This window comes from Poecilia reticulata, linkage group LG16 (genome assembly GCF_000633615.1).
Source record: "Poecilia reticulata strain Guanapo linkage group LG16, Guppy_female_1.0+MT, whole genome shotgun sequence".
Taxonomy (NCBI): domain Eukaryota; kingdom Metazoa; phylum Chordata; class Actinopteri; order Cyprinodontiformes; family Poeciliidae; genus Poecilia; species Poecilia reticulata.
In genome coordinates this window covers 31,964,848-32,082,835 of record NC_024346.1, presented here as the reverse complement: position 1 = coordinate 32,082,835, position 117,988 = coordinate 31,964,848, and the positions used below count along the sequence as shown (strand labels likewise).

At 39.6% G+C, this 117,988-nt stretch overlaps 7 protein-coding genes, 2 long non-coding RNA genes and 1 other non-coding gene across 18 annotated transcripts in view; 6 read left to right on the top strand and 4 right to left on the bottom strand.

Annotated features, from left to right (window-relative positions):
• Positions 1 to 21,005: 21,005 nt before the first annotated feature.
• Positions 21,006 to 21,079, bottom strand: trnat-agu (transfer RNA threonine (anticodon AGU)). The gene has a single exon. It is a non-coding gene; the product is annotated as a tRNA-Thr (tRNA).
• A 1,432-nt stretch (positions 21,080 to 22,511) lies between these two features.
• Positions 22,512 to 31,591, top strand: pus7 (pseudouridine synthase 7). 3 transcript variants are annotated; one of them, XM_008432765.2, is made up of 18 exons: positions 22,512 to 22,622; positions 22,795 to 22,897; positions 23,515 to 23,829; positions 23,925 to 24,009; positions 24,532 to 24,648; positions 24,756 to 24,900; positions 26,073 to 26,090; positions 26,401 to 26,512; positions 26,598 to 26,675; positions 26,861 to 26,989; positions 27,858 to 27,983; positions 28,075 to 28,136; positions 28,570 to 28,730; positions 28,892 to 29,018; positions 29,164 to 29,265; positions 29,471 to 29,600; positions 29,740 to 29,831; positions 31,178 to 31,591. In XM_008432765.2, the coding sequence occupies exons 3-18, from the start codon at positions 23,525 to 23,527 to the stop codon at positions 31,312 to 31,314; spliced, it is 1,926 nt and encodes a 641-aa protein (XP_008430987.1). In that variant the 5' UTR covers positions 22,512 to 22,622; positions 22,795 to 22,897; positions 23,515 to 23,524; the 3' UTR covers positions 31,315 to 31,591. The 3 variants fall into 3 exon arrangements, with proteins under 3 accessions (XP_008430987.1, XP_008430989.1, XP_008430988.1); XM_008432767.2 differs by lacking the exon at positions 26,073 to 26,090; XM_008432766.2 differs by lacking the exon at positions 22,795 to 22,897 and having other exon boundaries at positions 22,525 to 22,622.
• Positions 31,592 to 32,241: 650 nt separating this feature from the next.
• On the bottom strand, positions 32,242 to 34,946 carry LOC103478752 (uncharacterized). Its single transcript, XR_535839.2, has 2 exons — positions 34,380 to 34,946; positions 32,242 to 32,863 (listed from the first exon to the last, which is right to left on the bottom strand). It is a non-coding gene; the product is annotated as an uncharacterized LOC103478752 (long non-coding RNA).
• Positions 34,083 to 42,339, top strand: aplnr2 (apelin receptor 2). 3 transcript variants are annotated; one of them, XM_017309724.1, is made up of 3 exons: positions 36,582 to 36,788; positions 37,075 to 37,128; positions 40,483 to 42,339. In XM_017309724.1, the coding sequence occupies exons 1-3, from the start codon at positions 36,711 to 36,713 to the stop codon at positions 41,911 to 41,913; spliced, it is 1,563 nt and encodes a 520-aa protein (XP_017165213.1). In that variant the 5' UTR covers positions 36,582 to 36,710; the 3' UTR covers positions 41,914 to 42,339. The 3 variants fall into 3 exon arrangements, with proteins under 3 accessions (XP_008430993.1, XP_017165213.1, XP_017165214.1); XM_008432771.2 differs by lacking the exons at positions 36,582 to 36,788; positions 37,075 to 37,128 and adding an exon at positions 34,083 to 34,118; XM_017309725.1 differs by lacking the exons at positions 36,582 to 36,788; positions 37,075 to 37,128 and adding an exon at positions 39,321 to 39,581.
• LOC103478813 (endonuclease domain-containing 1 protein-like) lies at positions 35,721 to 36,715 on the bottom strand. The gene is made up of 2 exons (XM_008432873.2): positions 36,400 to 36,715; positions 35,721 to 36,320 (listed from the first exon to the last, which is right to left on the bottom strand). Exons 1-2 carry the CDS (start codon positions 36,691 to 36,693, stop codon positions 35,721 to 35,723), a joined length of 894 nt encoding a protein of 297 aa, XP_008431095.1. The 5' UTR covers positions 36,694 to 36,715.
• Positions 42,340 to 43,827: 1,488 nt separating the features above from the next.
• On the top strand, positions 43,828 to 50,942 carry hdac10 (histone deacetylase 10). The gene is made up of 20 exons (XM_008432768.2): positions 43,828 to 44,130; positions 45,167 to 45,301; positions 46,200 to 46,296; positions 46,398 to 46,495; positions 46,669 to 46,773; positions 46,878 to 46,946; positions 47,045 to 47,171; positions 47,482 to 47,547; positions 47,626 to 47,685; positions 47,838 to 47,927; positions 48,005 to 48,111; positions 48,308 to 48,375; positions 48,655 to 48,898; positions 48,979 to 49,069; positions 49,149 to 49,234; positions 49,423 to 49,476; positions 49,579 to 49,657; positions 49,737 to 49,925; positions 49,992 to 50,151; positions 50,264 to 50,942. The coding sequence occupies exons 1-20, from the start codon at positions 44,072 to 44,074 to the stop codon at positions 50,296 to 50,298; spliced, it is 2,019 nt and encodes a 672-aa protein (XP_008430990.1). The 5' UTR covers positions 43,828 to 44,071; the 3' UTR covers positions 50,299 to 50,942.
• Positions 50,943 to 53,824: 2,882 nt separating this feature from the next.
• On the top strand, positions 53,825 to 73,730 carry parvb (parvin, beta). 3 transcript variants are annotated; one of them, XM_008432773.2, is made up of 13 exons: positions 53,825 to 54,165; positions 66,086 to 66,175; positions 66,639 to 66,709; positions 66,807 to 66,909; positions 68,072 to 68,212; positions 69,613 to 69,728; positions 70,644 to 70,702; positions 70,818 to 70,837; positions 71,075 to 71,136; positions 71,240 to 71,308; positions 71,533 to 71,634; positions 71,724 to 71,796; positions 72,975 to 73,730. In XM_008432773.2, exons 1-13 carry the CDS (start codon positions 54,051 to 54,053, stop codon positions 73,049 to 73,051), a joined length of 1,098 nt encoding a protein of 365 aa, XP_008430995.1. In that variant the 5' UTR covers positions 53,825 to 54,050; the 3' UTR covers positions 73,052 to 73,730. The 3 variants fall into 3 exon arrangements, with proteins under 3 accessions (XP_008430995.1, XP_008430994.1, XP_008430996.1); XM_008432772.2 differs by having other exon boundaries at positions 71,072 to 71,136; XM_008432774.2 differs by lacking the exon at positions 53,825 to 54,165 and adding an exon at positions 62,239 to 62,431 and having other exon boundaries at positions 71,072 to 71,136.
• Positions 73,731 to 75,597: 1,867 nt separating this feature from the next.
• Positions 75,598 to 92,238, top strand: parvg (parvin, gamma). 2 transcript variants are annotated; one of them, XM_008432776.2, is made up of 13 exons: positions 75,598 to 77,248; positions 80,724 to 80,837; positions 81,525 to 81,589; positions 82,488 to 82,590; positions 82,726 to 82,869; positions 84,411 to 84,526; positions 84,601 to 84,656; positions 84,765 to 84,799; positions 84,904 to 84,965; positions 87,704 to 87,772; positions 87,902 to 88,003; positions 88,680 to 88,752; positions 91,257 to 92,238. In XM_008432776.2, exons 2-13 carry the CDS (start codon positions 80,774 to 80,776, stop codon positions 91,328 to 91,330), a joined length of 963 nt encoding a protein of 320 aa, XP_008430998.1. In that variant the 5' UTR covers positions 75,598 to 77,248; positions 80,724 to 80,773; the 3' UTR covers positions 91,331 to 92,238. The 2 variants fall into 2 exon arrangements, with proteins under 2 accessions (XP_008430998.1, XP_017165158.1); XM_017309669.1 differs by having other exon boundaries at positions 80,677 to 80,837.
• Positions 92,239 to 93,546: 1,308 nt separating this feature from the next.
• Positions 93,547 to 100,741, top strand: LOC103478756 (uncharacterized). Its single transcript, XR_535840.2, has 5 exons — positions 93,547 to 93,734; positions 96,610 to 96,728; positions 98,612 to 98,671; positions 98,751 to 99,231; positions 99,327 to 100,741. It is a non-coding gene; the product is annotated as an uncharacterized LOC103478756 (long non-coding RNA).
• A 4,853-nt stretch (positions 100,742 to 105,594) lies between these two features.
• shisal1b (shisa like 1b) overlaps positions 105,595 to 117,988 on the bottom strand; it is a 59,420-nt gene continuing 47,026 nt past the window's right edge. For both annotated transcript variants that reach the window (XM_008432783.2, XM_008432782.2), the window contains one exon: positions 105,595 to 109,276. In XM_008432783.2, coding sequence (XP_008431005.1) covers position 109,276 — 1 coding nt within the window. In that variant the 3' untranslated portion in view covers positions 105,595 to 109,275. The remainder of the gene's footprint in view (positions 109,277 to 117,988) is intronic.

Below are 117,988 nucleotides of genomic sequence, written 5' to 3'. Positions count from 1 at the left end.
GTTTTATATCGATAGGATAATATTTGTGGGGAATAAAGAAGGGATGCATATTGTGGCAGGCTCAAAATCTATATTGCCAAAACATGCATCCCTGTGCTAATTGGGGGAAATAAAGAGTTGAAATGATTTAATATCTTCTACGTAATTACACTTGTTCTCTGAGCTAATGCTATAAGTTTCATATCAACAAGACGGATGCCAATATTTTCAGGCTCATAAATTAAGTTGCATTTCCTCCTACATTAACAGACTAGAAGTGAAGCATGATATAAAATGTTCTACATAATGGGTCTCTGTTGTAATGCTTTTGAGCTATTATGATATCAAAAGACAAAGCAGAGAATTTCAAACCATTTGCGGAGAACGTTTACAACAGACACGGACTGAAAAAAAGTTCGACTCATATGTGTCAATAAAAGTGTAAAAACCGTATTTATTTCAAATAATTTGCGAAATAAAACCCACCGTATTAGGGATTACATGGTTAGGAAACGTGATAATGTTACAAATATCTTAAAAATKTCCTCTTCGGTCATATTTTTATCCGTTTCCTCGTCAATATGCGAGAGCTTAGAGCGATGCGCGCTCCCGCGACAGGGGATGCAAATTTGGGCAGGGGGGCTTTTCTGGGCATAACACCTGTTATCAATATGCGAGAGCTTAGAGCGATGCGCGCTCCCGCGACAGGGGATGCAAATTTGGGCAGGGGGGCTTTTCTGGGCATAACACCGGCAGCCTCAAATCACAGACTACAATGAATGTGTTAGCATTAGCATGCCACTCAAATGTTTGCCTGACAGAAAGGTCTTGCCAGAGATAAACTACGTTTTTTAGATTAATTTAAAGACATTTTAAGGCGTTAATTTCAGACGCAAATTTAAAACATCTTAGCGATGCACAGAAAATGATTCACTATGTGCAAAATTAAAATTGTTCAAATAAAGTAGGGCTTGGCAATTATTGTATCGTTTATAATTTATCGTGATACATTTCTTATAAGAAAAACAATTGTTGATTTATTGTCACGATAAATTACAATTAACTGTTTTCACACACAAAAAAAACCATAACTGTGCTTATGTTCAGGGTTATTAGTCTTACTATTTTTCTGTTTGTTCAATGACAGCATTAATGATATATATATATATATATATATATATATATATAAACACATACCTATAACAATGGGAATGCGTTTCAAGAGCAATATTGGTGTTTGTGGGGTTATTTATGATTGCCGTGTCATTTAGCCACAGCCACACAAATACATAGTTCTTATTGTCACTTTATTGTTATCACAATATTACCACAAATTATTGCAAAATGAGGGTAGTAAAAAAGGTCCTGGTATATGGAGGCCTACTTTTTTACGGAATTTAAAGGGTTTCATTGTTACAACTATAACAATTGTGTTGCATTTTTTAGCTTTTACCATCAAAACAAAATCCAGTTACTCTGCACTCAAAAACCTTCCAAATCCATACGTTTCTCAAATTCTCATCATTGTCAGGTCTTTTCTATTTGTACTTTAAAAATTGACTAAAATAGATGGATGGATTCACAAACAAAGAATATCTGAAAATATAAACGTTTCCACACTTTTCCAGAGCACACAGAGTTTCCCCCCCCCATAAACTTCTTTTTTTCTCTGAATAGCGTCTGAAAGAGTCATCATTGCAGAAGTCAGCAAGAACTGGGCGACACACCGAAGGAAGGAAAACAGCAATGCAATGATCCCCTTTCACTTCCACTTCCATACAGTCCCACTTTCCCATATAAAAGGACTACATTAGGCACACATGTCTCTGAGCCAAACTATTGTCCTCATTCTCTGTGGATGTGGGCCAAAGGGAGAGGGAGGGCCGGGTTTGATGCGGGGGGTTACAGTCTTGGTCCCTGCGCAGCCATCCAGGCAGCAGGAAAAATATTGAGCTCATTTGAGACGGTGCATTCAGCTTTTTAGTCATCAATTTCATATATGGCTTTTGTTTCTTGGTTGGTGAACTGTAAACACTTTATTAGAAAATGGGTTTTTAGATTCCTTTGAAGTGCATTTTACCGGCACTGCATTAAATATGAATCCAAAGAAATAATAATTTTTTTAAAACCCATAAAGGTCATTTTGTAAATTCATAAGTTTTGGACAACAAATTGAAAAAAAGATGAGTCCTCAAACACAGATTTCCTATTTAAAGGATGACCCCAAAAATTCTTACAGCTTTCTCTCCTAAAACCGCTCTAATCTTTATGAATTCAGTCTTGATGTCATCTCTCCATTGAGGAACAATCAAAGTCAAACTCCAGCTTCTAGAATATATTTTCATTTAAAAAAAAGCACACACAAAAAAACTGATCATGCTGAATATCGATTAACAAAGTTCCAATGTCGATTCTTGCTTTCTGTCCAAAAGGAGATAGAGTAAAAGAAGGATGAGGAAGAGGGGGAGGGAGGAAGAGAGATGATGACTCTCATGAGCAGATATATTTTGGGAGGTGGCATTGAGGCTGCCGGGAGCTATCTTTAAGCGGCCTAGTTCTCCTTACCGCCCGGTGGATGCTGGGGAAAGAGAGAGAGAAAATAGGGGTCTACGCAGGCGAAAACCCTCCAAAACACCAGATAATGCGTTTCTGGACATCAGGTCCACTCAAAACACAGAAATGCAGCTTTAAAAAGCTGTTGGAGCAGAGCTTGTTCACCCTGCCCGGTTTATGTTCTCTGCAGATGAACGAGATGTGGTGTGGCTTTGCCCTTTGTGTCAGCGACCTTGCTGTCGAAGGAAGCGCTCAGAGGAAACAGCGCCCCCAAGTGGAAACAAAAGCAAAGTGGCGTTTGGTGCAAACTGTGTCGGTGTTTGGAGCACACAGACTCGTATGTGGGACAGAGCTACGCAATACGTTGCAAATTTGTTATCGATATAATTTTATATCATTAATTTTTTTAATTATCGCAGGACTCACCGATATTGCATGTTACGTTTTTCTAATATCCTGCAAATATCGTCTACAAGAATAAAAACTGCGTTATACAGTTGGGAATATTTCAAATTTGGGCGTAGAGATGAAATTCTAAGCGTATTATGACTTTAACTAAAAATACAAAACCTTTTATGTCGTCATGTTTGCTTAAATTTGAAACGAAAAATGTTTACCTCCACAAAATTTTGTCATAGCCTTCAAGTTTAATGTACATAAAGTACATAATTTATCATAAGTGAAGAACATCGATAAACATCAAGCTGTTTTCTTAACTTTAGGAGACAAAGAGACCACATTTCTTATGTGAAGGGGAAAGTCCTGATAAGCTTAATAAGAAAGAACATTTCATCAAAAATAAAAACAACAAATTTAATAAAAACAGAAGATGTTCATTTTAAAATTAACACGGGGTGGTTTAGGTACAAACTGAGTTTGTGTTTATTTGGGCTGAAAACTAAAAATTGTTGAAAGTTTTAGAAAATATTTTCTGCCATTTGTAATTTATTCCCAAGAAAAAAAAGGGAGAAAAAAAAAACCTCTTGAAAACCAGAAATTGGATTTGGTCTGAAAAAATCTGAGATTTTATTTTGAGTCATGTTGACCTACCCCATATAAACCCTTTATTTGATTTTTATTTAACCCCTCAAAGAGTGCACCAACATTTGTAGGTGGATGCAGGGCGAGATCTCAGTTTGATTTAATTAAATAAATTAAAAAAATAAAATGTCAAATTAAATAATGTCAGATTGACCCACTAATCACTGATCAGGGCAAAATCAAAGGAAATTAGTCCAATTCTAATAATTTACTGATTGAAGCATCTCTAATTGGCAGTTTGAAATGCTATGAAATTTGTATTAATTTTAGGATCTACACACAGAAAGCACACTGGCACACTGTAGGGTTTTAGAAATAACTGGCTGCAATTCATCCACACATACATCTAAAACACCTTCTACTTTCTGAGCTTCATTACCCATGAAACACGCCGAGGGGCAAAACGTTTGAATCGTTGTGTCAGATTCTGATTTTTATTATTGCTTTTATTGCTATTTTTGCAGTCATATTGTCAAGCAGAGAAATCATGAATAAAAATCATCTAAATGTCCCTTAAAGTGATGGTAACACCTCTACATCCCAGTGTGTGAGTGAGTGAGTGAGTGAGTGAGTGAGTGAGTGAGTGAGTGAGTGAGTGAGTGAGTGAGTGAGTGAGTGAGTGAGTGAGTGAGTGAGTGAGTGAGTGAGTGAGTCAGAGCTCATTCACTAAGTGGTGTATGTTTAATGGATGAATGAGTGACCTGTGACCTCTCTCTCTCTCCCTGCTCCATGGCCTCTGCTGTGCCGCCCGGCTGATACGTTTAAATGGATCACATCAGGCAACACCTTCCACCAGTCTCACCACACAGACCCACACATTCAACTTTCTCAGACATTTAAAATCCCTACAGGAATGTCCACTGTTCAGTTTTTCCATGTGAAATATAAAGGCAGGCAGACAAGCAGATGAGTGCTGGAAAAACTGCTTAGTATGAGGTATGAAATTAAATAACTTGACAAAGCATCTTAAAGGATTTTGTGTTCTGTTGTCAAAAGTCAAACAGAAACTTGTTAGTTGAATTAGTTGATCGCCTGATGCAACCAGAAATTGAACAGAACTGATGCTAAATGCATCTGCAACTATAAAGAAACATGTTTTTAAATACTTGTTCAACTGAATTCAATGTACATATAATTATGTTATATTTTTTATAATAATAATAATAATAATGCCTTCATTAACTAATGCTTGAGTATTTTTCTTGGTGTTTGCATCGAGTTTGAGATTTTAGTATCCGAGCAGCTCTTTGATTACTGCCCCTCAAGACTCAAATTATGAAGACTCGGCTACTTTCTATGCAAGTATTATTTTATGATTTCACATCCCAACCCTGCAAACCTATAAAAACCTAAAAAAAAAATCTGAAAACAATTTTTGTATTTCCCACTTCTAGTAGAATCAAAATATTGCATATTTATGGTGAGTGATAGAATCAGTCATTAAAAAAAAAAAAATTACTGATTTTATTTAGCAAACAAGGTGACGACTAAAATATACTTTATTTTCAGTCGAAATTAAGTCTAAAAGATGGGACATGTCTGCCCCCTAATGGACGGACTGGGGAATTGCACTCTTGAGAGTGAACCTGCACACAACGCACTTCTCACTCGATACGAGTCCTCAGTAATGGACTACAGGGCAGCTGGGGGATGTGAACAGCAGCACTTTGGGGAGTGTGTGTGTGTATGAGGTGGGTGTTGGGGGTTAGATCAGGATAAACACAAGATGTTTTCCACTTACTTTGTTTGCAAGCATGGATGAAGGGCAGGCAGAGACCAGGGGGAGGCTGGGTGAGGAGCACAACAATAAGGACCCTGTGCTCCAGAGCTGCGAAAACAACCCTGCAGCCGCAAAAGGGGCAGGCCGGAGGTCACCACCTTGCATTATGTCAGCGCAGTGAATGCCATCATTTATCTAGGAGAACTGCTGATTTACTATCGCAGATAAGACCCAAGGACGGGGTTTAGCACATAAATATGCTTTGATCTAATACTGGCACAGCACCTTGTTCTACACTTCGCTTTGTCTGGGGCTGGATGAAAGTTTTAAATTTTATCGCTAATGTTTGGCCATGATGAAATATAGCGGTTCTACATTTTTTGTGCTGTAAACAAACATCTTCCCCTGTAGAGAGAGAGAGAGAGAATTGCCGTGCCGAACAAGATGACCGATAATATTAAATATTTGAAACTGAACAGCTTCTTTCACTTCCTCCGCTGCCATTGCTAAAACAGACAGACTACAGTTCTAAAACAGAAGAATCGACGTCGTTGTTCACAACTTGCCGTTCTGTTCATCGATTGGCTGAAATTCTACCGGAGAAATCATACTTCAATGGGAGAAAGTCCAGACTGAGCAGTGTGGAGAGATTAGAATCGAGTGGAATTGCGTACTAATAACATATTAAATAGGTCTGTGTATGCGAGGCACCGCGCGACACCCCATTGTTTTCTTAGGGACATCAGTGCAAAGGATGGATGGAGCACACTGGAGTTTGTAAGGAGACAAAAAGTCAAAGAGCTGAATGGGTATAGATAGTTTTGAGAGGCTCTGTAGTTTTATCTGAAACACATCTAAAGATAAGGCACGCGTAAATGTAGAAACCAGTGGATTTGACATGAATAAATGAGGACGCCAGGCTGTTCAGAGGAGTCATTGGATGTTTACAATGGCAGCCACAGCTTTGATGGAAAGAAGCTGATGCCGAGTACACACACTTGATGAATTACCGAGCTGAAGAGACACTGAGACAAACAAAAAATTGTGGTTAGACTGCAAACACGGGCACCGACTGCCACCGACTCGTGCGAGTGTGTATTGATTCTGCTTTGCTGTCCCAGATATGCGTACATCATATCATCTATAATTACTGGTGAGCCAAAAGGGAAAAAATGTTTGACTGTGCTGCTCTGCAGAACCGCCGAACCACATCGCTGACATGAGAGGCATCTTGATTCCTCATCATCAGACGTTTTCTGCAGATTATTTTCCACTTGAGCTTATTACTGTTATTGTATCTTATAAAACATGGTGAATACATTTAAATCAGCAGCAGCAACGACAGCTGAAGTTCAAACAGCCGAGTGAAGATCCAGATTATTTTCGATCCTTTATTTGTAACCGCAAGCCTTCTGTCGCAAGTTGGAAGGGGAGTGAACCTTTTCACTTTTTCACGATGCAGCTGCTCGGGCCACATCGAAGCTGCCCTGAGGTCGATGAGACCAAATGCAAGCGATCAGGAAGATTGGTGAGCTCTATAAACAATAAATAGCAGCATTTTTATCACTTTGACAGCCCCAAAAACCTCAGGAAGGCATCATTCCGAGTGGCCACAGTGTGGTGCAACAAGTATAGAAAAAAATATACAAAATATTTCAGAAAATAAAGAAATTATCACAGTGAGAAATAAATCTCATTACTAATCTGCTTAGTTTATAGAAAATCTTTTCACAGCTCAATGAAACTATCATTATCCTGAAAAGTGATCCATTTCAAAACAATTATCTAGTGTACTAAAGCAAATAAACACTGAAAATCAATGTTTTTATTTTATTATTTGCTTTACAACAATATACTACAGAGTTGTGTAGACAGATTTGTTTTTATCCTTCAATAGAGTCGTGAGCTTTTCAATATAATCATGGTTCAAATAAATTGTTTAGGATAACCAGTCCACATATACAGCCGGAGCTGCAATGGTAGGCTTTAAATTAAATCATATCCATGTGTTAGAATGGCCTAGTTAAAGTCCAGACCTCAGTCTAAATGAGAAACTGTGGCAAGACTTGAAAATGTACGTTCACAAATGTTAGCCATCCAATCTGACTAAAATGAAGCAAACAAAAAAGAGCAAATAATGATCTAATCTCCAGACTTACACAATTTAAGTTAGCACCATATTATTTCACGCTTTTTGAATTCAATCAATTTAAAAAGAACAAGGAACTGGATTGTTTGGATTCATTTCCAGACTCATCTGTGGAAAGAAAAGACGAGAAAAGTCTGAGGAACCTAATAACTATGAAATTAGATACACTACAGATTTCTATGTCGAATGTAAAAGCTACTAAACCATATATGATGTCTGTGAACACATTTGCTAAAATTAACAGGATAAAAGCATGCGACTGTAGCCATTTTCCCAGATTGCAAACACATGAAGGAAATGCAATACCAGGTTCATCAAACAAACAGTATGGACGGTAGAAAAGAGTAAAACAACTCAAATCTGTCAAGCTGAACTCCAACATAAAAGTACGTCCCTTTCTGACGGCATCGTCCTTCATATTCGAGTCCGTGAACATCCAGGGTCACTTGAACATCGTCAGAAAAACCAGGCTGTCAAATCTCGACAATCCTCAAGCTTTCAATGTTTACAGAAGCAAAAATTAAGAAAATAACAATTACTGTTGAATGGTTGCAAAAATTATGATTCTCAGTTGTTATAAGTATATTAAATATTGTTTTAAACATAGAGGTTGTCAGATTATTTCAAATAGTTGATTTTTTTATTTAATATGGAAATCTACCTGCAAATGTATCCTTTTGTCTGTAAATTATCAAAAAAAATAAATAAATTATGTCAAGGAATTCTGTCCTCAGGTTTAGCCAGAAGGTGGCAGTAGACAGCAGCTGTATGGCTTTCCATCCTGTGATGAGCTCCTGTCTTTACAGACTTACATGCCCCAGTAATGACTCTCCATGACAACCCACTGGCCTGCCCCCACAGGACTGGACTGCATGTCATGAGCGTAACGCGCGAGGGGCAAATCCGTACTTCCTGTAAATCCTATCTGGACCACACACCGAGAGGACTTGAGGGTCTCTTCTCAGTCGCCCTAGCTCAAAATCGTCATTGGGTCCGATCGACACGCTTCGAGTCTGAGTGAAAAGCAGCATGACAAATCCTGAACCAGCTCGAATCGGCTCAACAATTCGTCCCTAAAAGCACGTGAGCGAATGAGATTGATTTTGTATAACCACAGATTATCAGTGCTGCCTACTTCTGTATTCAATTAGTCGGTGAGGGAGTAATAACAAGCATTGTGGCCATCAGGGGAAAAAAATCCTTCCCACTCAGACACGCAGGAAACGACTAATATCTCCACACAATTCAGTCTGTAACAATGAATCATCTGAGAGTAGCAGACTATCTCTCTCTCTGACAGGATGAGAGTGGGCTCATTCATTTCTGCTGGATTTGTATTTGACATGTCTGTGAAAGCAAAGACTTTAGGAGAACTTACCAAAAATTGGTTTATTTCTTTGTACTTTCTTTTTTTTTTTTTTTTTTACCGAGAAACAAGAACACAAAAATCATCCACCATTTTTCCAAACAACTTTTCGCCATCAGGCTCACCTCGCCCACAAATATGTTAGGTTTCCAGATTGTGCTGATTCCAAAAGTGGCCGAAAATTGATCATGCAGCTCTAAGACATGCGTCCTCTGCCAAGTTTCTAGATAATTAATTATCCGTGCACAACTGGATTTATGGTGTCTGATTAATTCTGCTCCTCTGGCAGTGTAAAGCACAGTTCAGCAGCCTGACGTAAAGTGAATTTCACCCTGTGCTGCCTACATGACAGAAAGTGGGTGTGGAGGGCTTTGTTGTGGCCAAGACAATTATGAAAGCACGATGATCTTTGTCCCCTTCGGTGAGTGGATGCCTGTCCTTCAGGTCTGTCTGGTAGTGACAGGAGGCTTTGACTCATAAGTTATTCTAGTTACAGTGTAAAAATATTCATCCCTCTTTAACTTTTACAAATTACCAAAAACAGTTAATCGACTTGCGATTAATTGTCGTTTAACTGTTTATTAGATTAAAATTAGTCCCATTCGCTTGATAACGTCCGCTAAGACCCTCTTTCAGTGTTGCAGTGTGGCCGCCATCCAGCAGATGGCGCCACGGGACATCTTTAAGAGGAGCCGGTCACAATTAAAGATGGCGGAGCTATCCCAGAAACGTGTTTTGAAATATAAGCGCTTGACACACACCACAAGTTATCACCTTAAATAGCAGAGCTTTATGACGGAGCAGCGTCAACTTCTCAACCAAAAATTACTGATTTGCTATGAAGGCGAGGAATGTGATGAAGACAGAAAAACAGAGAAATTTGATATAAAAAGACATAATGCCAATAAGTAATGATTGATTTTGACACCTTTCTATGTTTAATAATGTGAGAAGGGTTTATTTGTTCAGTCAGTATTTAACGGAGATAATGTTACATTTAAATTTAGGCCAAATTTAGATCATTGTGTTATGGGAAAAGACAGTCAGCCCAATTGATAGAAGAAAAAAAAAATCAGTTTATAAGATAGTTATCAATTAATTGTTTGTCAATCTGTAAGATCAATCAAACTGAGATTATCTCATTCACCCATCCATCACATATTTCCATCACCCTCCTCACATTTATCCAGGGCTGTGTTTGTCTATCACTTAAAATATTAAGGTTTGGGTTTCTCATATGACAAAATGTGAAAAGGTTGAAGAGATGTTATTACTTCTGCAAGACGACGTGATTTCCTCTGATTCCATCTCTGTACTTTCTCCATCCACCCTCTCTATCCTCGCATCTACTGATGCGCACTTGCCTATCAGGATTAAAGCTCAGACCTAATTAATTCTCCCTACCACTTTCCCCTGTCAATATTTCTTCTTTCTTTTCCCCATTTCTCTCTCATCCTGCTTCTAAGAATGCTTAGCTCAAAGCATTCGTCCTGTACTACTCCCAGTATTGATGGGAGAAGCACTACTGGCTTGCGGCACACAAATCTGCTCACCAAAGGTCAAACCACTGAGGTCTTTTTCAACTGGCATCCAGAACACAAGACACATAAGCAAGAGACCCTACATGGACACGGCAATTTCATTAAACACCAAAATTCAAAGACTTGGCTTAGTAACCAATCAGCATTAGCTGATGCCACATCAGTGTACAATGCTAAATAATTTCCTTTTAACAACTGAAGAGGATCATTTCTTTCACCTCAACTGAATCTTAAATGACTTCAATGATTTTGAAAGTTCAGACCATTAGTTTGCATAAACAATCAAATACGTTTTTAACAACCCGACCAACAATAATGCCAATACTTTATACAGCCTACACCCTATAACATTTAACAAGGTTGGAGGAATTTCATACCATTCCTCTTTGCACAATTTCACTAGGTTGAGTCCTAGGTCCTCTCTTTTATTCAGCTCAGCACATCATTTTTCTGTAGGATTTGGTTCTGGAGATCATGGTTGGTACAAAACAAGGTTGGTTTGTATCTGGTGAAGAATCTCTTTGCTAAGTTGGCCCTATGTTTGGATCACTGTTTTAGGAAAAGACCCAATGGCAACACATTTTCCGTTTTCAGACAGAACACCAGATTTTTCATTAAATATTCCTGATAATTCAGTAATCTCAGGGAAGCCATAATAACGTTCAATGACCTTTGGAAAAGAAACAGGCCCACAGCATCACAGATCCACTACCATACTTAATAGTGGGCATGTTGTGCTTTTATACATATTCATCAATTGCTCTACATATGAATAGAGGTGCACCAATTGCAATTTGCTGGCCAGTTGTGATAGTTGGACAGAAAGGGCCTTTTCCAGGTTGCTATTGAGAATGTATGACCTCAATATTTCACATTTTGAAAAATGTAGTCTTTATATGACATCATATCAGATCATCATATTAACCCTAGAAAGCCAGATTACTAACTAAAAGTTCATAAACACCATGGTCAACTTGAACAAACATTGAAGCATTAAGAAAAACTAAACTTTAATCTAAAAAACAAAGCAGCTAATATTATTATTGTAATGCTATTTGCACATCTTTCACAGAGGAAACAATTAGTGGGTGGGAGCTGAGCATGGGAACGCTGGTCAGACAGGGCTGTGGATGTAGAAACGTGGAATTACATCCAAACTGTGCTGCTGATGAAAGACTGATACGAAGCACAAGAACTGACCAAATGAAATGACTAAATTGTTGGTTGTTTGAAAAATCTTCTACACAACTGAACTTAGCATGTTCTGTCTGCCTAAACTTTCATTTTCAGCTTGTCACAGATAATATTTTGGTTTGTTTTCAATACATGAAGTCTTTGTCACAGATACTGGTTTCAGCCTCCGCATGATTCCAGCTGCCCGCTCTCCTCCACATTCAATAGCTACGGAAAAAAAAAAAAAAAGTCTGTGCACAAACAATCTGCGAGGTTCACAAAGCGCTGTGTGGGAACATACGTCCTTTTGGGTTCAGCTCATTTCATGCAGTATGGCACACAGAGCTAGGAAAGGATCTGCAAGCTGACAGATATATATCCTGACAAGAATATTAGCATTTAGACACACCACTGCTGTCAGGAAACGTTATGAGTAACAAATACCAACATACTGAGGTAGCTTTATTTGTTCTGCTCCTAAAACAACAGCTGGAGAGAGGAACCGACTCACCCCAGAGGACAAACCAAAAAGATCAAGAGGAAGTAAAAGTCCACAGCTCCATAGAGTTTGACTTGTTGCCAATGCATCAATGCCAGCTCTAATTAGCCTTTCTTGCAGACTTTGGCTTCATTTGCAGTGGCTGCAATCGTYGTGGAAAAGGACACAATCTGGAATTTTTCCAGCCGCTTTATTATTGGAGTCATCATGGTGACAAGCTCAATAATGGGGTGCAATCATCTGTCATTTGTGGTAAGAAATCCAATCCAATAAAAGGTGCACTTAAAATGAAAGGCAACTTATGTCACAAAATTTGCCACGTAAAGTGGAAATAAATATTACATCAGCTTGTTTAGACCAAAAAAAAAAAGACATTAATGTTGCTAAATACAAATCATCTGCAATTTCAAGGGTCAAAATGTCATGTAAAATTGACGTTTTTAGTTGTACATGCTGCTATAATGTTTTTCCCTAATCAAAAGCATACCTGGAGTGTTGCTTTGATTCTTTCAATCATGTTTGACAAATCCTTTAGTCGCCCGCGGCAACCTTTCAAAACGCCTGGATGGGCCAAGCCCCGTCTTCGAGGACAAAAGCTCCTCCTTGGAGTTGCCGTTTCTAAGCTTCCAAGCTTTCGCACCGACTCCCCCACTCAGCTCCTTCAGACTAGCCAGCATCAATTAGCAAACACCCGGTGAAACTGTACATCTGCTGAGCTCACTATACAAGCTGCTTCCCAGTGCAACGCTGGTAAAAACATCGTTAAATGGTTAATTGAGGAGCAATGTTGTGATGACTTCTTGAAGGTAGAGTGTCAGAAAGAGCAGGAGTTGGTTGGCTGAAATTGAAACATCAAGATTTTAAATGTTCAATTTGCTTCGCCCATGTTCTTTGTTGGGTTGTCCAATGTGCAGGCCGTGGCCACCACAAAAGTTTAAGCAGCAGCCATTCAGGATTCGTTCTGTAGCCCTAGTGGAACCATTGCAGCCTGAGTTTCTGGACTTGCTCTTTGAGAATTAGTGCCTACTTGCCTTGTTCTCAGATTGAGCAGTTTGTAATTCGGTGATGGAGAAAGACTCAAAGAATATGAAGGAGACTCAAGCTTGTTCAAGTGTTGCTTTAAAATGATCACCGGGTAGCGCATATAAAAAGTGTAAGAGAGGCGTATCTTTGTCCTTGGAGAGACATTTCTTCCAAATGCAGCATTGAGGGATTCCAACCCTCAAGCCAATTCAGCAGTGGAAGTTTCTACTTCTTCTGTTGAAAGTGACTTGGAATGTTTGAGTCCACACATTTGTTGAATTTGAAAGCCATCCAGATTACCAGTGGCCTTTGAACCTTCAGTTCTGAACACGTTATCCTTTGCAAATAAAAAAAAAGTACTTGTCTTGATCTCCGACTTGTATTTTTCCTTCCAAATTCTGTGATTTTTTTTTCTCTTCTTGAGCAGAGAAAAGATGCACCCTTGATTACCGAGGCATGCTTTATAGTGGCAGAACGTTCAGTTATTAAATAAAGTTTTTTTTGTCATATCTTGTGATTTTTTTTTTCTCTACTTGAGCAGAGAAAAGACGCACCCTTGATTACCGAGGCATGCTTTTTAGTGGCAGAACGTTCAGTTATTAAATAAAGTTTTTTTTATAATATCTTGTGATTTCTTTTTTGTGCTCCAAAGTAAAACAGCTGACAAAACATCCTCCTGATTTCAAATCTTTTGCCACGGGGGTTGTAAAAGTGTGAGGGTTCGTGATCCAGAGAGCTTTCGCGCTGATACAACACATCTTTTGTCAAAATGCTTCCATTAGCCTCTTAAATATTTCAACTTGGATCCAGTAAACTTCTGATAGCGGCACATACGTGGACAAAAATGTCTCCAAGAACATCCAGTTCTGCAAGGCCCGGCCAAAGAGGCACAATGGAGAAAACAATAACGGATTGAACTGAGTCACAGAAAGCTTTAATACCACTGCTTGCCAACAGAAGCTAACATTTGGAAAGTCCAGAGGCAAAGCATTCCCTTCAAGGACAAAAACCCAAATTAAAATCTTGCAAGTAGAGAAAATTTGAGGCACTTCAAGGAAATGTAAAAACTAGAAAAAGTAGCTAGGAGTTTAAACTACAGATGAAGCTGCTATGCCTTTCCTTAACTTACCCATTTGTTCTTTGGAAAATAAACTTTCAGACTGACCAATATGAACCTCTAAGCAGTCACCACTATACTCTAGCTATGACGGTAGAAATGATAGGCATCTCTTGAAGATGAAAAAGTAGTTCAAATTTACCTTGATGTGCAATGCATGTTATGCATTAAGACGCTAAGTGGAAAAAAATCTCAGCGCTACCGCAGAAGGCAACATCTAATTTTCCCTAAACGACTGGGATACAGCCAATCAGCGACTAGTAAAATGAATGGTGCTCCCGGGTTGCATCCTATGGAAACATTAACCAATTGTGTGTCAAGTAGTATTGTGCCTAGATATTTCAGTTTATAAAATTATCTTTCAAATATTTTAGAGTATGTGAATAGGCAGCCTTCTGTGAATTATATGGAACCAAAAAAATAACAAATCAAATTCTGAAACCTGAATAGATGGAGGTTTTACTGTATTTCTGCCTCTGAACAGGTGAGTTCAAACAGAACAAGCCTTGTCTTTTTTTTTTTTAATGGGAAAACTTCAAAGCCGAGTAGATAAAAGTAGCACAATTGAAACAGTAATATGGCTGTGTACATAATGCTCTACAGCTCTAGGTTTTGATAGCGGTGAGAATGTGAGCACAAGATTACGTAATGGTTTCTGAGCCAGTCCCATGGAGCTATTGATCAGGTTCATAAAAGAGGTGAACAAAGCTCAACAACGGCAAAAGTCGGCTCTCAAAGACGGAGGAACGGAGTTAAGAGTACATCCAGGTCAGCTGATGTCGGACAATCATGAGAGCCTCTTCAAAGCTTCCTTTGATTTCTGCAACTTTCAGTTCTTGCACAAAGAAGTGAAGTCAAACCTCAAAACTAAACAAACTTTGTTACGAGACACTCTAGCATATCCATACGACCCCTGCGTCAGTGAAGAGCAGGGGCCGGGATGAATATGTGTGTCCATGTGCACTTTAGGTGTGGTAGAGTTCAGGGAATTGTGGTCAGGTGGATGCATACTTTCAAGAGAATAAGATTTTAAATTAATATGCATGCAAGAATCTTTAAGAGAATGCATGTCAAGGCGGTTTTATTGTACAAAAACACACACAACTTCAGTCGTATGCAACTCCAAACCTAAAGTTTATGAAACGAAAACCTATTTTTATTCATACCCACCATTACACTTTATTGTTTCTGGTTAGCTAGCCCTCATTACTGACACACAAACTCTTGCATTAGTGCATTTTCACAAGCTAATCAACAACTGGTTAACTGCAATAACCAAACAAGATGAATAATTTACTTTGGACATTTTTTAATGAATGCATCTCTTTAAGTTTATTTGTTGTTTTTTTTCTTATTAAGTGATAAYTGTGTGCAAAAAAGCCTCAGGCTGGTGTCTAGAGCAGTACAGGTTGTGTGTGCTGGAGTCGTCGTCAACAATTTCAAAACAATAATGAGGGGGCAGAAAAAAAAAAGGTTGCTTTACTGTCAAATGAGACCGATTAGAAATGTATTTTTCTTCTGCAGAGCACTCAAAGACAAAGCAGMCATCACCGTGAAGCTGCTAACGTCTGCTCTGTGAAGTTCGGCTCATTGTGTGTCTGTCATATTTTCCTCTAAAAAAAGAAAAAAAAAGTGTTTATGAAAATGTTTAGACGCATGTTTGACCGATTTAAAACCAAGTCGGTGTACGCTGATGTGCAGGTTACCCAACAACTTCACTTCATCCTATTCCAGTCACACTTAAATGTGATGATTTCCAACTAAATCAAATTTAAAAATCAGACAATAGTCACAAAGATGATAATATTTGCCTGCATGATTACATGGTAACTAAAATATTTAGAAACATATTTATTTTTTCCTTTGGTTTGCACTTGTGACTGAACCGAGGTTAAGTTTCTGTTTATTTTCTGTTGACTTTGATCATATTTGATATTTCATTTATTTTTGGCTTCTTCTATAGCACTTCAGTTGCCCAACATTAATAAGCCACATGCCAATTACGGGATTTTACCACCACCATCACGWTACTAGATAATTTACTATTCACACTTTGACGTGCAGAATCTACATTTTATGCTGTTGTATGCAAGAAGCAATATTGTAAAAAATAAAACAAATACATACAATTAAGTAGAATTGCTGTTTTGGAGGCAAAGTTAGCCCCCCGAAAACGTTTTACAGAGTAAATAGAAATAAAATGGGTCATTCATTGTAACCCTAATTGGTTTATAACAACCTAAAGGTCACTTGGGTCAGACAAGAGACCTTTAGGTTCTGCTGACTCAGAACTACAACCTGTGCAGCTTAACCCAACTCAAACATTTAAATCCGGTTCAAGGGCTGGATTATTATTATTCCTGTTATTTATGTTGAATTTCTAACGTCTCCTGCGCGCAGTGGCGGAGCTAGACTTTTAAAGTTGGGGGGGGCCAAGGGGGAGCCAGGACTACCTCTGGGGGGGCAAAATTTTAAATGTGTGTGTGCAAATATATATAATTTTTAAAAATAACCAAACTGAATATTTGGTTAGTTTTTAAGCCCCTCTGTCATTTGACATGTTATAATTAACACCTTTGACTGCCGCACATGGAGACATGATAGACGTTACGCAGAGTTCATCGCAGAGGAAACTAAAATCAATCAAATAAAAGATCCTTTCTGAATATCATCTCATGGACACTGAACTAAATGCGTCTTTCTGACCGGGAGCTGACAGCGTGTTGAAGAGTTATGGACACCTTGGTTAGGAAGCTCTGTTTGGACAGGTAATTTGACAGGTAACAATATTTCGGGTCGGACCAGAATTATTTGCCTGATGGTGGTTCGGGCTTCTAATGAGTTTACATTTAATGAGTTTGGAGCACACAGAGAAAACCTAAAGAGAATGTGATCTACTTATTGTAGTTTATGTAGAGGAATAACAGCTGACTGTTGAGAGAGGAAAGAAATTAAAGTGCAGATCCGTTAGGCAGAAACAAGCGCAGAGCGCTGGGCAATAAATGCTCCACGGTTACGCTCCAATTAATCACACATGAGATGACAAACGCCAAATATACAATATATAGTTACACTGCTTACGTTAATGGTGTTTTAAAAACAAAACCAGTAAAAACTTAACCTAGTTAATATGTCAGATTCCCTCCTCAGCCTCGTCTTGATGAGAACAGAGAGCAGTTCGCTGGTTTCTGTCCAGAATGTGATCAGCTGACCACTTGGTGCGCAGACAGTTTCAACTTTACGCACAGAGAACATCGTGGAGCTCATTATTAATCAGACTAAGAACAATATCAGTCAGAGAATCACCTCTGATCTGGTCGCTTTAACGGACCAGAGACTTTGGAGCGTCCAGCAGCTGATCCGCTTCTGCTGGTTTTTCTCCCGCTGAGGGATCAGGAAACGATCAGAGTTCTGCCGTCTTCTAATCACGTCATTTCGTGAAATGTTGCCTCATTTCAAAAACGTTCTAGCAGAGAAATAATAAATGTTTCGTTTGATAACTACAAATTGGAAATAAAAATTTTTTTTCTTTGACGGACAACGAAAAAAACTGTAGCGCCACCTCTGATCCAAACTAGGAACATTGTCGGCCCCTCTTCGGTTTTTTCTCTTTTTTGCGGAGGATCAATAAATAACTTATTGGTGTTTTACAACCACCAGGTATGAAGTGCTTTAGCCTTTGAATTGCACCACAGCGCAGCAACTGAAACACCCAGGAGAAGAATATCAGCTTGTTGTTATGAGTATAAAGGAGGCTGGTATCGCGCCTGATAAAAATCTATTTATTTATGTCATCACATGGACTTATATAAAGTTTTATACATTTTCTTTTGATATATTTATTATTGTTTTTCTTCTTTAGATATTAGGTTGGCTTAGAATGATTCCAAATAATGTACAGGAATGACCTGGTGCTGTTACATGTCAATCATCTGGGGGGGCCACAAGGGGGGCCAATCAGAGGACACAGGGGGGGCACTGGCCCCCCCTCTGGCTCCGCCACTGCCTGCGCGTACTCCATGGTTTCAGTTCATTTCTGTTGGTAACGTCGCTATCTTGGCTGTTTGTTTAAACAAGTGAAAGGAAGAAGCCCGTGTCTCAGTGATTTTTGTTGTTGTTTTTTTTTTTTTTTTTTGAAGGTAGAAAAGGGAACAATAAATAATGAGCCTAAACAGGCCCATAAAAATGACACCAAGAGCAAAAAACGTGACCGCCGTCGCACCTGGAAACAAAATTACATCGTGTGATTGACTTCGTTTTACCTCTCTGGTGGTGTCTCCATATTTTTAACTGCTTCAACACACACGCACATGGAGGGGCTGCCCGCGTCTCAATGCCTCCGTGTGTGAGGAATTCCAGCAAATTCCTGCGGCCCCCTGGGGTGGTCGCTCCGGTGGTATCACCTAATTGATGCCTGCTTGCTTCTGCTGCCGGTGACGTCGCTCCAATAGCGTCGTGCCATGAAGAAAGCCCCCCTACTCATCTGCACTCCGATTCGCATGCACTTTACAGAGCCACTGCAGCGAAATCACGCTGAAATACTACTGCAATCAAGAGTCACAACCCGGGAAACAATGCTCCGCGCAGAAGAGTGAAGTTACATAACATCCCACCCCCTAAAAAATGATAATAAAAAATAATAACAGACGGTATATTGGGAAGGGGGTTGGGGGGGTAGAGGCGCTGCCTACGCTTTAGGACAGAAAAAGCGACACACACACACACACACACACACACACACACACACACACACACACAAAAACCCTCTAAGAAATTAAACCAAGATGCCAGTGGAGGTGGTGAAAACACTCTGTACAGAATCAGCTGGCAACTTCAGATACCCCACTGATGCCTGCTCGGATGGAAGAACACGCCTTGTACCATGTGTCTAATATGCAGCCGCAGCGTCACAGTCACACACACACACACACACACACACGAGAAAGAACAAACTAAAGTCCTGCAACGCAAACAAACGCGTCCCGTCCACTGGGCAGAACAATCCCCAACCACCGCCGCCTCCGCCCCGCTTACCTCCGATGGTGACCCGCTTTATCCTTCTTCCCCTTCGGCCGCCTCTTCCTAGCCTGAATGGCCATCACTGCTGGTTCAAGTTTAGCGACGTTGAAGAAGTCCCATGAAGACAGCGGAGACACACACAGAGAGAGAGACAGAGAGAACATCCTCATCACCATCATTAGGGCTTAAAGCTGGCTGCCACGGGTCCTGCAGCGTCGTTTGTGACCGACGCTTTCTTACGCCTTGTTTACGTCCACCAGCCTGAGAGTTAAACACAGACAGGAGCCGGTTAGCAGAACCGGGTTAAAGAGATACGCACCTTTCTTGGAGCTCATGTTTTTCTCCTCTTCCCCGGCAGCAGGAGCGGGTAGTACGGCGGCGCCAGCCGGGTCCTCTCCCTCTGTGCCCGCTTACACTAACCTCATCTGTGTTTGGATGACAAGCGCGCCCCCTGTCGATCGAAGCAGGAATCGATAGAGACGGTGGAGGATGTGATTCAGATTTTGAGATTAAATAGAGGGACGGTGCGTATTTAGGGTTTCCTCCAGAACAGTTGCTAACTGCTACGGCAGTTATCCAATGGGCCGCCATGTTTTTGAAACAAGAAATGTTTAAAGTTGACAGGAAATGTGAAAATACCACTAGGTAATTATGTGATATTGGAAGATATTACCAATACCTACAAACCAACTGTGACGTTATGGAGAAAGGCAAACATAAAAAAAAAAGAATAAACAAGCAATGTTTAGCCTGGTGGGGGCGCAAGTAAAGCCTGGTGGCCCGCCAGGCTTATAATACACTTTGGGAAACCCTGCATATTGCTAAACAAATATACAGTATTTGGAAATATACTAGATTGTAAGTTGTATTTGTATGACTTTGATGATATTTCATAAGGCATTTAGCAAGGTATCACCTAAAAGTTAACATCTAAACAACAACAAAACACAAGGAGGGAGGAAAAAAACCACAGCTGACACGTAACATTTCAGCATAAATGTTATTGCAGAACAGCAATAAAAGAAAGCATGACTAATGTCCAGAAAGCTTTTGCACATATTTAACGTGATAAAGGTACATATTAATTTAAATACAGTCATTCACATGGGCAAGCAAGTGGAGACAGTAGAAAGGAGCAGAAACTTGCAGAGGCTTCTACCCAAGAATTCAGGAGAGACATGGCAATACAAATGCAAAGTTATTAATAACAGCAGGCTATATTTATCATGACTGAAAGAAAATATGCTCTTCACAATCTGTTGTCCAGCAGTCTARACGTGTAGCAGAGCAAAGAGTCAGACAAATCTGAATCTCACCAATAAAAACAGGATGGCTTAGTTAATGGCCTTAAAAGTAGACATGGCGTCTGCRTCCTTTATTGAAACTGAGAGCTGGTTTTACAAGAAAAGAGCTGACAGCTCCACCTCCCATTCCACTCCTACACACTAACAACCATAACTACGTCCCGTAAAGCAACAAACGCTCATTTTTCTGAACATATCTACACAGATATGTTTGTAGATATCTGTACAAACATATACAGATATCTGTATGGCTGTGTCTAAATATTAGACACAGCCAGGTGTACTGAGATGGAAGAGCATCTCAGTCATACTCGAGAAGTCTTGTTTGCTTTTAAACAATATTATACTGATATAAAAATGTTTTAATTTTAACAGCGAATGTCAAGAAATCTATCATCTACACTTTAAAATACAGGATTTTATTTTTTCAGAATATAATCTCAGGGGATAGAGCTKRGATGTATGCATCTATATAAAACACCTGTTTGGTAGCTCCTATATGATATAAATTAATACACAAAAGGCACTGCTGGGATTTGAACCCAGGATCTCCTGTTTACTAGACAGGCGCRTTAACCAACTAAGCCACAGCACCACTAATTCAGAGTCACAATATCTACTTTTTAATACTGAGTGATGCATGGCTATTAATTTTAATGATGAAGTAATGGTAAACAACTAACAAAAGTATCATAATTATTATTTTCTTTTATGTGGAAGGCTTTTTTAGATTATAGATATTAAATGTATCAAGACACTAATGCAGTCTGATAAAGTGTGTTTGTTATAAAATTCTTTTGGAAGAGATTTCTGATTGCCTTTTGCTGATTGTTGTATTTTCCGCTCATGGAAAAAATGTTGTGGAATGTGATACAACACAAAGCGCTCAAATAATTGCTTATACATATAAAACCATCGTAAAAAGTGTTTTCTGAGGTTCTCAATTTTTAAAAATTGGAATGTTGGCGGTTTTAATTAATTTTAGTTACTTATTTGTTTTTTCATTCACAAATKATTATAAGCTTCTAAAGATACCACATTCTTTAYGGGAAGAATAATAACATGTCCAATTTTGTAATTTTATTTTTAATAAGACGAGGTCAAACCGTGTAAATGCAAAATGTGAAATGTCATCTGTAGTCAACCAATTTACGTTATGTTATTTTTTATTGTTTTTTTTATTTTATTTTTTTATTAAGTGTTGGCCTTAAATATAAAACATACCAAAAATAACTTACTCACTTATTGGTTATTGTTTTTATTATTTTTTTTTTATTAAGTGTTGGCTTTAAATATAAAACATACCAAAAATAACGTACTCACTTATTGGTTATTGTTTTGAAACATTCGGCTAGGTTTTTGCAGCAATGGCTGCTTTCCTACCAATCTGTATGAAACCAAATGGGCGGGGACTTCTGTGCAGCTACTTTGGTATGGCTCCCTCTAGAGGCCAAATTCAGGAAACGTGGAAAACTTCATTAAGTAACAAAAGAAAAAACGAGCCACTTTTAAAATAAATACACCACATAGATGCAGCCATTTGTATAAGAGTCTCAACTAAATATTGAATGTATGCACTTTACAAAACATATTTTTCAATAGGTTGTCGGGCTTGTATTGAATTTTTTTTTTGTTGCGATATTAGATATTTTTTCTAATGTCTCGTGGCGTGGTTGAGGGTGTAAATGACAGCATGCTGAAGAATTTTCACACAGCAGTCTTGCCCCTAACTGTCTCGGTCATAACACATTTGTGTAACATTAATTAAAACATTAATTTCACTGTAACTAGCAAAAATAAAAGCCTGAAATATATCACTTTTTGTGTGATGAATGTATTTATTATGAGAATTTTTTTCTTGATCAAATTGGTAAAATAAATAAATTTTCAATTATATTCTAATGAGTTTTTTTCCCCAACTGTTTCTATTGTATTGTAATTTTTGTTTAAAGTTAATAAAGCTGCATTTTGAAGACATTAAATGCGTCACTTCCTCATTGTTAGCTCCTCCAGCCAATCACGGACGTGGGCGGGCTTTGGGCTTAGATGTGTTTCCGGGGTCTTTCACACATACACGTGTGATAGACGCTGTTTTTCCTTACCGCTTTCCATCCTCTGTTGAACATCAACACAAACAGGTAAACAGGTGTATGTCAGTAATCCCAGCGTTGCTCGCTTTTATTTACTCGTTGCTCCATTTTACGTTCGGCTCTCCAAATGATGACATAGCTTCCTCAGCATTAGCACCATTTGGCTTCAGCTGCTTAGTTTTAAAATGATTGTGATGGTGGGGTTTCTTTTCGTTGTCAGCGTCAAGCTGTGCTCCTAAGACGTATCTGCGACTGACTGTTCGGTGGAAGATAAGAAGAGTTTTCCAGATTCACAAACATTCTCTGCTCCAGCTTTGTAAACAGTATGTTTTAACTTCTCTCTGTTTACCTTGTCATCCTCTATACATCCTGGGAACTTCAGGTCACATTTATTTTAGTTATCGCCTATTTTGAGGCCTATATAAAAAATAACTTTCTGCAGATTTTTAATTTAAACATTTTTAAAACAATATTAGAAATACATTAAAAATGCAAAAAGTGTGTACAATTCGAATCATCTGTTAAATAAGAACATAAACATTTAACATTTGAATGCAATAACATAGCATTCTTTTAGCGTATGCCTGGTCATTTGTCGCAAAGAATGCGTTTGCATGGGTGGCACATGAAAATCATATTTACCGACAGTTTATATATTTTTAAATAGAACATGTATATAATTTTTGTACCGTTTTGGCTTAATTTCTGCTCTGAGTATGCTACTCTTTTTTGTTGTTGTTGGTCCAGTTAATGATTAATTGATAGGTAAAGTAGCTGACGATTAGTTCAATAATCGATTCATCACGATTAATCGACACGCATTGCACTTGAAATATAATAATTAAACGACCAACTACTTTTGGCTGCAGTCATTTTCTTGTATTTAACAAACTTTGTGCGGTACATTTAGATCAACAAGAAATGTTTTATTTTGGTTTAGCTCGACTTTGATGGCTGAGACAGAGCCTGTGTCTAACGCCACCCCGGTTGGAGAGAAGAGAACCTGTCTGCAGGACGGGGACGAAGAGACGCCAGCGAAAAAGCCAAAAGTCGACGGTGAAAACGGGAACGCTCCCAACACAGATGGCGGCGGCGGCTGTGGTGAGGAGGAGGAGCAGGAAGGACAGGCGAGTGACGGAGAGGAGGACGGCGAGAGCTTTGCTGACATGATGAAGCACGGCCTGACTGAGACGGACGTCGGCATCCTGAAGTACGTCAGTGACCACGAAGGGTTCTCTGGAATCCTGAAGGAAAGGTTTGGTTCTCCTCTGGTTTTGCTCGACAATATGTTTTTGAATGCATCTTCACGTCTGTTCGATAAATGGATCCTTTCTTGTGGCTTGTGTTCAGGTATTCTGATTTTGTTGTGCATGAAATCAACAAACAAGGAAAGATGGTGCATTTAGATGATCTCTCCATCCCAGCAGACAGCGAGGTAAGATGTCAATCGTCTTTCATTCCAGAGTTAAGTAGGGGCGTCCCGCCTGAAAACAGAGCGGTAATTTAAGAAACTTTATTTGCTGTTTTTGCTTCCAGCATCTTGGCTGCAGCAACAGATTCGGCCTATTTTTTAGCATCAACATCTTTGCAAAAGGGGGGAAAACAACCAAATCGCTGTGGGGGTGAAGTTAGATGAAAGCTAAAAATGTCAGCAAAGCGACACTTACTTGCAGCCTATAAGTGATTCGCAAAAAAACTCAATGAAGATGAGGCTGTCTGTGAAGACATGCTGTCAAAGTTTAGGGTTTTTAATCCTCCTTTCCAAACGTTCTTTTCAGTTTAGAAGATATCTTTTGTATACGTGGTATTGCAAACAATCAGAAATGGGATATTAATCCCTCTAGCTAAACTTGACAACGTTGAGAAAAAAGTATTTTTGTTTAAATCTATGCATGATCACGATTTATCCAAAGTGTTGTTCTTCTGTTACGTGTTGTGTTTTTTTCTTTTTTTTTAGGAAGCAGCACAGTCCGAGCAACAACCGAGTGATTGCGACGTGCTGACGGAGGAGCAGAAAAAGCAGCTCGGCGAGCTGCAGCTCTTCAAGAATAAAGAAGGAAACGTCTCCATCGAGGTGAGCCCGAAGGAGACCCGCTTCCTTTTTCAGCGTAGGACTCCCAAACGAGCACCGCGGTCCGACGAGATTCCTCCACCGTGTTTTTTTCCCCCCCACTTTCGTAGGTGAAAGACGATACGAAGGAGAAAAGAACGCTCGTCCACAAAGCTATCAAGACTCAGTTTCCTGGTCTGGAAACAAAGACGGAAGAGAAAGAAGGCCACAAGTTCATAGTGGCCTACCATGCTGCAGGGAAGAAGGCGTTAGCAGGTAAAAATAACTCTCAGCTTGTCCATTATTAAGGTTTACTGCATGTTTCTCTTTACCTGCATCCAGACTGCAGAGCCTTCCAATAGTGTTCTCACCTCCTCTTTATTTTCCTCCACATTTTCTCACATTACAACCAAAACTTTAATGTAAAATTACAAAAATAGTGCATAGTTGTGAAGTAGCAAGGAGAACGATACACAGGTTCATTTTGTCAGTGAAAATCTGAAAAGTGTGGCAGGTGCAGGCCGGTTAGGTTTGTGGTTGTAACATGACAAAATGGGTACTAGTTCATCTGCAAGTCGCTGTATGTTGCATGCACATGTGCATGATTAACACATCTGCATGATTCTGCTCAGAGGTCGCACTGATGCTTTATTATTATTATTATTATTATTTTTAATATTTGGGATCAGTTCTGAAATAATAAAAAAAACTACTTCTGCGTAAAAACATTTAAACAGAGAGCAGTTCTCCCAGGCTCCTGCATGACTCACATCAGGGGTGTCCAAAGTGCGGCCAGGGGGCCATTTGTGGCCCCTGGAATAATTTTGTTTGTTCTCAGCTCCAGTTCAGGAAAGATGCAACTTTGGCCCATCCTGCACAGGTGGTTGATGCGGACGACTTTATTCTAATCAGGGTTAAAACTATTACTGACATAATTTTTCTTAGAGTGGAAAATGCTTAGTACAAGACGAGGTATTCATGTTTCTATAACCGAGCTTTTATAGTCAACAGAACCAGAGACTTTTACTTTGCTGCACTAAAATCAGATTTTTATTTTATTTTATTTATAACAGTTGGCTAAATGTAGCAACCATTTTGAAACAAAGTGACCCAAATCTTGTTCTTATAATTGAGAATAAATCTGTTCAATCGAGCCCAAAAGCATTTGAAAAATAAATTATTTTCCTTTAATGCGGCAAACGTGCAAAATCCATCAAGAATCCTAACAACACTTTCCTATGAAAAAAAAATATTTTCTTGATTTTAGTTTCTTCTTATTTTATTTTTTGTCTGCAAATACTTTTGACAAGATGATTTTGGCCCACGTGACAAAAAGTTTGGACACCCCTGACCCACATCCTGACATGGCAATCTGTCCTTTGGTTTGTTGGAGCCTCTTTTCTTAGTAACATTATTCTATCCTCCTTTTGCTCTTCTCTTGTGGATAGAAGTCAAAACAGCTGCAGGTAAGAACTGTCTAAAAAACAGTGGCTCTGGTTGAGATTCATGCTGAGTTACTGGGTGTAAAGGAGTAAAATCAGAAATGCTACATAACCAGATCACTTACTTAAAGATTAAAAGATTTAAACTAGTTTATGATTGTGTCTCGTGTAAAGCGTTGAAAGGGGTCGTCTATCTCACGCTGCTAAACACATTTGTATCTTCAACTTTGTTGGTAGAATCGTGGTGTTTTTAGTGAGTTTTTGTATTCTAAAAAGTTTATTTGAAATGTTTCTCATCATGTTTTTTTCTTTTCTTTTTCTGTCTCCACAAAAGCTCCAAGGAAGCACTTTTGGCCCAAAAACCGTGGCAGCTATTGCCACTTTGCTCTTTACAAGGAGAACAAAGACACCATGGATGCAATCAATGTGCTCTCAAAGTTCCTCAGGTCTGATTTTGACGAGAATAATTTTTCTTTTATGTATAAGTAAGGTGATGTAAAGGTGTATGCAACGATCCATGGGTTTTTCCAGGCTTAGACCCAACATGTTCTCCTACATGGGCACCAAGGACAAGAGGGCCATCACAGTTCAGGAAATTGCAGTTCTCAAGTGAGTGGTAGACACATTTCTTTTGTTTGTTTTTTGGCTAAATTGTTGCTACAACGGTTGCCAGTCTGATATACCTCAACTATTTGGTGTTGGATTTGTTAAATATGTGTGCGGTTGCTGGGAAATCAACCACAGATTTTCCGATTTGTGGATCCGACTTGTTGTTTTCCTGTCCGCTTACGTAGGATCACTGCAGAGAGGCTGGCTCACCTTAACAAGTGCCTCATGAACCTGAAGCTCGGCAACTTCTGCTACAAAAACCATCCTCTGAAGCTCGGGGAGCTGCAGGGAAACCACTTCACTGTGGTCATCAGGTCAGCAGACACAGGAACAGTACAAGTGTGTTGCACAAAATTCACAAATGAGCAAATGTTGGTGAAATACACCTGACAACAATGAACCTGTATTTAGATCCAATGTTTAGGGGTTTTGTACTTTTTGTTGTTTGCAGCCTCACCTTTCTTTTGCAAGCTAAAATGGCATCATGACTGAGACCGATACGTTACAAACCATCAGCCAATACTGATTTTATTGCCGATAACATCGCGCATCCCTTTGTTTTGGATTTAATCCTCCAACAAAAATATTGAATGAAACTCAAAATTTAGGTTTCAACGACTTTTTAAACAGGATGTTATGCTTTTTTTTGTTTTTTTAACCAGCCCTGCTATAAAAAATGTAATAATTTTTTTTCTTTGTTGTTTGTGTCCAAAAAAAGGCATTCCTGAGGTGATGCCTTTTGTAAAGCTTGATTATTTTTGAGGGGAGGGGGGGGTAATAAATAGGCTCTGGGCATTTTCATTGCAAATTTTCTGTTTTAGAAGATTACATTTGGGGAAAATTTTAATTTTCTTTCACCATTGCATTCCCTGGGGGTCCCCCGTCAAGATCTACCATCTTGTTTGACAAGCATGCTTGAATTCGGATCAAGTCACAGGGAATTATTGAATTCTTTTGAAAAATTATATTATGTAAATGTTGCAAACGCTGGACTCGTGAGGGGAAGAGCAGCTGATGTTCAAAAGAAGTGAATTTTGCCTCAAGAGTTTAATACATTCATGTTTTCTTTTAGTTTTGTGATGGCACAAAGTCCCTGTCAGAATTTTTTTTATTCATTATTCTTTTTCTATTTTATATCAAAGCTACTTTTTGATTTTATCTCTCTTTGTTGTTTCTCACAAGGAACATCTCAGGAACGGACGAGCAGGTCCATCAGGCCATGGGGTCCCTCAAGCAGACTGGCTTCATCAACTACTACGGGATGCAGCGCTTCGGCACCACCGCCGTGCCCACGCAGCAAGTAGGCAGGTGATCTGCCTGCAGAAAATCCCAACAGGATGCGGCGAATTGTGACGCGCCGGAGGGAGAACTCAGATCGTCTGGTTTCGCTTTGTTTCAGGGCCATCCTGAGAAACGACTGGAACCAAGTGGTGGATTTGATTCTCAAACCTCGGCCTGGAGGTTGAGTTTTTTTTCTTTTTGCTTTTAAAGCTGCTTGCCAGACATTTATATATATTTTTAAAGTGCATAGTTTAGTTAAGTACTTAGTTTAGATGAAAAATGAAATGAAAGCATGTCATTGTTTTGTTTTTAATTTACTTTTTTGTTGTAAATAATTATGCAAGATGAAATGTTCCCTTCCTAAAACAAGCTCCAATGTCTCTGATGACATCACATAAGGCATAAAGCAACTGATGGAGTTTTATTTGAGTACATTGACTGTATTTGTTTTTCATGTTTTTTAATCAGTCTTCCTTCATATATGCTTGCAACTGAAATACTTATACGGTAGTTTACACACAGTTTACTAAAGCCCCAGTGATGACTCAGATTTTGTATCTGTACAGCTGTAAACAGTATCTTACACCTTCTTTGTCTGGATCACTTTCTACAGCAGAGAAAGAATATCTGGTTCGCTGCAGGGAGGAGTGGGCGAAGACTCAGGACCCAGAGGCTGCGCTGAAGAAGCTGCCCAACAAGCGCTGCGTGGAGGGACAGCTGCTCCGAGGCCTGTCCATGTACGGCAAGAAAAACATCGTCACCTCCTTCGGACTGGTTCGTTTCATATCTTCAATACCGGGGCGTGTTAAAGCGGGAGAAAAATCCTTTGTGATAGATGTTTTATCTTTCTTCCCTGTCAAGACTTGCATAGATATGAATTCAGCAGAGACAATAAACACACAGATTTATTTTTGCCTTTATTTTTATTTTTCTAGATCCCCCGGAACACCCGGCTGATGTACGTTCACAGCTACCAGAGCGTGGTGTGGAACACCATGGTGAGTCGCAGGATCGAAACCTTCGGCCTGAAGGCGGTGGAGGGCGATCTGGTTCTCAGAGGAAGTAAGCTCAGTTTTCCTTTAACTTGTTCCGAAAAGTATTTCTAAACTAAAATGAACAGAGTTTGGTTTAAAAGTGATCTATCATATAGGAAAATGCTGTCAAAAGTTGAATCGTCAGCCTTTTTGCTTCTCGTCTGCTCCCACAGCCACAGCACGCGTCCTGACTGCAGAGGAGGCCGAGAGCCACTCCATCCATGACATCGTGATGCCACTTCCTGGGTATGACGTCATCTACCCCTCCCACCACAGTAAGACATGTCTTTGTGATTCCCTTTCTTCTTTATTATAAACATAAATTTATTAGGAAAAATTAGGGACACCCTGTGCGTCTGAGTTGTCCCAATTACGAACCGTTGTGATCAGTTATATATATAACAATAGATTTAAAAAATAGAAAGAAAAAAAATCTCTTTTTTTTAATTGGAAAATGTAATTACGTCTTGTTTCTGTCAGTCGGTGAGGGATACAGGGAGCTGCTCTCTGCTGACGGCCTGGACCTGGACAACATGAGGCACAAAGTGAAGGACTACTCCCTTGCCGGAGCCTACAGACGCGTCATCATCAGACCCACTGACGTCAGCTGGTTAGCAGGATTTCATGTTTTGTCTATTTTTTTCTACCTCAACCCTCTTGGTGGTTAAATAATTAGACTTTTGTTTGAATGCTGCAGTGATTTTATCTGCTTTAATAAGAGACGCTGACACTTCGTTCTCTTGTCGCAGGGAGGTGATTCACTATGACGACCCGCGGATCTCTCTGGTGCACAGCGATTTTGAGAAACTGGAGAATAAACCTGCTCCTGTCTTCAACAAAGGTCTGCTCATTTCAGATTTCCTTTGAACGGAAGCCATATGAAAAACTTTTTTATATATATATTTCTTGTATGCTTTAAAGATGCAACCTGTTTTTTGTCAAAAGTAACCAAAGGTGATTAAAGTATAAAAAATAAGATGATTTCAACCAAAAACCTATGATCTCACAATCAAACGTTACTCTGATTGGGAGTTACTCTGAAATACCTGTGGCGATTGCCTGTCAAGAGCATCACCAAGCTGCTTTTTTATAATCATGTCCTGTTTACATGTAAAAATGTAGCTTCTCTTCATCATATCCATGTTTCCTGTCAAGTTCATAGAGCGCTGCTAAAACCATACTCATTAAATTTTAAGCTGAACAAAGCAAAGCACTACATCTATTCAGTAGGGCTGTGTAATAATATTGATTTTGTGATGTATATCGATATTTTCTTTCCTAGAAAAAAAAAAAATCGATATTCATCCGCAAGTATAGTAACATTCAACTGTCACCTTGCTCACTCACTGCTTGCTTTGTCGGGAGAGTGATTAGGTCATCAGGCTTAGAGTGATTCCTTCAGATGTTAAGTGTCAAGGTTAAAAAGGTATCAAACTATTCAGAGCAGGATACTTGGTGGACTTATTTAATTTACAAATGCATGTAAGCTACAGTTTGTACTGTTTCAATTAAAAGAAACATGTTTTCTCACCACTTCTTTGATTCATTTTGTCCAGCTGTCGACTTTAAGTAGTCTTTGTCCATGTCCAACCATGGTGGACATGGACACAATGGTGCTTTTTATCAGTTTTCAGTTAAATTAATTCAATCCAACGCTATAAGTCACAAAATGTCACCAAAATCACTCTGTCCCTCTAAAATCTTTCAGAAAATCGCAAAAGTGTAATGAATTGTATCATTTGCGGAATATCGCAATATATATCGTATTGTGAGCAGAATATCGTGTATCGTATCATGATTATTGTATCACTACAGCCCTACTATTCAGCAGGAGAAGCAACCTTTTCAATACTTTACCTCCACTCATAACTACCTGGAACTGCAGTGAAGAGTTTGGCTAGAATAAAATTGATCAACAACTGAATAAACATGCTAGCATTAGCATAGCTGCATGTCTCAGGACTATTAGAACAGTGTATAGTAGCTTCCTTAAGCCAGCGGAACCGTGTTTAAGCAGAATATTAAGGTCGATGTGAAGAAACGCCAGTTGGGTCTAAATCTGTTGTGAAAAAGTGATGGACCGACCGACTGATCCTGAACGTTGTTAGCGGGTCAGATAGTCAGCCGTTTCTAAAACCATCTGACACGAGAGATGACCTGTGCTGTGTGTTTGATTCCTCCCCTCAGACGGGAAGTACCGGTCTCTGCGGATGGAGTTCTCCCTGCCTCCCTCGACTTATGCTACCATGGCGATCAGGGAGGTCCTCAAGTTGGACACCAGCATCAAGAAACAGACGCAGCTCAACACAGTTTGGTTTAACTGAGATCAGACGACTCGTTGGCCTCGAACTGGACTGCTGCAGGCACAAATCTACAACAACTCTGTTCTCTACGAACATGTTTGTTGTCTGTGGTGTGTGCAAGGATGAAGAGCTAAACAACAATATTCAATTTTATGATTTTACTGTATATTTTCAGTGATAATATAAGTAAGAGCTTTTCATTCTGGGTGCTTATCACTCTGATGCTGGTTTGTATAGAAAAGTTTTTTTGTTTTTTTTTACTTCTGGCTGTAAATAGGAGTAAACTTAAAGTGACTAACATCTGAGTCTGATTCCATTTATTAAAAACATTTATTACTGTGGTTTAAAGCATATCCGGTAAATATAAAACTAAAGTTTATAATTATTACAGTAATGCAGTAAAATCCACCATAATAGTCAAACGTTTTTTTTTCCAACATTTCCTGTTTAGAAAATGACACAGTTAAGTTATAGAAATATTTCAATTGTTTGGATATTTAAAAAGTATCATTTCATCACAATGTTTTACTGAGGCTGGTTTATATTCATTGGTAAAATCAAATGGTGTCTAACTCAGTGCTGCCCCTCCCCCACCAGTTGCCAGGCAGTTGACTGTGAGCCATCACACCTCCCATGCTAACGGATGCAACAAATTAAGCTACTTTAAAATATCTCTGAATGGTGTTGAAATTAAATAAGCAACACTCTGAAGACTATTGTTGGCAAGCCCAGCTAATCCACTCCAGTTGCTGTTGCTGTCTCTCTTCATTCCTCTTTGGCTGTATGGCCAGACAGCTGGGCTAGAGTCGGGCTTGATCAAAAAAAATTCAAAACAAAAAATCTGAGTAGAACTAATCAATGTCTGTTACACATCATTGTAACCTTTGACACCTTTATCTTGGATCAAAATTCAAGTTATTTTGTAAAGCAGCATTTAAAAAATATCGATATAAGGACCTCTCATGTTTTTATTTATTTTTTTCTTCTAGATTGCAGAATAAGGAAAAGTCTGTGCTTCAATTTTCATCTTTCCAGACTTACTCAGACTTGAAGGAGATGATAAAAGAAGTACAAACACAGTTTCTATCCTAGAAAGCTTTAGCAATTATTTTGGCCTCCATTTGTGTTCTTCCAGGTCATTTTGCGCAGTTGGGTCAGAAAACTGACCAGTAGCCTGGCCACCGGCCCTCACAGCATCATTCTCTCCGATAAACCTGTACATTACATCACTCAGCTCCCGCTGGCACCTCCTCCAGATAGAGTGCATCAAAGTTGTGAATGGCTGACCGGAGCCACTCTGCAAACGCGTCTCGTTCCTTGCTGTCACCTTCTGGTCGGAGCAGATTGAGAAGTTGGTGCTGCTGTAGGACCAAGGAGCGTTCATTAAGCTGTTACCTACATCCACTGCTAGACTTGGACACACAGAAGCTGGCTGGTTGGTGGAGTTGCTCGTCAGGGGGATCATGGGATGGGGCTTAACTGAACCGGCACAGGAAGAAGACGGACTGGCATTACAAGGAGAGGCAGTCTGAGTCGTGGGAGTGACATTTACACCCAGCTTCCTTTTTTTCTGAAATGAGCGCAGAAAACTGCACGTTAGAACAACATAAAGTAATTTTATCATGTTGGGTTGCACTAGAGAAGGTTGGGGAATATTAATCATTTAGTTTTTAGGTCAATATTAGCTTAAGAGCTAATATTAGCTTAAATGGTAATGTCATGGAGACTCATTAACACGCTGAATAACATTAACTTAACCCATTCAGTAAGCTGATTTCAGTTCTTACATCAAAATTTGCTAAAAACTAATGTTAGCTTAAATGCTAATTTCATGATGACGTATGCCAACACGCTGAATAGCCTTAACGTAAGATACTCAGTAAGCTAATCTTAGTTCTTACATCAAAATGAACTAAAAACTAATGTTAGCTTAAATGCTATAAATTTCATGTTGGCTTAGCCTAGAATGTTGGGTAGCATAAATTAACAATCTTAAAGGCTATTCATAAAGGAAAATGATAATATATTAAAACCTAAGTACGTATGAATGAAAGAAAATGACAGATTTGCGGAGCTAGCTTGTATGGGCTTCAAAGTGTGATTCCTGCCAAAAGTGGTTAATGCTAAGCAATGGAACTGATGATCTATAAACAGTTTCTAATGGTAAAAAGAAAACTGGAATTTTCTAAAATGTTCTTTGTCTTTTCATTATGGAGTTGTGTGTTGATGGTGGTGGGGGATAAAGCTGATTCATTTTAGAAAACACCTGGCTGTAACAAAATGTGGAAACATTAACGCAGGGGTGCTCAATACGTCGATCGCAATCGACCGATCGATCGCGGAAAGGTTTTGAGTCGATCTCGGCAGGTGACAAACTGAACGCCGCCAGGACGCTGAGACCAGCACTTCCTCTTCTGACAGGCTTATCAAAAATATTCACTAAGATCCTAAACGTTTGTAGCTTCATTAAAAAAAGAATAATTATAAAAAGTCAACGAAACATGTTAAAATTAATAATCTCAGTAATTATTGTTTCAACAAGGTGTTGCGCAATTCTGTGCGTTTCGGTTCCATTAACAAAAAACAAAACAAAAAAGCGACTAAAAGACCGACTGACGAACAGAGCAGGAGTTTAAATTAGCTACTCAACCACCACTGTGTTCATGAGAGGCTTATTAATAATCGAGAAATAAATATCAAGCCTGGAAACCTGATATCGTAACGGACTGAATGTTTTTAATGTAATCTTTGCTCGGCTTGCGGGGCGCATGCGGTTGCCACGGCAACGGGTGTGCTTAAACGACAAAGAGACCGAGAGTAAAAAGGTAGGAGATGTTTCCAGTTGATAGTCTATTCGGGTTGTTTTACCTTTTTTTTACCTTTGCTGTGGCTCATTACACCTGCTGTAGTTTCGGAACATTCAATAAACGACAAAATTGGACTAATTACCTCGTTCGTTTGTGAGCATACGTCACAACAAACATCAAATAGGACAAATATATTTCATTAAGTTTTAACAAATTCTACCGCGATAATTATGTGAAATTAAATCAATTATATCCCGACTTCAGAAGATTTGCCTTTACCTTTATTGGGCTCTTTGGTTCCTCCTATCAGTCTGTAGTTTCTCATATTGACGTCATCAAACCAAATTTCAGATCCACCATGATGACTGACTGGCACCTGCTGGTGTCAGGTTTGCACCAGTAAGCTGCTCCCAGTGTCAGAATCTCACTGCTCCTGGCATCCCTCGGCAGGGGCATCTTCTAGTTTTATCAGCAGCATGATAGGTCCAGAATCAGATGTTGGGCTTTTTTTTTGTGCTGAACCACGACCACACATTTCCACTCTTTCTTGGCTTACGGTGTCAAGAAGCCACCGCTTCTTTCTATCACGTGACTGGAGCGTGGGGCGGTCTCATTGGTTGTAGGGAGAGCGTAGCAGGGACCCCGCCATGAGCGTCGCATCACCTTATGGAGCGCGCTCAGCGTGGAGTGATGGTCAAGAAAACAGATGGAGGGGCCAAAACCTGCTCCAGTTTCTTGAGTCAAACGCTACAGCCGTGCTTTATGAGTCTGAGTTCACATTCAACAGGGAAAGGTCTCGTGTATAGTGGATATTGAAATCAGGCTGCATACCGTTCTGTTGTGCGCAAGACCTCGCGGCATTATGGTATTCTACACCACGAGCCGCTTTTCAAAATAAAATCTACATCGTTTACGCAAACAGTGGAGAGAAAACTATTCTTGCACTCTAGATATGGCCACTATTTACATCAAATAATTGTTTTTCTAAATTTGGGTCGTTGTTCTTATTTAGTGTTTTATACACTAATTAGATTTTCAAAAACATAATAATGAGATGAAGATGAAAATGAAGACAAAATATGGACATTTAATTTCAGATTAACATTTATTTAAATCACCGCGTAACATCAGGAGTCAGAATCTGAATGTAAATAAAACTTGCCGACTCCCTCAAACTCCAAACAATCCCTTTCAAAACCCAAGCAAAATTCTTGACTTGGCCAAGTGAAACATCTTTATGTGACTTAGCTTCTCTGCCAGGTATAGAAAATGTAAAACATTGGTCTAATCTGTTTTGACTGGACAAAACGCCTTCACAGGCTGGTATCATTCCAGTTACGGCCAGATGCCATAAAACGGATAATGTGAGTAGAGGGTACAACCAATTAATTTGTGAATTTATGGGCATTTGTGTATAAACCAAAGCCTGGTAATGCTTCGCAAAAGAAACAGAGCTAAAATATATTGAGCTGGGTGATACTTGCTGTGGCTGAGATTGCTGAGTATTCAGTGAAATAAGAAGCTACTACAGAAACATTTGAAAGTCAAGGAGCTAACAGAGAGGAATTAAAACTGTCTACATTGCATAGTTAAACTAAGAATTCATCTACTTTCCCTTTCTTAGGCCAATAGGCCACTAGCAGTATTAGGAGGCACACAGTTGTCATAGAAGATCTGGAAGGAGCCACTGACATATGTTACCCTCTTCAGGAAGTCCTCCAGCTGTTGAACCGTCATCTCTTGAACCTTGTTGTTTTCCCTGTCATTGAGCCCATAAGCAGCAAACGCAGGAAACTTTGAGCGCTCCGAGTAGGGAGCGTTGTGATCAAACTCAGCGCAGCAGTAGGCCGACCAGAGGTAGGTAGGAATGCCCAGGCGGTTAATGTTATGGCGGCGAATGGTGTGGCCTGAGGTGGTGATCCCTGTGACCACATAGGCAGTTCCACGGCAGTAGTTGTTCAGCCTCTTGCGCATGGTGTGTTCATGCATTTTCCAAGGACCGATGTTGAACTCTCGGACCCTGGGAACCACGTTGGTCAGAGTGTAGGTGGCCGCTTTATCCTCTGGGTCGGCCTGATGCTCGTCTGGATTCAGCTGGCCTCGTTCGAAGATCACAGTGTCGGAGTAGTCGTCGAGCACAGCCTGGGAATCCTCAAAGCTCTTGTGAATATTTGCAGAAGGGAACGGCTCCATCTCTCTGGATCCAGACACCAAAGAAAGCTGTGAGGACAAACAGTGTCAGAGTAACAAAACAAAACAATTTAATTCGAATTCATCTTTGGTCAACAACCATTCTTACCTGTGGCTCATACATCCAGGGTACATCAACCTTTTTGGAACCGTCCGAGCGCTTGAACGTGTACGCAGAGTAAACGGGGATGTGGCTGAAGGAGTCATAGAGGGTGAAGAACCGCGGCTTGCCTGCATAGTACTGGCAAATCTTTTTCAAAGGTTGCTCCTCAAGCCCTCGTGGTATAGTCCCCATGTACAAGAACTGCTTACACTCCGGTGAGATGTTGTCCTGGACCTCTGCTCCTGCCATTACAACGATGAGAAAATACAAGAGTTTCCCTTCGGTTCTGTAGACGGACATGATGAAACCTACAGAATATGATCTCCGGACTGCATTTAATCTCTTTTAGTTGCTCTCTCACTCCTCAGCTTACTCCATACCTCATGCCATTTCAGGTATGCAAATCCTTATCTTATTTCCTTTGCACACACCCAAAAACCCTCTCGCTGTTTTAACAGCCACTTCCACAGCACAGTTAGGTCTAAAAGGCATCTTCTTTTTTGTATTCATTAAAGCAACTTTTTAAAAGAATAGAGGTAGATAGTCAGTCCAGAGGAAACATGTTTAAAACTCTTCCTATACGTTTATCTTAATATGTCTGGTTAGGATTATATGACATATAATTACACTACATATCCATCCTCTTATACATATTTAGTCTCTACATATTTCTCCTTGCAGGTTTGCCAGGAGCTGGTGCCTATATCCAGTGGTCATTGGGTAAAACCTGGACAGGTCAGCAGTCCATCACAGGACAACACAGAGACGCACTCACATCTAAGGACAACTTAGAGAGACCAGTTAGCCTAGCGGTCATATTTTTGAACTGTGGGAGGAAACTGGAGTACCTAGAGAGAATCCATCCTTATGTTCAGTATCACATAAGGCTGCTGCACATATAAAACACTGAAAGATGGCAATATGTACTATTTAGTAGCACAATTGTTTGTTATTGAATCAGTAAAAAAACCAAAAAAAAACCACAGTGCTTCACAATATCTATTAGTGAACATCTTACTTCAGTATTTGGAAGTATAAAACGGAGACAGGAACATTATCCCTTTGTATTCCTAAAAGATAACATCATAGCAATTACCAAATGCCACTGATTATTAAAACTTGTAACTATGACGTGCTTCTCTTTGTTTTTAGTTGCTGGATTTTCACATTTTCTGTTACAAATACAATGACATTGCCCCTAAAGTTGATGCTCTAACAGGGGAAACCTGAGCTTGCTGATAGAATGTAATGAGTACAAGCATAAACTTTTTATTTTTACATCAGTTTGTTTCTCATTAAACCAATGGGGGACACCAAGAAACATATTCTTCAACATGTTTCTCAGTGTTTGGGTGGATAAAATGTAAAGAAACACATCAATATAATCGTGTCTGAACAGATAGCATAACAACAAATGGCGAAACTCGCTGGTTTTCCAGCTTGACACCATGATGCGCTCTAGAAATTTGCGTTTTCTAAACGTAATAAATTTATGGCTCTCATGACTCCTGCAGGAGTCTTGTTACACATCCTTTAACTTCCTGCGCAGTTTTCTTCCCTAGGAAATGCTTGTGTTGACTCTCCCTCCACCGTCTTCTTTTGTAACTCAAAGCTGTGTGTTTTTTTCATGCAGGAGAAAAGAGTGGGGAGCGTTTCTCAGAAACATCTGTTCCCATAACAAAAGGCCGATGGCAGCACGGCCTCTGTGGAAACAAACTCTTCCTGTTTACCACCCAAAGTTCTTCACCTTTTACGATGTAACTCCATATTGACCTAGCCGTGCCCTCTTACCAATTAAAAAATCCAGTTGCAGATGCCTAGTTTGAGACTAAACCTCTAGTGAAAACAGAAGTTACAACAGCAATAACATATTTTTAGATTCTGTTTACAGTCACCTCTAAGGGTCAGTCCAGTTGGTATGCCTACTTTCAACTATACAGTAGATAATTAGCAATGTAAATGTTACATTTTCTGTCTTGTGTCAGCTATAAAAAATGAATTAATGTTGTTTCTTTAATGCTTAATATCCCGCTGAAACACATATTTGAATGTGAACTATTTATTACTGATCTTATATTTTTTTGAGTTTTTCTTCTGTGTAGCTTAAATGGTGACTTCATACCAGCCGTACTAGGATATTTGCCTGTACTTTCAGATTGTAATATCACTCCCTGTATGAAAATGAGTAAAAACACTTTTGGAGAGTAAAGCAGATCATGTGCAAATAAAAGAAATTTCAATTGAAGGATTTCAATTTTCCTTCTTTAACAAGAAAATATTGTTTTCCCAAGGCTAAGATTTATAATATATCCTCAGTGAAGTCATTATCATTCCAACATTAAATATTCTCGTTAATGAATTACATTTTGTCTTCTCAACTCCAGCTGTGCAGTACACACATTTTTCTTGCCACTCCTGCTCTTGGGGAAGCAATTGTTCTCATTTTTATGGTGGGTAAATTTAGACAGAATCTGAAGATGATCGGCAATGAATTCAATCACTTTGGTGTTTCCAAAAAAATCTTTTCATTTGTCATGTTGGAATTAATTGTTAACGGGTCCTGTGTGTCCACCAGTTTCAGGTCATTGGTTTTCTGTCGATCAGTTGTGATCGGACTCTGAATGTCTGTTGAGTTATTTTCTCGTTGTTGGTTGTTGCAGTTCGTTACGGTGTCCCCCCTCTGTTTAAACGAGTCACATAGAGGATGACGGGTGTTTGTAGATATTTCTGTCCTGTGGATGCATTCCAATGCGTTTGTGTCTCCGTGTTGAAGACGGGCCGTGTGAGAGCCAGGAGACGCCGTTTATTTGCCTGTTGTGGATGGGCCGTGTTTGATAGAGGAACGGGGGGCTGTTTCATGCCTTACAGGAGCTGTTCGTGTTTATTTTGGGGGGGGGGGGGATGGATGTTTATAGGTCTTGTACCTCTCTTGGGGTGGTCTGCTTCGAGAATGTAAAAAAGAAAAAAGGAGGACTTTGTCTGTGTATTTTTCCCCATTCTTGTCAGTGGAGGATGCAGTGAAATATATTCAGCCCTCTCTCTCCAGTTGGCAAGCTGAAGCAGCAGACATCCACTGTTTCATGACCAGATAGAGAGACAGACGACTGAGTTAGGAGGTTTTGGTTTCTCTCTACAATGGTAGTCATATTTTTAGTATCAACACAAGGATATTACCCAAGCTTATCAAGGTAAGAGAGCTTTAGAATTAATCCCATTTAAGATTTCTTAGTATTTCTTTCTCAAGTTGAAATATTGAAACATTGAAATATTCACTCTTGTTTTTCTAGAAGAAGGAAAAGAACGATTAAAATCTTTTTTGACAAATAAAAAAAAACCTAATCTTTGATCTAAGCTATTCTATTGTAGCTCTGACTGAATGTTAAGGGTCCTGCTGGGAGGCAACCGTCCCAGTCATTTCACTCACAGATCTATTTATGTGTTGCCATATACTTAGCATCATCCACATTTTCTCTGACTCTGACTAGCTTATCTGTTCCTACTCAAGAAAAGTATCCCCACAGGATGCTGGTGCCACGACCATGTTTCACTGTGGGGTTGCTGTGCTTAATACGTTTTCCACCAGCTATATGCCTTAATTTTGGCTTCCTCCAACAAGAACAATTTCTTTTATATATTTCCTATGGCTTTTGGCAAACTTTAGATGGTATTTGGGATATTCTTTCATAAAGCCCAGATATGTGCAGGTAAAGTTCTCCATTGATTTATTCCTGACCTCTCTGGTGTGTTCAGGACTTAGTGATGCTATTTGTTCTCAAATATTCTCTAACTTTGAATCTGTTTGTCTAAAACAAACAGGTTAAAATCTGCACAAATTGACTTGTCCAATTAGGTGACTTTTGAAGTCAGTGGGTTGTACAAGGTTTTATTTAGGGGTGTCAGAGCAAAGGGGGAAAAAAACCAAAAACTATAGGCCACATTGTCCTGATTGTATCTGACAACAGCATGATACATTGCAGTTTGTGGTTGTAAAATGGCAAAACTTCTGGAAGGCACTGTCTGCAGTTGTAAGTCACAGAATAAGAAGGTATTCAAATCTGTAAAACGTCACTGTTTTCTCTGAATTTTCAGACAATCCAAGTCAACACCCAGAGGACAGAACGGGAAACAGGAAACGTGTCCAGGCTCTCAATCTCAACAGCCTTCATTCAAAGTAAATCACGATGCCTGGATTTGTTTTATAGAAAGATGTCAGACTTCCCCACCTCCTCCACTCCCACCCCCGATCCGGGTCACTGCGACTACGACGACTGGTATCCCTCCTTCTCCATCATCCCGTCTTTCTATATTCTGGCCTTCTTGGTGGGTTGCCTTGGTAACACCTTGGTGCTCTGGGTGTACCTGCGTCGACCCGACGGGATCAGGATAGGAGAGCAGTGTTGCTGCTGTTTCAGAGCAGATCGCCAACATGCGCCTTCTCCTTGTAAAAACAAACCATCAGGACGGAGTAACAGAGCTTCCTCTCATTCCTTCACCTCTTCCTTGTGCCCTCCCTCAATCCCTCAGCCCTCTCGCTCCCTCACAGATTCTCTGATAGCCAGTTTGGCGTTAGCTGACCTTTGCTTCCTTGTAACGCTCCCTTTATGGGCTACCTACACAGCAATGGGCTACCACTGGCCTTTTGGGCAACCCCTTTGCCAGATCAGCAGCTTCCTCACCGCTCTCAACATGTACGCCAGCGTATTCAGTCTGAGCATGCTCAGTGTGGAGCGGTACAGGGTCCTGAAGGGACGCTGGCACTCCGGCCACCATCCCTCGCCGAGGGGTCCCAACAGGACGCTGTGGATACTGGTAGTGGTGTGGGTGGTAGCAGCGGTCCTGGCTCTTCCTGGCTTGCTGCTGCGTTCCATCAGGGAAGTGGAACTTGACCCCAAGTCTGAGGATGACCCCAGATCTGTCATCCTTTCCTGCCAGATGGATTACTCCATGCTGGTTGGGGGAGATCTTGAAGAGGATGAAAAAGGCAGGGCAGAAGTGTGGTGGGATGCCGTGTTGAGCATAAAGTCAACCTTAATTGGCTTCCTGCTACCTCTTGTCATCCTGCTTTTCTGCTACTGCTCATTGGCTCAGCTGCTCAGCAGGCACTTTGGACGTGGCCCCCGTCCCGACCGCAGGCGCCAGCGCAGACTCCTCAGGGTCATTGTCACTTTAGTGATGGCCTTCTTCCTTTGCTGGATGCCACTCAACGTCAACAAGACTGTCTACATCCTGCTGGAGTTGGGCTTTGTCCCGTATACATGTCCTCTACACCAGGCTCTGCTGGCTGCTCATCCGTTCGTCACCTGTTTGGCTTACCTCAACTCCTGCCTGAACCCTCTGCTCTACGCCGCCTGTGACCAGTCATTCAGGGAACAATGCAGAGCAACTCTGCTCGTGTGGTGCGGGATGTGCAGAAGAGAAGCAGAGGGAGAAGGGAGGAAAGAAGAACACGAGAAACAGCAGAGGAGCTCGACCTCTCCAGCAAGGGCACGAGAGGATGAAGAGGAAGAGGACAAGTTATGAGAAGGAAAAGGAATAATAAACTCTTCATGTTCAGTTCAAAAGCAGAATAAAATTGAATCTAAAAAAAATAAAAGAGAAACTAAATATTTGTTGCACATTGTTACGTCTAAAATTCCCAGCTGCCTGAGCATTTGCTCTGTCCAGCTTGTATGAGACTTTTACAGTTAACATCCAGAAATGGAAATGTTCAAACAGTATTTTTCCACGGGGTACTATCGAGATGTTTCCTATAAGAAAATGCACATGCTTCCTAAATTATTTGAGGCAGAAATAATCTGGGGTCAGATAAAAGCTTCTCATGATACATGATATGTGATACATTCAGAGGGTACTTTGTGTTTGTTGGTTTGTGTTGCACTACTGTTTTTGACTTTTCACTGTTTATCTTTCTTTATGACAATAATAAAAGGCCACATCATATTGAAATTTCCTCTGTTGACTTTTTTATATGCGACATAAACAACATTAATGATAATGAACGTTTTTTTGTTTGTGACCTTTCGAATACAAAATCATTACAGAAATTTTCAAAATGATACAATTAAGAAGAAAGAAACACTTCAAAAGAGATACAAGTCAAAAGTTGTAAAAATACACTAATGACTCATAAAATAATTACATTAAAAATAAACTATGATTTAAAGACTGCAAATGGAGAAAATTGATGTGTACATCTTTGTCCAAAAGAAGGTAAAAACTTCAGTTGTTGATTTTGCATAGCAGTCTCTTCATGAAACTGTTGTACAACAGCTGTGTCTTCAGTCAGAGGCGTCTTACAGATTCTCTGTAATGACTACAAAAAATCATCCCAGTGCTAATTTGAAGAATTAAAGAGTTATGAGTGAAATAACTTTTCTACATAATTACAGTAGTTCCAAGAACTGCTGTTATACGTTTTAAATCAATAGGATAATATTTGAGGGGAATGGAGAGGGTATGCATATTTTGGCAGGCTGGAGATATTGCCCAAAAACGCATCCCAGTGCTAATTTGAAGAATTAAAGAGTTATGAGTGAAATAACTTTTNTTTCTACATAATGAGAGTAGTTCCAAGAACTGCTGTTATAAGATTTAAATCAATAGGATAATATTTGAGGGGAATAGATAAGGGATGCATATTTTGGCAGGCTGGAAATGTTGCCCAAAAACGCATCCCTGTGCTAATTTGAAGAATTCAAGAGTTAAGGGTGAAATAACTTTTTTTTTTTTTACATAATTTGAGTAGTTCCAAGAACTGCTGGTATAAGTTTTATATCTATAGAATAATATTTGAGGGGAATAGAGAGAGGATGCATATTGTGGCAGGCTCAAAATCTATTAATGTCAAAACATGCATCCCTGTGCTAATTGGGGTAAATAAAGAGCTTAAAGGATTTAATCTCTTCTACGTAATGACACTTGTTCTCTGAGCTAATGCCCTAAGTTTCATATCAACAAGACGGATGCAAATATTTTCAGGCTCATAAATTAAGTTGCATTTCCTCCTACATTAATAGACTAGAACTGAAGCATAATATAAAATGTTCTACATAATGTGCCTCTGTTGTAATGCTTTTGAGCTATTATGGTATCAAAAGACAAAGCAGAGAATTTCAAACCATTTGCGGAGAACGTTTACAACACATGGACTGAAAAAAAAAGTTCGACTCATATGTGTCAATAAAAGTGTAAAAACCGTATTTATTTCAAATAATTTGCGAAATAAAACCCACCGTATTAAGGATTACATGGTTGAGAAACGTGATAATGTTACAAATATCTTTAAAATTTCCTCTTCGGTCATATTTTTATCCGTTTCCTCGTCAATATGCGAGAGCTTAGAGCGATGCGCGCTCCCGCGACAGGGGGTGCGCATAACACCTGTCAGCCCTTTTAGAAATACCGGACTCCGTCCAGTAGATGGCACTCATTCCCCCTTAGAATGTTAACTTCGCACTGGGTGCATCTCAGATGAACTTTATGTTTACATGATTCTTCCTTAATCAATGTCTTCGGAGGTACATGCATGCTGCACACAGTTCAGACTGTTTTACATAAAGGTTTGAAGTAATCCATAGGAATTCTTTATTCGCGCTGTAAGATCCAAAGTCAGGATAAAATCTAAACTACCGAGGAGCTTTTGTTGTGATATTACTCTACACGTTCCGGAGTATTGACAATGGGAACAGCTCTGATTTATGATGAGGAGATGACCAAATACAAACTGCTCTGGGTTGAGTGAGTATCAAAAACATGTTCACATCGTGTGAATCGGATTTGTTGACTTCTTTAGCCTGGAGGATACTATGTCGGCTACATGTATATGTTGTTATTCCTACAGTAGTCACAGTTAACTTCACTTACTAGATTGCTGTTACTTCACTGTCACTTTTTACCAACTGCTTGCTAGCGCTTTTACGACATTTTTAATGTTATTTATGAATGTTTTCAAATGTTACCACATACATTACTGTTATTCAACTCTACAAATGAGCGGTTTCTAAATTAAACATTTCAAGCTGTCTTTAGGAGTAGGAACGGATAACACCTACCCATAAATTAAAAATGTTTGTTTTAGAAAATATGCTTTTAATATTCCTGTTTTGCTATCGTCATTCCTGCTTTTCCATATTTAAACGAGGTATTTTCAAACAGAAGTAGAAAAAACTTCTGTTTTTTTTTACTTCTTTACTTATTTAAAGTGTACATTTAAATAAAACTGCCACCGTTTTAGTTTTAGAAAAGAAAAATTGCATTAGAAATGCAAAACATAAACTTATAAACTTAATTGATTTTATTCAAAACAAGACAGCAAAAATCATCCAGTCCTGCTGCAGAAATAATGTAATCCATTATTGTTAAATACATATTTCTACTTATTATAATATTATCTAGACTTTGTATGTAATATTGTGTTACTGATTTAAGTAGAAATATAACACAAACACCCAGTTAAACTCAGTTATTTGTAAGTGTTGGTCTTACTCTTCAAAATACCCTATTTTGCCACTCTTGTCTTTATGGATTATACACATACAGTTTTTATTACACCATATTACAATAATGATTTATAATTTAATATTAGCTGTTTGATTAAAAATGCTTCCAAACAGACAAACTAGACTTTTGCTTAGAGGAAAAACTTTAAAACTTTTCCATCACATTATAGTAACCTCTTGCTGAAAACGTCTGGTGGGTTACCTACTTTTATATTGATAACTGTGACTGGTAACATGATGCTTACGGCTATATTACTTTGTTTTTGTTTCTGCAGCCCGGCATGTAAGATCGAGGTTCCCGAGCGGCTCTCGGTCAGTTACGAGGCCCTGGTCAGGACGGGTCTGTCTGACCGCTGTGTCTCTGTGCCGCCTCGTGAGGCCTCAGATGCAGAGATCCTGCTCGTCCACAGGTCGGTCCTGGCTGCTGCTCTGCGCAGTGCCGGCCCCTTGAACACAGGGTCCTTCAGCAGATATTTGATTCAGGGTATCCCATCTCCTACTAGCACAGCCAATCAAAACATCGTTTTAAATGTTCCCAGTTTGATTGTGTGCACATCCAACGCCTCTGACTTTCAAGGTTTGCTAGTTACAGGCATTCATGTGTGGAATAATTGTTGTGAGGAGTTAAAGCTGTGTTTTTCCACTTTTTAAATAAAAACTAAATGTCTAAAAATGTTTTGTTAAATAAATACAATTAGGTTTTATTATGGTTGTTTTTCTTTTATGAGTTTGTCTACAGACTCATACAGAATTCTTTAGAGATGTGTTTTAGAAAAATACAAAGGAAATATTCTGCTGTTTTGGTTTTGATAATGCCGTATGTGTAAAAAAAACTTATGCTTCTAGTTCAGTCTATGCTTTGTGTTCTTGTCTTTGGTAGGAATTTTCAATATTACCTTTTCTGCTTCTGTATTACGTTTATCTTGTTTTTTTATTCTTTTTCTGTTGTTTTGCTTTCTCTGTATTGTTTTTTCTTTTTGGAAAAAAAAAAGCTAAGAATGACAGAAGTAAATAATAATAAAACTTTTGTAACTATAGCATATAAACTTACAGCAGTAGTCAATATAATAATGAAATACCAATATTAAACTATGCTTTCTAATGTAATATCTCAGCTATTTTAAAGAATTTCAAATGGGGTTAATTCTTTATAAATGTAACGTCAAATTTACATGTGCGCTTGGGGGCCCCCTGCTGGTCTGAATTCGTTCCTGCATTGATTTCCCTCTGGAACTGTTACGGTTCAGTGAATTTATTCACCTCCTCATTAATGTGAAATAAACATTCTCGTCATGCTGCTGTTTACAGTGAGGAATATCTGGAGGGTGTGAAAAAGACTCCGCACATGACTTTGGAGGACTTGAAGGAGTTCACCCTTCAGTACGGGGACGTCTACTTCCACCCAGTTAGTCCCCTATTCAGTGTTTGACAGTTGTCCCTCTTTCACTCTCTGGTTGTGTTCCTCACTTTTTTATCTCCTGTTTTCTTAATTGTTTACTGCTGTAGAATATCTACCACTGCGCCAAGCTGGCTGCAGGCTCTGCTCTGCAACTGGTGGACAGTGTCATGACAGGGAAGGTCAGGAATGGCATGGCTCTGGTTAGGTAAGGGTCGAAACGTGTAAATTATGCTTTGCATTGTTTATTTCATGTCCCTGCTTTGTTGCAGTGAGGCTTTTAACATTAACCGTAACATATAGGAGGAAAAAAACAGAGTAGAAACGGTAAATTTTAGCTCATGCTACGACTAGGAATGTGTGTCGTGTTGTCGTTTCTAGACCGCCGGGACACCACAGCATGCGCAGTGCTGCCAGTGGTTTCTGTGTGTTCAACAATGTGGCCATAGCAGCGCGCTACGCTAAGCAAAAACATGGAGCCAAAAGGTATTTTGAGCCTTTCTTTAAAATCTTTCTCGCCGTTTGTTTTATTTTGCCGACTTCTTCTGGAATCAGGTTCACTTAAAGCAGCTTAAATGTTTCTTCTTCAGGGTGCTAATAGTAGACTGGGACATACATCACGGTCAAGGGGTGCAGTATTGCTTTGAAGATGATCCGAGGTGGGGCCCGTTTGTCAAATAGCAACCTGTGAAAGTCTGAGAGGATGCAACAGGTTTTCTCATGTTTTATTTATTGAGGGTTTCATGGTGTTCTGCAGTGTTCTGTACTTTTCTTGGCACCGCTACGAGCATCAGGAATTCTGGCCCAATCTTAGGGAGTCAGACTACGATTGCGTCGGCAAAGGAAGCGGAGCCGGCTACAACATAAATGTGCCATGGAATGAGGTGAGCAGGTAGATAAATGGACTGGTGTATTGATTTTGTCGGTATTAATACCAATTGGTGGGTTAAGGCGTGAGATCACACTCACTATCCTACTGTCACAAATGTAACCATGTTGCATTGCCAAAGGTATGCTCACTTATAAACCCTGAAATGTTTATTGTGTTTGCACTGATGGAAGGATGAATGGTGGTACAGTCAGAATCTACTTACCATTTTTGTCACGTTTACAAATTTATGATATTTATAATTTTGATTTTATTTTGAAATAAGGGATAAATATTTGCTCACCAGAGTCGTCATAATATTTCAGGTGGGAATGGAAAACGGCGACTATCTGTCGGTCTTCTGCCATGTCCTCCTGCCAGTAGCTTATGAGGTGAGACATTTTTGGGACACATTTATTTAAGACTGAAGGGTGACCATGACTTGTTGCTCTTTTGATTCTTCCTTGCAGTTTTGCCCAGACTTAGTTTTGGTGTGTGCAGGCTTTGACTCGGCTATTGGCGACCCAGAGGTACCAAAAAACAGCAACAGAAATTCTTCCTGTGCAAAGCGAACTTATTTACACATTGCATGCATGCATTCTCTCTTACAGTTCTATCTTATGCCATTGAATTGGCATCAAAAACATCCATGTTACTTGTTTTGTTGGGGGTTTTTTTCCAGGGAGAGATGTGTGCCACTCCGGACATCTTCGCCCACTTAACTCACCTCCTAATGAACCTTGCTGGAGGAAAACTGTGTGCTGTGCTGGAGGTATGATTAACAAGACTTAGCAGTCGTATTTAACTGACTTTGAAAGTATTTTATGTATTTTTATACTTTTCTTTTAGGGAGGCTACAACTTGACTTCTCTCGCACAATCCGTGTGTCAGACTGTTCAGACTTTGCTCGGCGATCCGCTGCCTCAGCTCGCAAACGTCAGGAGTCCCTGCGAAAGGTCGGTCAAACGTAATCTGAGCGCTACAGGAAGCCGTGTAACATTTTCCTTCTACCTGGCAATTACGCTGTTACTTTGTCCTGATCTTTCTCATGAAATGAAAACAAGTGTCAAGTTTGTGGATGCAACTTGACAGAGAAATAGAAATTTAAGCTGTGTGAATCTTGAAATCGGTGGGTTTGTTGCTGTTTTTCAGTGCGCTCGAGTCTCTTCAGTGTGTCCGATCGGTTCAGAGGCGGTACTGGTCCATCCTGAAGCATGCAGGTAGAGCAGCCACGCAGCAGTTGTTCAGATTTACTTTGCTATTCTAGCACGACACAGAATATGCCTTTTTATTCATTAAGAAAAGTGCGATAATGTTGTCTTATACATAAGTGCCTACTTTTTGTGTATATTACAATCGTATTCTTACTGGAGCACAACAACTCCTGCCATAAGCTCATGGAAGTAGAGAGAAACTTCATCTTTTTTAAGATGTAGAAAAGTTAATTTTAGTTCCTTATTTCTATACTTCTTGTCTCGTGTGGTTTCTCGTTTCTCCAGCCGATTCACCTACGACAGACGTCAGCACCAAACGGATCAAACTGGCAAAAGCAGAGGAAGAAAAAGCAGAGACGGCAGAGGAAGAAAGAGGCCAGGAGGAAAAAGTTTGGCCTGAGCCTGCAGAGCGTTTGCGTCCTCCCGTTTGTTCTGCGTCGGTGCTTCCTGACGACGCGGCTTGTCCAGACGGATTAAAACGCCTCGTCTCCTCCAAAGATCCCGAACCGCTTCTAGTCAGCAGAATAAAGTGAGAGGCACTTAAGAGTCGCACGCCTCGTTTTTACGAGCGTTTTCACGCTGCTCGTTAAATGAACCGTTTCCTTGAAGGAACCGTTCCACGGAAGATGCGGGTGATGCGGATGGTGTCGCCACCTTCTCGAGACTTTACACCCTGATTGAGAAAATGAGAACAAACGAGGTAAAAATCAAGACATTGTTTGGGTTCCTTCTCCCTCTACTGGCTTGTTGTGTGTTGATTTTATTTGAACGGTTCTCAGATTGGCAACGGCGTAGCGCTGGTCCCCGATGTCGCCGCAGCCATGGAGTGTGTTGTCCAGGATCTCGGCTCTGACCTCGTCAGCCGGTATGGAAGTCAAATCTTACGCAGACTGTGTTGTATGTTTTGACAAAAACCACACAGACATATTCCCGTTGAGCTTCACTTTGAAAGTAACTGATCAACATTTATTAGAATACCCAGTTTAGTTTCTCAAAAATAAATGAGTAATAAATGCTTTCAGACCTGAATTGTTTCCACTCGTCTTCCTTCAGGGTTTTAGTTGTTTGTGTCGGCAAAGAGGAGCTGAATTGCGCCACGGCTGATGGGTAAAGTGATTTAAGCCATATTGCACTTTTTATAAAAGTTTTTATGGAAAGGATTTTCAGCAAGAATCACAATTTTATTAAGAAAAAAATCTCTGTTTTAAGGAAAATGCTTGTACAAATCAGCAGTGAAGACAAACAGGAACAGAAAGGCAAATATTATATTCCAGTGTGTTTAAAGAAGGTGAGATAACTTTAAAAAACACAAACACATTACTGAATGCATCTCACAAACATGATGTCTAGTTTTCTTGTCCTCTCAGGGTTGTGCTGACACAGTAGGATTCATCCAGGCGGTCTTTGGTCTCCTCCTACCTCTGGGATACGAGTATGACCCCGGTCTTGTCCTTTTGGTTCGCATGCCAGGAAGCGGAGTGGGCGACTGTATGTGGCAGCAACTAATTGGCCTGCTGAAGGGCTTCGCAAAGGGACACACTCTGGTTCTGATGCAGGTGAGACGACCGGAGCAAGTTTGAAGTCTTAAGTCTTCACAAACTTTATTTTTCTTTGGGCTTCAGACGAATGATGGGGCATGTATGGACCCTACTGCCTCCGCCCTCCTTGGGCACCCTGCGCCTCCTCTGCAGGAGCTTCTGACTCCGCTCCCAGACGATGGAGGTGCTTTGGAGAGAATGAGAGAGAGGCTGCAGGCTCACTGGAAAATGCTGCAAACAACAGGTGAATGGATTTGCTGCAACCCTTCCATGGTCGGCCACATCCCCAAACTCTCAAAACTCAAAATTACATGATGTATACTCACAAAAACTTGCATGTGTGTGTGTGTCTTAAGTATCTTCAGGAAATGGAGAGACTGCTAAAAGCTGAAGCCGTCCTGCTGCTGTTTGTCTTTGTGGAGCTGATGGACGATTTGACATATTTGACATTCGGCAGCTAGTAAACCCCACACTCTGTTCATTTTTATATGCAAAGTGCTGTTTTATACTCATTATGTTTCAGTCAATGATTTTCATACATCCTTAAATGTATTTGTTCTAGCCAGTCTAATGCTGTACGAGTGAAACTTTGGTCTGGTAGTTGCTTTTTTATGAGATGCTAGGCGGCTAACGACGTTGTACCTCTTGTGGCGTCTAAACGTCATTTCCGGGGGTCTTCTTGGATTGCACGTTCACCAGTTTATTACATTCCGACAAGACAAAACCCAACAACTCCAAAGAACACGACAACAGTATTTACACGGACTTTGCCACGACGGTAACTTGAATGCTCTTCTGGTTTTAACACATCCCTATTACGTGTCGCCCCGTGGCTCATTTGAGCCCACAGCCCCCTCTAGTGACCAAACAGGGATATTACATGTGACGCCTATAACTGCTCTGTGATAGAAATACAAAAAAAAAAAATAGTGAGATGGTTTTTTGGTGATTTTTCATATGTTGAAGCAATTCATCAGATGTAAACCAAAAGTTTGGCACCTATTTATAATTAAAACAGACCATATTAATGATGTGTTTATGTGTGGTTTGGAAATTATTGATGTTTTGCTCTGGAGTGTGCTGGCCACTATGGGAGAAAATAATATTTGAGAGAAGTGAAAATTGTTTATAAAGTAGTTAGATGACAATCCTCAGCCTTAGGGGATGCTTTGTTTCTTTTTAATTCCCACTTTACACTTAATTTAGTTATTTAATTCAGTATATGTCAAACCATTCTTTATTTTATTGGGTAGCTCTCTCTTTTCCTTCTGTTTTTCCTCTTTGTCTTCTTCTGAATTCTGCTTTTTTATTATCATCCCTGTCATTTGGTGTTCCACCCTTGAACATGTCTTTATGTGTGTGCAAAATATTAGTATTTCAACAAAATACATCCCAGTGCCGATGTATGTCACATCGTTTTGGGCTGTTTATGCATTTAAACTTCAACTGATACAACTACAATAGCAACTTCAGAAGCAATTTTGCTCAAGTTTTATCTTTAATGTAGTTTTTCTTTTGTTTGTTTTAAATCCACGTTCGGTCATAAGCAAATATACCACCTCAAATATTCTCATGAACCTCAAATAATGTTTGGTTTAATGTTCTTAAGCAAGTTGCAAGTCACATCCAAGAACAGGTTTCTGGCATAAAGCTGGCTCCATGTATTACCACTCTTCTTAGTTGGTTTGATAATTCATTTAAAGAGGTTGATTTTATGACTGTATAATGTAATTCACATTTCCAACAAACCTGAGGTATGGCATTTTAAAATGCAAGAGGTGTGCCGGCTTTATCAATTCCTAAGCTGGTTTTGATGTTTTTTTTTGTTTTTTTTTAATTTATTATTATTCTGTTTTAACAGCCTGTTATGTTCAGGTTTCTATCATCTAATTCTTCATTTAAGACGAAGTTTTAAAAATGTTGTAGAAGTTTCAACTATTGATCCAACAAGTGGCTCATTATTCGAGTCTCCAATACTACAGAGTTCGAGGAGGACATCTAGTGGTCAAAAAATGAAGTGCAACTTCCAAAATGGAGTAGAATTCCATATGTTGGCAAAGATAGTGTTATATGTGTATTATAGTTTTATATAAATAATATAACTTTGGGGCCTGAGTATCATAGTTGGGTAGTAACTACTTTTCATTTTGGTCTTTAACATACCAAAATTTCCACTTCATATTTTGGTCTGATCATGTAATTTTTAAATATGGAATGATTGGTGTTTTGGTCACTTGCTCAATACTTGAGTAGCCTTTTTACCGAATACTAATTTACTCTTACTTTAGTAATTTCTTGGACTTGAGTAAAAATATGTTGAAGTAGGATCATTTTTGGGTAGTCTGCCTACCTCTGAGTGTTTCAAACGTCACTAAAATGCTTGAAATGTCAGCATTGACGTGATGAAACCATGCCTCGACAGAGTGGTTCATACATTTCCGTTCATACGTTGAACCGTCCTATCACCACTGAGCAAGATAGTCCCACAGCATGATGCTGTCACCACCACACTTACCATCTGGGATAAATTTGAAAGCCCCATTTCAGATCCTCCATTCTCTTTTTTATCGTGGTCTGCTCTGATCATCAAACATTCCTCTAACACAGTTGTCTTAATTGTCAGTGTGGTAAACGTCACAAATTTCTAGGTTTTAATGTTGATGTTACACACTAGATTTACCAGTGTAGACGCTGAAACTGATGTTCCCAGTATCTTCCAGTTCCAATTTTCATTCGTCTGACGGTAACAGTCTGGATTAGACGGATGAAACTTGGACACGGTTGGATGTTCCAACAGGAAAAATGATCTCAAACACACATCAAACTGTTTCTTGTAATGGATAAAACAGACTAACGTGAAGCTGCAGGACTGATCCAGACCACAAGCCTGTCATAAAAATTTGTGCTTGAAAGCAGTATGTTTTCCAGGAAACCAATTTAAATGCGCTTTAGTATTTCTGATTGAAAGAATGATCGTAAATGCAGACATTTTTTAGGTCGTAAGCTTGTTGGAAGCTGCAAAAAGCCTGTGGTAGATAAAAGTACAGCACTCGAAAGGGACTTTTAACCAAACCTTGCTGGGGTGAATATATTTGAGACGATATGGAGCAGAAACAAAATGCACAAGCTGGAGTTCACTGAAAAAAGGACCCTGTCTTTTTCCAGATTTTTTTCAAACGGTTTTATTTTTGTTTCTATGATTTTAGAGTACAAAACTGCAGTGAATCTGCTTCAACTGAAGTTGGGCCTAAATGGTGTCCGAGTTTGAGAGAGCGGTGTTAAATGGGGCCTTTTTACTGCTTTTGTGCCGTGTAGAGTTTCTTGCATAAGGCAGTCTAGAAATGTTAGAAGGGATTGTCCCATACACTCTTTAAAGTGCACTTTTTGAATATTGGTACCATTTTTTACATAGTAAAAAATTCCAACTTGCAGTTTTAGTGGACCTATTAGGTCTAGTTAAACCTGAATTCAAAGGCTGTCTACAGAGAAGAGGTTGTGAAACTGGACAAATTAGATTTTTATATCTATATAAAAAGCATTTAATCAGTCGGTGAGTCAAAAACAAAATACGGAGGGGAGAAATGTTAAAACATAATAAAGAATGTCAATTTAACAAATCAGCGAGAAAACCGCAGCATTATCAGACTTTTGCGTATTAGAAGATATAAACGAAAAAGAGCAAGAAACCAAAACGTTTTCCAAACTCACTTTTCATTTTTCCATACTATTCAATAAATTGCAAACTTTTCCAGATTTGTGTGTGTGTGTGTGTGTGTGTGTAACCTAAACCTGTAAAAACACACGTGGGCTAATTTTAGCTAACAGACAACATGAACGACATCTGCAGGCCTGTGGGTGGCGCTGTGGGTTAGCCGCAGCGAATAGAGACTTTTTCCTCCCATGTGAATCATCAGTATTAAAGCCAAACCACCGCGGCTGCCTCCTGGAAGAAGCCTGATTACTGTGCCGTGTGTGTGTGTGTGAGAGAGAGAGAGAGACAGTGTGTGTGTTTGGGCTGTGATTGGGTAATCTGAATGCAGATCTGGGAGGAGTGAGCGGAATAACAGAGAGAATAAGAGAGGTGGGGATAAAAAAAAAATAAAAAAAAGGGTTGGTCCAAAGAGAAGAGCCGCAACAAGAACCATGTCTCTGACTCCGAGCGCATCTGCCAGCCTGCAGCCAGCAAAGATGAAAAAAGACGAATCCTTTCTGGGGAAATTAGGAGGAACCCTGGTCCGGAAGAAACGGGCTAAAGAAGGTGAGTCGGTTTAGAGTTTTTCCTGCTTTAAGGCGTTTTTGTTGTTGTTGTTATTGTAATAAGTCCTCTTGTGTTTCTGTCCATGGTGCTGCAGTCACAAGAGTAGGCACGTTGTTTAAAACGCAAACACAGACGGGTTTTGATGGCGGTGAAGCTGCTAAAAGTTAACACTTCTCTGGAGGGAAACATGGGAGGCATCTATTTATATAAACAAAGACTTCATAGACGGCAAACTCCTCTGGCATTCAACATGAGGTAAAGATGTATAAATAGGTCAGATCCTCAGAGTGACCTGTTACAAGAATGCCTTTTGATAAAGATGAAGATTATTAACTTGAAGCAGTCTTTATTTTTCTTCTATTATTCTGTGAGTTTAAGCAGCTATTTTTATGTCCTTAATCCACAGAGCAGTTTGGTCAGAAGGACAGCTGCAAAGGTTTATCAACCTCAAGCTGTGTGTGTGTGTGTGTGTGTGTGTGTGTGTGTGTGTGTGTGTGTGTGTGTGTGTGTGTGTGTGTTTTCTCACAGCCATGTGTTTGCAATTTCCATTAGAGCAGACCCACCGGGAGGAGGTCAGAGACATTTTAATTGTTTTAGGAGGAACCCTGGATTCCAGGCTTCACCTTTCAAGGAGAATGTTCTCTCATTTGAACTTCTCTTAATGGATCAGGCAATGAAAAACCGCTTTTGTGCCGTTTAATCTTTTTTTCTTCCCCCATTTAATTTTTGCAAAGATGCTCACAATGTTGGGTTTAAAAGTGCAAACATTCCTAACGTTTAAGAAAAAGGCCATTTTCAGAAAGGTTTTAGAGGTTTTGATGTGAAGCTCAACGGTTTTTGAAATATCTAAATTGTAAGATTTGAGGAGACTGTGAAAGAAAGAGAAAAGCTCCTGGTTGTTCTTCGTCTGAAATAAAATCACCGTTGCCTAAGTTCAGATAGTACCTGATAGTTACAACTCATTACGATCATTTCTGATGTTCAAAAATTAAAATAGATGTTAATTTACGAAGAATTGAGTCGTACAATTGATATAAATAACTAAGAGGTGATCTCACCTCAAGCTGTTCTATGTGGATCCAACCAGCAGTTTAATCATCTGAAACGGCACGTAACTTCAATGATTTCAAAATAAAGAGTTTTGTCTAATCTGACTTGTGTTTCAAAACCAGTTTTGATGTATGTTTGGGATCGTTTTTCAACTTTAACACTTAGCGAGTCATCGTCCAATGACGTCAGTTTAACATCCACACAAACTTTGATCTTGTCACCCACTCAAAAAAAAGGGATTTCCAAATCTATGTATGCTGTAATAGATGTTGCTATTAATAGATGTTATTAATAGATGTTGGGAGCATCATGTTTATCTCTAGTGGTTCTAGTGATCAGACAGGATGACTGCCTCAAAAGTCTTGAGCTTCACTTTAGTTCAGTAGCTATGGATTAATAAAACCCCAGTAGGGAGTCCAACAGGACGGTGATCGTAAGCAGATATAAAAACTAAGTTTGGGAGGGATAACTCAGGCTAATATTAAGCTTCTTTAAATGAATTTGACATTAAAGCTGTGGAAAATTTATAGACTGTGCTTAAAATTTAGGTCGGAGCCAAAAAAGGTCCAATATCCAACCTGAAGTATGCCAGAAGTTTCACGACTGCTACAAAAAAAGTTCGGTTTCTCTTTAAGGATATGTATCTATGCTATACTTTAACTCCTTAACTTGTTTTTCTTCTTCTATAATAATACACACAAAAAAAGCAAGAAGTCAAAAATGAAAATGGACGATGAGTGCAGATGTTTTCACCATGAAAGCACCTGATGCGTTCTGCCAACCTTTTCTCTGATTTAAATCTGTTTCCGATCTCAATTTGACCAACCAGTTGAGTGCGCACCACTGATGCTGGTGATGTTTTTCTTCCTCATACCCAGGATCTTATCAGAAGTTTCTCGCCACCACAAGCTGGATCTATGTCTGCTTCATGAAAGTAGAAGTGCTTCCTTGGAAGACCTCACAAATTGTAGCTGATAAAATGCTCCAGTCAGAAAAGCTACGAACATGCATCAGCTTTAACGATGACTTCTTCTACAAATGTATTGAGATTCTCAAATGTAGTTTCTTAAATCCTCGGTTTGTCGTGTTTTCGTGACACTAGAAAGCAATGGAGTGCAAATGAGCCAAGGTATTTAAAAATGCATAAGAGTAAGTAGAATAGTTGAAAAAAGAAATCCTGTTCATCTATTTGTAACATGTCACTCTGAACTAAAATTATTCATTCAGATGATTAATAAATATTCATAAAATGTTGTGGAATAAATTAGGGCTGTTGTAAAATAATATTTTAGTAATCGAGTACTCTATAGAATATTTTTATGTTTATCCGAGGAATCTGATCTCTCTCTGCCATTCCTACCGTTCACTCCAAAACCGCCATTCCAACCCCAGAAAAGCTGTCGTAGTCCAACCATCGCACCGCAAACTTCTACAATCCTTACTTATCCCCAAAACACCGCACAATTCAACACCATGCTGCTGGCACTTCACAACAACTCGTAGGCAGAAGTGAGAGCACTGCCCTCCACAAATAATGATCTGGCCGGAACATGGTGCGCTACATAATTTAATGAAGCTTCGAGGCGGATACATTTTCCTTGAGGAATTTTAATACTCGAGGAATCATTTCAGCCCTAGAATAAATAATCCCATACTCTACAAACAGGTTGTAATTCAGCTTCAGAATCATATTTGCCAAAATAATATATATAGTTCAAACAGAAAATATGTTATTTTTATTTTTATTAGACATTTTTTATTTTTATTAGACATTTGTGCCTAATGTCGCTAATTCGCATTGTATGCAAATGTACACTAATTTCAGGTCTAGCAATCAAATTAAGAATTGTTAGTAAACGTATGACAACAAAAACACAAGCAATGTTTTTATTTAAATAATTGAACATAAATCCAGGCAATACGTTTGTCTTAAATTTGTAATATTTGTACGGACCTTCTCATTATCTGCGTGAGATGCACTCACACAGATGATGATCTCAGATCAGTTGAATGTTTAAAGAGACGGTAGCATCGTAGCTTTTGAAAGCAACGTTGCTGGCAGAAGACGGCATGCTGCCGTCCTGGGTGTGGTTCAAAGCCGACACTCAGCAGATGAGTTATGCCGTTAGAAAGGGTTGCCTCATTTTTGCTGAATAATCTCTTTCTAGTGACCACAACATATTCAGTGCTATATGCTTGTTTTACTGTGAAACGGGACAGAACATGTCACTTTTTTTTTTAGAGACTTTCGTCTCTGGTGTTTGACTCTCTCTGTGCGAAGCGATAAGCTGGAAGGAAGTCTGTGTTTCGGTGATGAGATTGGAATCAATTTGTGGGCAGACAGTGGAGTTTGTGAAAACCACAGAAAGCCATGCTGTTAATATTAAGAGAGCACCAGCGGACAAGGCAAGACTATTTTTAATACGCTGCTACTTTAGATTTTTTTTTCTGTGCGATCATGCTACAATACTATGAAACTGACTTTTTAGCCAAAATTATACTGTGAGAATCTCATGATGAACTCAGACCCGCTCAGGAACATAAGGAGAGCTCAGGAATTATAGTTTTATTGTACTTGAACATCTAGGACAATGGTTCAGAACTCCAGTCTTGGTAGGGTGCATTCACTGACCACAAAAATATTGGATATTGGGATTTCTCCTGCATCTTTTAAAATTTCAGTTGGGCCAAATAATGTTCASGTCATATAAAAGCAGCAAAGTTCTCATTCTAAATCCCTTTGTCTACAATTTACAAATGTGTYACCTTTAAGGAAACTAACGAGTAATAATAAGACTGACCACATTTTTATGGATTAAAACCTAAATTTTATGTTTAGCATTAGTGAGCAAGAGTCTCCCCGACTATCCCGTTTTTTTTGTTTTTTTATTTTTTTTTGGGTTGCAACGTTAAAAATGACCAGCATGTGACAAAAAGGGATCTGTGAGCAGAAGCTCTTTTGCTTTACCAAGCTGCCTGCCTCTCATTATTTTAGGTCACATATATTGTTATRCATTAARATATTTACTTTTWAAAGAAACTCWATAAATAGTTTTTTCAGTACGAATCCATGGTCTGCCTGGACAAATATGTTATATAAAAAAAGCGACAGGCACCTTTTCGAGGGCCGCAATTATTTTACAATCAAACAGAACAGCAGCTGATTTTACTAATTACCTCACCTCTTTCTATTTATGGGATTGCTAATCAGTGAGGTGCTGCATCATTGTTGTGAAAGCCTGCAAAGTCTTGGCTGAACACCAGACTGACAGAAGGCAGATGGACAGAAATAGAGAAAGAAAGACAGGACGATGACCAAAAACGAAGACGCAAGTAACGTGTTCATTATTGAGGAAAAGATGGAAATAGTTGGCTGGGAATGCAGCTCTGACAGAGTAGAAAGAGCGCCGAGACTGGTTAATGATGGGGCTCGACCAGTAGGTTCGCTTAAAACCACGGCTGCCATGGTAACCTCTTCACACCGTGACAGAATGTCATCTATTTATCAGGCATTCTGGCTAGGGATTAAGACAAATATTTTAAGTGCAATTTTAGCTTATGCAGGGTTTCTTTAAGACCTTTTTAAGACTATTATGGATGAAATTCAAGACTTGTATCACAACAGAAATGTGCAAAAGAAAACTGTACATTTTATACAGTAGTGCTAAGCTTTGTTGCACAGAATGTACATGTCATCACGGTGAGCCAGTGGCGAAGACAATCGTCCAGCCAACTGGGCATTTACCAATGGTTGATGCAAAAAGCTACCTTGTTAGATAAGTAGCTACCTAGGGAGCTAGTTACTTCTGCTAGTCAACAGAAGTAACTAGCTTCTGTTGACTAGCAGCTAGTTACCATTAGCCTCAACTGCCTCCAATTACAGAACCTAATCTGCATGCAACTCAAACTTTTGCCCGACTTATAAGTCGGACGAGAAAAAAAAATTATATATGCGAGATTAAATAGTCCTGCTACAAGCTTTAAGACCTGTGATCAATGTATGAGGACAATTTGAAATGTATCATTATAAGTAAGACTTTTTAAGGATGCGTAGACACTCTATGTACTCAACAGGTCAATAAAAATCATCATGCATAAAATTAAAAAAAAAAAAAAAAAAAAAAGGTCAAGCGGCCCACCAAAGACTTTGTGGCCCACAGGCAAACCCCCCGCTTTCCCCGAGGAGCAGAGTGGGGAAGTCAGTTCAGATTAACAGAGCGCTGAGAGATAAAAGGGTGAACAGTGAGACATCAAGTGCATGCTCAGAGACAACTTCAAAGCCAGAAGATTCAGATCTBATGACACACAAAGGAAGGATTTATGAGCAGGAAGGAAAACACCAAAAAGAGRACCTTAAAAAGTGAAGGAATGACAGAGTGCAAAGGTTATTAGCTTGATCGAACGCAGGTCTGTCCACTTACCAGGCTTAGAGATGAGCAGAGCCACAGAGGAGTGAGAAATGCTAACTCTTACAGATGCTTTCAGATTTCTCCGTCAGACTTTCTTTTTTAATCTTAGTTAAAGCCCTGGTAGTTCTCAATGAACTTCACATCTTTACAGCTTCCTTCACTCCGAAACAATCACTTGACATGGACGTAATATTTGAAGGTTGCTATGGAGACTGGCTGATCTCTACATTAAACTCAGTGATCTTAGGAGATATGTTTTTTCTCTACATTCCCCATCAGCCTCCTCACTGTGTGTCCTCATAAACAGAAGTGATACTGAGCAGAATGCTCAGTGGAGAATGATGGGGCTGCCGTCGCATCCTGATCATTTTGACACTGTGGTTACACCCTGAATATACAATACAGTGTAGAAATAAACAGACTGGAGGATGGATGGCAACAGCATTGAGTCATTTCACTCTACATGTAAAATGCTTACTTATTTTAGTATAACTTCGTTTACACCGTATACCTAATTTAGCTTCTTACTTGAAAATTAGGTTTTGAACAGTACATGGCAGTCTTTTTTTTATGTCATTATTATTTTACTAAAAGAGGAATTTACTTAATTTGTACCTAATTTCTACTGGATTTAGTTCAGTATTATTTACTAATTCCTGAGCTTGTATTCCAATATTCAGTGGCTTGCACAAATTTATTAGAACCACAAATTTGAATGTATATATTTATTATTTTATGTGGTTGACCAGCACAGTGCTGAGTCATGAAGTGGGAGGAAAATAAGCATTTTTAAGTTTCCAAATAAACATCCATAAATAGTTGTATGCATATTCAGTCCTTTTTAAGATATAAAAAGAACTTTATTAATCCCACTGGGACTTTCCCTCAGGGAAATTGTAGCACATCTACATTGGTACCCTTAAATAAAAACAAGTTACATAATTTAAAGTGTAATATCTGCATTCAGTATAAATTAAGATATTCTCTAAAATGTATTGAGGTTTGTTAGAGAATGTTATACATTACTGTCTTTAAGCAAACATTGCTATAAGTAAACTGTTTTTGACATAATCATACCTTTACAAAACACGGTGGTGGCTGTATCATGCTGTGATGTTTATTTTGCAGAGACTGTTGTATACAAACTCGCATCTTACCTGATGTGAGTTTTTATTGTAATGCAAAAATTGAAAACCATGTCTTATACTTCCACTTCAAGCTTATGCTTGTCGACCCGTCAATCAAAAACCCGATGGGGAAATATTAGAAGCTGCAACATGATAAAACGTGGAAAAGGTAATTTGCAGGGAACTGTAATCACACCTTCGTTAAACAGAGCAAACATATTACGTCACGGGTTTAATTGTACTAGTTGTTACAAAACATAAACCTGTTCCATTCAGTTTGAATGGTGATCAGAGTTGGATTTAGATTTCAGACTTCATTGCGAACATCTAACATGTTGTTGTTGAAACGTCGTCTCACTTCCTCAAACCTTGACGGATCAAACGGAAACAAACCCTTTTTATCAGGAGCAGAAAATAAACAGATCAACCTTTTTAAAAAGAAAAAAAAAAGTTTCCCACACACAGATAACGGGGGAAAAAAAGCTAAATGAATTCCAGCTGTGGGGTCTGAAGTGCACAACCCACTCAGACACCATCCTCTCCTTTCTGCTGTTACTCACCGATTCCTGACTGGATGTAAATAACCGGCGCTATATTTAAGCGGCCGTCTGTCTGTCTTCTCCGTACTACGGCCTTATTTATATCCTCCCCTGTGCACCTCAGTCAAGCGGCTCTTTCCCAGCCGGAGGAGGTCGATTTCAATCTGCTTAACGCCGTTGTTTATGATGCACACAGATTAGAAGCAGACCGTCTCTAATGCAAAGGGAACCTCCCTGCAGTGGTTTTGATAAATCGGCGTCATTTAACCCAGTCGTCCATGTAGAAAGAAGCTCCTTTCTTGGCTTCTGTTGGTCCAGAAGATTAATGTTCATGGCTGCGAGCTTTGTGTGTATTAAATTAAAACAAGTGGGTTAACAGGAACAGTCACAGCCCAGCTGGTTATACGAAGATATTCACGGCACTGTTCTCATGCACAGTCGATTTGCTCGTTGTAACTAGCCCATGAAATTTGCAGCAAGCGTCATTATTCACTGATATAACGCGTGTTGTGAGCGTGAGAACACCCCACACTCGGGTCTGAATTTGTGATTCAAGTACGCAGACATGTTATGGTGCGTTTTTAAAGCACAAACAGCTGCTGAATGCAGAAAATGCCTCTAGAAATAGAATTTTCTCTCATCGTTTTGGCGCCCCCTCCTGCGCGGCGCCCCTATGCAGAGCCACTTGTTCTGGCTGCAGTGACATCAGTTTTTCACATTTACCTGTGGTTGTTCCTCAAAGTGCACCAAGTCTCCACATCCCAGAGCCGACCTGTGCGCTCTCACCTAATTGCCTCCGGCATGGTGCGTGTCCCCTTCCTGTCTCACACACACGCGCACACACCCCCTCCTCTGATGAACCTGTCTGGTAGCTGCGCCGCAGAGGTGGGGTGGAGAGCTGTGACAGAAATAAACACGTGATGACACCCCTGCCTCTGCTCAGTTGCACCGATCGCAACTTACTCACACACACACACACCCTGCACACAAATACTCTCAATATTTAATACCGTTCTCATTCTGTGACTAGTTCCTTCGCTTGCTCGCTGGCTCCCAGGAGGATCCGGAGTGTGTGTTTCTTTTGGGGGGGTAAAAGGGGACATGGCTGGGCTGCTGTGTGGGACTAAAAGGAAGAAGCAAGGTAATCTGATTTTGTATTTTTTTTTAAATTATTGCTGGACTATTAGGAACTTGGAAGTGGAAATGGGGAAGCGGGAGCCGTCAGTGCAGCCTTGGTTAAATGTCAGCTGTTAAGAGGAATCAGCAGCGCACTGCTTGAGTAAATGAGTTTGTTTTTTTTTTTCTTTAAACATTACGATTATTCAGATGCACCCCACATGGTTCAAAGCAGCAGTAATGCAGTGAGATGGACACGCAGGCAGGAAGCAACAATTAGGAGGAATTTTGGTCAGTCTGATGTGTAATTACTAAGCTAACTGCTGATCTATAGTACGATTAAAGGCTCGATGAGAGGGCTGGAGCAGATAGTAAATCTTTGGGGAACCTTCTTCTCCGGCTAATTCTGTTTATCTTCTCATAAGTCACCGCTTTGAGGTCGTATTACTGTTCTAGCTGTGCTATAAACACACTCCGGTTTGTTCCCTTTGACGTCCGTCTCCTCCTCCTTTGCCCTTCCAGGCTCTAGGAATAATCCAGGACTTGGATGAAACGATAGATTTGGAAGCATTGATTGCGGTTTAGCCTGTTGCAGGTTGTGCAAATTGAAAAGCGGGAGGAAAAAAAGCATTATGGCCATTAGGAGCAAGAAAGCCTTTAAATCTTCTGGAGTATCGCCGCAGTCCGTGTCCAAACGTGCCAACAGAAATATATTCTGCTTAAAGATGGATTCACACGTGTCAAGAGTTTGTTTTTCCATGAAGAAATTTTGAAGTCATTGCGCTGCTTCCACTACCGAACAAATCCAAGGTTACAGAGAAGGTTTTCTTCTTGTTGTTGTTGATAGATTGGGCAGTAAATGTCAAGCAATCTGTTCTAAAAAAAGGAAGTAAGAAATATGAGAAACTTTTGGAATGAAGCTCAGAGCCGAAACCAGAATAAACATTTGTCAAGTGCCCAACAAGCAAGGATGTAAATGTGATGCAAAACTAATGAGTTTGGAGATCCACATCAGGAAGAGTGTGCAAATTTCACCAGATACAGTATACTCTATTCAGTTCATTTAACTTCTACTCTCACTGGTCACTTTATTGGGTAATCCCAGTGGTAGAGCTCTTTTTAAAAATAATTTATTTTAGGATCCCCCATCACATATATGTCAGCTGCACATCACTGCTTCACCGGTTCCAACGCATCACACAGATCCTTTATTGGACTGGGATCTGGTGACTGCAGAGGCCGCAAGGAATCCATCGTCATGTTCAAGAGACCTGCTTGAGCTGATTTGAGATTTGTGACATGGAGCATTGTCCTGCTGGAAGTAGCCATCAGATGAGTACACTGTGGTCATAAGAGACTGTGGTACACTATGGTGTTTAAACGCAGTCAGTAGCCTACTACAAACTCTAGTTCGTTTACCCGGAACGTTTGGTTCATTTGGGGAGGTGTGAATACGTAACTGAACTCTGATGTTAACCAAAAAGGTAAATTCTGGTCTCGGTTCGTTGAAGTGAACTCTGGCGCAGTTCGAATGTATATGTGAACCGGAGACCGCTCCGAATGCTTAAAGCGGACTACAGCACAGGGCATTCTGGGTAAATGCAACCAAAACAAACCATTGCTAGTGGGAGAAATGACTTGTGATCTTTTACAAAAACAAGAGGAATCCTACAATCCTGCTGCTGTACATGCCTCCTTCAGGTGGTATCCTGTATGCCTTGGCTGTAAATCAAAGTCAAATCAAATTATATTTGCATAGCACATTTCAGCAGCAAGGCATTTCAAAGTGCTTTACATAATTTAAAACGGAAACACGGAGTCATGTAACATTGAATAAACGGTAAAAAGTAGAGGGAGATAAAAAAAAAAGTGAGCGATTTCTTTGAGTCCCTATTGCCTAACATAATCTCTGCCCATTCTCCTCTGACATTAATATGCTCTTTCTTCCCAACCATTTTCTATAACCCAGCAGTGTGAAGGTCCCAGTAGATCAGCAGTGTCTGCAGTACCTCAATTTGTGTGATTGGCCAATTTGCTATTGGTGCCAACAAGCAAACAAACCGGGGTCGATAAGTGCATCTCCATTAATTTCTTTAAGACAATTTATTTTCTATTATCTGTGGAGAAGCAACATTCAGTTTTTATGCTCCATTAATCTGGTACAACTTCCAAAAAACTGTAAAACTGCTGAAACCCTGATGAATTATTTTTCTCACTTAGAGTTGCCTTTGATTCATAATAACAGGAACATTGATTAATCGATATTTTTGATCAGCGGTCAAATATATTTGGAGCATTTCGACGATGACTTTTCACAAGATCTAAAGTTTACTGCTGCTTCATAATCAGTTTCTGCATTACGTTTTCGTGATGTAAAGCACTTTAAAACGCCTCGTTGTTGAAATGTGAATATTTAATTTGTATTTCACACAATTGGTGAAGCACCAGTAAATAAGTCAGTACCATTGTACTTTATACAAAGTGAATACTTTGGAATTCCTCCATCTTACACTGTCATAACGATCCCCTACAGTCAATATCTACTCCACAAGTTTATTCTTTTTTTCTTTAAAATAATTTTCTTGGCTCTACCTGACAGTGAGTGGAGGGAAGTGGGACGATGTTGGGTTGTTGGCAAGTTGAGCACGCAGGCTTAAAATGACACTACCTTAGCCAATCAGAGCAATCGTTTATAGTACATGATTGGGCTTGAGTTTAATGCTTAATCACAGTAGCCACATGAAGAGGATCTACATGCTATGTGGTTAGCTCATTAGTGTGCAAGAAGAGCTGAAATGGCCAACGTGTGAGTTCTGGTGTAATTTAGAATGTGTTCCCGTTTTCTCGCCAATCCTCTCTAAATGCAAACGCTGTGTGTTAATTAAATCCTCTGGATGTGTGTGTGTAATGCAGCAAACCTCAGCTGAAAGTAAATCAACCTGCAGGCTGAACCCCAGTACTCAGCTGTTTTGATTGTGACAAACTGGAGCTTTTTTTATTTTTTTCATATTTTGTTATGTTATAAGCAGAAAGCTTAATGTTTGCCCCCCGAGTCAGTCAGCCGCAGAACCGTCTTTTACATCAAATCAATTACAGCTACAGGTTTTTGGGGGTAAATCTCCAGATTTGCACATTTCAAAACTGAAATTGGTTTGATATTCAGTCACACTGAATAAAGAGCATCTGCGAAAAGCAACTCTCAAATCCTGCCACAGATTCCCATTTGAACTCGGATCTGAACTTTGACTGGACCGTTTTAAGACGTTAACACGCTTTTCTCTAAGCCGTCGCATCACAGCACCGGCTCGGACTCTAAACTTCATTTTCATAAACAGTATTTTGGTTTGACTTCATCGAACACGGTATAATAAAAGAAAAAACAAAGTTGTATACACATTATATTTACACGTTCGAAGGAGAAAGTAGAAGTTATTTTTACTTATTTGTAATTGTTTAAATTGCAGAAAACATTCAATGTGACTGTATATTTTATTAAATAAAGAAGTTCAATATTTGATTCCATTTTTTTCTACGTTGTTACATTTTTGTTCTGTACTCTTAATGATTTCAGTTTGTTTTCACCTTAAATTACACTTTTAATTTCTCTTGCTAATTTTTAATGCATGCTTGCTTTAAAAAAAATCGTCCTGATTTCTCCCCGTTGTTTCCGTCCCACCAGTGAGCGATCTCCATGAGGAGGGGAAGAACGCCATCAACGCACCGCTGCTTCCTTCAGCAACAGAAATCCATCCGGAGGACACTCTGCTGGGTATGAACGCTGTAAACGAACCATTTGGACCTGAAAAGCACCTCACACTTGCGTGCAGTTCTGTTAAATTTAGCGGTGGGTTACGGTTGGATGCTTACTGCTTCCAGTTCTTCAGACTGATTTCTGAAGGCAGTGTGTCAGAGGGTATTCAGGCCTCAAAGGTCAAGAAAATGACTCTGCTGAAACTGTTTGACAGCGGAGAAGGAGGAAGTGAAAGTGGGTGGAGTGCGGATGCCCTTGAACTCTGTAAACCGTGAAATCATCTCTGATGCATCTGAGAGGAAAGACTTGTCTCATTGATGGCTGTGAAGCTGTTTTTTTTTAAGGAAAACCTGTCATCATATTTATAAACTATTAATCTCACCGGTGAGAAAAGAAAAATTTCTTATTTGAATAAAAAGTTGTTATACTTTATTTAACTCATGTTTTCTGATTATAGTTTTGACATTGTTTTTCCTCGCAGAAGAAAATGCTGAAAGGATCATGCTGGACCCCACGTCAAGGGAAAACCCTAAATTTAAAGATCTCGTGAAGGTAAATGAGACCGAATGGGATTTTGTGCAGCGAAACAAAAGCTGAATATGTTCAGAGCAAAACAAAATACCCCAATCGTGCGAACGGGATCACGCAGGTGCTGATTGACTGGATCAACAGCGAGCTGGAGGAGGAGAGGATCATAGTGAAAGACCTGGAGGAGGACTGCTACGATGGGCAAGTGCTGCAGAAGCTGTTCGGTAGGAAATGGTCACATGTTTAACAGTTACAGAAAAAAGAGAATAAAACCTGAGAGGAGGTTTTATTCTCTGGTAGACTGCGTTAAGGCTCCTTTCAGTCATGCTGGTTTTCATTTCTGTTCTAAAAATGTAAAGTAGATTCATTTCTTGCTGTTCTGTTTGCCAGATGGGCACTAACAAGTCCTGGCTCCTGAAACAACAGCACAATTAGCCCCAGGATTTCTGGAAACCATTTAATTTGGAAAACTGGCAACCTGAAGTTCAAATAAATATTCTTCTCATTCAGTTAATGCATTAGCAGCTCTATTCGATTGTCTGCTGTGAAAAAATGTGATCTGTTTTAGGATGTAAAGCACCAGCATGTTTAACAGCATCACCATATTTGTCTTTTCTATAAAATAAAGGTTTCAGAAGAAAGTCAGATATTAGTAACCGTTTATCCTCTTTTTTTACCCAAAGAATTTTATTATCTTTTAGCATGAAGAATTTTTTTCCCCCTTTTAAAGCACTAAACAAAGTTTTTTTTTACATTTTCATTCGTGGGGATACATTTTTAAATATTTGTTTTAAAAACAAATTACTTGCATATATTCAGTCAAAGCTATAAAACTTATTTTTAAGCCGAAAGAGTCTAGATTCAAAAAGTTGCTCAGCATTTCTGATTGGCTGGTTGTCCGTGTTGGTTGTCAGCTTTTTTTTGTGTGCACTTACACAAGTTGGCCAGCAGGTGGCTTTGTATGGAATGTCACTCTAGTCCTAAGAGTCATATAGCATAACACCCAGCTATTTACACGTAAACAAATGGCTTGTGACTAGCTGTCTATTTTAGTGAACAAGAAGTATGAAAAGAACTCTGTGTGGTTCTTGGTGATGAACACAAAACAGGAAGTATGTTCACATTTAAAGCCAAATGATCTTCAGCTGTTACCAAGACATCTTTTGGATAGCTATGTGGGATTTTTGCCCCATTTCAAACTCCATCCTTCTTGCACCTTTGTTGCATTTGTTCAATGCAACAAAAGACTTTGTTGCATTGAACAAATGCAACAAAGTCCTTTGTTGCATTTGTTCAGCTGCTGGCTACTCTTTATGTGCAGTAATATTTGAACGGACACAGATGAGCTCGGACTCCTAAACCTCTCCCTTTGTCCGTCGGTGACAGAGAAACTGTCGGGTCGGAAGCTGAACGTAGCGGAAGTCACCCAGTCGGAGATCGGACAGAAGCAGAAGCTTCAGACGGTTCTGGAGGCCGTCAACAACACGTTGAGGCCTCACGGCTGGACGCTGGAGTGGAGTGTGGACTGTGAGTTCGACACCCTTTTCAGTCCCTGACTTGAAGTCAACGCACAAAATGTATACGTACAATTTTAATGTGTGACACTTAGTCCTGTCATAATAACTAAAGTTTCTGGATGATTAATCGTCCCAGACGTTATCGCGATAAACAGTAATATAGTTGTTTTGAGACAGTTTGCCAGTAACACAATGATAATAATGGCACAGCAATGCAAGAACACATTCTCAAAGATCAATAAACTTTAAATTGTAATTAACTTTTATCACTGGAACTGGAAGACATTTTAAATATCCAAATAAATAAAAAAAAACCCAACAGAAACAAGTAATAAAATGAGTGATGAAGTCTCTGGAAACAAAATTATCCTTCAGAAAAAGGTTTAGCTGAGACCAAAACTCCAATTTGAAGACTTTTACTATCCAACTTTTGGTAGGAAGAGAAAAACGATAAATCGTGAAATTGAGTTTGTTTTAATTTATGATGCGATAATTTGATTTATTGATTATTGTGGCAGGCCTAGTGAAACTGGTTAAACACAGCTGAGTGTCTTCATTTTTAAAATGACGAGTATTTCCTTCAAAACACAGTTGGGCAATACCAGTATCACAAAGAACTTCCTAGATAGATACGCTTCACTGCCAAACGTATTCACTTGTCTGTCTTCACACAAACATCCCGGATGAACTCGAGTAACATCCCATTAGTGATCCATAACGTATATTATGATGCCTGCCCACCCGTTTCCCACCATTTCATCGTCCGTAACGGCTTCAGTCTTTCTGGGAAAGCTTATTTTTCACGAATGTCTGACTATCCTTCCATTTGTGAGATCAGTCACTATGAGAGGCCAGTTAAGCCGTAATGTATTCTTGCTTCTGCATACACTTTCATACTCCCTTTCATGCATCATCATAGTCTTTCCCTAGAGAGTGTGGAGGTGTGTGAGAAAACAAGAATACACGATGGCCTCAACGGTATGAGTTCTTGCATTTTTATGCCATTACAATTATATTACTTGGAAATGGTGTCAAAACAATGTTATCGTTTATCGCAATAAGTTCTGATTATTGTGACAAGTTATCGTCCAGCAAAATTTGCTATTATGACAGGAAACTGAGCAGATGACCAAAACAAGATGTTTGGTTGTTAAAACACGGTGTTGCCATGCAACAAAGCTGTTTGGTTGCCAATACAGTCAGTTGTTGCTAGATGCAAGTTTTTCAGTGAGAGATGTTAGTGAAGCTGAAGAGGGAAGACGTCAACGCTCTACACCTGGGTGTTTATGTCTCCCAACCCATGTTGCTATTGCAGAATTTGGCACATTTTTTTCTGATATTGCACAGCTCTACCCAATTAAATTCATGTCAACATTAACGTGATTTTCTGTTTCATTGTCGTCTCTGCAGCGATTCATTCAAAGAACCTGGTGGCTATCGTTTACCTGCTGGTTGCTCTTGCTATGCACTTCCAGGCTCCCATCAGACTCCCTGAACACGTGACTGTGCAGGTGGTGGTGGTAAAAGTAAGGTTCCAGTCGACTTGCAGAATCACTGAAAGCACTGAAGGCTGAAATATGAATACATTTTGAGTAGTAAAACTATTGATTTAAATGCTTTCTTTCAGTTTGTCTTCAGTATTTCAGTTCAGCTGGTAAAAATGCATGTCTTGCATAGACTCAATGGAGTCTAAGCTAAGCTACTGCTGCTAATACCTTCATGTCTTTCTCCATTTAACTCTGTCTATTGCTGTGACTGATGGTTGTTAACTCTTCTCGATGATTGTGGTGACATTTCTGTATGAAATGTTATGTATGAATTGTGAGTTTTTATTAGCTCTTAGCTGTAATTACTAAAATAAACAGAAATACAGTGAATGACTTGATGTACAATGAATTAAAATTCAACTTTTCACTTTATTCTGTTTATTGAGATGCATTTGCTTTTAAATTGTGCGTCGCGTACCTTACGGCTTGTTTACTGGGATGAAGGTGTAGACGTGTACATTTCTCACCGTAAGAATGGAAATCTCAACGATGCTGTTGATGCTCTTTGAGCGCCCCCAAGTGGTTATTCTGCTCATGTCTGTTCAGGCGTTGGGCATGAGATGAGTTGACAGATCCGCATTAAATGAGATGAAGTGACGTCAATAATGGGTCATTGCTGCTGTGACATTTGCATAATTTCTGGTGCAGAATTTTTTGTTTTTACATATAGAAAAAGAATTACGTATGTGACGGTATCAAATGTCCAGAAAGGTGAACCTAGAGAGCCAGTTCCAGAAATATCTTCATACTCTTAACTATACGGAATAGTGTGGCCGAGGCGTTGACATTAGAAGCAGAAACAATGTTCCTGAAATTAAAACTGTGGTTGATATTTTCCTTATCTGCAACATGAGTTACTCTCTGAAGTCTCAACTTTTATTTGTGTTCATGCAGAAGAGAGAAGGAATCCTGCAGACTGCTGTCGTGGCTAAAGAACTGACCAGCACCACAGAGTAAGAGCTACCAAGACACATTTATGAGCCTTATTGGAAGAGCTTGTTGCCTGCAGCTGAGGAACAAACAAATTAATCATCTAATTTCTCTCATTTGCTTTTTTTTTTGTTGCAGAATGATGCTGGGGCGATTTGGTAAGTTAAAGAAACCCAAAACGTTGTGTAAAAAGCTCAAACAACTAGATTGTCTTGGTAACAATTTGAATTTATCTTGTTTTGGTTCTTCTTAAATGTTAAACTAGAAGTGAACACATGCTGCTTCAGTCACAGATAAAAAAAACAAAAAACATCTTCAATCAGATAAGGATAAAACCTTTGAGTCATCACCAGTCGGTGTTTGTACCTCCTTCAAGTTGTTTTCCTTTCCAGCAGAGCGGGATGCGTTTGACACGTTGTTGGATCATGCGCCCGACAAGCTCAACGTTGTAAAAACGGTAATAAGATCTCAGCTGAACATTAGATGTCGTTTCTAAAGCTATGTTTTTATTAAAGAATGTTTTGTAAAAATGCTGAATGGCTTTGGGATTTTCCCTTCAGTCCCTCATCACCTTCGTGAACAAACATCTGAACAAGCTGAACTTGGAGGTCACTGAGCTGGAATCTCAGGTATCTTATGGATATATTTTTAAGATCACATCCTATCCAAAAAGTCGTGTTATTTATATATTGTCAATATTTTAAAAAATATATATCGTGCATTACAGTTTAACTGATTTCTTTCCGTTATTCTTTTGACTGGATGACATTTTTAAAGTGAATCCCTTCATGATGCGTTATGTTTAATGTGTCTGTCTATTATACATATTTATAAGATGTTTGTATTTCCTTAGTTTGCTGATGGAGTGTACCTGATTTTGCTGATGGGGCTGCTGGAAGACTATTTTGTCCCTCTCTACAACTTTTTTCTCACCCCTGAAAGCTTTGAGCAGAAGGTTGTCTCACTTATAGAAAACTAGAAATTATAGATTTACATCTATTTTTTAGATGAGAAATATTAATTGCCAGCTTTGCTCCCACTTAGGTTCACAACGTTTCATTTGCCTTTGAGCTGATGCAGGACGGAGGCCTGAAGAAACCAAAAGCAAGGCCAGAAGGTATTCCACCATTTCACCGCCTTAATATTACTGCAGATCAGAACTAAATTCTCCTTAAAAAAACAACACAATTTTAATGCCAAATAACACAAATTACATGAGTTTAACTAAAATAACTTAATATTTACTGGAGTAGTATAAACTATACCTGTTCTAATGGAAATCTGGTTTATATTAAAAAGCACAACTTTTAAGTATGGCGGAGAAACAGTGATGCTGTGGCCCCATTTCTGCAATTTGATCAAAATTTTATGGCATCTTGGACTCTTTTTTTTCTTATAGGGTCAACTTTTTGTATTACCCACTGAATAAATGTGGAAAATGTTTCACTAAATTAAAAGATTTCTGTACTTTAAGGTTGTTTTTTTTTGTTCCTTCTTTACCAGAGAAGTCAGTGAGTGTACAGGAAGCTGTTATTACCATGATCGTCCAGCAGGTGGTGACCTCGGCCTAATCTGACACCACTTGGTTAATATCCGGCTGAGCTTCTCACCCTGCTTATATAAAAGATGGCACCTCAAAACTTGGATATGACCAACTGTTATCATGTAGACTTCATTTTTAGATTTACAGTCATAAGTATAAACCTTATAATTATTTATAAGATCTTCTGATGTCATTTCGCTCTATGCAGCCATAATGTAAATGTCCTTTCTCTTTCTACAAACAAATCACTACTCAACTCTGTTCCCAACATTTACACTAATTCAGCTCATTCCAGCTCCTGCAATCTCAGCTGCTGTGATTATCTTTCATCGCAAGGTTGATTATAGGCAACAAATGAGACCCGGAACAGAGAAACGCCGACGTTAGGGTGCTAAAAGCAGGCTTCGTGCAGCAACACTGCTGTTATCTGACTGGCCTCCTGGTTAACCCAGACCCAGTTCGAATGATTAATTCAGTTTAGTGGCTTATGTCGCACACTGCGACACCTCCAAAAAAGATCAGAAACCTACTTTGTGCTCCCGGAATCCTCAGCCAGGAGTAATGCATCATACCATAATCATTTGTGAATTCTTGAGGATCTATTTTAGGCTGCGGCACTGTTCCAGAAAATTGCAAATGGCTGCTCGAAGGAAAGCAGTCCGAGGCTTTTCGCGCGCCAGACTCGAACAAGAACCTTCATGAAAGGGCAATCTAAAAGTAATTATCTCAATTGGTGCTTATGTTTCCTGCAGATGTGGTCAACCTGAACCTGAAATCCACCCTCAGAGTCCTCTACAATCTGTTCACCAACTACAAAAACTCTGACTGAACCCGTTTCCCTGGCAGTACTCTGGTCAGAGTAACTCTGAACACGCCGTAACGTCGTTAGCTCGGGCTAACGTCGTTACGGTCTGGGCTCTGGAGGACGCCACCTGGGACTTAGAGACATCATTATCTGCAATCCGAAACCCCCCGAAGGAAAGGACAGAACAAGGCTCTGAACGTTCTTCTTTAATCATCTCCAAATGTCAGTATTTATTTATTCCTTCCTCGAAAGTTATCTGCGACTTAAGAAGCAGGGCGACCTTTATGCTCTGCATTTGAATACAGCCGTCATGGGAAAATGACGACGCTGGAGAATGTTTGTGCTAAAGTGAACTAATTGCCTTCAGTGCTGAATATTTTTGCTGATATTTTCAGAACGTGTCTGGATCGTGGAATTTTTAAGCCGTTAAAATGAAACTGAAATTTGAGATAAAAATGTTTTTTCTCTTTTTTTAGTTGCAAAAAAAGCCAGAATCAGAATAGAAAAGCTTGTTGTATATTAGCTCTTATATTTGCTTAGCTTACGCAAGAATTAAACCGTTAACTCTGTGAGACGTACGAGATGCAAAGCAGTCTGTTCAAAACTTGTACTGTATGTTGTAAAAGTATGTGAATGTAATAACTGTCCTTTAAAACTCATATTTAATTAAAAATAGTACAATCAAGGCAAATCAACTTAAAAAGCTGGGTTTTTTTATTGTTGTTGCCGTTTTGTTTTGTTTTTTTTCTTTTGGATAAAATTTTACAACTTGGTAACATATATGGGGTCAAAAATGACTGCCTAGGTCCAAAAGTATTTGGGATAACATACATGTGTCGAAATTAACGTTTATATTCTCTGAAATAAGCACAAACATGACTCTCCCGTTAAAAACCTCTTATCTGTTCAAGACGACTTCTTAGTATCATTTTTGCTTAAAGTTTTTGCTTTATCTACAAAACATTGCAGGGCTACTACTACTACTCATCTTGAACACAAAAACGTAAAGAAGATTAAAACGTTTGTCACCGTTTCTGGACTCAATATACGGATAACAAAAGAGACTGAGAAAATCAATTCCTCACGAAATACATCAAACTGTATTCTCTTGCCAGAAAATAAGGGGGATCCACCAGATTGTTTAAAGCACAAAATTCACAGCTGATTGCCAAGTAAAGCTGAATATTTTACACAGTCATGAAGGCATCATTAATGCTAAGTTTTACAGAAACATTTGCTGCGACGCAGGCAGAATCATTAAGGCAAGGCTTTGTTTATTTCTGCAACAGTGACACACCAGAGTTAAACACTGCAAAATAAGGCTCAACTGATAAATGTCAAATATTTCAGATGAATTAACAACATAATAAAAACGATATTTTTGATGTAAAGGAAAAACTACAAACTTTTGACAAACGTGTGCAGAGTTGAAAACTCAACTCCAAAATTATACCAAAGATGAACCCAATACAATAATTGACTCGAAGAAGAAAAAAAACACGTTAAAGGAGCAAAAATAGGACAAAAAAAAGAAGAGAAACCTAATTACATTTCTTTTCAGCTCTCGCATCCACAGACTTGTCAGGATGAGACTTTATGCAACACAGACGTGTTTCTCTGCTGTCGGAGGATGTAGGAATGCCTCAGTTTGAAATTTTCTACTTAAATAATTAGTCATGCTAACATAATCACAATAATTTAGGCTTGGCAGATGCTGTCAGACAAGCTAATGCTGTTTATCTGTGTAGCTCTGAGAACAAACACTAAATGACTGGATACTGTTTTTTGTTCTAGTTTCTGAAGTTTTATAAGCTTTTTCTAGAATGCTAGAAACATAGTATGGTCTTGCAATTCTGCAAATATCTTCTCTAAGATGAGATAATCTATATCTCCTAGATGCTAGCTGTTCATTAGCATCTGTCTTGCCAAGGCAGATATCACCCTAACAACATAATAAAAACGTCCTCATTCCTGCTAAAATTTCAGGTTTTTGTGAAGGAAAAAAATGAGGCAATGATAATAATTTTCTAAATCTTTTCAAAGAAATAACTAAATATGTGTCCCTCACTTCTGAATGTAACAAATCTGCCAAAAGGAAGCATGATTTAAAAAAAAAAAAAAAAAAGGAAACACCTTTAAAACAAACACTGGGATTTAATTTCTATTTCCAGTCTGCATCCCTCAGGATAACATGGTAATATTTGCCCCAACTCCTGAGGGGCTGTGAGAACATTTCCTGTGTCTCCACAGATTTCAGATTTTTAGCTCGTCTCCCATGAAGTCGCTGTTTTGTTGACTTGGACGTACACTTGGATCAGGAAATTGCCAGAACCATATTTGGGTAAGTATCTTGAGATGTTAAGCATGTTGAGCACCAATTCGCATCAAATCGACCATAAGGTGATTTGCTTTAGATGACATTACCCAGGCCTGGAAGAAAATACTTTATTCTTCAGTCTGGATGTGCAGAATAAAAGAGCTCGCTAAACGCAGCCAGAACTTGTTGGAAACTTCTGCAGCATCTTCAGTGTTACTGTGGATATATATATATATATATATATATATAATTTTTTGCTACACTCCTCCAGACTGATACCTTTGTAAAATGACATTATTTTGATCTTTAGCAACCTTTCTGCAAACTGTGACGTTAGCTAAAGGCTGCAGTCAAGCTAATGTCGAGGAAGTCCTACCTGAACTTTATTTCTGAGTCATCAGATCTAACGTAGTTGATGCCGGGGGTTAACGCAAAATGACAGAATCCTTAAAACCAAATCAAAAACAGAGTGTAGTTCTTATGTAAGCAGACTATTGGCAAATTTTATTATTACATTTCTCCCATCTAACAAATTTATGAGTTTCACAATCAAAAACACATGTGAAATTCATATGTCTGCATGGAGATTTAAAGATCTTCTAAAATATTTACTTTTTAAATGTTTCTAAGTAGCAGATACGGTGCAGAATACTGACCTGGCCTATATATTCAGTTTTCTAAGCTGTAAAAGCTGATGTTGCAATGTACATTAAGTGCAGTGCCTTCCCCGTGTCTCAGGAGAGCCCTGGTCTGGGGCATCGTCAGGCTTTTAAATGAGTCTCGGCGGCGGTCTGGACCTCTCTCTCTGTGCTCCTCCGGTCGCTGCGGCCGCGCGGCTCTACCTGGAGACCTGCTGAAAACCCACGGAGCACGTCTGCTCAGGCATTTTCCAACCAAACTGAATAATTGAGAGAATAGATGAGTCAATCTCAACGGAGATCTTACTACATCTCTCAGCTGCAAGTTTTTTCTTTTTCTTTTTTCTTCCCCCCTTCTTCATCTCACCTATCAGGAGGAAATAAACGCCTGGACTGAAACTGAATGAGGATTTCATTTGATTCGTGTGATTGGTTAGATTTGATTTGGCTTTTTGAGAGAGAATGGCTTTGGAACAGGCAATTCCTGGAATTTGGGTAGAGTAAAGATATTATGGATTTATTTTGGGCCTTTATTTTCTTGTCTCATATCTTTGTTGCTATGGTAACCTTCCACATCTCCCAAATTGCCCTTTCGTCTCCCTTATGGGTGGTCTGTATTTCCCCCCCACCTTTTCCCTCAACAATGCAACAGGCACTCGCAGGTTTTCTTTCCCCACTTATTTTTGTACGCTTCAACCCGGTTTTCATTTGGTCTGATTTTTTTCTTTTAGCCGCTTTTGACGTGGAATTGACGAGGCTGGACGCCAGATGTCAGCAAACGGAGCCAGCCAATCACAAAGAGAGAAGTCTGAACGCTTCAGGCCTCAACAAAGTCGCGTATCCCCCAGGCTCCTGGAGGCGAAGATTTCCAAACAGTGCATATAGTTCTCACCTCACACGCACTTGAGTTTATAATAATCCCAAATCGTGTCACTGAACACAAACAACCTCATGTGAAAACGCTCTGCCGTAAAGCCTGTATCAAAAAAGAAAGAGGAAGTGCTACCTTCCTTCATGCCACATCCTCTCAGTTGTGCTTGTCTTCCTTTTTGACCCTCAGATGACAGTTATCTGCAGTTGGGCCTGTTGATCTCACAGATCTCATTAGTGTCTCTTTTCAGATCGGAGCGCAGCCGTCCAACTTCCTGCACCCAGGGTTTTGACGCTTTTTTTTCTTTTTTTTTGAAGTCAACATCTTGTAGAGGGATTATTTCAGCAGAAACTCCCCCGGTCTTGTTGTGGTTGCTCTCTGGGAGCTAGCTGAAGGTAAGCTTATTCAAAAAGTCTTTGTGTTTATGACCTTGTTTGAAAGTTGCTGTCAACCTCAGGAAATAGAAGCCACACATGCATAAAACACATGTGAGGTTGGGGGGGGAAGAAAAGTTGCTCACGGAGGGTTTCCTCTTTTTTCCGGATCCAGGAAACTACAGCTCGACATGCTTCATGTCATGTCTGTTTTGTCAGGATGTGTGACTTTGGGCGTTCGCCGTGCTTTGTGTCTGAAACCGTAGGGGTTTAAAATATTCTGAGGTAGAGGCAGAGCCATGCGACCCTGCAGGGCTCTCCAGATCTCTGCTGTGTGAGCTGCTGACAAAAAGGAAGTGAGCAAACCTGACATTTCCTATTTTGGTGTAGAGAGTTTTTGATAAGATTTAGTGAGTTATGAGAGTTTTCTTTTCTTGTCTTGTTTTTTTAGAAACCACTACCTGTTTCAGATCTTTTGGTCTGAAACAGTTTGTCAGCGAAAGACTTTCATAGGTGGAACCTTTAGAGTGACTCAAATGTTTTCACACCCCTCATTCGTAAACTTCAGCGTATCTCATCAGGGCTTTTGCATTGGACCAACATTAAATACAGGAGCATTGTGAATGGAAAGAAAATAAAACTTCTACAAGAACATTTGCAAGTCTTTTAGGATAAATGGCTTGCTCAACTTGTCACAGAGGGTTGATTTTGTTGTGATTTGCAGTTGTTGTTGGTTTGGACCCAAAAGCAGAGAAGTGAGGCAGCGACTGAATTTGATGATTTAATGAATATTTCTAGCAAGTACAAAAGTCCAGGCAGCACAGGTGAGCAAAAGGCTAGGAGCTCAATCACTGGCAGTGTCCTAATAAGTTGGCATACCAAAACTATTCCTAGAACAGGAACGTCAGTGTTTCTTGCCACTGGGGGGCAACAAACTACTCTATTACAGGCAGCAATTTTAACAGAACAACAACATGACGTGCGACGGCTAAGACGAGGATCCGATGGGGGAACACAGACACGGGTGGGATTAAATACACAAGAGGTAATCAGGAAACGTGAGACACAGTTGGGCGGACATGACGACACAGACACTAATTAACATACAGAAAAACCAAATCCTCACAGATTTGTAGTTTTGCAATACTCTTTGTGTTATTGCATAATGCACTGACAGCAGACTGTTCGTTTGTCTAGAAAGTTCAGTTCATTTGTGGAGGTGTGAATGCGCAATCAAACTCTGATGCGGACAGAACAAAAAAAGCAAACTCTGGTTCTCCTACAAACCTCGGGTCTCGTCTCGGTTGGAGAGAACTCTGGCGTGGTTGAATGCCGAACGGACCGGAGACCGCTCTGAAAGCAGAAAGCGGACTACAGCGCAGGGTATTCTGGGTAAATACAACCAAAACAAACACTAGCGGGAGAAATGGACCTTACCGAGCTCTGCCCAGAAACGCCCCTCGAATGTCCCATGTGACTTCATGTCTCACATTAACCTCCTCGCAGAGCTGAGCTTCTATGGGATTTTTTGTTTTGACTGACTCTGCAGAGTATTTCTGAGTCGATTAGTTTAGCATTTCTGCCGGATTTTCACAAAATATCAGCCACGACAATGGAACCAACAAGTTCATGTCATCTTTTTTGGACGACATCAAGATGTTTTAGCCAYGCAATGCCTCCAACATTGTGCAAGTTGCAGCTAAATGCTACCAGTCGATAAGGAAAACAGCAGATCCTCACACCCTCAGCATAAATATAACTGTGGACAAGATCACTGATGCCTATTGTTCTTGCAAGGCTGGGTAAGTCGGGCATTCATGGTTTTGTGGGTTCGAATGTGCCTAGGACTTATACACGGTACTCTGTGCTAGCGTGGCTAACACAATTACAGTTTAGTAAAAGCTAGCGTGGCTAACACGATTACAGTTTAGTAAAAAGCCTTTTCAGGTGAAATAAWATCTTTAATGCATGTCAGATACGGTACACATTGCATATTGATCTGTTCAGCAAACGTAAGGCTGTAACAGACAGGCTTCAGGATGTACAAGTTGTATCGGTACTGCCATTATGCTGTACTTGGCTAAAAGGTTTTCATAATGGATGTGTTTATTATTGGCTATTATTTTCATTCACTAAACACAAAGAAAGCAAAGCAATAATACTTACGCCAGCAGACAATCCTTTGTTCTTATTGATCCTACGACGGTTGAGCTGCAAATGCGGTCGTGCACAAGCTTTRATCCAAGCAAGGCTTTCCTTTTCAGATTTTGGAAATCTGTGAATTTTAGTTCCACAAACACGATCAGGATACCTGACATCGCCTGTACAGATTCCCCACTGACGGAGAACCATTTTTTTCGAGTCCTGACGCAAAAACTTTCTGTCGGTCTGGTAGTCCACAATGTACATTAGCATGAGTTTGTGAGCCGGTAACCCACGTGATAGCTGCACTGTGACGTAAAATGGACATTAGCCAATGAAAGGCGGGCCCTGTGGTAAGGTCCATGGCTTGCGGTCTTTTACCAATATCAAAAGAGAACTCTACAACCAACGCTACTCTAACTTTGTTTAAGAAAAAAAAATCCTCTGAACAATGTCTTGTTCTGAGGTTTTTGTGTCATTTCCTTCAGTGATTCTCAGTGTTTTTAGTGCAGCGCCACCACAGGCAAGGGGGAGAATGTTTTTTTCAAAAGGTTTGTTTTGTTTGACAAAGTGAGGTGAAAACGAACAGCACCACTTGAAAATGTAACAAATGTTCTGGTACAAAATCGAATCTACTAGAATATCAAGTGTGAAAACACCTTAAGTGACATCTGATGGGAGTTGGTTGAAATAGGGGACTTCACAATTATACACCACTGACATATTTCATAAATTCTCAACAAGGTTTCCCCCAGAAAACTTGCTAAGCCTGGTGGTTGGGTGCAAGCACAGTCATTCATCCAGTGGCCCGTCGTGTTTTTGAGTTGAAAAATGTTCAAAGTTAACAGGAAATTTGAAAATATCACTTGATAATGTGTTAATGAAAGATTGAATATTAAAACCTGAACACGAACTATAAAGCCTTAAAAAATTTAAACATTTTAAAAAAGACTTAAGTAAGTAACTTAAGTAAGTAAGTGCCTGGTGGACGCACAAGTAAAGTCTGGTGGCCCGCCAGTCTTATGATATACTGAGAGAAATCCTGCCGAAATAAAATACACTAAAATTTGTGGTGGCAGTGTAAAAACATGTGAAAGAAAAGAAACATTTGCAAGATGCTGCAAACATTTCAACTATAAGCTGCCTGTGAGTAGAATCGACATCCTCCCTTCCAGCAAATCTATTCCCAGCAGAAACAGGAGTCAGTTTGCTATGAACACATACTAAGCTATTTCTGAAAGAGGGACTTTCTTCCAACACCCCTGATAAGAAGTGTTTCTTCATTCTGCTGCCGTTTGCATGTTCAGCTCTTCCTCAGACGGTGTTTGATTGAGAGCCTCCGACTCCTCTGCAGATTCGTGCCAACAGGTCAGCAAAGCGACCGAGCCATCCAGAGGAGGGGAGATGGAGGCCGCCGCTTTCGAGTACCACAAAAAGGAGGAAGACCTGGAGGTGGAGTCTTTTCAAGGTATGTTTGTCTTGAATGAAGTGGCAGGTTGTACCGTTTTCAGACACCCACTTGCCTTTTTTGGCCATTTTCCTTCAAATTGATTCAGGATTTCTTGCGTTTCAAATATTTAACCAGCCTCATAATTTTGTAAATTATGATAATTTAATGCAAAGTTTGCATTTTTAATGGACTTTTAGTGCAACTTTTAGAGCAACTTTGCATTAAAAGAGTCATTATTTACCCAATGACACTTCATGACAACTGTCATAAACATTCATAAAGACTTCTTCATGTTCATGACAGGTGTTATGTCATGTTTATGACAGTGTCATGTCAGTCTTATGTACACCCCTTCAAATAAAGTGTTACCCAAATATAAGAGCGCTTCCACAAGTTGACATATTACTCCCTATATGATATATTTTCCATCTTGTTCCTTTTTTCATGCCTTAATGGTTTTATGAGAAGATGTTTTGACCCTCACAACAACTCCTGACTGCATGAGAAAACAGTGGTGCTGATAGTAAAAGTTGGAGGGAAAATGAAAGCCCTGCGGAGTCAAGAGATGATTTTCAGCAATCACAGTCCATTTGGTCCTTTTTATCCATTATCCATAAAGCATTTAAGTGTATTTTTCCGGCCAAAAAGATTCCTGACAATGTCAAAAAAATAAAATTACTGAAAACGTTTTCACTTCTGGCGCAGGAGAGAAGAGGAAGCTCATCCAGCCGACATCCTTGAAAGACCCCAAGCTTGAAAACCTAAAGCAGGTAGAAGATAAGTCTTTTCATCAACAGAAAAGAAAATATATTATCTCTGATACATGTTTCCTTGCACAAGAATTTTCTTTGCCTTTTTGTAATTTCATTTTGTAACAACCTCAAACTTTGACACATTTTTATTTCATTGAGACAGAGCGACACATGTGAATTGGAAGTAAAAGTTATCAAAACATTTTTCTAACTTGAGATTTAAAAACTACATGAAACTACACAAGCTAATGCAAACGGATGCCGTACTTTTCAGAAATTTTTTAAAGTAAAAAAAGTCATACAATTTTTTTTTTCACGTCACATTTTCTTGTCATAAAATCTCATTAACATGCATTGGATTTTGTGGTAGTAACATGACAAAATATGTAAAAGTTTAAAGGTTATGAATTTTGACAAAGATACCATTAGATCAGAGCTTTGTGGTGTTTTAACTGAATATAAATATATGCACTTTTGCATATGAATGTATGGCACCGAACATCAATTATACCTCATAAGAGAGAGAGAGGGAAGGTTTAGTGAAAGTTTAATGAACATAATTATAAGAGATGATAGGAGACAGATCAGACTGTCTCAGTGGGGAGTCTGACGGATCGCAGTTTAAAGCCCTTTGTCGCAGGTAAAAATAGCAACCTAAGTGTTTCAGGCACATAATGTTATAAATAAACCCTCAAATCAGAACAAAATGCAAGTGAAACAGCAGCTTTTCCCATATCTGTCCATTTCGTTCTCACGTCGTCTCTGAGAACAGACAAAGCTCATTTAAGAAGCAGCCAGGCTCTCGTGCTGTTATCTAATTTTTTTTTTTCATCTGCTGCATTGGGAAAAGAAAAACGTTTGTGAGATGATGAGGTGTTTGATGTTTCTGACTGTGTGATTAATTGTGTCCTGAGAGGCCTTGGTGGACTGGATCAATAAGACTCTGAAAGCAGAGCACATCGTGATACAGAGTCTGGAGGAGGATCTGTACGATGGACTCGTCCTCCATCACCTGCTGGGTGAGACATTACACGTTTGATGTCCCATTAAATCACTCAATGGTGATTTCAATAGCTGGATCGAGAACAAATGAAACGGGCAGTCCCAGAAGCTTAACCCCGAGCTCATAAATAACGGCTTCCTGGTTTCTGCAGCCAGATTAGGCAACGTGAAGCTAGACGTGGAGGAGATAGCGCTGACCGGCTCCTCTCAGCTCCGTAAGCTGGAAGCCGTCATGAAAGAGCTGGACAAGATGCTGGGCGTGGAGGACGGCTGCCCGATCAAATGGGACGTCAAACGTGAGTCAACGCAATTCGACTTGGACTCGGCAACAAAAAGGCAACAAGTGAACAAATGTCCCCTTCTGGCACCGACTTCAGCTTCATTTCACGACAGGCTTTGGTGCTCGCTTGAGGGTGTCATCTAAGCTCACACCAGCTGGAAGGAATTTGAAAAGGGAGATCGAGTTAGTTTGAGAAAAATAAGACCAAGAAAGCATGGGAAATTTTCCCAGATTTTATAAGCAAATGATTATCTGAATGTGAAATTTGTGTGCACATATTTTTAGGGCGTCTTCTTTTTGTGATGACGTGACCTTCTGATGATGCTGCGCGATGTGACTCTCAATTTAATCCAGGTGTTACAGAAAAATCTGTGACCAATCATTTTCTGTGACCGCAGGGGGCGGTGGTGCGATTATTCTGGCCAGAATAATCTGTGACCAGTGTGATTTTAGCTATTTGAGGGTTAAATATTGTTATAAATACACTCAGATTGTAGTGATGAGGTGGTAGAACTCTGAAAAATAGTTGTTTTAAACTCTGACATTATTTACAGGCCTGTGCAGTAAGATCACAGATTATTCTAGTCAGAATAATCTGTCCATTTCTTAATCTGTTACCGATTTATTAAACAATCACAGATGGTTTACATATTTTAACGACGGCACATAGGGATTCAATGCGATGGTCAGTGTTCAGCCTCAAATACAAAGTAATACATTATATTTTCTCCATAAATGCCTAATAAAGGAGCCATGAATCTTAAAATCCCGGTTGTATCAGTATTTACCCAGTATTTGCTCTCTATCGCCCCCTGCGGTTACGGAAAATGATGGGTCACAGATTCTTCTGTAACACTTGTTTTGGAAATTGCAGCTCCTAAAAATGACAGGGCTCTTTTAGTTTGAGTGTCACTTGAATTCAGACTGGTTTCTCAGCATGTTGATACCTCAGCAAACATTGTTTTGCCATTTTCTCCCCCCACAAATGCTGGAGACAGTGCGTTTTGAAGACTGGTGAAGTGCAGTTTACTGCCTATTTGTTTAGTTTTTTCTTAAAGGCATGGTTCTCAGAAAGAAAGATGAGGTATATTAATACCATAAGAGATATGAGGTGAGTAATTTTAGCTAGGTAGCTAATTGCTAGCTTCCTACCTCTGGCAGTAACACTAAAGTCCAGTAGGTTATGCTAGCTGCTATTCTCACTGACAAGCTAACTACCGTTAAGCTAAAAGCAATGCAGCTATTTCTTTGTGTTTTATGCATTTACCAGACAGACATGTTTTCAAGGCATAGGAAGGTTACAGGTATCAAAATATTACAATTTGCTTAATATGTGTCCCTGTTTTTCCTGAGTCATGAAGCCGTTTTTGAGAACACCCCTGAACGTCTTCTCCTGAACGTCTTTCTCCAGAATTACCCATTTTAGTTGTGCTTCTATTTTGTTTGTCCAAGATCTTTTTGGTTTATCTTAGTTGCCACACCATATGTCTTTGAGATCTGTCACATCAGTCCAAGCTGAACGTTTTTTTGTTTTGTTCTCCGTTGTTTGCCTGTCAGTCATCCACAACAAAGATCTCCTAGCTACCGTTCATCTGCTGGTTGCCATGGCAAAAGCCTTCCAGCCTGAGCTAAATCTGCCACCGAATGTGAAGATAGACGTTGTCACAGTAGAAGTAAGTCTTTTCAACCCCAGACCTGCCTGGTGAAATTCCCACACAGCTTTGGCTAACTTTTCATTTTAACCCAGGTAAGCAAGAGCGGAATCAAATCTGAGGTGCAGACCGAAGTCCTGACAGAGGACAGGTGAGTGGATTTCTGCGTCTTGCTTGTGTCTTATTTCATTTATAAAAAAAAAAAAAAAAAAAAAAAACAACACAAAAGTCATATCACATTTATTCTCTTCTTCTGCAGCAACACAGGCTCAGGCTCGTCCAGCTGTCCTGGAAGTGAGTGAGAGTGGTCAGAGGTTGAGCTGAAGTGACATCTTGAATGTCATCCAAACTCCATTAAAGCCTGCTAACACATTTTTCTGGATGTCTCACCAACCCAGGGGAAGATCCTATTGAGCAACTGCTGAAGCTTGAGGCTACCAAGGTCAACACAGTGAAGAAGGTAAAAAAAAAAAAAAAAAAAATGGACGACAGGAGGAGACATGCTGGCATTGTTCAAGGTGTTGATGCTCTCAACTTTAGAGATTTGTAAAGTTAATGCATAAAATACACCTCATATTGTGTGGGCTTGTGGTCCGCACTTCAACCTTCTCTGCAGTGAGCAAGTCTGCTCAGTCCTGTCACTGTAACATTTTCTTTTTTTAGGGATTATCCCATGTTGCAGATCTAAACTACAAAAAGTCCAGTCAATTTAACATCTCTTTACAAAAATAGGCCAACGAGAAAATAATGGACCTTTGATTTTTGAATCCGTGATGTAAAATGATCCAATTAAAGCAGAATGCTTTAGTTAGCTCCATAATTAGCAGTTGATTAGGTGGGACAAGGCTAGGCATGTTTATTAACACAGCAGGATCCATACTCAAGGTAATTCAAAGTGCTAAAAACTGTTCAAGAAAAGATAAAGCAATAATTGTCATCATTTAAAGATGACATAAAAGGAAATAAACAGTCAAATGCACATTTACACATTTAGACAAGACAAGTGTAATTTCCTTGATCCTCAAAGCTGGCTTACCCTGTTGATGTCAGCCAATGACGGTGACCTCTGCCAGTGGCGCAAAAAGTGGGTATGCAGGGTATGCAACGCATAGGGGCGCAGCACCAGAGGGGGCGCCAAAACCCCGTCTGGAGGGGGCGGTGTGCCGATGATGGTTTCCCATACACTTCAGCGCGCCTCGCTCTCCTTCACCTCGCGCACATAACGAGGTAAATGTATAGCGAGTTTTACCTTTCACGTATCGTCACCCTGACTCTTTCCCATGGGGGGAGGGGAACGGGGTTGCCGATCTATGTTTTCGCATCCATCTGAATAATGTGTAGTTGCGCCACTGGCCTCTGCACCCGGCCAGTCAGGGCTGTGATAAAAGTGGCCTGACATTTGCCCACTTTGGTGCATCGATCCTTTCACAAAACACTGGGAGGCAGAAAAAAGGCGCCTTAATCCGGCCTTGAAGTGTTTTGTAAGAGCTAATAATGCTTCCAGTCCTGATTTAAAGAATCCAATAGTTTCTGGACGTCGGGTTTACAGGGAGTTCGTTCCAGAGCTGGGGAGCGTAGAAACTAAATGTTGTCCGCGCTGGTCCTAGCAACACTGAGTTAACAAGTCTCTGAAGACATGAGGTGTCTAAAAGGTTCCCACAAGACGTTCAGGTCCAACACCATTCTGTGAAGTTCAATAACACCATTTAAAAATCTAGCCTTTTACTAACAGGGACTCGGTGCAATCCTGTGGTGTGATCCATTTCCCTGGTGCTGGTCAGTACGGTGGCAACAAGGTTTTGGTTAAGCTCTGATTATTTGTCTTACATATACCAGTGAAGGCGCCGTAAATATGACTTAACCTAGTGAAGCTAAGTTTCCACTTTACACTTTTGACTTAGTAGGTCTGGATCTAAAACCACACCAAAGTTGCTCACATGTTCTGTCATTTTTAGCCTAATTAGATCTAGTTGAGTGCTGATCTCAAACATTTCATTTTCAGTACCAAAAAGAAAGGGGAAAAAAAGCAGACTAAGTGACTATAAAGGATTTATAGAATAAATTGTGTTATCAGCATAGTTACGTTAAGCAAGTAAATCTGTAAAAATGTAGCCTGGAGGAACACCGCATGTGATTGTTGTTCACTCAGACACAGCTTTTCCAAATGACATAATGAAGTCTTGATTTGCTACATTAGATGTTTTGCAGTTTCACAAATACCCATCAACTCTACTGTTTGCCAATATTTTATGACCAGCAACTGCATCAAATGAAGCACTGACATCCAGTAAAGTAAAGACAGATGCATTTGATGCAAAACTATGTCAGTCTTTGATCTGTGATGTGTCTCAAGCCAAGCTGGCCACTAAAGAGAACATTTTTCATCAATACAACTTATTTGTTGATGAGCTGACATTTCAGTTTTCCTCCTTGCCAATAATCTTCATACTGCTGGACCTGCATGTTTATATGATGTACTGTCATAGTTTTGTCTCTCTAAGAGGAAATACTCTGTTTGTGGAACCAAGCAGCCGATGTTGTGAGGTGACGCTGTCATTACTTGTAGATCAATGCCCTATTGGCAACCTTAGATGTGCTTATTGTGCTCAAATGTGTTTCACTGAGCTTTCTCAACAGGATTGCCTTCAAATCTCCAGATATTTCTGAGTCCAACTCTCAAAGGACTGTTTTCATCCACATTCTCTAATCTAATCATATGTTCAGTGTTCAGTACAAGTAGAAACCATTAAAAGTGAACTAATTCGAGGTGTCTTCAGGATGCCAGCGATGACCAGCATTTTGATCCTTCACAGGTTTTACTGTGAAGGATTAATATAAGAATACAACGCAGATAAAAGGCAAAGAATATGCACTTGGTGGTTTTATCGCCAGAGGAAAATCACACTCTGCCTGTTCCATTAGTTTTTATCTGCTGTTTATTTAGCTGCCATTCAACAAACTACAGTTAAACTTTGTGAATTTTAGTGACTTAGCCAAGTGTCTCTTTTCCTTCTCCAGTTAATTTTCAGCTGTTGGGCCAATTTATTGCGTGACTTTTAGTAATGGCTGCACACAATAACAGATGCTACTTTATTGTGAGCCTGATTACATAATCCCCTACTGTCGCTGACACTACAGTGGATGGCTTTGGTGACAGCACCTTTACTTACTCACTCACTTCTCAACTTCCACTTTCAGGCCATCTTACACTTCGTCAACCAGAACATGGCACCGCTGGGTCTGCAGGTGGCTGATATGGACAAACAGGTACAATCTGACGGTTTGTTTACTGCAGGCTGCCGAGTAATAAATAAAAATAGGCCCGACGTTTAGCTTGCCTGAGATTTTATCACTGTTCATATTGACGAGATCCAAAGTCCCGCGTTTCTGTCCCAGTTTGCTGATGGAGTGATATTGCTGCTGCTGATTGGCCAATTGGAAGGCTTCTTCATCCCGCTGGTTGACTTCCACCTGACCCCTGCTAACGACGCCGAGATGGTAGAGTTTATGTGATTTTAAAGTTTGAAGTCTTCTTTTCATCAAATTTCAGCATCTTAACATGAAATTTTTATATTTAAAATAAACGGTTGTGCGATGAAGTCCTTCACTCTACTAGGATTTCTAAAAACCTTTGCTTTTGTGTGTAATTTCTTATCTAACCATTCAGAAACAGGCACAAGTGCCTATTATGATGCATGGTTTTGATCAAATGTATTTATGCAATTAACATCATAAAGCACTCATGCCGTGCCAATATATTTGATCTTAATTTACGTTGGGCCAACAGGATGCGGCCTGTGAAGGTAAAACCTCTTTTATCTGAAATACGACGGGTCATGAATGATTCACTGGGGAAACGACATCCGCTAACATCTTTCCTCTCAGACATATCGACGGTAAAATGATATGAACAAAATAATCAAGAATATATTTTTGTGCCTGATGTTTAGCAGTTATATGTTAAGGACTTTCCACACTCCTATTACCAATAGTGAGAAGATTTGATGTCAAAAACACAAGGCGTGGCTGCAACTGCAAAATGAAATATTGATGTCATATTGGAACATAATTCGTATTTAAGGAGATAAAACAGGTTTTAAATGTAAATTAGCATTTTTTTAAACTCACTTTGATAAATAAGTCGTCTTTTTTTGCGCTTTGTTTTGGACTGCAGCTTCATAATGTGACATTAGCCCTGGATTTCCTGGATGACATCGGCCTGCACCTGCCCAATATTGACCCGCAAGGTGAGGAAAATGACGTCACTTTCTAGTGGAGCAAAAAACACAATCACAACACGGCGCAAAACGACGCTTGATGGCAGAAAAAAATCTAGTGTCTGTAAAATTACTGCAAACCGAGTCAGATAGCTGAAAGCGCCCCTGCTTCAAGACAGCAGTGTCAAACTAATTCATATTATCTCCTCTATCGGCAGCATTTATCCGGCTGAAATGGGAAAAGCTAAAAATCTGTTTGTGTGTCAGGCRGGACGCTTTGTCAACGGAGGATTTAATAGCTGGAGTGGAGAGAGGGATCGACGGTGTTCCACAGGGAAAAGATGAAATTGTTCAGGGAATATAAATGAGCGTGACTTCGTGTCTTAGTATTTATACCTGAAGATGATTTTCTCCGTCTCAGGCCACCATCGTTCCTTTAGAGAGGAGCAGCAGAAAAGGCGGCCTCAAAGGGACAATGTTGTCTTGATGTCCTCTGATAGGAAAAGGGATTTAACCCGGCTCCTCTGCTGCAGGAGCGTTTGCCTGGGAGGAGGAATCCATGTTCATGAACCGTGCTATCCTGGATATTATTATCGGGCTCAAAATGTTGATTGTATCTATGTACTATAAAAAAAAGAGTGTTTTTTAACTGCTATTTGAAAATTATCATACTAATGATACAATTATAAACCTCTGAATATGAGTTTTTCATCCAGCAAAAAAAAAAGACATTTCTCCTTTTGATGCTTTCAGCCAATTTACAGCATGCAATGCTTAAAAAGACAAAACTCGATATTGTAGTACATTGGACAAAATGTTTCCTGTTTTTGGTCAAACTGGATTATCAGAATTATTTCTATTAGCAAAACGGCAGAAAAATTTTAGACTTTTAGAGAATTGTTTTTGTACTTCAAATTGAGGAGAAATATGCCTGGGAATAATTTGGGAACACACAGATAGCAATTTTATGATTTAGTAAGTTTCCGATTAAGGTTAATGAATGCAACATTTGAATTAAATGGTAGCGCACCTGAGGATTTCAGCCTCCAACACGCTGCTCACTTTGTGACATCATGGAGCAAATCTTAAAAATATCAGGCAAAATTATGGACCTCGATAACTCCGGTTCATTTTGGGGGACAGTTTTCATCTGTTAAAGTATAAAAACCAGTCAGTAATCATTGTGTCTCACAGATAAATGTGCTGTGGTGTGAAATGTAGCTTGAGCTGCAGGCTGAAGCTGTTCAGTGACACTCATCATTCGCGTTGACACAAGCTGAAAGGCCGCTACGAGAGGAAGAAGGCATTGCTCTAAAGGGAACATAAAAAGCACAGTTACGGTTTGCAGAAGCACTCATTTGGTAAATATTGAGTTAAATATCTGTGTTTTGGAGCAGCCATTTCAAAACTCAGATCTTAGTCCCGCTGAAGATCTTTAAGCAGATCTGAAAAGGTGTGTGAACAGTTCAGTTGTTACCTGTCTGGAGGAATCAGCCAAAATTCCTGCCAGTTGCGAGAAACTTCGGGAAGGATACAGAAAAATGTAACTAAATTTGCATGGCTTTGGATGGTTTCACAAAGTACTGTATAATACAGCAACGTAATGAATCAACTAAAATCTTTATCGTCCCGTGCAGTGTAGTATTTAACCACTTCATGACTTTTTATTGCATTGAATGTAGTTGCACAGTAAAACATTGCAGTAAATAATATTGGAGAAAATACCACTAGAATATTAGAAAAATATTTATGATATTTTTATAGTACTGGGTGTTTATTAACATAAAAATATTGCACGACAATGTAAACCACAGGTTACTCTCATGCGCTAAGTAGCAAATATAATCAATGGCTGTATAACTTTTTTCACTGCAAATGGGAGAACAATGAAGCAAGGAAAACAACTTGACATATCTGGACCTGAATCCATCAATACCAAACAGATTGATTTGGTTTCGAATCCATCAATAACCAAACAGGTCAATCTTTCCTCTCCGTAGATCTGTTACCGACTGGATGATGATCTGGCTGAGTTTCAGCTTCCCTCTTACAGGCACTCAAACTCGCCCGTTCTCTTCTCCACCGGACGCGCACGGCGCCTTTTCAACCTTAAAATAAATTCCTGGCACTATAACTGATCATGTAAAGACTGGCGCGATTAATCTAAGCCCAGAGGTAGCAGTTAATTTAATTCATTTTTACTGTCTTTTTAATTAACACCATAATTGCTGTAATGAAAGGAGGAATTCCAGGACTAAAGGCTTTTAAACAGGAGCATGCCGTGCGCGTTAATTAGATGAGCGAGCGATGGAGTCAATCTTAATGTCACGTTCATTCACTTATTGAGTCCCACCAAGGACAGAGAGATCAAATTTCTGCCTAATGGATTTTTCTTGTCCTCCTGATCTGTTGACCCGCCTGAGTGGATTGTGAGAGGAGCTATTAGCTAATGTCCACAAAGTGTCGTCGCAGTCACGCCGCTTCGACTTGGCCAGGATGATTATGTAACGTTTGTCCTGTGAATATTGTGACAGATATCGTCTCTCAGGACGTCGCCGCCACCTTGAAGGTCCTTTACGCCCTGTTCAGGAAGCACAAAAGGAACTGAGGGAGGAAGACGCTGGATGAAGACGAGACGAGCTGCTGGAAATAAACAAGAAGACGGGAGGGGAAAAGTGTTTGCTGTGTAATTTATTGCTGTATTTTTGTTTTTTGGCTTGTACAGATTTAGACAAAAACAGTGGGATCTATTTTGGAACATGTTAGCTTTTATGAATAAGGGCATTTTATGTAGTATAGGCTAATTGTGTTTTGAAAAAAAACCCCATATTTTTTGTAAATATCTTGAGAACTTAGGTTGAAAAGTATCTTCTCTTGATTAAGAAAAGGTATTAAATTTTACTTTTATTAAATTGGAGGACAGCAAATACTTCAGTGTTGGTGGCAGCAGCAAACTGCTTAAGTGAGTCAGAAAACTGATATTTCTTTAAGACTCTGCACACCTGACAGAGCCTCAGGTAGAGAAGCAAGAGAAGCAGCTGATTGGAGTCGGTGTATGCAAATAAATCTTTACATCCAGAAAACTGCTAACGTCTGACTGGCATCACAGGAAAAAAAAGATGGCTGGCAGCAGAAAAGTAAGTAAGAAAGGAAAGAAAGAAACAGTCATTCACAGTTTAGAGCAGATTTTGTTTTACAGGTTTTCCGTGCTGAAACTTTTCAGTGATGTGCCAAATTTGAATTTGTTTTACTGTTACCACTAAAACTTTAGCAAAGTTTTGTCTACTTTCATATTTATGAATGTTATTGTGAATAATATGTTTTTCTTGACAGTGACGGTATCATCAATATCAGCGGTTAGAGTTTTAAATCGTAACCGCAGATGGACGATTAATATAAAGAAATATTCAAGGTACAGCATGTGGATGTAACGTAATCGACTGCATAAATATTAGGTCATATGTGTCCTTGGTTGTGTATGTATTTCCATAAAGCTTCACTCCCCTGGTAACACAATTCATGTGTCTCCTCTTATATTTCAAATTCAGCCTGAAGAAATTGTTTATAGTTGTTGCATCACTCCCTAAAATGATATTGATGCTTCCTCCTGTGTTTCTGCTAATGTTATCTGTATAAAACTCCTTTTCACAGGAGTTTTATACAGATAAAAACTTCCTGTGTTTCTCACCACAGGAAGTGGTGAGAAACATAAGAAAAGCATGCACTTACCTATCCAGTGACTCCATTACTGGTCATAAATTATATTTATTATTTCTAAGCCCATAATTTCCTTCGTCCACTTTGCTATTCCCACTTTCTGACTCGGCTGCTTTTTCCTGGCAGTGTTGCAGAGGATGTAAAGGCGGCAGAGAAGCAGCTTACATTCAGGACGGTTGTTCAGTTCAATATGTTCAGCTGGTGTCATACTTAATTACAATACTGCACACTATACAGCATTTACCATTTTATTCAGGTTCAAATGTTAAAATATGGATCATCATATCCTAAATATACAGTTCTTGAGGCACTTTGTGTGTTCTAGCCAATTTAGGGTATTGGCGTACTGCTGTAATCCATTTGGCCATTTTTTAAACTGGAGAAATCCACTTCCTGACCCCCATTTGAATTATATATTTAGGATGATCCATATTTTCTCGGTTAAAAATACTTCTTGTATAATGTTGAGGATTTACGTGGCGTTGAGGTGATCAAGTTAACTTTCTGCAGCTGCAGACCTGATGAACCACAAGCGGATGAAAGCTTTCAAAAGCTTGGAAGTATACAGTCATTTTGTTTTAGGTTGGGTCAATTATTTAGGATCAAAAGAAGCATTAAATGGCTGCCGACTTGTTTCTGCCCGGGTCAGTAGTGAGTTGTGCTATTTTAAGTAATTAGTCTATGATTACCATCACTAACGCAAAGATTAAACTTTTCAAGGGTTTCCTCTAGAGTGTTTTATAGGCCTGGCGGCCCGCCATGCTTTACTGCCCCCGCCGCCAGGCTAAACACTGCTTGCTTGTTGTAAATTACGTCATTTTTATACATGGTAAAAGTGACAATGAATGTTTATGAGTATTCATGGTAAAAATCCGTTTACGCGCAATGGCGACATCTAGTGGTTAAAGGAAGAAAACTTTTTTTTCACCGTTACCCCCAAACCACTTTCTCTACCTCTTCACACGGTAACAACGACTGCAACATGTCACGGAGAAAAAGTCAAAAAACGTTGGATTCTTTTTTTTTTTTTTTTTTTCTGGAGTCAGAGGAACAGTGGCGCAGACGAAGAATCTACTCTTTTACTTGCTGACCAAGGGAAGCGCACCGGCACCGACGTGAACGTTAACCGGGCCGCAGCTAACTGAGATTAGCAACCTACAGCTACCCCTGGAGGGAACTGGCGCCTCTTCGAGGCGGTCTTCCGAGAGCCACAACAGCAAACATCGAACTAGCGGGTTTAACGAAAAATGGTTAACAGAGCCGAAGTTCTGGGTGGCTTTATAAAACCGAATATGGTAAGCATGTTTTGTACGTGAAAGTACGAATATAACGCATTTTAATTTATCCTGAGTTAACAGCAAAGTGTTGCTATTAAGCATTAGATGTTCTGTTGCTAACGCTGTTTTGTGGCGTTCTTGGGTATGTTTTGCCATACAAATATTTGCTCAACTACTGTCTTACAAAAAGGAACACTTTTGAAATTGTTAGCTAAAAATACAATTAAAATAAATACAAATTGTTTGCACTTACGTTGAATCCTACTTTAACATCTATACTTATAAACAAATGAAATTAGCACAAATTAAGTACAAACAAAGCACCAACACGTCTTGCATCAAAGCCACTGAATAACAAAAGAAAACTCAAAAAATGAGAGATGCTCTACTGTATCGAGCTTTGATCTTTACAGTGGCACAGGAAGCATGTTGGATAGCTGCACATCATCCTTCTGGGTTTTGTAAAGAATTCTTCCAGAGCCTTATCGAAGTCCATGTCAGTCACGCTAAGTCCATTTATTCTGATTCGCAAACACGCTGAGGCTTTTGTCCTGAAGCCTGTTTCTGAGGTCCATCTTTATTTATTTAATATAAACCAGAACTGACATAAAATGCATAGCTAAAGAAACTTGTAGTTTCTAGTGTTCATAGCTGAAAAGTCTCTTTCACAGTTCACACTTGAGACTGGAACTGTCAATGCAACGGCAGAGAGTAGTGACAGGTTTGGGTAGAGGAGCTTCAGTTCATCAAAGTCAGAGGCCACTTCCTGCACCACCTCCAGCTGTGACCTGTCCTAAAATAAACAAATGTTTTTGGAATAATTATTTTTAGAAAAAAAGTGAATAATAAAAATATTAATGTTTTATAGAAAGTTCTTAGACACTTTGCTTCTGCTGTTTACCTTAAAATGCCTTGGCCAAGATGGACTTTGAAACTTGTCCATTCTTGGAGTACTGCCCCTTCATCCAAAGTGGGAAACTTTTTGACAAGCAGTCTCTTGAAAGTCATCTTCCTTCTCCACTGATTGTGGGCTGAGTATGTTGAATGCAGCAAAGATGTTCATCTCTGGTAATCTTCTCTCAAGATGCTCAATCAGATGGTCCAAGTATGGCTCCATTACCTTGTGAAAAGATGTATTTTTAAGAGATATGACCCTGGAGGTTGCACATCTCCTGCCTCCTTGATTTGTCGAATGGCTTCAATTGTAACAGGCACCTAACTAAAGTTAGTTGTCTAATTCTATAATATGTTCTAAGTTTGTAACTGGAAACACTGAGTATTAAACACCTGAGTTTGAAAACTAGTCCAAAATCAAAAGAAGCATCACCCCGGTGGCTTCTCCTCTCCTCTTCTGTTTGTATRCTGAGGCATTTCACTCTTTGGAAAAACTGAGATATGACCCTGGAGGTTGCACATCTCCTGCGTCCTTAATTTGTCGAATGGCCTCAATTGTAACAGGCACCTAATTAAATAAATAGATTAAAGATACAAGTCTTATTTGCCTTTCAAAAATTTCCATAAGCAAATAATTTAGTCCTTAAAAATAAACTTAAATGTTTCTTGATAGCCAAATAATCGACTTCTTTTTTTTGGAAAAGCTTTGAAAGCCGTCTCAGGTGGGCACCCGATGATTATCAATCACTAAACGTTTGTTTCCTCTGTGAGTTTTTTGTGTAGGAGTTATAACAGTTTCGTGTTTCATGGCGAGTATGCAAACTTTGACCCCTAGTAACGCCCTTTCAGCATGCACGAAAGTCCCCGTTTTGATAACTTTTAATCGGCCATGCCTTATGAACCAACTGACCAAGTTTGAAGACGATCGATTGAAATCCCTAGGAGGAGTTCGATCAAATGCGAAGGCTGTAAACGGCCAAAATGGGGTCAAAATTGGAACTTCAATCCAAAATGGCCGACTTCCTGTTTGTCTTGCACTATGACATTAATTGAATTTTCTGGGTGTCTTGGGGAGGAGCTCTACAAGTGTGCCAAATTTAATGTCTCTACAATGAAGTAAGGTCAATGCAAATGGTATTTTGAAAGTTGCTAGGTGGCGCTGTTGAGCCGTTTCTGTTGCAATTTTGTGACGACCTTAAAATACCTGTCAAGTCTTTTCACGCAGACTTGACAGGTCTGCCAAATTTGGTGAGTTTTTGACTATGATAAAGCCTCCAAAAAGCTAATTCATTTGCTTTTTGGTGGCTTCATGAAAAAAAGAAACAGTACGGTTACGGTAGGCCTTCACAGCGCTTGGCTGCCTAATTAATGGCAGTTTTGCTTCCTATCCAAACGTTTTGTATGACACTAATACATAAGGACAAGTTCCCAGGTATTTGACGTGCCGTGGTTGAGGGTTACAGTGCTACAAAAATGATGTTTGATGTGCTATTTGGGGGAATTATGTGACACGCCATAGTGTGAAAGTCAGAGAAGATTAATGTCTTTCAGCCTCTGCATGAAAATCAGCAAAAAGGTCACAAATGCAACCTGACAACAGCTTCTAATCCATCGGGAGGAGTAATGATCATTTTCAGATAAATGCTGAACTCTTAACTACTGCGAGGTTCACCGGATTTCTCAACGTTTGAAACCGATATTAAAGCAATTTGTAGGAAGGCAAACAAAAATAAACCTCTGGATACATGGTAGCTGGAGCCCATCCAAAAATGTTGACGGGCAACATGAGTAATAATATCTGTGTCTCATGTCGCAGCAAACAGATGCATTTCTCCGTGGACAAAAAGAGGAGCTGAGCCAACAGAAGAGGATCAACAAAAAAAAAAAAAAAGAGAAAAACTGACTGTTATTATTAAACTCTTGCCCCCTGGGAGAAGAGTGAAAACATGTTGTTCTCTTGAGAAAAATCACTCGTTGCTCTGCTTTGCTCTTTTAACAGGGGGAATGCTCTGCTGCTCCAACGCTGTGACTTTCTGCACCGACATCTTCACAAGGCACGCCAAACAAAAAAAAAAAACCTTCCACAGCCGCTGCTGCCGGTCTCGTCGTCTGCTTTTGGTAACAAGTGCACAAATCTTCTACATTCGTATGCGATTGCAATTTTTCAATTTGAGGACACAATGACTGGGATTAGAGACGGGCCGATATATAAAGGGACGAAGGAAGCTGCGGACAACTGAGTGTGTAACAAAATCCAGACTTGAAAGCAGTTGGTGCAAAAAGTAGAGAGAGTCCTTGGTGTGAAGTCGCACTACCTTTTTTTCTCTCTCTGCATGTCATTTCATGCCGTTTTGTCCTGAAGAATGACAAAATCTCTTATTCTAATCCTCTTTTCTTCTGTTCAGTCAATTCAACTATTTCTGTTGGCTTACACTGAGTTGCGAAAGACAACTTTATGTGCTTTTTCTCATTTTGTAACGTTATGTTGTTGGTGTTTTATTTGATGGGCCATCACAGAGCAGCGGATACTTTGTAGAAACGCTTCTTCAAGAACCGCTGCAAGTTCTTTTGTCTCTGCTGACTTTTAACTTTCCAGCGTAGCTCAAGCTCAGACAGATTGGATGGAGACTGTGTGTATGACTTTAAATCTCCAAAATCTGCCACATATTCTCAACTTGATCTAGGTCTGGAGATCAAATGGGTAATGCTACCTAATGAATATGATTTAAATCCTATTAGTGCCAGTCTGACTGCGCGCTAAGCATCGCTGTATAAAATTCTTAAAGAATATCATACCTTTCTATCTGTTGCTGCTCTCAGGAGGCATTTGGGAGCTGGAGGCGTAAGATGAGGTGTGTTTGAACAGCAATTAACTGCTGCGTTGATTCATTAAATACAAGACACCTGAGGTTTCAGAAAAGTGTTTACAGATTTATGTTAAAATAGACCTAAAAGCTCTAGATAGTCAGACAGACAGAAAAAAAAGAAAAATAAAGACAAAAAGGTGCCTTGCAGAAGAGAATAGTTCACATAAACAGATACTGAACACTTGTGGCTGTTTTACATAGGTTTTAGACATGTTAAAAAAAAATCTGAGTTACAACTTATTTAATGAAAACATTATGAGTTATTATGCTAAAACCATAACTAGAAAATTTCTGAAGAAGTTTAAAACGGGCCTGCCAAAGTGTGTGTGTCAGTTGGAACCTAGCATTGGTAGTGAAAATTAGCAACAATGCTAAGGTGAACTAAAATGCAGTCAATAGCATGTGGAGAATCAATACTATTAATGTTATCATGGACTTACTCATAGAAAGTAAAAGTAAGTCCAAAGTGTACAAGCTAAAATTAGCCAAAATGCTAAGGGTAGCTTAAATGCTGTCAGTAGCAGGTGTCATTATCACAACCATGTTGATCTACATTAACTTAATCTATTCAGTATGATAAATGTAGCCGAATCAAAAATGAGGTAAAATGCTTATTTTAGGTACCAGCCTAATGTTAGCTATCACAAGCATAGCATGCTGATAGTACCAACAGGATGAGAGTTACCACCCGTCCCGTAAAATACGGAATTGTCCCGTAAAATACGGAATTGTCCCGTATTTGGATGTTAAATGTTGTATCCTGTATTGAATCGATACGAGATGCGATTTGATCCGAATTAATATAAAAGTCTGATAGACTAGAGCAGGGGTGTCCAAAGTGGGTCGTCGAGGGCCGGGACGCACCTGGATCCAATGATGGCTCGTTAGAAGGCCTAAGAGGAACATTGACAAGCTGAAAAGATTGCTACTACCATCAGGGAGAGAACTAAAACACGCAGGATGCCGGCCCACAAAGACCGACTTTGGACTCCACTGGACTAGAGGGAAAATGAAGGTGTAACTGCATCCATCATAAACTTAAGCATTCAGAAATTAAAAATAAAGCGGGTTCAATGGGAGGCAGTGTGAGGTACAGAGATGCTGTGCTAAATATAAAACCTCTGGTAACTGCAGATGCAGCAAAGCTGGGTGCGAGAGTTGTGCCGAGCGAACAGGAGGTGATCAGCGTTGACGGTGAGTTGTAAATTATTTTTATTAACTTTATTGTAAATACTTTAAAATAGAATAATGTTTTCTTTCCTGTGTTGTGAAGGCGACGTGCGCAGAAGAGTGTCTGCTTTGAGTCGAGCAGAACTGATCTATCATTTCCACAGCAACGATCAGAAGCAAGACCTTGCCCACAGAGAGCTCCAAACAGTTTGTTTAATCTCAACGTTGCATCACGCAAGTATTTTTAGTGTTGTTAAGATTAACATCTAGTCACCATGTCTCTTTTTAACAGTTTTGGTCTTGGATTTTCAGTCACTACAGGAATGAGAAAACTCTTTGACAGGTTCCTTTCTGAAAAGGATTTCTGGAAGCTAGCTCTCAGGATCAGAGCAGAGTCTGTTGGGACGATTCTTCCAATGTGCCTGAAGAAAACACTAACCCAGACCGGGAAGTTTGGCGTGAGGAAAAGAAAACCGCTTTCACAAAGAAAACATCGCAAGACGGTACTCGAGCTGAAAAGAAAGTAGACGGTGAAATCACAGCTATCAATTGGATAAGGAACACAGCACAAGCTGCACGTACAAGTAAGGTTTCCCGTATCTTGGAATTGAAAAGTACCCTGGATGAGAACATCTGTGAAGCCATAGCCCAAAGAGAACATTTTTATTTTTTTCCCCAGTCTTCCCAAAGAAAAACCTAACCTGGATGGGGAAGTTTTCTTTGAGGGACAAAAAGCTGAATTTGAAACCAACGATGTTGATTTGACAAAAGAAGACGTTACAATGCGGTGCGTTGTTTGAAGAATTGAAAATGACCCCTGATGGGGAAGCCTCCGATAGAACAGATTCCCCACTGTTCCAAGAAAAAAAGCTGCCCAGGACCAGGAAGTTATTATTTCTGAGGAGATTGACATCACAGCCTTTGCTGTAATTTCAACGATTACATAATATCGCTTTGGCAGAGAAAACTTTGCTAGATGGTACGTTCTCCAGCCTCTTTGAATTGAAATACCACTGATAGCATTTGTGCTAAGATTAGCATTTTGGCTAATCTTAACATACTGAATAGAGAAGTCCATGTTAGTCAACATGCTTGTGATTATCCACATGCTGTTTAGTAAATGTTAGCTTAGCGTTGATGTTCCGCTGGGTTCCAACCAGCTTTTTCAGGCCCCGTTTAAATTTCTTCAGAAATGTAATAGTCTGCACATACAGTCCTCACTCAAAGACATGGACTGTCACTTGGGCGGGTTTTAGGCTAAACCATCATGAAGCAGCACTGGGCCACTGAATGAACTGTAAGGTAGGAGACTTTTAGACTCCAGTACTAAAAGGTGGTGATGCAACATAAGAGCCGCTGCTGCAATCATCCTCATCATTATCATCATCGTTATCATCATCATCATCTGTGTTTCTCTCTGCAGTGGCCTAAACCGTTGAAATAGATTTTGAAATCAACTTTATTCCATCCACACAACGGCAGACAACCAGAGGCATAAAAATGGGGGATTATATGTAATTCCCTTTGTCTTCAGCACTTTATCCTCGACTCCACATGGATATTCTGCTCCAGTTTTAAAGTCGATAAGTAAAGGAAAACTGACTCTTCATAAGATCTGCTGTGTGATTCCTGCTCGTCTTGTGACAGGCAGTGCTGTGTGACATCTGGTCAGTAAACATAAACAAGGCGTTACGTAACCAGCGGCGCCCCTCGTGGTCTTGACTCATGAAGAATGAGCAGAAATCTGGGAAAATGTCACAGTGCAAATACTTTTTTTTTTTTTTTAAACTAGGATTGTGTGTGTAACGCAGTGATGTAATACTATGTTAAAAGCAATATATCTTTTTAATAAAAGTCCTTACCAAAAAAAAAAAGTATTTAGAAGTGAAACATTAAATTGAATTTATGACATTTGAAAATGTTAATGAGAATGTGTTCATACCAGGCTGAGATTACAGTTGACCAAGTATGTTTCATTAAAAAAAAAAAAAATCTAACATTTTAAATGAATCCATGTGTAACTTAAATTAATATTAAAGCTAAATGACAGTTTATCTAAAATAAGATTGCTGTATGTGTTCAGATGCAGATACAGCTGCCTACTGGGGAAACCAAATTTAGCCAAAAGCAGTTGCTTTATGTAACCTTGTGATTTCTTACCCCATGTGAATATATTAATGCATCTTAGAGACGTTTCAGAGTAACCTCACTCCTACTCAGGACCTGTAACATGCACTATTAGATGGTAATTTGCAACTTCTTACTGCCGGATAACAGAAAAACCCAATATGTCTTGGTTAGTTGCAACAACTATAGATTTAATCAACTTGATTTATTTGTTAATTTTGTGATATGTGAATAATGTTACTAAACGCCACATTTTTATTTGAATAAAATGTTGAAAGGCGTTGATTAGCTTCCTTCGACTTTATAAAACACTTTGGGATTTGTAACTTCATAGAAAAAGAATATTGCTTCAGAACAAAAATCTACAAAAATGAACAAATGGAATTATTTATTCATATATATGAGCAATAAACAATAATCAAGTACTACATGACATCATCAGAACAATCTGATAAATTTCCTCTTTGGTTACATAACATATATGCAAAATACAATCCATCAATCCCAGTTTAAAAAGGAGTGGGATTTTATTAAATCCATCTAATTCGGTTTAAACATCACATTCTAGACTGCCTTACTATTTTCAACGGTGCCTATATGTTTTTAAAACGATGAATTGTTAAAACGAATTGCTTGTTGTATAAACTCATCACATCTATTTGGCGTCATTATGTGACTCCACCACTGTGGTGACTTTACCAATTACTCCACATCTCTCTATTTTGAACATCAAAAGTCCACAATGCCGCTGATTGAGGATCATAACTTGAACCACATAACACACATCTCCAAATACTTTCCAGGTGGAAGAAGTACAGTAGTTTATCTGTGTATAATGAGTCCGGTTCAGGGTGAGGCCATGTGCCGCATCAGATGGATCTTAATGTGGTGCCAGTGTTACTGAAGTAGGCAGGATATTACGGAGCCAAGGTCTAATGGAGTTTTAATAGATAAATGTTGGAAGGATGTATCTGTGGCTCTGCAATAACAACAGGATGTGGAAATCCAGACAATGGTTTTTAAATGGTGATGGATGGGAGCAATTTGTTTCATAAGCAGGAATAGGAAGAGCGCTCATAACTGGGCGAGCGGAAAGTAAAAGGACTCAGATGGATCAGCGTGGTGGTAAAGACGGCAGCAGGAAGAAAACAGCCGCGCCACCTGAACCTGTTGTTTTTTTTTTTTTTGTGTCTCTGGCAGAGTTGGTAAAAGTCAGAGCTTGTTAGGAAACTCTCCATGGGACTTTGTTGAGGTGATGGAGAAAGCTTCATTGGTTGGGTTGGGGTTCGGGCGGGGGGACTTTGTTGGAGGCAAACGGTAGCAGGTGTCTGGTATGAAGCGAGGTGTTGAGTTCTCATGCGGCGTGTCGCTGTCTGTCTGCTGACTTTTTCACCCTCAGCTCATCGCTTTAATGATGTTGCCATGTTGGCGAGCTCTGAGGCTCTGTCCCCTACCGAGGACCGCTGTCCAAGTGATAGATGCATCACTGCGTAATGTGGTGATTAATGACGAGCCACAGAAGATAAATTAACGTTGGGGGTATATTAAGCTATAAAACCAAAACTTAACAAAAGGAAATTAAAAGGTTAGCAGCGTCTGTGGCGAAAGGCATTAAAAACTTTTTAATGGTGTTTGAATATAATAATTTGCATTAAATTTCCACAGCACAACGACAAAAGTATCGGCAAAATTAGTTTAGATCTTTTAGTTAGGAAAGTAATTAAACATTTCTACTTAAATCATTATATCATAAAAGAAAATGTATTTCTCTGCTCTGTTTTTGTATTTACTAAGTAATCTCTGTCTGATTTTAACATTTGCTTGATGATCTGCAATGTAATTGTGACAAAAAAAAAGAATTACGCAAGAGGGTCAACACTTCCTCACAGCTCTACTGTTCTTGTTACGATTCAGTTAGCATGAGTGCTTCACTTAGGAATGTGAGCTCCTGCTTTTTCTTCCTGATAAGACGGAAGTCTAGATCTGCTATTAGATCAATACTTAGCATTTCCCGTGGAGGAAATGGGCTTGTTGTAACTGGGACTTCTCGTCTTGCAAGCTTTTGGCTCGGTACAAGACGCCAGCTTGCAGAAAGCACTCAGACACGACAGCACACGAGGTGCAATGTGGTCTGGCAGCGAGCTGCTGACAGAATTAATGTCAATTAGTGACACCAGAGCTGATGAGCCAGCGCCACTCGTCTTTTTAGCGTCCAAATACAGCAGTCAAACAAGCGGCTAACAATGCCGCTACCTGTTGGACGGGTGCAAACTCTTGTTCTTTCGCAATCCAGGTGTTTGTTTCTTCACATCCAAACGTCATGATTGTTTTTAGACCGACGTGCTCATGACATCTGATGCCCCTTTTCCACTGGCTCTAACTGTGGGGCTGGAATCTCTAAATCACTCTTTGAAGAAAGTCCTATGAACCGAATGCAATCTTGGCAAAGGCATTGTGGAATTTATGTGGCCCATTTACGAAGAAATACTACCTTACCATAATGTTTTGGTGGGAAGTACTGTATATCCTAAAGCTTTGATATCCCTTAGTAAATCTCTGGAAACTGGACAAGCGAAGGAGAAAAGATCGAGTAGTTAAACCTCAAACCGTGTCCTGAAAAAAAGAGAATTGGAAAGAATTGTCTTTTTAAAAAAAATCTAATTTCTATCTCCAAAGTTAACATCTTCTACCCTTACTGTGGTACTTGTCACTATTTTCTCTCTATTAAGCAGTTTAATTCATTTTATTAATTTGTTACGCCACAAAAGAAGCTGGAACAAATGATGCCTTTGTGACAGGCTGAAAGAGTAAAAGTGGCTGATTCCTCATTTTTTAGCGTAGAAAGGCTTTTATACAAGTTTTTTCCTCCATCACTATCGAGTTGCTAAACAAAACAGGAAAAAAAAACAACATTATTTCATACTTTAGGAACTTTTGGTACATTACTAAAGCATCCATGCATTAAAAAAATAATTCTGTAGAAAGCTGTTGTTAGGAACACCTTTGCCAGACTCCATTAAGGTATAACCTGTTTGAAGAAAGAATATTTTTTAAAAATTGTCCTCAGAAGACAAATGCTACTCATCTACCCAGTCTATTAACATAAATCGTCTTCCTGCTCCGAGAAATATCCACCTGAATCCAGCTTTTTAATGCTCTTTTTGTTGCATTTCATCTCAGCTGCTCTTTTTTCATGATTGTTTATAAAGTTGTTACAGAAGCGTTTTGATTGATTCAGTCATTTGTCTCACCGCAGTGATGATACTTGTGCTATTTAGAGAAAGGCCAAACTACAACAGAAGGGCAAACTAAGACCTTGAGGCTTCCTTTAGATAGACTTAATGTTTAGTTGCAAGTAAGCAACTAAATTAATAAAAACATTTTAACAACAAAACCAAACGCTTCAACCTGAAACCTCCAATGTAATCTATTTAATTTTTTTGTCACACTGACCTTGGGGAATATWTWTTTTTGGATTGTGCGCAATAGACCAACACAAAGAAACGCATAATTGTCAGGGCTACTAAAAAAAAGTTTGACCAAGAAAAGTATACATTGCACAAAGTAGTTACTCACTGTAACCAATGTTCGCTGCAACTAAAGCTGCAAGGCAACATGTATGCTTTGATTGAAACCATTAGATAGTCGGCTGTATTTCCTGAGTTGTTGWCCTCCTGAAACGTGAACCTCCTCTGTTTTAAGACATTTACAGCCTCTTAAACATTTTCCTCCTGTATTGTCCAGTAKTYATCTTATCAACTCTTGACTAGCTTCCCTTCTGCTAAAGAAAAGCATCCCCTCAGGAYACTTCTACCACATTTTATGATAGGAATGATAAAAGGTTTTACACATTGATAGTGGAATAATGTTTTAGAATCTGATCCGATCTTCTCCACATCTCCAAACCCCGATCTGTCTGCTGTGTTTCCTCGACTGGTGCTTGTTCGCTAATGTTTTCTACCAAAACCAGAACAGYTGGAGTTATACAGAGGATAAATTACTCACGGGTGAAGTCTATTTACCAGCTCAGTGGCGGTTCTTAGATGAATGGCACCCTGGCCAAACCTCTCCTTTTGCCGCCACCCARCACCTACGACGACCCAATTTATGAAAACATAATTTCTTCACATCTCCTGTTGTGCAAAGTAAGAGGTGGTGCTTAGACACTTTGTTACTCGAACCTCCCTCAACTTCAGCTCGGTGTGAAAACCCTGTTCAGATCACCACCGACAGAGAAATCCTTTTATTTTTTTAAAAATATGGTGCGTGTTAGGGGCCTCGGAATTAAAAAGGAGGCTAAATAGARATGCAGCTTCAAATTGTGACCTCTTGTTTTTTTACGCTACTTTTTGTAGCACAAATGAAGTTTGTGGTTATACCATGACAATGGTTATTCAAGATTTTAAGGAGTATAAATACTTCTTCAAGGTAATAAACATAAATTAGTAGCAATAAATAGATCTGGCAATACTGCCTCTGTTTCTTTCATGATGTTTTTTTGTTTTATGGCATGTTTCATTTTAATAATTTTGCTGCTCCGCTGTACAAATTTAAACAAAACTAGAGCTGCAAGCAGTTATCAGTGGGTTCCAAGCTCGACCAATAAAAGAAAAGTATGTCCTGGCCCCGCCCCCCTCTCCTTCCTGCTTCCCGTCGGTCTGCCATCACCTGGCATCTKCGCCTTCACACGACCAACTGTATACTTTTAGCATAGTACATTTTAAATCTAATTTTAAAGGCTCGGAAAGTGTGGCGCTTTGTTCATTGCCCTGTTGATGATTTTCCTTCCTTTTGCCAAAGAGACTAACGTCACACAGAGGGATTTTAAACACACTGGAAAAGATAAAACTTTATTATTTCTCCCTTTTGTGACAATACAAAGTCAACGAGTGCAATTACAATCTCACTGGAAAAGTTACATTCTATCTAGTAGGAGGAACATAGACAGAACGCGGTGAACACCATCGTCTTCGTCGTCCTCATCACCACACCCAGGGAAAAGTGAGGTATCGACCACTACAAAGCTTCTGTGTACAGGTGGGGATTTAACTGTAAGGCAATTGTTACCATGACAACCTGGAGAGACCGAAACAGCTGTGTGCTTCCTTTGCCCCCCCCCCTCTCCCTCACTCCTCCATCTGTTTATTTATTAATTTGTTTTCAGTACAGGAGAAAGGCTTGAGCTGATACGATTGACAGCACCACATCACGTCAGGCCGGAGTAAGGACTACTGTCAACGAAACAGAAAACATCACACAAGAAAAACCAGATTGGAACATTGAAAACAAGTCAGGATTCCCAAAACATCTCTGGACGGTGAACTCCGTCTAAGATCCTGCTACTACTCGTCGGAGGCATATTGAAGTTATTTTCGATTTAAATTCCCTGGGTAAGACAAGACTAATGCGTTTTATAACTGGTGATATGTAAAAAAAAAAAAAAAAAGGTAAAAAGATACAGCGCTCCAAAATATATTAATATAATTCTAAATCGATCCAGATTTGGGGACTCTTCTCTTCTCCGTTAAACTTCTTCCTGTTCGCTGCTGCTGCTCTTCGCACTCAGAGAGAGAGAGAGAGAGACAGAGAGAGAGAGACAGAGAGAGAGAGAAAGAGAAAGAGAGAGAGAGTAATTTAAGAGCCAGAACTTGAGCTGTGGGCCAATTATTTCGCTTGGACACATCCCGCCTCTTCTCTGCCTCCTGGAAGTTGATGGCACAAGTCATCTGGGGCAGGCGCGCAATTAAACTTCGGCTACTGAAAGTGGGAATTAAGTTGCTCTAGCGGTTCAGCAAATTTGAATATTATTGGAGATAACGGGGAACAGATGACGCAGGCCGCCGTTCGGCTCCACTTAAACTTCACAGAGCGCTGAGATTAAAGAATCAAATCCTCTATCTGGTTTGTTTTTGTTCCATCAAATTGTTTGGAGTCAGTGGTCTARTGACCACAAGTTGCTTTGTGTGACTTTTCTACCAAAACAGGATTTTTTTTTTTTCTTTTTCTTTTCTGGATTCAGCAGCTGATTCAGAGTCGGCCCAAAGTATTAACCTTCAGATGATTGTAGAGCTGAATATCATCTTTATATCTTTTAGTCAGTCAATTAGGAATCACTTTGGTGTTTCTGTAATTAATATTCTAGGCAAAAGTGACTCTAATTTCCCTTTAAGCCATTTAAATGTGAAAACTTAGTTGTTATGACTTTGTCCACTGTGGCTTTTCGTTAAGTGTGTCTAAATGGGACACGACTGGGTGAATAAATCAACAAAACAAAAGGACGAAACAGCTGAGGATGTTCCTGCTAGTTTAAGATAAAACTGGAGCGAAGCAGTCCATTCATTAACGGAGCAAAACAGGCGGTGGACTAATAGGTACTAAAAATCAGAGTAGGTTGTTATATTTAACTCGTTTATAATYACTCGTCAATCCAAAATAAATAAATACGTTTACAGTGCTGCGCAAAAGTGTTCACACCCCTCGGGGTTCTTCTCACACTTTGCCACGTCACAACCACGAACCTCAACGTGTTTTCTGAGAGTTTAAAATAAAATCCGGGGCAACCAGCTGCCTTGCGGCTTAAGCTCAGTGCAAATCCAGGTGTTTGACGAAGGCCTCAGGTGGAAGAAGCTGCTCTTTATGTGGCATAAAGAACAGCAAGGGATTATTAAGCTGTAAGAATTCCTATTTGTTGTTTGCCGTATTTTGTGTTTAGGGGGTTGTTATGCATACATGAGGGGAAAAGGATCTCTGACCAGATGAGACCAAGATAAATTTTTTTGGCTACGTGTAAAACACGACGTCTGGAGGAAAACACAGTAGATCACTCTGAATGTAYCATCCCCTACAGAGAAACATGGTGGCGGCATCCACAAGTTCAGACTTGAGCTATTTTTCCAAATCATTGGCAAAACAGATTTTAAAAATATGTCACATTTTTCTTCTAGGTCACAGTTACAAGCTGCAAAAAATACATTGGAGGGTGTGGTTGTGATGCGAAAAAAAAACTCGGTTTGAACACTTTTACCAGGCACTGYTTTGTGGCTTTAGGCTTTTGTTTTGTAAAACCAACTGAAAGAGACTTGAAAATAACGAAGGGCATTTTGACTCGTATTTTCCAGTAAATAACCTTTAAGTCTGAAAGCTCTGACTGGACGCGACTCTCCAGTACAGTTTTCTTCTTCCACAAAGCGGTGATAATTTAAGCTCCTACAAAGCTGACACAGAAATCTTTGGAGACCTTCTCACGAGTCCTTTACTCTGAAACRCGAACATGTTCTCTTCTCTTCCTTCTCCTCTGCRCGTACGCGGTCTGCAGTGAGGCGTTTGGGTGATTTCCCCAGTCAGAACCTACTGGATTCATGGCACCAGTTCATCTTTCTGATTAGGCTGCTGTACATTATTGCTGCCAGTGTTGACGGGGCCTGGATGGATTTCCTTTTTTTTTTCTTTTCTTTTCTTTTTTTTTTTTTTAAATCATGGCTAATTTCTTACAATTATCAATTACCGGTACAGGATACAGAGTGCTCCTTATAAAGGAGCTTACGGATAATCGATTGCATCATATTGCTAATGAAGCCGCCGCTTGAGCAGCTTCAGACGAGTCATAACGTTACAAACTAAACCTTAAAAGTATCGGCCTGGCTTTTGTTGTTGGTCTGAAGGCTTGTCACCAAGGATTGTGGACGTGTTTAACTTGGCATAAAGCTTCCTGCTGCTGCGAAGGCATCCCTGATCCTCAATAATGTTCTGGGTGAAGAGACAGGGCCTCTGGAGGACTTCATGTCAGGATCATGAAACCACCAGAGGATAAACTGTGCGATGCTGCGTCGTTGTCAAGGAGGAGTTAAAACATTTTCTTATAAGATGTTGTTTTTTTTTTTTTTAGCATCACTGAGAACACGTTTGTCTGGTTTTAACAAAAAACAAAACAAAAAAACATTCTAAGTGAGATGCTCAGCATCAACCTAAGCTGTTAGATGTTCAGAAAGTTAGCCACTCATAGAAATTCTCCTACTAGTTCACATAAATAATTCACCAAATAGATAATCCACGACTGTGTCTAACTGCTACTGAACACAAAGTGACACAGCGGTGTGATAAACATCTTATATCTACTGTAGAAAGAGGAGCTGTGTCAGCAGGGTTTCGGGGTTTCCAGTTCGCCGCTCCGCGCCGGCTTGCTTTCAAAGGATCACGAAAAACCCTCTAAGCAGTAAAATGAACCCGTCTCTCTCTCTCCTCTGCTGAGGCTGAAAGAGTCCTCTTTGATCATCTCTTCCTAAAAACAAACAGAAAAAAAAAACACCCTGCTTCTGTCCGCCCTCGGGTGTTTGTGCTCATTACGTATTGGCAGTAGTCACTACAAACTACTGCGGTATGGCCAGGCCGAAGGTGGTGAMGTATCTGCAGTCCACACAGAAGAAGGGGTTCTGGGACATCTCCTCTGTTCTGTATAAGGAAACCAGGTGTTGCTACTCTTCAGTTTGTCCACTCGGCATTATTCTGTTCAAAAAGAGAAAACAACAAAAAGGTCAAAATTAACCGAATTCATCTCAGATTAAGATATGACACAGTCGGGTAATTAGTTGTTCGATCTAAATGGAGTTTTCTGGCATGAAAAGAATGAGCGGTTTATCATTTATTTGCCAGTTGCAGTGGTCTTATTGCGATACGAAAAGATGTCATATCAAACAAGAATCGACACGATACACAAAGAGTAACATTCATCTCCTTGTCACAATGTGTTCCAGGTTAACTTGTCAATTTGTATCACAATTGTGAATCTACCTACTGCCATTTTGTCCCACCTTACTTGCCATCTCCTGTCTGTGAGCAAGTCAATTCACGCTCGTCTAATTGAACTACATGTATGTTTTTATTATGTTAAAGTAAGTCGTTCTTTATAAACTGAAAAATGTCGCGGACAACTGTAGCCATCCTCTTAATGAGGCTGCCAACAACAGTGCCTTCAATCAGAGGCTTCTTCTTGTTTGGTGTAGTACAGACTGCTGCAGGAGATCCTTCTGCCCACAGCAACCAGCATCTACAACCAATCTTTGAAGAGGCTGGGATAATACGAGTCAACATTTAATTTCCTTTCCTTTTTTCCAATTTAATGGAATTGTTATTATGAATCAAGGGGATTAATTATCCTAAAAATCTCTTGCCTAACTTAATAAAATGGCTCTTTATTTCCTGAAAACTGTTTTCTGTGTAACTTTGTTCAGTGTTTGTGCCTCCTTCATTTTTAAAATATAAAAACCCATCCAACCAAAACATTTATGTGCCCTCTTGCTGGTAGATGACAGTTATTGGAGCCATAAAACCATATTTCCATGATTGGTTGCCGTAATAAATCTGAGTCGTCCCATTGATGGGTATGAATTGAGCCACGGTTCATAGAGGATGTCCTGCTTTAAAAGGCACAATTATATAACCAAAACTATTGGGCATAATGGATACCAAAACTGCAAAAAAAAAGAAAAAAAGGCAATTATTAACAAGCTACTGAATGACAAAGGTTTTATTTCTTACAAACAAACCAGACGTCTGAATTGTGCTCAATCGTTTTCCGACAAGATTCAGTCCTCCGGATTCCAGCTCTAAATGTATGTTGTGTGTAAGCAGCTGTCAAATGACATCGGGTACAAGTTGGCAGACATTTGCAACAGCTTTGTGCAAAGGTGATCACACTTGGTGTAATATTCAGAAATAGTTGAAACGTAAAATGAACATCCATCACCGTCATCCATCAGTTTGAAGTTAGGCGACAGTTCTTGCCTCAAGGAGAGATTTATGATCCCTCACTTTTTTTTTTGGTTGAGCTTTGGATGATCGTGGAAAAGGTGGAGATTAGCTCACAGCAGCTCGGGAAGAGCCTGTTATTGATCTGAAGGCAGTTGTAGTCGCAGTGACTGAGAACATCATTGGGAAAACATTAATATGTATCATAAAATCAAAGGTTTGACAGTGATTCAGAGAAGACTTGGGGAAAAATACTGTGATCAGATGAGATCACAGTATTTCACCCTGCAGCCTGAAGTCACCCAGTTCTGATTTTTTGGTCAAAACTTTTTTTTTTTTTTGCTGTGGCCGTTCACACTGCCAAACATATGCGACCTGTATGTGTTCTACAATGTGAACGGCAAACGACTTGAAAGTATCCCGCATGCGCAGTAGAGGGCGCAATAACGTCAGCATTCTCAAGAGTTCTGCCAACTGCCATAAAGAAGAAGAAATGCTCAGTGTTTGCCGAAGTAAACATGGAGGCCAGCGGTGGAGCTTAGCTTACACGTTCGAAGTTGTTGTCCAACTGGAGCAGCATATTAACAACTTAATCCTCATTATAGTCCGTCATGGTTGTTGTTTTTCTTCCCGGAGGAAGTAATGATTATGGGTTTCTGTTTGTGAAACTGCTCGAGGTGGCTTTTGTTTCACATTAGTAAACCAATCCGAACTGAACCGGTGGGCCTCCGGCTTCACGGCGTTGAGGGGTCGGTGGATGGGGCCGTGTTCAGGTCTGAGAACCTTCTTTCCTCATCATGCGGTCTTCCAGCATGAAGCCAACCCAAATCATATCATCGACAAAGGAACATCAACATTGTGGCGTGGCTGAGCCAGTCTCTAGGTCTCAATCCAACAAAAGAAAAATAAAAAATCTGTAGGCGGGATCTGGAGCTTTAAGCTGCCAAGCAGCTGTTAACAAACTCTCACCGCTGTGCTTGCCAACAAACGCTCCTACAATAAGAACCAAGCTATGTTTCGAAAGCGGATAAAGATGTTACTTCACTCAATGGCATGGAAGTCTTTTTTTTTTTTTTTACTTTGTTTTTTTCTCCAGATTTTTAAAATAAAGTTACCACACACAAAAAAAACGAATGCTGATAACTCCTTTGTGAAAAACCCTACAAAATCAGCAGGAGGTGAARTAATTATTTCCTCTCTACATCTTTTTCTGCTTTCAGTGCACATTCAGACTGTCATCACAACAAAGGGAGACGAATAAGCAGCACCCCGCTGCCTTCGACTCTGAGGCCTTCTCAGGTCTGACATGCTGTCCTCGCCAGTGAAGGCGGACAGCCCCGTTTTAAATTTTCTCCACAAAGAAAAACAAAGCATTCGGATGTAGAGATGCACCAGAGCAGCTGACAAGATGATTACATGTTGCTGCCCTCGCTAGTCTTCCCCAGAATGACTAATCAGTTAAAGTAATCATATGGGATGGCTGATGATAAAACATTTAATTAACATTTTCAAATTAAATCGCTCATTTAAATGCAAATGAATTTTATTGAATAATGTGGTGAAAATCTGCCCAAGTTAGAGATTTTTTAAATGGTTGGATAATGGGCTTCTGCCTTCAGTTCACAGTCACCGTGTGAGCAATGATAACAAATCAGTTATATTAGTAGTACTGACTGTATGTATATGTTTTGTCTTGTTACATCCCAGCACAAATGGCTTATCCAATGTTTCTGAATTCTTGAGGATAACTCAACAATCACTTTGACAATCATAAAGTTTTTCCTCAATCAACTTTTCTGGCAAAATAAAGGTTAAGTGAAATAAAATAAAACTGAAGTTTGAACAACAGAAACTGGCCGGTGCATTTTTATAAACAKTTATCCATTCATGTTTTGCTCAAAAGCAGCGGCCGTCATTGAGCGTTTCAAAAATGTACTACTCTCCAGGACTGAGGCTTGATGGGAAAACAGGGAAACTTGATGGAGAATATAAAGACATGAGATTAATGAGAACCCAGAAATTTGATTTCGCCAKTATCTAAAAAAACAGATTGTCTAGTTAAATATTGTTGACCTGAAGATGGAACCTATAAGGACACATAAAGCCTCCGGGCGGTAGTTTGAGRATAAACCATAATGCTGAGGAACACAGTGGATCAGATGCAGCGCTGTAAAAACACCTGTAGTGCTTTTTGCATTTAATTACGTTACAAACACAAACTTCTTGAGGTTTTATAGAAGCTTGCTCAAAGCCCACCAGAGAAATGCAATTTGGTTGAAGTGCTAGTTCAGTAGCCTGATTGCAAAAGTTCACCGCACTGTTCAGATCATGTAAAATCCCAGTATAATCGTTTATTAAATAAATCAAAATTTGCGGTTGAATTTGAACAAAATGTGAAAACACTTGGAGAGGTTGCTTATTTGTGAAAGTAATGAAAAGCAAAAGTGCCAACACTTTTGCCTTGTTGTTTGACTTTCAATAAAATGAGGTACAAGTCTTAAATTAACATTCAGTTAAAGTTTATTTTCTGTTTAAAACATCTAATGAATTTATCTGGAGTGTCTTAGCAAATCTAGAACGACTTTAGAGGAAACCTATTTCATTCAGTAGGTGATATTTAATAAGGCAGGAAAATGAATCCATGCATGTATCTCAGTTTTATGTGCATGACTAAATGACCATGACAACAACTCAGCTGCGCGTCAGAGAACAAGCAGAGTCCTCACGGTCAGGCAGACTCTTTTTTAAAAAAAAACAAAGCAGATGAGATGTTTCTGGATATGCAGTCAAGGTAATTTCAAACAGACTGCAGGCAGATAACAAGCAGATAACTAACAGAGCTTTTTACTCTCCTAAAAGCCGTTTTATTACTCAGAGGGCCACAGGTCTGCATCATTAAATCCCTCCGTTGATACGGAGACGGTTTGGTTCCTACCGAACAACACAAGAGAGGCTTTCACTTTACGGCTGACACCGTCTACGCTTACGAGCTGGTGCTCTTTGAGCCTTTTGGTCAACATTGTTCTTTATATGGAGGAAAAAAAAACMAAAMAAAAAAAACCTTGGTTTTTAAATTCAGCTCACAGTCAGAGAACAGAAGAACCAATAAAACAGCTTTTTCAAAAAGCTATTAAATTTACAGGAATATTTTAGGAGTCTGTAAGTCTCGTCAGGACTCCAAGCCCACCTCCGTCCTATGAATCACATCCACCGATCTCTTCTGCTCGAATGAGCCGAGCCACGTGTACGCCGCAACCGGGAACAATGAGCTGTCCGCTTTTCCAAGAATGGGTTTTGTGTTAAAGCTATTTTATTGTTGATTTTTTTAGGGGAGTTCAGTTTAAAAGCAGTTGCAAGCTGGCGAATAAAGATATGCAAGTAAATAAGAAGATCGTCAAAAAGGGAATTTATTTCAGGAATTCAAAAATTGGAAACTCGCGTATAGATTCATCCTACACTGGGATTTAAATTCCAAATGTCCATATTATGTGTAAAGAAGACAGGTGGTTTGACAAGTAAAAGAAGTCATCTACATTAAACATGAAGAAACAAGAGGAGCTGACATCAGGTTTCACTTAACAGCCCTTCAAATTAGCAATTTCGAACCATCACCTTGGCATTGTCAGGTACGTGTTTCACTTAACGAAACAAGCTACATTTTCAATTATTTCTAATTTCCTGAGCTGCAAATCTGTGCAGGCCAAAGTGAAATTTCAAATACTGCAGATGTCCCACGTGTTTTCATTACTGCAAAAGCCAAATGTAGCATTTTCAAAGACCCAAACCTGCTCGCCCGCGCTCTGCCTTCAACAGAGCTCTGCGTCCGTCTGTCTTTGTAGCATCTATGATGTTAATTAACTCGCACCACATGGAGAGCTGCATTAATTGGACAAGGTCTTGGCGTGCTGCTCCATGGACAGACAGGCCAGGGATAATATTATAATGCACCGTTCCATTATTATCACAGAAAACCAACCGGCGGGTTGAAAGATGGACGCCAATGTGCAGCAGGCAGAGCGAGGCTTTGATCACGCTGTGGAAAAGAAAACGGGGGGGTTAAAATGTTGTTTCAGCCTCCAGAGTCTGAGGCAGCTCGGCGTCACTTCCTGCAGAGCAGATGTTGAAGTGCAGGTGTTAGGAAAGCTTAAAAGTAAGTGATGTAACGCCACACAAACGACGGCGATGGTGATAAGATTTACTACACAYGGATGGCAACGCTGAGTCACCGCAGGGTTCTCTGCTTGGAGACGCCTGGTGAGTCAGGTGCGCGCGCCAAATGTGGCCACAGATGTCATCTCGCGTGGACCGGTCTCTCCACACGGCTCAGCTCAGCTGGCCCGCTGAGCGCAGAGCCCAGATCAAGTGGGCGGATGGTACTGCTGCTTCTCAGCGCGGAGTGACTTATCAGTCGCCAAGGGATTCAATATGGAGCTCTGGCTGATTTTGCAGCGGTGTCATTTAATGTTGCCCAACATCTTATTCCTTTCTGTTTTTTTAATTTTATTTTATATGTGACTGTCCTGGCAGATGCTCGGATTGAATGAAACCAATAATGAGTCATGCATTTTTTTTTTTTTTTTTTTTTTAAATCTGCTGCAAAACAAACACGAGCAAAGAAACCTCTAATGTGTCTCATCTTACCGCTCGAGATATTTCTGCATCACAAACCAAATCCAGTCGGACTTTAAATGTCAGCAGCTGATCAGATCATTTTTGCAGGATCTTAAGAGTGGATGCTCTGCAAAGGGAATATAAAATGAGTTTTGATCAAGTGCAGACGATTCTCAGCGCCAGCTCCTTTACAGTCTTTTGGAGCTTTTGTGAAACCCAGATGGAGGTGAGCTTCGCCAGCACCTGGAACTTGAAGTGGACAAACTGTCACGCCTTGACCTTTTTCACATTTTGTCAGACTGCAACGACAAACTTCGATGCATTTTATCTGATAAAAGATTAGAAAAAAGCGCAACATTACGAAGTGGAAAGGACGAGGAAAGAAAGTTGTATGGGTGCTCGTAGCACTCAACCCACTCTGACACAATGCCTTGCAGCAGAGTAGCCGAGAGATGCATGGAGGAGCTGCAGAGATCCACAGCTCAGGTGGGAGAATATATTGACATTATGAGTGACAATAAGAGTGATGAAAAAAMCCCCAAAAAGACACTGGTCAGAAAAATAAACAAAATGTCTTCAGCAGAGAAAGAGAAGCAGGAGTTCGCCTTCAAGCGGGATAACAATCAAAAACAGCCAGACTATGATTAAATGGTTTGTATTCCTTTGTTAAAAATGCCTWGTTGAAGTCAAGACCGACATAATAATGTGTAAAAATCTCTATATAGTTAAGTCTGTACAGCAGTAAAAGGCGCTTTAACAAAGCGCTGACATAGGTGAGCTGAACACAAATGAAGGCAACATTTTAAATCAAATAAATTTCCTTCCACTTCACAACAATTTTGCAATACTTTGTATTAGTATATCACATACAACCACACCATGCACTGAAGTTTTTGTGATGAAAAAAAAAAGAAAAAAAGTGAAAATGTTCAAATGTTCAAATATGACCAGATTTGTAACATAGTGTCCCGGGTTGTCTCCTCGTTTTAGCTCCTTATGGCAACAGAACATGAAGTGAGTCTGGAGCAACGATTCCACAATTATTTTGCAAATTCTATCTTGAGGTTTTATTTTTTTCCTTTCATTCTGAGAGGAACAAACTGCCTTGATTGAGAATCTTTAGTTTCTGACAGACGCCTTGCTTCACAGACCTGAATAGATCAATCAAACTAGCTGCTCTGATTGTAGGAGCCTAGCCGTTTCACTGGCCACGCTGTATGCTAATGCAGAAAGAAAAATCAAATACAAGCTTTAGGGAAAAAAAAAAAAATCAATCACCATCTCCGATGTCGCTGCCATTAGGCTTCCCATTACCCTGCGAGTAAACTTCCATCTGCAGGCAATTTCCTGTATGCAAAGAACCTCTGCACCGCTCCAATAAAACCCAAGATAAACCACAATATCGGGTGTACTCAATATTTTCCCCTGGAACGTAATTTGCTGAAGAGCNTTCTGACAGACGCCTTGCTTCACAGACCTGAATAGATCAATCAAACTAGCTGCTCTGATTGTAGGAGCCTAGCCGTTTCACTGGCCACGCTGTATGCTAATGCAGAAAGAAAAATCAAATACAAGCTTTAGGGAAAAAAAAAAAAATCAATCACCATCTCCGATGTCGCTGCCATTAGGCTTCCCATTACCCTGCGAGTAAACTTCCATCTGCAGGCAATTTCCTGTATGCAAAGAACCTCTGCACCGCTCCAATAAAACCCAAGATAAACCACAATATCGGGTGTACTCAATATTTTCCCCTGGAACGTAATTTGCTGAAGAGCAAGGATTAAGTTTTCTATATTTGCTCAATCCGAAGCAAATATGTCAAATAGCGGAGTTTAATAAACGGTACCCATGGAGAGAAAGTAGAAGAGCTTTCTCAGGCCACCTACRCTGAAACCCCCCAGCAGATCCGCAGCAATGCAAACCAACCGGCTCCCGTAGTGAAACGGAGAGCGGCGTTCTCCAGACATAAGAGTAGATCCCGCATGGACCTTACCAAGCTCCGCCCAGAAACGCCCCTCGAAAGTCCCATGTTACTTCATGTCTCACATTAACAGCTTAGCTCCAATGTCTAAACATGGCATTTTTTGTTCTCTGCAGAGTATTTCTGAGTCGATTAATGTAGCATTTCTGCTGGATTTTCGCAAAATATCAGCCACGACAATGGACAAGGGAACCAACAAGTTCATGTCATCTTTTTTGGACGATATCAAGGTGTTTGAGCCACGAGATGCTTCCAACATTGTGCGCGTCACAGCTAAATGCTACCGGTCGATGAGAAAAACAGCAGATTCTCACACCCCCAGCATAAATATAGCCGTGGACAAGATCACTGATGGCTATTGTTCTTGCAAGGCTGGGTAAGTCGGGCATTCATGGTTTTGAGGGTTCGAATGTGCCTAGGACTTATACACTATACTCGGTGCTAGCGTGGCTAACACAATTACAGTTTAGTAAAAAGCCTTTTCAAATAAAATCTTTAATGCATGTCAGATACGGTACACATTGCATATTGATCTGTTCAGCTAACGTAAGGCTGTAACAGACAGGCTTCAGGATGTAGAAGTTGTATCGGTACTGCCATTATGCTGTACTTGGTTAAAAGGTTTTCATAATGGATGTGTTTATTATTGACTTAATTTTTTTCATTCACTAAACACCAAGAAAATAAGGCAGTAATACTTGCACCAGCAGACACTTTGTTCTTATTGATCCTACGACGGTTGAGCTGCAAATGTGGTGGTGCACAAGCTTTGATCCAAGCAAAGCTTTCCGTTTCAGATTTTGGAAATCTGAATTTTAGTTCCACAAACATGATCAGGATACCTGACAGATACCCCACTGACGGAGAACCAATTTTTT

Bases quoted from the DNA above. Each gene is read 5' to 3' on its own strand.
- aplnr2 (XM_017309724.1), top strand. From the start codon at position 36,711: ATGATCTCCGGACTGCATTTAATCTCTTTTAGTTGCTCTCTCACTCCT. The intron at 36,789-37,074 runs GTATGCAAATCC...TTCTCCTTGCAG, and splicing joins CATACCTCATGCCATTTCAG to GTTTGCCAGGAGCTGGTGCC. The intron at 37,129-40,482 runs GTCAGCAGTCCA...CTGAATTTTCAG, and splicing joins ATTGGGTAAAACCTGGACAG to ACAATCCAAGTCAACACCCA.
- pus7 (XM_008432765.2), top strand. From the start codon at position 23,525: ATGGCTGAGACAGAGCCTGTGTCTAACGCCACCCCGGTTGGAGAGAAG. The intron at 26,676-26,860 runs GTGAGTGGTAGA...CCGCTTACGTAG, and splicing joins CAGGAAATTGCAGTTCTCAA to GATCACTGCAGAGAGGCTGG. The intron at 28,137-28,569 runs GTTGAGTTTTTT...CACTTTCTACAG, and splicing joins TCTCAAACCTCGGCCTGGAG to CAGAGAAAGAATATCTGGTT.
- LOC103478813 (XM_008432873.2), bottom strand. From the start codon at position 36,693: ATGTCCGTCTACAGAACCGAAGGGAAACTCTTGTATTTTCTCATCGTT. The intron at 36,321-36,399 runs GTAAGAATGGTT...TTGTCCTCACAG, and splicing joins CCTGGATGTATGAGCCACAG to CTTTCTTTGGTGTCTGGATC.
- hdac10 (XM_008432768.2), top strand. From the start codon at position 44,072: ATGGGAACAGCTCTGATTTATGATGAGGAGATGACCAAATACAAACTG. The intron at 48,376-48,654 runs GTAGAGCAGCCA...TCGTTTCTCCAG, and splicing joins GTCCATCCTGAAGCATGCAG to CCGATTCACCTACGACAGAC. The intron at 49,658-49,736 runs GTGAGATAACTT...TTGTCCTCTCAG, and splicing joins TTCCAGTGTGTTTAAAGAAG to GGTTGTGCTGACACAGTAGG.
- parvb (XM_008432772.2), top strand. From the start codon at position 54,051: ATGTCTCTGACTCCGAGCGCATCTGCCAGCCTGCAGCCAGCAAAGATG. The intron at 70,703-70,817 runs GTAAGAGCTACC...TTTTTGTTGCAG, and splicing joins GAACTGACCAGCACCACAGA to AATGATGCTGGGGCGATTTG. The intron at 70,838-71,071 runs GTAAGTTAAAGA...TTTCCTTTCCAG, and splicing joins AATGATGCTGGGGCGATTTG to CAGAGCGGGATGCGTTTGAC.
- parvg (XM_008432776.2), top strand. From the start codon at position 80,774: ATGGAGGCCGCCGCTTTCGAGTACCACAAAAAGGAGGAAGACCTGGAG. The intron at 84,657-84,764 runs GTGAGTGGATTT...CTTCTTCTGCAG, and splicing joins GAAGTCCTGACAGAGGACAG to CAACACAGGCTCAGGCTCGT. The intron at 87,773-87,901 runs GTACAATCTGAC...TTTCTGTCCCAG, and splicing joins TGGCTGATATGGACAAACAG to TTTGCTGATGGAGTGATATT.